This window comes from Somniosus microcephalus, chromosome 15, assembly GCF_052327205.1.
Source record: "Somniosus microcephalus isolate GS21.2 chromosome 15, FLI_Smic_1.0, whole genome shotgun sequence".
Classification (NCBI taxonomy): Eukaryota; Metazoa; Chordata; class Chondrichthyes; order Squaliformes; family Somniosidae; genus Somniosus; species Somniosus microcephalus.
In genome coordinates, this window is record NC_141001.1 from 17,651,603 (window position 1) to 17,795,781 (window position 144,179).

The 144,179-nt window shown below is 47.3% G+C and overlaps 1 long non-coding RNA gene across 1 annotated transcript; it reads right to left on the reverse strand.

Moving 5' to 3' along the window:
• Window positions 1–342: 342 nt before the first annotated feature.
• LOC147106567 (uncharacterized) lies at window positions 343–65,705 on the reverse strand. The gene is made up of 4 exons (XR_015080950.1): window positions 65,490–65,705; window positions 65,279–65,394; window positions 20,988–21,219; window positions 343–1,578 (listed from the first exon to the last, which is right to left on the reverse strand). It is a non-coding gene; the product is annotated as an uncharacterized LOC147106567 (long non-coding RNA).
• Window positions 65,706–144,179: the final 78,474 nt, after the last annotated feature.

Consider the following 144,179-nt stretch of genomic DNA (forward strand, 5'->3'; position numbering starts at 1 on the left):
AGAAGAGTGAAGGTTATTGTAATGACAGGCACATGTGTTCAAATATTCTACAAAATAGGATGATTCATGACCTGCAGGGACCATAAATGCAGCTGGTTAGCTGGTGAATTGTAAGTGGGGTTCATATTCTGGAACTTTCCTTGATTACCTTTAGAGATTGCGAAAACAATTTTATCATCTGGGATGTTTATCTGCAGTTGGCTGGTTCCTTCAGGAGGTTGAATGTGTTGGAAAGATGTAGAGTAAATTACGCATGGACTGTGGATGGGATTAATGGACTAAATGGTCTTTCCTTCTTCCAATTTTTTTCCATTCTTGTATGTTTTAAAAACTAAAACACGGTTGAACTGTTCAATACTTAAAGTAACATTTTATTAACAAATAATTTCATCATAAATAATACAAAATGTTCATCTTTAGGGCAATAAGTGAACAATAGTGCCAGTTTCACTTCCGTGTTGGCTCCTGCAAACTAAGAATTTCTGATTTGATTTCAAACAGTAAAATCGTTGGAGCCAATCACCCTGTTCAGTTCAGAGCCAAAGCCAATCAGGAGATACAAGTGGATCTTTGACCTCTCCTTTCATCAAAAAAACTGTGTAACATCAAAAAATATGGCCTAGAAATTTGGGCGCGCCGATGTTTGGGCACGCGAGCGGTGTCGGGTATCTACAGTAAGCCCCGAGGCACCGAACATTGATCGTCAGGCCTCACTATAATGGAGCCAGGAAGGCGCTAGCAAAGAGGACGGCAAGATCGGGCCACTACTAACATCGCAGTAGACCTCAGGTAAGTGAGTCTGGAGGTTGGGGCTGGGGTTCGGGACGGGGGTCAGGGCTGGGAATTGCGGGGGGCAATCAGGGGCCATGAGAGGAGGCTGGGGTTGGGAGAGGAGGTCGGAATCGGCGATGATTGGGTGGGGGGATTAAATGTGGGGTTGGAAGGCGCACTCCTAGCTCTTCATTAGGTACGTAAATGTAAAAAATTTACCAGGCGACCCTCAGGTCTGGTTTTCTGTCTCAGGATAAACCACTCTTGAAGTTGGGGGCTCAAACAGACAGGCTGCTTATTTGCATATGCAAATTGCCTAATGCCTGTTTCAGGTGTGGGAAAGGATGCATTTTTTCTTTTCCCAATATGGGGGGGTGGCGCACTTGAAATGTGTGCCTGCTTCCTGCCCGCCATACTGGAGGCTTCACAGACCAGCTGGCGTCTGAAAAACGGGTGCTGCATGGCTGAATTTATAGGCCTTTATATTAAAGATATTTGCCTTGTATCTTCAATTGCTGCAATTAAAGAGAACATAAGCGAATGGAAATTAAGTATTTGTTCACTTCTACCAGCATCAGTAATTCCCAGTTTGCTTTAAATGCTTTAGACATATTTGTATAATTTTAGTTGCTCATTATACACCATGGATTTAAACTTTCTAAATTCTAGAAGCAGAGGAACATGCAGAAATAAAGGTTTGTAGAGATTACATTGTCCATGACATTAGCAAGATGCATGGCACCAATGCAAAAGTATTCTGGAAACTCCCCTCACTTTTGAATACAGTAACCCTAGGAGGATGTTTATCTGCAAAAAAAAGGAAATAAAACTTAGTAATGCTTTAAAATTTCCAAGTACTGAATAATAGCCGAGATGAAAAGAATAGTGAATGCAGAAAATCTAAAACAAAATTACAAATGCTGGAAAGACACAGGTCAGTCAGAATCTGAATGTTTTCTCTTTTAGATGCTGACTGACGTACTGTACATTTACAATATTGCCCATTTTTGGAATGGATAGTTAGGACTTATAGTTCAGTCCAGTTACAGCAGGCAGAATTTGTGATTAAAATCTAACACTAGAGTAACTGTAGGAACCATTGGAGGGAGTGAGAAGATAGCACAACTGCACCTATTTATAAAGCAGGTGTTCAAAACATTTTGAAACAAAAAAAGTACAGATGCTGGTCATCAAGAGTCCTAAAGAAAATGTACCATTTTTCTCCCCTGCTTTATCATTTCAGGCTCCCTTCAAGAGGTGCACAGGAGTGTATTCAGGCTGAGCTGGCAGGAAAAGTTGTGCAGGTGACTTCCCAGTTAGAAGTGAAGAAGGCTAAACTAGCTAGAAGCTGACAAATAGAAGCAGTTAATAGAGTCAAACCCATTACAAATCATGCTTGGGTGAGAGACAACTGAACTGGCCAGACCTTTCCTGGTAATAGATGCACAGGGGATCTGAAAGCACGCAGAAGTTGAAGGAAGTACACCGGCAACTGTTGGAAGAGGTAGAACCCCAACCAAAACACTGCCAACTAGCATCATTGAGCTCTTCACCACCATGCTACACCTCACAGTCATCAACATTGGTCAGTAGCAAAGTGGACTTATAAAAAGGAGTGAGGACCTGTTTGGTTCATCACTGCAGAGCTCACTGTCATGAAAGGGAGGCATCTGAGATTCTGTAAGCAGCTGAAGGGTGTCGGTACCACCGAATGATTTGTGAGCCATAGCACAGTGATGAAGGGATTGGGATCAATGATGCCTGCCGACAGTGTTCGGGAATCCATTCCTTTCAATAACAGTTAGTGTTGACACATTAGCACTGGAGGAGCACTTGTTCTCTTTATGCTGGTTGGGCGCTATGAGACCCCTTAAGGTTCCAAAATGGCATCCACGGTGTGAGCGTGCATTTCTGACACAAAGTGCACCATATTGGTAAAGGGGTCAGCACTCGTGTACTTAACATCCACCGGCAGCATGCAGAGCAGGCAGATCATGACATCAATCAGCGTGCAACACTGATTTGACACTAGCGCTGCCATTTTGGACATCCACGGTCCAGGCGATGCGCTCTCTTAACGTCGCACAGCTGAACACGGCATTACGCAGCATGAAGGACCCCAACAGCACTATTTAAAGGGATCATCAACTACTTACAGATTAATTGCTGGATTATTTCTTCTGGCTGTTGCTGCAATTTGGGTGCACGTTTTGGGTGCTTTCTATATTTTAAAAGTCGATGGTAGTGGTCTGGCAGGTGCTGAAGGACTTTTCTGTTGACTTCAAGGCTCCTGCACAAACCAGTTGCTTCCACAGATGGGTGCACTAGTAGGCCTTCCTCTTGGCATTGAGCATGAATTGGGCAATGCACAGAGGCCACACAGAGCAGGACAAGCTGCTAGAAGAGGGAGGAGGGGAGAAGGGCCCTCAGCAGGAGGCCATATCCGCAGAGGATGTTTAGGGAGCAATTATCCTACCTCTAGTGGCTGTGAAGGTGACTGTGGCTATGAACCTTTATGCATCTGGCTCCTTCCAGGCTGCTGCTGGAGATATTAGCAACAGCTCGCAGTTTGCAGTGCACTGCTGCATAAGGGAGGTCACTGAGTGTCTCTATGCAAAGAGAGACAGCTTCATCTCACTCCCTCTTGCCAGAGAGAAGAAGGCAGAGCAAGCTTGAGGGTTTGTAAGGACTGCAGGCTTCCCCATGGTGCCATTGGCTGCATGCTCATTGCTTCATGTCAACTCTGCCATGTACCAAAACCAAAAAAGGATTCCACACCCTCAATCTGAAGCTGGTGTGTGACCATAGGCAGCCAATCATAATTGATTCTGCCCACTTCCTGGATCTTCATTTCCAGCAGTGCGTCCTCCGATTCTCTACCCTTCAAATAGCTTCTGGACTCACTTGCCCTCCATACCTGTCTCTGAACCTGGACGTCAGTTTGTCAATGCTCCTAGCTGACACCACCCTACCTACGCCAACTTTATCCCACCACAGGACCTCTGACTTTAACTAACTAACGGGAGGAGGAGGCTCCATGAATATCCCCATCCTCAATGATGGTGGAGCCCAGCTCGTGAGTGCAAAAGACAAAGCTGAAGCGTTTGCAACCAACCTCAGCCAGAAGTGCCGAGTGGATGATCCATATCGGCCTACTCCTGAGGTCCCCACCATCACAGAAGCCAGTCTTCAGCCAATTCGATTCACTCCATGTGGTATCAAGAAACGGTTGAGCGCACTGGATACAGCAAAGGCTATGGGCCCGACAACATCCCAGCTATCGTGCTGAAGACTTGTGCTCCAGAACAAGCCGTGCCTCTAGCCAAGCTGTTCCAGTACAGCTACAACACTGGCATCTATCCGACAATGTGGAAAACTGCCCAGGTATGTCCTGTCCACAAAAAGCAGGACAAATCCAACCTGGCCAATTACCGCCCCATCAATCATTAGCAAAATGATGGAAAGTGTCATCGACAGTGCTATCAAGTGGCACTTACTCACCAATAACCTGCTCACTAATGCCCAGTTTGGGTTCCGCCAAGACCATTCGACTCCCAACCTCATTACAGCCTTGGTCCAAACATGGACAAAGGAGCTGAATTCCAGAGGTGAGGTGAGAGTGACCACCCTTGACATCAAGACAGCATTTGAGCGAGTCTGGCATCAAGGAGCCCTAGTAAAACTGAAGTCAATGGGAATTAGGGGGAAAATGCTCCACTGGCTGAAGTCATACATAGCACAAAGAAGATGGTTGTGGTGGTTGAAGGTCAATCATCACAGCCCCAGGACATAATTGCAGGAGTTCCTCAGGACAGTGTCCTAGGCCCAACCATCTTCAGCTGCTTCATCAATGACCTTCCCTCCAACATAAGGTCAGAAATGGGTATTTTCGCTGATGACTGCACAGTGTTCAGCGCCATTCACAACTCCTCAGATAATGAAGCCGTCCATGCCCGCATGCAACAAGACCTGTTCAACGTTCCGGCTTGGGCTGATAAGTGGCAGGTAACATTCGCGCCACAGAAGTGCCAGGCAATGACTATCTCCAACAAGCGAGAGTCTAACCACCTCTCCTTGACATTCAATGGTATTACCATCGCCGAATCCCCCACTATCAACATCCGGGGGGGTCACCATTAACAAGAAACTTAACTGGACCAGCCACATCAATACTGTGGCAATAAGAGCAGGTCATAGGCTAGGCATTCTGTGGCGAGTGCCTCACCTCCCGACTCCCCAAAGCCTTTCCACCATCTACAAAGCACAAGTAAGGAGTGTGATAGAATACTCTCCACTTGCCTGGATGAGTGCAGCTCCAACAACACTCAAGAAGCTCGACATCATCCAGGACAAAGCAGCCCGCTTGATTGGCACCCCATCCACCACCTTAAACATTCACTCCCTCCACCATCGGTGTACCGTGGCTGCAGTGTGTACCATCTACAAGATGCACTGCAGCAACTCACCAAGGCTTCTTCGGCAGCACCTCCCAAACCCACGACCTCTTCCACCTAGAAGGTGAAGGGCAGCAGACGCATGGGAACACCACCACCTCCAAGTCACACACCATCCTGACTTAAAAGTATATCGCCGAACCTTCATCGTCGTTGGGTTAAAATCCTGGAACTCCCTCCCTAATAGCATTGTGGGAGTACCTTCACCACATGTACTGCAGCAGTTCAAGAAGGTGGCTCACCACCACCTTCTCAAGGGAAACTAGGAATGGGCAATAAATGCTGGCCTTGCTAGCGATGCCCAGATCCCATAAGCGAATAAAAAAAACTCTGAACTCCCTCTTGTTGTCTCCTCTCTATTCCCCGTTTATTACCAGGACGTATCCTAATCTTGCTATGTAACCAGGCCTATGTAACGTTAGTTTCACTATGTCCATTCACGTGGGAGTTTTGACTGCTGCTCCAGGCCCAAGCCCATCACTTCTGTTTCCCCTTTTTCTTCCTTTATCTTGAGCTTGAGCACAGAGCTTGGAGACAGCTGGGTGAATGCAATCGGAGAGGATCACAAGCAGAGTGGAAGAATTTGGTGAGAGCAGGAATTGGTGGAGAGGAGGAAGGCAGTTGAGACGTCTAACTGAAAAGGAGTGGAGCCACAGAACCCAAGGACTGTAAGTTAATAGGCCCGAGAGCGGACCTACAGGAGAGCGAGAATAGCGGCCAGTGATAAATGTAAGCCCGCGAGACTGGAGGGAGCACCAGCGTCAGACAGTCAGGTTAAATAAAACCTAAAGTGATGTCAGCAGAAGGGGCTGATTGGTGAGTAGTTTTTCTTTAAGTCTTGAGTTTATTTCTGTTAGTTTAGTTAATAGTCTATGGCAGGGCAGCTCAGTCCCATGGAATGCACATCTTGTGCCATGTGAGAACTCCACAATGCTTCCCGTGTCCTGGACAACCACATGTGCAGAAAGTATCGTCAGCTGGAGGAGCACAAGCTCTGGGTTTCGGAGCTTGAGCAACAACTGGCGTCATTGTAGTGCATCCGTGAGGCTGAGAGCTACGTGGATAGCATATTTCAAGAGGTGGTCACCCGGCAGCATAAGAGTGTACAGGCAGAGAGGGAATGGGTGACCACCAGATAGACAAGGAGGACCAGGCAGGTAGTGCAGGAGTCCCCCGAGTGCATCTCACTCTCTAACCGCAATACTGGTGAGGGCGATGGTTCCTCTGGGGAGTACAGCCAGAGCCACATCCATGGATGGGTTGCACCTCATCAGAGCCAAGACCAATATCCTCGCTGGAGGTTTGCTCGTGCTATTGGGGAGGGTTTAAACTAATTTGGCAGGGGGATGGCCACCAGGATGTAGCATTAGAAAGGAGAAACAAGGTGCACAAAGGATTGGGAGAGACCGATAGCACTAGAGTAAGAAATAGTACGGTATTAGGTGGGGTCAGACTAAGAGAATACAAGAAGGTCTAAGATAGGATTACAGTGCATGTGTGTAAATGCACGAAGCATGGTAAATAAGGTTGGTGAGCTGCAGGCGCAAATAGCCACATGAAAATATGATGTTGTGGCGATAACGGAGAGCTGGCTCAAAAAAGGGCCGGATTGGGTACTAAATATTCCTGGATATAAGGTGTTCAGGAAAGATAGGGAAGGAAAGGAAAAAGGTGGGCTGGCAGTATTGGTTAAGGAGAATGTTTCAGTGCTGGAGAGAGAGGATGTCCTGTAGGGGTCAAGGGCAGAATCTATTTGGTTAGAGTTAAGAAATAATAGAGGTGCCATTACACTACTAGGTTTATTATATAGGCCACCAACTAGTGGGAATGGTATGGAGGAGCAAATTTGCAGGGAAATTACAGGGAGGTGCAAGAACTATAGAGTAGTGATAATGGAGGACTTCGATTATCCTAATATAGACTGGGATAGTAATAGTGGAAAGGGCAGAGAGGGGGAGGAATTCCTGAAATGTGTTCAGGAGAACTTTCGTGATCAGTACGTTTCCAGCCCAACGAGGAAGGAGGCATTGCTGGATCTGGTTCTGGGGAATGAGGTGGGTCAAGTGGAGCAAGTGTCAGTAGGGGAACATTTAGGGAACAGTGATCATAGTATCATAAGGTTTAGATTAGCTATGGAAAAAGACAGGGAGCAATCTAGAGTAAAAATACTTAATTGGAGGAAGGCCAATTTCAGTGGGTTGAGAATGGATCTGGCCCAGGTAAATTGGAATCAGAGATTGGCAGGCAAAACTGTAATCGAACAATGGGCTGCCTTTAAAGAGGAGATGGTTCAGGTACAGTCAAGGTACATTCCCACAAGGGGGAAAAGTAGGGCAACCAAAGTCAGAGTTCCCTGGATGACGAAAGAGATAGAGAGTAAGATGAAGCAGAAAAAGGGGGCGTATGACAGATGTCAGGCTGAGAATACAAGTGAGAACCAGGCTGAATATAGAAAGTTCAGAGGGGAAGTTAAAAAGGAAATAAAAGGTTCAAATATGAGAATAGATTGGCAGCTAACATGAAAGGGAATCCAAAAGTCTTCTATAGGCATATAAATAGTAAACAGGTAGTAAGAGGAGGGGTGGGGCTGATAAGGGGCCAAAAAGGAGACATATGCATGGAGGTAGATGGCATGGCTGAGGTACTAAATGAGTACTTTGCATCTGCCTTTACCAAGGAAGAAGGTGTTTCCAAAGTCATAGTGAAAGAGCAGGTTGTTGAGATAATGGATAGGTTTAAAATTAATAAAGAGGAGGTACTCGAAAGGCTGGCTGTACTTAAAGTAGATAAGTCACCAGGACCGGATGGGATGCATCCTAGGATGCTGAGGGAAGTAAAGCGGAAATTGCGGAGGTGCTGGCCATTATCTTCCAATCCTCCTTAGATACAGGGATGTTGCCAGAGGACTGTAGAATTGCAAACGTTATACCCTTGTTCAAGAAATGGTGTAAGGATAAACCCAGCAAATACAGGCCAGTCAGTTTTTTTTATTCGTTTATGGGATGTGGGAGTCGCTGGCAAGGCCAACATTTATTGCCCATCCCTAATTGCCCTCAAGAAGGTGGTGGTGAGCCGTCGCCTTGAACCGCTGCAGTCCGTGTGGTGAAGGTGCTCCCACGGTGCTGTTAGGGAGGGAGTGCAAGGATTTGGACCCAGCGACGATGAAGGATCGGCGATATATTTCTAAGTCAGGATGGTGAGTGACTTGGAGGGGAATTTGGAGGTGGTGGCGTTCCCATCAGCCTGCTGCCCTTGCCCTTCTAGATGGAAGAGGTCGCGGGTTTGGGAGGTGCTGCTGAAAAAGCCTTGGTGAGTTGCTGCGATGCATCTTGTAGATGGTACACACTGCAGCCACGGTGCACCGGTGGTGGAGGGAGTGAATGTTTTAAGATGGTGGATGGGGTGCCAATCAAGCGGGCTGCTTTGTCCTGAATGGTGTAGAGCTTCTTGAGTGTTGTTGGAGCTGCAGTCATCCAGGCAAGTGGAGAGTATTCCATCACACTCCTTACTTGTGCCTTGTAGATGGTTTAAACTCGGTAGTGGGGAAGCTTTTAGAAATGATAATCCAGGACAAAATGAACAGTCACTTGGACACCAGAAAATGCTGGAAAAACTCAGCAAGTCAGGCAACATCCGTGGAGAGAAATTTGAGTTGACGTTTCGGGTTTGACCCTTCTTCAAAACTGGAGAGAAAAGGAACTAGATCGAAGGCAGGGCTGCGATCGGACAAAAGAATAAAAGAACCAAAAGAAGTAAAAGAGATTAGAAGCTAGACGAGATGGTAATAGGCTGTGATTAGGTGTAAAGTGTACTGGCAGGGCAAAAGATAGCTGCCAGGTGTGAGAGAGAAACAAAAGGAAAGGGGGGGGGGGGAAAGGAAAGGAGTGGAAAAATATAAGTGAAAATGAAATGGGGGCCGAGGTTATGATCTGAAATTGTTGAACTCGATATTGAGACCGGAAGGCTGCAGAGTGCCTAATTGGAAGATGAGGTGCTGTTCCTCGAGTTTACGTTGAGCTTCCGTGGAACAGTACAAGAGGCCAAGGACGGTGAGGTCCGAGTGGGAATGGAGCGGTGAATTGAAATGACAGGCGACCGGAAGCTCGGGGTCACCCTTACGGACTGAACGGAGGTGACCGCTTTGCGGAACACCTCCGTTCAGTCCGTAAGGGTGACCCCGAGCTTCCGGTCGCCTGTCATTTCAATTCACCGCTCCATTCCCACTCGGACCTCACCGTCCTTGGCCTCTTGTACTGTTCCACGGAAGCTCATCGTAAACTCGAGGAACAGCACCTCATCTTCCGATTAGGCACTCTGCAGCCTTCCGGTCTCAATATCGAGTTCAACAATTTCAGATCATAACCTCGGCCCCCATTTCATTTTCACTTATATTTTTCCACTCCTTTCCTTTCCCTCCCCCCCTTTCCTTTTGTTTCTCTCTCACACCTGGCAGCTATCTTTTGCCCTGCCAGTACACTTTACACCTAATCACAGCCTATTACCATCTCGTCTAGCTTCTAATCTCTTTTACTTCTTTTGGTTCTTTTATTCTTTTGTCCGATCGCAGCCCTGCCTTCGATCTAGTTCCTTTTCTCTCCAGTTTTGAAGAAGGGTCAAACCCGAAACGTCAACTCAAATTTCTCTCCACGGATGTTGCCTGACTTGCTGAGTTTTTCCAGCATTTTCTGTTGTTATTTCGGATTTCCAACATCTGCAGTATTTTGCTATAGTCACTTGGACACGTCTGGTTTAATTAAGGAAAGCCAGCATGGATTTGATACAGGCAAATTGTGTTTAACTAACTTGATTGAGTTTTTTGATGAGGTAACAGAGAAGGTTGATGAGGGCAGTACGGTTGATGTGGTGTACATGGACTTCCAAAAGGCGTTTGATAAAGTGCCACATAATAGGCTTGCCAGCAAGGTTGAAGCCCATGGAATAAAAGGGACAGTGGCAGCATGGATATGAAATTGACTAAGTGACAGGAAACAGTGTAGTTGTGAACGGGTTTTTTTTGGACTAGAAGAAGGTACACAATGGTATTCCCAGGGATTGATACTATGACTACTGCATTTTTTGATATATATTAATGACTTGGACTTGGGTGTACAGGGCACAATTTCAAAATTTGCAGATGACATAAAACTTGGAAGTATAGTGAACAGTGAGGAGGATATTGATAGACTTCAAGAGGGCATAGTCAGGCTGGTGGAATCGACGGACATGTGGTAGCTGAAATTTAACACAGATAAGTGCGAAGTGATACATTTTGGTTGGAAGAATGAGGAGAGGCAATATAAACTAAAGGGTACAATTCTAAAGGGGGTGCATGGACAGAGAGTCCTGGGGGTATATGTGCACAAAAGGTGGCAGGGCAGGTTGAGAAATAGGTTAAAAAGACTTACGGCATCCTGGACTTCATAAATAGAGGCATAGAGTACAAAATCAAGAAGGTTATGATGAACTTTTATAAAACACTGGTTCGGCCTCAATTGGAGTACTGTGTCCAATTCTGGGCACTGCACTTTAGGAACGATGTGAAGGCCTTAGAGTGGGTGCAGAAAAGATTTACGAGAATGGTTCCAGGGATGAGGGACTTCAGTTACGTGGATAGACTGGAGAAGCTGGGGTTGTTCTCCTTAGAGCAGAGAAGGTTGAGAGAAGATTTGATAGAGGTGTTCAAAATCATGAGAGGTCTAGACAGAGAGAAACTGTTCCCATTGGCGGAAGGGTCGATAACCAGAGGACACCGATTTAAGGTGATTGGCAGAAGAGCCAAAGACGACATGAGGAAAAACTGTTTTACGCAGCGCGTGGTTAGGATCTGGAATGCACTGCCTGAAAGGATGGTGGAGGCAGATTCAATCATGGTTTTCAAAATGGAATTGGATAAGTACCTGAACGAATTTTTTTTACAGGGCTATGGGGAAAGGGCGGTGGGTGTGGCACTAGCTGAAGTTTTCTTGCAGAGAGCCAGCATGGGCTCGCTGGGCCTCCTTCTGTGCTGTAACAATTCTATGATTTTATCATTACCCCTCATAGACCACTCTCTCCTGTTGTCGTGCCTCCTATCACTTCTTCCCTCTTGGGTACTATGCTTTTCCAAAATCCCTACCCCAACCCTCAGCAATCCTTGACCTTCCTACTTTCCTGCCACCGTTCCAGGTTTGACTCCTCTTAGATAAGCCTACAGCTCCCCTCTGTGCTTGTCTGGCATCCTCCGAAGGGACCATGGAGGCACTCATTGCTGCCTCCTTATGAGCAGCATCCCCAACTGCACCATTTTACTCTCTTGCTGTCGTTCCTGACCAACGTGCCCACTGGGGGCTAATCTATACACCTCCTTCCCGTCCCACGCACCCCTCCCAATACTGACCCTGTGGACTCTGCCAGCAGATCAGCTATCACCACCCCTCTGCTTTTCCCTCTAGAATGTCCATTCACTTGTGAACAAGGTCCTTGCCATCCATGAGCTTATTGTGAATGATTGCATCGACATCATGGCTTGATGGAAACCTGGCTGAGGGGGGGTGATACCTGCCCCCTAAATGAAGCCTCCCTGCCTGGCTATACCTGTGAAGGAAGAAGCCATAAAACCTATTCAGAAAAAGACACCATTCTATGAAAGAATTCTGGTCTTATTAAAACATGACACTCTGGGTCTGGAAATCTAGAAACCGAACGATGGAGAAGCTGTATTGTTAACAGCATTCAGGCTATGGGGATGGGATGGTTGTTGACACTGAATCAATAACCTTATTGAAACAGAAGATTGGAGGCTCCTGACGGTCTGAATCTTTGGAAAGAAGACAATGGTGCATCCTGGTTAAAGTGCTCTAAGTTACACTTCATTAACAGGCACATAAAATTAAGAAACATATGCCTTCGTAAAAATGACATCAAGTAAAAAAAACACCTGCCGTCACACCGTTTTTGTGTTAAGCTTAAGACACCTACACAGGAGACATAATTCTGTATTGCAACCAGCTGAGGTGACTAAGAATTGCATAGATCACCCTAGTTAAGGTGTTCTAATTGCAAGAGCACAAACAGAAGGCCTTAGTAAAAATGATATCAAATAGAAACACCTGCTGTCACACCGTTTTTATGGTAAGCTTAAGATACCTACACAGGAGACATAATTCTTAATGCTACCAGCTGAGATGACTGTAAGAATTGCAGAAGTCAGCAGAAAAATGACTAGAGATAATTAACTTACATCAGCAGAAAACCTTAAAGGAATACCACTGGAAAAGGGTATAAATATTGAACTCTCAAATAGGATACTAGTCTCGCTGTAAAGGGGCAAAGCGATTCTCAGGCTTCAGAGGCGGCTCTGTAAGTCGACAACTCTTTGTATCTCAGGGATTAAGACACTGTATTTGATTTTGGTGGAGATCCTGAATAAACTTTAAGAACTGTAAAACTGTAGCAAAGTTAAGATTTGAGAATAAGGATCTCTGAAAATAAGATTGTAAAGCTTTCTGTTTTTGGAACTGTTAATGTTGCAATTGACTCACCAACTGTAAAATACATGTCGGTTCTTTAATAAATCGATATATTTTTAGAATTGTCTCACATAATACTTCTGTATCAAACTCGCAAAATCAATCTCTGTACACTCTTTGGTGAGGAGTTGCAGAATTCTCGGGGAGTTTTCCAGACCCTTATAATATCTGGAATGTTACAGTCTAGCTAAACTTATTAAAAGTGCTATCTGGAGGATGGTAACATTTTCAGGTTGTTCCTTTCCTTTTGGGAGAGATGGTCCAGACCTTTAGACCCAATTAAGCGTCTTTAGGATTCGGCTACCTCAAACTTTAGTTGAAAGTGAATGTCTGGGGAATACGCCTGATCTGGGGTAGCTCTAAAGGGGCTAGGACTAGTAATAATCCCTTCATACCTTCCACCACTTGCCCTGCCCAAACCGTTGCCCTGGTGGTACGGTTCACCAAATCCCACCTTGGTCTGCCCCCTACTCGTCTGGCACCATCTCCTCCTTTAAGCATCTCATTTATAGTCCTTGTTTTCTATCACCCACCCAAGTACCACGCCAAATTTCTCACTGAGATATCTTCACTGCTTTCCTCCCTCAGCCTCTGCACCAAGCGACTTCTGATCCTTGGTGATTTTAACCTCCATCTCAACTCATCATGCTCTCTCTCCTTTGAGTTCAGTGCCCTCCTATCCTCCCTTAATCTCTTCCTCAATATAAACTCCCCTACCCATATTCATGGCCACCCCCTTGACCATGCCATCTCAGGGCTCTCGTCGTGTCAATCACAGATACTGCCATCTCTGATCATTTCCTTGTATCCCTCTCCACCCACATCCTCCTTTCCCCTTCCCCTTCCCCCTCCCAACCCCACTACCTCTGTGTTTGCCCCTGGAAAAATCTCTCCCCCAAGACGCTTACATCTGCACTTTCAAATTTCCAATGGTCTAGTCTTTGGCCCATTAAAACCATTATTCTCTCTCACCCTGGTCATTCTCCCTGGTATGGCCCTTGTCTCCACTCTCTTAAGTCTAAGGGACGCAGACTTGAACGTTTATGGCGGACAACTGGTTTAGCCATTCATTGCGAGATCTGGCTGGACCACATAACGTACTATCGGGCCCTGCACTCCGCCAAAAGTACTCACCATTCCAGAATCCTCCTGGAATGAAAAGATAACCCCCCAGCTTCTCTTCACTGCAAACCGTCTTCCTAAACCTCTCTCCCCTGCCTCCTCCACCCTCACCTCCAACGACAAGTGCGATGAGCTCATGGACTTCTTTGTCACTAAGATTGAGACCATCCATTCAGCTGCTGTGCCACATCCCTGCCTTCCCCTAGCCCCTGGGCCAAATTTCTGCTAAGGTTCCCCCGTACTCCAGCCCTGACCTTGCATCTTTCTTTAGTTTCTCTCCTTTTTCCCTTCATGCCCTCTCCAAGCTTATCTTGTCCATGAGATCCACCTCATGCTCCCTCACCCTATTTGCACCAAACTGCTGACCACCCAACTTCCCTTCCTGGCCTCCATGCTAGCTGATATCGTTAACAGATCCTTCTCCTCAGGTACTGTACCCATCTCCTACAAATCTGCTGTCATCACCCCTCTCAATCACCAAGACCACCTACTTCCACCTCCATGGCATTGCTTGACTCCGCCCCTGCTCATCTGGTGCTAAAACCCTCATCCATGCCTTTGTTACCTCTAGCACTGACTATTCCAATAATCTCCTGGCCGGCCTCCCATCTTTCACCCTCCATAAACTTGAGCTCATGCAAAACTCTGCTGCCCATATCGTAACTCACACCAAGTCCCGTTAATCCATCCCCTCTGTGCTCGCTGACCGTCACTGGCTCCCGGTCTGGCAACGCCTCAATTTTAAAACCTTCATCCTTGTTTTCAAATGCCTCCATGACCTCACCCCTCCCTTTCTCTGTAACCTCCTCCAGCCCTACAATCCTCCGAGATCCCTGCGCTCCTCCAATTCTGGTCTCTTTCGCATCCCCGATTTAATTCACTCCACCATTGGCGGCTGTGTCTTCAGCTGCCTAAGCCTTAAGCTCTGGAATTCTCCCCCTAAACCTCTCCGCCTCTCTACCTCTCACTCCTCCTTTAAGATGCTCCTTAAAACCTACCTCTTTGACCAAGCTTTTGATCATCTGTCCTAATATCTCCTTATGTGGCACAGTGTCAAATTTTGTTTGCTAACATTCCCGTGAAGCACCATGCGACATTTTACTATCTTAAAGGCGCTATAGAAAGGCAAGTCGTTGTTGTTATTAACATGCTGATCCTAGCTCAGTGTTGTCCAATATGTTAATCAACAGCCACATGTAGCTAATTGGTAATCCGATGTGGAGAATTGCAACTCTTTTATTAGTAATTAAAAATGAGCAATAAACACCCTCGTTAGGCATGTAATCTCAGTACTGATATTCGCATGGTGTTTGAATGTGTACTTCAATCATTTTGTGTATTGGTAAAATGGTAACATGATAAGCAATGTACAAGTATTTGTTCGCTGTGCTTTGCTTCCTTGGTTTCTGAATGGTGTTGGATGTTTGTTAACTAAATATACACATGAGAAGTTCATTTACTTATATTGTGTGAGTGTACATAAGAGGGTAGAGTTTCCGCTTTGGGCACAATCGGCGATTCCAGTGCAAATTGCACCCGTTTTGAAAGGAGTTTTTTCTGCTGAGTTTATTTACATATTGCCGAATGTAAAATAAGAACATAAGAAATAGGAGCAGGAGTAGACCATTCAGCCCTTAGACCCTGCTCTGTCATTCAATAAGATCATGGCTGAACTTCTACCTGAACTCCACCTTCCCACACTATCCCCATATCCCTTGATTCCCTAGTATCCAAAAATCGGTCGATCTCCATTAACCAGCGCAATCGAGCACCGTTTTAAAACTTAATTAAAAAAAAATTGCTTTAAAAAATATCCCTTGATATATTTATGGGTGGTAACTTGGTAAAGTTTGATTAATACAGCTGAAAATGGGTTTATCACAAAAAATAAGCCCTTTTAATCACAGTGCCAATCCAACTGTGAGTAACCCGATTTTAAAATACTGAAAATGACTTTTAAAATGTATACAAACTATTTTCTAGTTAGATTGGGGTACAGTAATGAGTTCCTTAGTAAAATACATATTAGTGTCTGTTAAATCTGTGAGTTGTTCAAGTAATTAATACTCAGACTTAATCAGTAACAATAAAACAGGTCTTTACTGGTTGGAGGTAGGGACTATACGTAGGTCTTTACTTCATGCCCACAGGCGGGAACTGAGGGGAGATCAGTACCCACAGTACTATTTATACCCCTATGGCCAGGAGTGGTACTGCGTATCACTACGCCCAACAAGTAGTGCAGTCCTGTCCATAGGTTCAAAGTAGCACACATATTACATACACAACATTCCTCCCTTCCTAGCTTTACAGTCATCTCCCCATTTAACATAACGTAATAACATATATACATATATAACTTCAGGTTTACATAACAGAATAACATAGATACATAGATAACTTCATGTCAAAACAGATCACAGATTCAGTCTCTGCGGAAAACAGTTCACAGATTCAATCTCTGTGGTGGAGTCGGTTCACGTTGCTGGAGTGACTCATTCAATAGTCCTTCCATGGATTTAACAGTTTGAACTTCCGAACTGAATTGGCTCCGTTCAGAGGGACCACGTGTGTGATCTGGTAGAGGTGATAATGGTTCAGATGGGTCATCTTCTGTTTTTACTTTTCCTTTTCTGCTTCTTGGAGACTCTCTGGGCTCCATTGTCAGCTGCCACAGCTGCCAGCTGCATGCGCAGTTCCTCCTTCTCTTCCTCCTGTTTCCGTCGTAGAGCCAGCTTCTCCCGATGTTCCGTAGACTTTTGGTGCTCCTCCATGATTTCTGCACTTTGGGAGTCGAAGTTACAAGCTGGGCAGGACAGGACATCGTAATATTCGGTGTCGTCCACCAGGTCATAGTAATATTCGGTGTCGTCCTGAGCTAGACCAGTGAGAGGGTCGTCTATTTCCTCCATACCCAGCTGGACGTTAGCCAGCTCTTGTTCCAAATCCAGACATCTTTCCTGAAGAGACTTCTTCATGTGTACCTCTGCATCCAGCTTTTTCTGGGCTTTCAGCAAGTCGTTTACTAGTGACCTCATTTGTGATTTTAATACTTCAACTTCCTTTGGAGATTGATTGATCGGACTATGCAATCCCTCTACCGGAGCAGCTGTTTCAGCGGTCTGTTGTTCTACGTTGACGTGAGTCAGCGTACTTTTGGCATCCAAGGGCTGCTCTGTTGCAGTCATCTCAGTCTGTGTTGCCACCTCAGCTCTTCCAATAACCTTTGAGAGCTCCGAACCCCTTTCGTTTGAATATTGAAGTTCGTGTTCAAGTTTTTCCCATTTCAGAGTCCTGTCCTTCAGCATATGCAGGAGTTGGCTGACCGTTAACTCCTCTGACATCAGACGTTTTGTGTGCTCCTGTTCCATTTTCTCCATCAGCTGCTTCTGTTGTCTTTCCAGATTCTCCAACTCTATATCAAAGAACTCTTTCGTTGCATTCAACTCTTGCTCACAACGGCGAAGCATTTGTTCTAATTGCTGTTGTAGTTTGAAATGGAGTTGAGTTCGAGCCCGGTGTCCCTCAGAAATGGGCACATCAGTAGACTTGCCAGACTCAGAATCCACAGTTAAACTATGTTGTTGTTGCTCAGTGGAATTCTGTGCTGAAACTTTGTCTTTTGCACCTGAGTTGGGCTTACCATCATCCGTTCCAGAGTCTGGGCCGACTATCTTCACCGAGTTCTCACTCGTTATTGTTTGTAGGAAATGCCAGTCCATATTCATTTTCCTAATCCACTCCCGTCCTAGTAGTGGAGGACCTCCTTCAGATATCACATATAAGTCCATTATTTGACTGTCTTCGCCCTTGTGGACCACTGCAACCTCTATTTTCCCGATGGGGTACACTCTTTCCCCCGTGTATGTTTCCAATATAATCCCCGTATCCTGTAGGGGAATATGTTGGAATAACTTTCCGTAATCTTTCTTATTTATGACCGTCAATGCCGATCCAGTGTCCAATTCCAGTTTTACTTGGACTCCTTCTATCTGAAGAGTGACCCAAATTGTCTGGAGGTCTGCACCCTTACCAGCGTTGAGTACTCTTAAGCTAGCCAGTTCATTACTGCTAGCATCTGAATCGGACTCCTGTTCGGTCACCTTGTGTACCTTTGCGTATTTTCCTTGCGGTGACTTCTTGTTGCTGGTCTTCTTCGCTGACCTGCATACTCTAGCTATATGTCCAAGCCTACCACAAGTTCTACATTCTTGGTTTTTAAACCAACACTGGTTCTGATCATGCGTTGTCTTTCCACAACGATAACATTTGCCAGAACTCACACCCAATTTGTGTGCACTGAGCTCCGGTGACCGTAGCTGCATTACTGCCGTGCCTCTCGCTGCGGCTTCGTGTGCTGCTGCCATAGTGACCGCCTTCTCAAGCGTCAGCTCATTCTCCTCGAGCAGTCGCTTTTGTGTATCCTGTTTAAATAAACCACACACAAATTTGTCTCGAAGTGCCTCTGTCAGTCCCGTTCCAAACTGGCAATATTTCGCTAATTTACGCAATTCCAGCAAATATTCAGCATTGCTTTCATGCTGTAGCTGCCTTCTGTCGTAAAATTTAAATCGTTCCGCTAGCATCAGCGGCGTGGGGTTTAGATGATCTTTCAGGACAGTCACAATCTCATCGAACGTCTTATCCGCCGGTTCATCTGGTGATAACAGGTGTTTCAATTGCCCGTATGTCTTCGCACCCATTAAATTTAACAATGTTAGAGCTTTATCTTGGTCACGAATTTTATTGGCCTTACAATAATTTTTTACTCTTTCAACATATATGGCCCAATCTTCGAGGTCACTATCAAAGGTGCTAATATTTCCGTGTTTAGGCATTGTAGATTTGCAATTTCTCAGATTTTTTTTTTTTTTTTTTTACTGCTATCCAAATGGCGGCTTCCCACTCTTGCCGTCGTCCTCCGCCCACAAAATGGCGGTTTTCCCGCGCTTGGCGGTCTTCACCCGTCCCCCAATGCCGTCTCCCTTCAGCCCCCGAGTGCGGCCCTTATCTTCGCCACGATCGCCCGAGTGCGGCCCTTATCAGCGGATGCGATCGCTGGATCGCGAAGCGGCTCTCGGCTCTTATCAGGAGATGCGATCGCTCCGTTGAAACGCCTCCCGCTCGAAGCGGCTCTCGCGCCCTATTCCTCCAGCTCCCCCAGCCCCGTTCGTGCGGCCAACGCGGTCGACTGCCTGTCGCGTCGCTGCCCGGCTCAGACAACGGCTTACCCACCACCAAGCTGGAGAAGAAGCTGACGGTCGCCGATGGAGGCTCCGAGGTCAGGATGTCTTCCAGTGGGGTGGAGAGGGTGGAAACCTCTCTGCAACGTCCTGGCTGTGGACGAAGCTGCCGTGGAGTGACTGCCGCAGGGTCCGAATCAGACTCGTTGCCAGTGTTAAATCTGTGAGTTGTTCAAGTAATTAATACTCAGACTTAATCAGTAACAATAAAGCAGGTCTTTACTGGTTGGAGGTAGGGACTATACGTAGGTCTTTACTTCATGCCCACAGGCGGGAACTCAGGGGAGATCAGTACCCACAGTACTATTTATACCCCTATGGCCAGGAGTGGTACTGCGTATCACTACGCCCAACAAGTAGTGCAGTCCTGTCCATAGGTTCAAAGTAGCACACATATTACATACACAACAGTGTCCTTGCACAGAAAAGTTCCAGCTTTATTTTTGGAGCCTCCTCGAAGGCCTGCAAACGAGCGCAATTAGCGGGAACTCCCAATGGTGATTAATTCATCCTGGTGGCGTGGCCTGTTTTGTGGCAGGACATGCTTCTAATTCTTATTGGTTGAAACTTAATTGATGACCGGTGTCATCACCAATTAAAAGGTAGTATGTGCCCCCTTCTTAAAGGGGCACAACCAATAAAACTGTAACTTAAACAAAATTTAAAGGAAACTTATCAAATTAAATCAAAATTCGGTTTTGGGGTCGCAGAAGGCCTAAAGCGTGCCAGTGGGTACCGTGTGCTCCATCCCCAAGGACACCCAGGCCCGATCATAGCTGCGGACGAGAGGCAGGCAATGTTTTTAAAACAAGCGCAAAAGATCGTGGAAACTTGAGTTAAGCTGAAAGCAGTTTATGCTTAAAAATCTTTTACGCCAGTTACGCCGATATCGGGGAATTGTGCTGAGAAAACATGCGCAGTCGACCAGAAACTGCAGGCCAAGGTGTTTTCTACTAAAATTAATGCATGTGGTGCAAATAGTGTCGCCGTAGCCAAACCTGTGGCTAATCAGCTATTTCTATTCAACAACACTGTTAATGGCCTCTTATTCATAAAGCAATTTTAACTTTTTAATACTGCTCTACAAATCTATTCATTCATGTGTAGACTAAAATCAGGCTTGTGGTCCTACGATTTCCCAGCTGATTGGGCGATAAATAGCATGATATAGTACACATGTTTTTACATTATTTACAACCTTAGTGTACCTTTAAGATATGTGGAAGACAGTAGGGTACAGTTTCCTATTTTAGTGCTTGGATGTAAAGCATTGTATGACTGGGGGACAAATAGAAAAGCCAGACATGGAGGATCACGCATCCAGTACACAACCCACCTGATTTTCTATCCATTTAAAGACACAAATGCTGGCCAGCGATAGTGCAATGGAATCTTTTACATCCAGTCAAAATGGGCAGGGCGGTGCTTTGGTTTAACACCTTACTCAAAAGACAGCACCAGCGAGAATGTAACACTCCCTCATTACTAAACTGAAATGTTGCCCTACGCCATGTAGTTAAGCTCTAGGCAGCCCCCGAATCTAAAATGTTTGGACTTGGAGGCAAGAGTGCTGCCACTGAGCCAAGTTGATACAACTTTCCAGGATTAATATTGTACACATTGGCATATAAACTTTCATTTGGAAATAATTGGGTAGAATGTGTCACAATGATGATGATCTCTTTTGATTCAAAGAAGTCTATGTTGAATCTCAAGAGTGAAGGTGATTAAGTTGTATTTGTTTTTTAACTGAAAAGCAATTAAGTAGTAACAATGCAGGTCAGCTAACAGTGTTTTCAAGGCTTCGAGGTCAAACCTTCGTTTGAGGTTTTGTTAGGTTGCTGTAAGAATAAAGATTTCTGCAGAGTGTATGCTTTTTTAGTACTTACTCACAATAGATCTGTATTCAACTGTAAATCCCCATCCAAGGTTTGATGCTAAATGAGAAAATTCTAGCACAAGTGTCCGTCCAGTAGAGGTTACAACTAGTGGACTTAATAGTGTTCCACAGTATTTTCCCTGGAGGACTGGAGGGCTTGGAGCAGCATCATGGATGGCCATGTAGTTCTCTGCACAATTTTCACTTTGGTTCAAGTGCAACCTAGTAATTTCTAAGACTATCTGTTAAATAATAGATGAAAAAATATGTTTATGCCAGTTTTCAGTGAAAACTTTCAATTTAGATCAAATCTTTACAAGGAAAATCAGAAAATCAGATCACAAACTAAATACTGAATGTAAAGCTTGTACAAAACACCTTACTTGGAACATTTTAACTGAAAATGAATCAACAAACAAATATGAAGTAAGCAATATTAAAAGAGTTAGCAAGTTAATTCCTCTGTGTGCCACGAAAGTACTTATCATTGAGTTGATTTGACATAAAAGTGTCAAATTTTGTTCTTGCATAAAATTGTTCTCTAGCCTACCTTACTTTTACACACATTACTGCAAGTTCCATGTATAAGTTAAGTTTAACATCTTAAATCTGTGTTTAATATCTTGTGCAAGTTTATGCAGTCAGTTACTCCAGTTGAATTCTATGAATTTCATGTAAGGGGTTTGCATGCAGTGCTATGCTATTGGATATTTAAGAGTAGTAGCAGGAGAGGACAGCCAGGGAGGCCAGGAGACATTAGAGGCATATTTGCAGTACCCACCTCTACTGTTACACCTGAGAGTGAGCTATTTGGACTTCACTAAGGCTACTCCACAGTATTACATAGCATTTACAGCACAGAAGCAGGCAATTCAGCCCAAAAGAACCATGTCGTATTTATGCTCCAAGCGAGCCAGCCCCCACCTTCTTCATCTAACTTCATTAACATATCCTCATATTCCTTTCTCCCTCGCGCTTATCTAGCTTCCCATTAAATGCATCTATGCTAGTCACCTCAACTGCTCCTTGTGGTAGCGAGTTCCACATTCTTACCACTTTCTGGGTAAAGAAGTTTCCAATGAATTCCCTATTGGATTTATTAGTGACTATCTTATATTTATGGCCCCAAGTCGTGGTCTCGCCCGCAGATGGAAACATTTTCTCTACGCCTATCCTATCAAACCCTTTCATAATCTTAAAGGCCTCTATCAGGTCACCCCTCAGCCTTCTCTTTTGTAGAGAAAAGAGCCCCAGCCTGTTCAATCTTTCCTCATGGGTGTAACTTTTCAATTCTGGAATCAACCTAGTAAATCTTTTTTGCACCTTCTCTAGTGCTTCTATATCCTTTTAATAATATGGAGACCAGAACTGTTCACAGTACTCCAAGTGTGATCTAACCAAGATTCTATACAAGTTTAATATAACTTCTTTGCTTTTCAATTCTATCCTCTAGAAATGGAACCCAGTGCTTTTTTTTGGCCTTATTAACCTTCGTTGTTACTTTTAGTGATTTGTCTATCTGTACCCCTGATCCCTTTACCCATAGGAACAGGAGTGGGCCATTTAACCCCTCGAGCCTGTTCTGCCATTCAGTGAGATCATGGCTGATCTGCGACCGATCTCCATATACCCACCTTTGCCCCAGATCCCTGAATACCTTTTGATAAACAGAAATCTATCAATCTCTGATTTAAAATTAACAATTGATCTGGCATCAATTGCTGTTTGCGGAAGAGAGTTCCAAACTTCTACCACCCTTTTTGTGTAGAAGTGTTTCCTAATTTCACTCCTGAAAGGTCTGACTTTAATTTTTAGACTCTGCCCCCTAGTCCGAGACTCCCCAACCAGTGGAAATAGTATCTCTCTATCTGTTCCCCTTAATATCTTGAAAACTTTGATCAAATCACCCTTTAACCTTCTAAATTCATGGGAATACAACTCTACTTTGTGTAATCTCTCCTCATAATTTAACCCTTAGAGCCCGGGTATCATTCTGGTAATCCTAAGCTGCACTCCCTCCAAGGCCAATATATCCTTCCTAAGGCGTGGTGCTCAGAACTGCTCACAGTACTCCAGTTGTGGTCTAACCAGGGCTTTGTATAGCTGCAGCATAAATTCTACCCCTTGTAGTCTCGTCCTCTAGATATGAAGGCCAGCCTTTTTGATTATGTTCTGTACCTGTTCATGACATTTTAATGATCTATGTACCTGGACCCCAAGTCTCTTTGGACCGCCACTGTTTTTAGCTTTTCTACCTCATTTAGACACTTATTTTCCAAAGAGTATGTCGCCTCCTTATTCTTCCCAACAAAATGTACCAACTCACATTTATCTATATTGAAGTTCTTGTAATGTTATCTTATATCGTAGTATTAAGAGGCTTACGAGTAGGTATCGTTGAGTACTCTTTATTAGGTCTTGAGTCAGTGCCAGCTCGTGTAGTACTGCCGCATGGCCAAGATGGCTTCCTATTTATCCGACTGCCGTCAAGCAGCTGTCTTTACTACAGCTACCATCAAGCAGCTGTCTTTACTACAGCTACAGTTATCTGTACAGTTCTTTTGCCAATTACATGCTCATTCTGCAAGTTTATTAATGTCTTCCTGTATTTTGTTACAGGCCTTCTCTATATTAATTATATCACTCCCTCTCCAATTTGGTGTTGCCCGCAAATTTTAAAATTGTATGGAAGGCTATTACAGACACATATAAGTTAAATAGGCCAGAGCTAGCAATGTAGGCCTGTCAGAACTGCAATTACCTAATAGGCAGCTTGCCAATCAGGGGGATGGTAAATCTGGTGGCCCATCCATAGAGCCAAACTCGGAAAAAGACCGTTAACTTGGAAGGCCAGGCCGGTCGGGGGTCGGGGGGCAGAGGAGGGTAAAGCAACAGTCGGGAGAATTTTAGTGGTGGTGCAGGAAGAGAAATCATACTCCTGCTTCCAAAAAATCCTCCATGAAACAAATTGTACCTTTTTTGAATAGCCTCATAGGAACATAGGAACAGTAGCAGGTCACTTAGCCCCTCAAGCCTGTTCCGCCATTCAATGAGATCATGGCTGGTCTGTGACCTAACTCCATATACCCACCTTTGCCCCAGATCCCTGAATACCTTTGGTTAACAGAAATCTATCAATCTCAGATTTAAAATTAACAATTGATCTAGCATCAATTGCTGTTTGTGGAAGAGTGTTCCAAACTTCTACCACCCTTTGTGTGTAGAAGTGTTTCCTAATTTCACTCCTGAAAGGTCTGGCTCTAATTTTTAGGCTAAGCCCCCTAGTCCGAGACTCCCCAACCAGCGGAAATAGTTTCTCTCCATCTACCCTATCTGTTCCCCTTAATAGATTAAGTCCATTGGGAACACTTACCATATCCCACCAATTTGATAAATATTCATTTACCTATACTCTTTGCTGTCTACTCCCTAGCCATCCCTCTATTCATACAGCTATATTCTCCATGTTGTTTAATATCACGTTGCTTACTTTTTCCAACAAGTCTTTTGTGTGGCAGATTATCAAATGGCTTCTGCAAGTACATATATACAACAATCATTGCATTACCTTTAGTATACACCCTGTGATTTGCTTAAAATATCCAAATTAGACAAGCATTACCTGGCCGTTACAAATCCATGCTCTTTATGTCGCGAGTTTTTTGTTGGACCTCGGCCTTCAGGCGTCTGTAGAGTTGCTTTCTTGCTCTTGAGTTGTGTTGCTGTTGCAGATCAGGAATGCCTTGTGCTTGTGGCTTATTAGCTCCTGGATCTCCTGGTCGTTCTCGTCGAACCAGTCTTGGTGTTTCCTGGTCGAGTGACCGAGCATCTCTTCACAGGTGCTGATTATGGAGGCCTTGAATGCAGACCAGGCGCTGTGGACACTCTATGTCTCTGCATCACTGGGAGTCGTCAGGTTGTTTATGAGGCGCAGGCTGAATAGGGCTTTCTTAGCGGGGTCTTTGAGTGCTCCAGTGTTGATTTTCCTACGGCATTGTTTCTGTTGCCGCTGCTGTTTTGGGGCTACATTGATGGAGATGACAGAGCAGATTAGGCAGTGGTCTGTCCCGCAATCGTCAGCTCCTGTCATGGCGCGGGTGATGCGGACGTCCTTGTGGTCCCTTGATCGGACGATGACGTAGTCCAGCAGATGCCAGTGCTTGGAGCGAGGGTGCTGCCATGAAGCCTTGTACTTGTCTCTCTGCTGGAACAAGGTGTTGGTTATGACAAGGCCATGTTCTGAGCTTTTCGACAGGAGGAGGGTACCTTTGGAGTTGGCTTTCCCTACCCCCTCTCTGACGATCACACCTCCCCAGAGGTCTGTGTCCTTTCCAACTATGGTGTTAAAGTCACTGAGGAGGATCAGCTTGTCGCCGGTTGGGACTCGGGACAGGGATTGTTCGAGGCTGGAGTAGAATTCCTCTTTGGTCTCGTCTGTGGCTTGCAGTGTTGAGTCATACGCACTGAAGAATGTAGTGCACTGGTTCCACTAGGGTGAACTGAAGAGTCATGAGGCACTCATTTATACCGCTAGGAGAGTCTCAGACACCCAACTAGTTCATTTTTTATGGCGAAGCCTACCCCATGGAGGTCTGAAGGCCGAGGTCCAACAAAAAACTCGCGACCTGAAGAACAGATGGTGGGTGGAGAAAGCGCAAGAGATCCAGCAGCTAGCCGACAACCACGATGTGTGTGGATTCTTTAGCGCAGTCAAGACCATCTACGGCCCAAGCACCCAAGGTCCTACCCCACTGCGGGCCAAGAACGGAGAGGTACTCATCAAGGACAGTGAGGCAGTCAGTGCCCGCTGGAAGGAGCACTTCAAAGATCTCCTTAACTGAGACTCTGTCTTTGACGCGAGTGTCCTCAACTCCATCCCGCAGCATGCTACCCGCCACCATCTCAGCACAACCCCAGTCCAGCATGAGGTTGAAAAGGCCATCCGACAACTGAGGAACAACAAGGCCTCAGGAGCAGATGGAATCCCTGCCGAGGCACTAAAGCATGGCGGAGAAGCAGTACTGGCGCGAATTCATGAACTAATTTCTCTTATCTGGAAGGAGGAGAACATGCCAGTGGAATCTCAGAGGTGCCGTAATTGTGACATCTTCAAGAAAGGTGACAAGTCCGATTGCGGTAATTACAGAGGAGTTACCCAGGTCTGCCACAGGGAAAGTCATCGCAAGAATCCTCCTCAATCGCCTTCTCCCAGTGGCCGTAGAGCTCCTCCCAGAGTCGCAATGCGGATTCTGTCCACTAAGGGGCACAATGGACATGATCTTCACCACTCATCAATTACAAGAGAAATGCAGAGAACATCACCAATCGCTGTACATGGCCTTTGATCTCATAAAGGCCTTCAACACTGTCAACCATGAGGGATTATGGAGTGTCCTCCTCAAATTCGGCTGCCCTAAAAAGTTTGTCACCATCCTCTGCCTGCTTCACAATGACATGCAAGCCGTGATCCTGACTAACGGTTCCATCACAGACCCAATTCATGTATGGACCGGGGTCAAGCAAGGCTGTGTCATTGCACCAACGCTCTTCTCGATCTTCCTTGCTGCAATGCTCCATCTCACCCTCAATAAGCTCCCCGCTGGAGTGGAGCTAATTTACAGAACAAACGGGAAACTGTTCAACCTCTGTTGCCTCCAGCCCAGATCTAAGGTTGCCCCATCCTCTGTCGTCGAATTACAGTATGCAGATGACGCTTGCATCTGCGCTCACTCGGAGGTCGAACTCCAAACCATCGTCAACACCTTCACAGAAGCATATGAGAGCATGGGCCTTACACTAAACATCTGTAAGACAAAGGTCCTCTACCAACCTGCCCCCACCACACAGTACTGCCCCCCGATTATCAAAATCCACGACAAGGCCTTGGACAATGTGGACCGCTTTCCATACCTGTCAACAAGGGCAGACGTCGATGCCAAAGTCCAACACCGCCTTCAGTGTGCCAGTGCAGTCTTCGGTCACTTGAGGAAGAGAGTGTTTGAAGACCAGGACCTCAAACCCGGCACTAAGCTCATGGTCTACAGAGCAGCAGTGATACCCGCCCTGCTGTATGCCTCAGAGACATGGACCATGTACAGCAGGCACCTCAAAGCATTGGAGAGGTACCACCAATGCTGCCTCCGCAAAATCCTGCAATCCATTGGCAGGATAGGTGCACCAACATCAGTGTTCTCGCTCAGGCCAACATCCCCAGCATCGAAGCTTTGACCACGCTTGATCAGCTCCGATGGATGGGTCATATCATCTGCATGCCCGATACAAGACTCCCAAAACAAGTGCTCTACTTGGAGCTCCAACACGGCAAGAGAGCCCTAGGTGGGCAGAGGAAACACTTCCAGGACACCCTCAAAGCCTCCTTGAAAAAGTGCAACATCCCCACTGACACCTGGGAATCCCTGGCCCAAGACCGCACAAAGTGGAGGAGAGGCATCCGGGACACCGAACACCTCGAGTCACTTCGCCGGGAGCAAGCAGAAGCCAAGCGCAAGGAGCGCATGTCAACCCAAGTACCTCACCCATCTGCCCCTTCAACCACCGTCTGCCCCACCTGTGACAGAGACTGTAGGTCTCGCATTGGACTCATCAGTCACCTGAGAACTCATTTTTAATGTGGAAGCAAGTCATTCTCGGTTCCGAGGGACTGCCTAAGAAGAAGACAAATCCATGCTACCTGTCTGATTAGCCCTTCCCTTTCTAATCTAATTCTAATTTCATCTCTAGGGGGCCAATTTTATAAAGGATGTGACTGCTGCCAACAAAAGGAAATAGTTGTGCATGCACAGTTCCGGTGTTTTTTTGGTCGTTCGGTAACTGAAAAGAAAATATTGTTTCCATCACAAAGAAAACACTTCAAACAATGAACTGAATACATCAAGCTAGTTCTTATTGACAGTAGATGATGAATCAGTTTTATTTTAATTAAGCGTTAGATGCAACCATGCGCCTTTAAATAACCTCCACAGCTAACAACGTCCACTTAAAAAAAACACAAAAAAAATATACACTATTCCTTCTTGCCAGACTTTCCACAGATTGGTGAGAGAGAAAGGAGGGGAGGGGGAGGGGAAAAGAGATTGCTGCTGTCGAACTGAGCCGCTTCAGGAAAGGAAAATCTGTGCCAGCAAAACTCAGCAAATGTCCATTTTTATTATAATAGCAAAATACTGCGGATACTGGAAATCCAAAATAACAACAGAAAATGCTGGAAAAACTCAGCAGGCCAGGCAACATCTGTGGAGAGAGAAACAGAGTTAACGTTTCAGGTTGAAACCCTTCTTCAGAACTGAGAAAAAAGCAGGAAATGAAACAGATTAAAAGGCCAGTTTGGGGGCTGGGAAATGGGGGAGGGGATGAAAGAACAAAAGGGAAGGTCTGAGAGGTGAAGAGACATTAAGAGATATTCAAGACGAGATGAGATGGTAATAGGACAGGTAAAGAGACAACAGATGGCTCTAGATGAAGTGTGAAATGCGCTGGCAGAATGAGAGACAGTTGCCATGTGGGAGAGAAAAAAGGGAAAAGGCACAAACCAAAGGTGTGGATAAAAAATATATAAAAATATAATAGGGGCCGAGGTTATGATCTGAAATTTGTTGAACTCGATATTGAGTCCGGAAGGCTGTAAAGTGCCTAATCGGAAGATGAGGTGCTTTTTATTATTTTAATATTTTTATTATTTTATCATTTTTATTATTTTACTTCTCCTTTCCCCTCAGACAGGGCTCACAGATTAATGCGCAAAACACTTCTGCATGCACAGAATGCTTCTGCACAGCTTCTGGTCGTTGGCAGCAGTCACTCTGTTTTATAAATGCACATTCCTGGTGCATGGACTGTACTCATATAGCACTTCAAACATCTGCACATATAAGGATATTGCAGCGAGCACCCCACAAATTTATGACAAGGCTCCTAACATGTGAGGCTCCATGGCAAGAGCATGGTTTCATATAATTGGTCCTAGAAGTTTACTGACAATGCAGAGGTAGGTATTCATTTCACCACAGAGCATCAGTAGCTTATAGAGAGGATTTTGTCATGCGGACTGCACTCATGGAGCACTTCAAGCATTTGCAGAACAAAAAGGAAGTCCTAAAACAACAAGAATAGGGGGACATCTAATCTCTGAGACCAAGGTCTGTGCAAATTGGGCTTGGGCATTCCACTGCTAAAAAGTTATGCTTCGTGTAGGCGCAATGCATACCAATTTCTACCCCTCTTTGTCTTCGCTAGATGCAGTTAGAAGTTTCTCTTTAGTGGTTATTTTAACCCGCTGATCAGCACCCACTTCGCTCCACACACCCGATTCCTGCCCTGAGTTAAAATTGGGCTTTTGTTTTCTCTAGTTCTTCTGTAAGGAAGCTTTACCTAGCAGATATAGAAAGGCACCTTTACAAGTACAAGATATATTCTGGACAGAGAGTGAAAAGTTATAGAAGTTAAATTGAGCAGCTATACCATCCAGGTACAGGCAGAGATAAGATTGTCACTGAACTGTACAACTTTTTGAGATTAAGGTAAGTGAGAGAAATGCCAGTTAGCTCACATACTGTCACTCATGCAAAGGTAGGTTCAGCCGGAACCGTAGAACCAAGTGGAACAGATAATCCCGCCAGTGATGGGGTTCATTGACTCGACGCTGCAGAAGGCAACGGCTGTGTCCCAGAAGATTGACTCAACTACTCCGCTCATAAGGACGAGCTTGTATAAGCTCTGGAAACATTGCTAGCCACTAACACCTAGACTGTAATCTAACTAATAGACTGGCTACCTCATGCTGTTAACTTATCAATTATCTAGGGACTTAACCATAATATAACCTCACCAATTTGTAGTAATCTCAGACACTGATCTCAACAATAATTTGATACTCAACATACAGTTAATGCTGAATTACAGTGACAGTGTGGCAGAGCCACCAGGGGACTCTGATCTAATGTACATAATTATCTTTAACAAATTATTAGCTACAGAATGAATCTGTATCTTTGTTCATATTATTGCATGTACATAGCACGGTCCCTTTAAGAATGAGGCCAAACATGATGACGTCATCACGTTGATCACATGATACTCCAGCGGCGGGAAAATGTGATGACGTGATGACGTCAGGCTGGGGAGCCGCCCTAGCCAGTCCTCGTGGAGCCAGCAAAGAGTACAGACCTGTAATTTAGTTCTCCTGTGTTTTCGTGTTAAACTCTGTTCAATAGTATTAAACATCGTTTGTTTGATAGACTGACTCGACCTCAGTCCTTTAGTTAGGAATCTAGCCATTCCTACAGTGGTGACCCCGAATTTTCGTGAACAATTTTCGCGGAAGAAGCAAAGCGAAATGAAACATGGAAGCGAACTCCGTGGCTTTGAAGCTCCCACAGTTTTGGGAACAACAGGCGGCCTCCTGGTTCGTACAAGCAGAAGCACAATTCGAACTCCGAAACATCGTTGCAGATCAGATCCGTTAACTTTACGTGGTCTCCACACTCGACAGCTCCACGGCCTCACGGATCATCAGCCTGCTCAAAAACCCCCCGGTTGACAGCAAGTATAATATTCTTAAAGCGCGGTTAATACAGGTCTTCGGGCTCACGAAGGCAGAGCGTGCCCGCCAACTGCTCGCTATGCCCGGGCTTGGCGATTCCAAGCCATCTGAGTTAATGAGCCAGATGCTCACGCTCCTTGGCTCCGAACCACAATGTTTCCTCTTTCGGGAGTTATTCCTGAGTCAACTACCCGAGCAGGTTCAGGCTGCCCTCGCCAGATCGGAAGCCACAGATTGCGCAGCACTTGCTGCAGAAGCAGATACGATTTATGCGGTCACGCAGCAATCCTGCGCTGCCATGAGGCACCCATCCCCCGTGAATGCCGCCCCGACGCCTCCATCCCCCGGCTTGTGCTTTTACCACGCCCGTTTCGGTGCAAAAGCCACAGGCTGGCGCCCTCCCTGCAGTTTTGCGCCTAAAAAAAAACCCAACATCAACACCAGCAGCAACTCCAGAAAAGGAGGACCGAGTCTGAGGGACGCTCCACGACTGTGATGGCGATTGGAAATTCCGGGAAGCTCCTCTACATTACAGATTCCCTCTCGGGCCAGCGCTTTTTATGCGACACCGGGGCACAGTGTAGCATCCTTCCTGCCTCAGCACTCGATATTCAGTCTGGGAGGCACGGCCTCTCCCTCGAGGCAGCTAATGGCGGGGCCATTCGTACCTTTGGCAAACGACGGGTCCAGGTGTGCTTCGGCGGGCAACTGTTTCAGTGGGAATTCATCACAGCCAAGGTTTCGCAAGCCATTCTTGGCGCGGATTTCTTATGTGCCAACGGCCTCTTGGTGGATGTAAGAAATCGTCGATTGGTTAACGCGGCCACCTTCCACTCCATCCCTTGCTTCCGCAGTTCCGCAACGTCGCACACTGTCTCCTACGTGTTGCCCTTGCCGGACAAGTTCACTTGCCTGTTAGGTGAATTCCCGGAGCTGACCAAGCCCACTGTCTCCTCCTCGGCCACTAAGCATGGTGTTGAACACCACATTAGTATGACTGGCTCTCCAGTTTATGCACGAGCTCGGCGCCTGGAACCCGGCAAGCTCGCGGCTGCGAAGGCAGAGTTTGTCACGATGGAACGGCTGGGGATTATTCGCTGGTCGAATAGTCTCTGGTCGTCGCCTCTCCACATTGTCCCGAAGCCCGGCGGCGAATGGCGGCCATGCGGGGACTACCGACGCCTTAATGACGCCACTACTCCCGATCGGTACCCGATCCCGCATATTCAGGATTTCTCCGCCCATTTGGCGGGAAACTCAATCTTCTCCAAGGTCAACCTCGTCCGTGGCTACCACCAAGTTCCCGTACCCCCGCAGGACGTCCAGAAAACTGCAGTCATCACTCCCTTTGGACTGTTCGAGTTTCTACGGATGCCATTTGGGCTCAAGAACGTTGCACAGGCTTTTCAGCGACTAATGGACTCGGTCCTGCGGGATCTTAGGTTTTTATTTGTCTACCTCAACGACATCCTGATAGCCAGCTCTACCAAAGAGGAACACGTCTGCCATCTACGCACCCTCTTTCGGCGCCTCAGCCAACATGGCCTCATAATCAACTCGGCCAAGTGTCAGTTTGGCCTACAGCAGATTGACTTCTTGGGCCACCGCATTACTTCGGAGGGCGCAATTCCGCTGCAGTCAAAGGTCGAAGCAATTACGGCATTCCCAAGGCCGCAGTCCACCAAGGCTCTTCAAGAATTCCTGGGCATGGTGAATTTCTACCACCGCTTTGTACCTAAGGCAGCACAACTCATGCAGCCCCTCTATGAGGCCCTCAAAGGCAAGGCTGGAAAGGATACAATAGCCTGGGCGGTCGAAATGGACAACGCTTTCGACAACACAAAAACCGCTCTAGCCAATGCAACTATGTTGGCGCACCCTCTGCCAGGTGCCACCATCGCCCTTACCACCGACGCTTCCGACTATGCCATAGGCGCCATACAGGAACAGTGGGTCAACGGGACGTGGCAACCACTGGCGTTTTTCAGCCGCCAACTCTGGCGCAATGAACGCAAATACAGCACTTTCGACCGGGAGTTGCTGGCGCTGTTCCTGGCTATCTGCCATTTCCGTTTTTTGTTAGAAGGACGTCCCTTCACTGCGTTTGTATATCACAAACCACTGACCTTCACCATGGCCAAGACCGCCGAACTGTGGTCTGTTCGACAGCAGCGACAGCTAACTTTCATTTCAGAATTCACGACAGACATCCAACATGTAGCTGGCAAGGACAACTTGGTAGCTGATTGCCTTTCTCGCGTGACCATACGGGCGGTCCAGCTGGGCATCAATTATGCCCTCATGGCTACCGATCAGGCATCCGACCCTGAAACACAGGTGTATCGCACCGACACCTCTAGCCTCCAACCGGCCGATGTGCCATTCCACGCTGCAGGCACCTCGTTACTCTGCGATGTCTCCATGGGAGATCCCCGCCCGATCATTCCAGTTGCCTGGCGCCGCAAAGTTTTTGACGCCATACATGGGCTTTCGCATCCTGGCGTGAAGGCATCTCAAAAATTAATGTCGGCTAAGTTCGTCTGGAGAGGAATGCGTAAGGATATCCGCGACAGGGCTAACACCTGTGTCGTCTGTCAAAAGTCTAAGGTGCAATGTCACGTCAAGGCCCCATTGGCCATGTTCGCAGTACCAGAACGTCGATTCGACCATGTCAACGTGGACCTCATCGGGCCGCTTCCACCATCACAGGGGTTCACACACATCCTCACCACGGTCGATCGTCCTACTAGATGGCCAGAGGCAGTTCCTTTGGCATCTACTACGTCCGCTGATGTCGCCAGAGCATTCCTCTCCTCGTGGGTCGCACGTTTCGGCGTTCCGGCGGACATTTCTTCAGACCGCGGCCCACAGTTCTCTTCCGAGCTCTGGAACGCTGTGGCCCAGGGTCTCGGCACCAAGCTTCACCACACCACAGTCTATCACCCGCAGGCCAACGGTTTGTGCGAACGTTTCCACAGATCGTTAAAGGCAGCGCTGAGGGCCAGCCTCCAAGGCGCCGGATGGGTGGATAAGCTTCCGTGGGTCATGTTGGGTCTTCGCACGGCACCCAAAGAGGACCTGCAATCATCCGCTGCGGAGCTCGTGTACGGCCAGCCACTCCGCGTACCGGGAGATTTCCTGCCGCTTCCAACTGAGCCGTGGTCTGCAGCCAACCAACTCAGCAACCACCGGGAAACAGCCAAGGCTTTTGCGCCTATCCCAACTTCGCATCATGACCTTCCATCTTCACACGTACCAGCGGAGCTAAAGAATGCTGAATTTGTATTCATTCATCATGATGCCCATAGGGATCCGCTCAAGGCCCCTTACACAGGCCCTTTTCGCGTACTGGAGACAGGCGACCAGAGTTTCTCTGTAGACATCGGTGGTAAACCCGACCACATATCCATTGACCGTCTCAAACCGGCACACCTAGACTTCGACCGGCCAGTAGAGACTGCACAGCCACCACGACGTGGTCGACCTCCCGCTGCATCCACGCCAGACCGAAGGCTTCCATCCGCCTGCCCGCCCGCTGTTCAACAACGTCCACTCCAAGAATACAGGAGTCGCTCTGACAGGCTTGTCAGATCTCCTAGTCGATTGACTTTTACTGTTAAAGACAATTCTGCGGGGGGCACATGTGGCAGAGCCACCAGGGGACTCTGATCTAATGTACATAATTATCTTTAACAAATTATTAGCTACAGAATGAATCTGTATCTTTGTTCATATTATTGCATGTACATAGCACGGTCCCTTTAAGAATGAGACCAAACGCGATGACGTCATCACATTGATCACGTGATCCTCCAGTGGCGGGAAAACATGATGACGTCATTACGTCAGGCTGGGGAGCCGCCCTAGCCAGTCCTCGTGGAGCCAGCAAAGAGTACAGACCTGTAATTTAGTTCTCCTGTGTTTTCGTGTTAAACTCTGTTCAATAGTATTAAACATCGTTTGTTTGATAGACTGACTCGACCTCAGTCCTTTAGTTAGGAATCTAGCCATTCCTACAACACTACTGAATTTCCTTTACATCCTCTGTTACTCATTTTGTTAAGTAACTCTGAGGTCCAGAAATTAGATATAGCCACGAAACGGGTAGTGTTAAGGCCTAATGATGTTAAGCTGTGCCACCTCAAAATGGTCTAGGTAACACTCAAAATTTGTGTTCAGTCCTCATTAACATGATTACAGTCTTTTTTTTAAAAGGATGATTATAGTCTTGATTTCAGCACTAAAACTGCTAATGATTGGCTTAATGCTCAACAGGTGGACCAACATCAGGGCCAGTCTAATTCCCAGTCATGTGTGGCACTGGCTTTGTTCAGTACTCAAAGGGGAGGTGCATTGATGCTACAGCACCTCATTGTCAAGCTAGTGTGAACTGCAGCTGCCAGAAGAAGAAAAGGGAACTGCAAAGCTATGGCAGAGCATCCTCAATGGGAGCGGGCCCGGAGATTTTCTGACACGGCTCTGGAGGCACTGGTTGTGGCTGTGGAGAGGAGGCGGGCTGTCCTCTTCCCGCATACTGGAAAGAAACCTTCGCCACACACTTCCCGAAGGCTGTGGCAGCTGATAGCCACTGATGTGACGGCCAGCACGATGGTACCAAGGTCGGGTATCCAGTGCAAAAAGATGTTTAATGACCTCACATGAGTGGTCAAGGTGAGTGAAGGTTTCAGCAAATGCCATATCCCACCATCTGCACCACAAGCCTCACACATTGCTCAATGCACCATCACTCACCTACCAACAATCTCTACCTATCACCACTCACCTCTCATAATCAGAGTTTCACTTGACCCTCACAACCTATCATAGCTGGAACACTCACGGCCACATCTCACACCTTTCACACACTGACAGCTATTCAACTATGGCAGGCACATCATCCAAAAACACTGCACCACTTTCAGGCCTCTTGCAGGCCAAGGTCAGACAGGCGGGGTGCAGGTTGCCATCCGGGACCTCCACCAGCTGGAGGAGAGAGAGTTCTGGACATAATTGAGTGGCAGATTGTAGAGGCTGTGGCAACTGGGGACAACAATGGTATGCTCATTCCCAATCCTCCTTCTCACATCCCACTTCCTCTTCATTCCACAATTGATTCTTACTTTCAAGCTACTGATGCTGTAAGCATGCATATCTTACTTCCCCACGCATCCCTTCACCATAACCCGACTCTTGTGCCTTTCTGCTTTCAGATAATCAACAACAAGCACTGGAGCAGCCTGTCCCCGAGGCAAAGCACGAGAGCCAGGGAGTAGAAGAGGACTCGGCGTCACTGCATCTGTCACTCGCAGACATCCGCTTTGAAACTGGCACTGTGCGTAGAGGCTAGTGTAGAAGTGGGATTTGCACAGAGCGAGGCCCTGGGCATGAGTGAGCTGCAGCAAGTCCAGGGGCAAAGGGCAGCTCGGGGGCCAGCTCCCTGGAGGACGAGTTCAGATGAGAACCTCGATGGGCAGCCTTCAGGAGAAGAGCGATGGGCATGCGCGCCGAATTGCTAGGTGCAATGTCAAGCCTGCCAGAGAGCCTCTTGGCAATGTCAAGGAGCGTGGAGGAGTCCGCCTCCAACATTGCACGAGGCTCTGCACAGATCTTGGAGCCCACTATTTCCAGGCTGGAAATGATGGAAGAATTCCGAAGAGACCGTGTCAACCCAGGTATAATGGTGCGTCTGATGGTGCACCTCATGCAGACTCAGCTTGATGCCACCCATGCTCAGACCGCTATCATGCAGACTCAGCTTGATGCCACCCATGCTCAGACCGCTATCATGCAGACTCAGCTTGATGCCACCCATGCTCAGACCGCTATCATGCAGACTCAGCTTGATGCCACCCATGCTCAGACCGCTATTATGCAGACACAGCTTGATGCCACCCATGCTCAGACCTCTATTATGCAGACACAGCTTGATGCCACCCATGCTCAGACCTCTATTATGCAGACACAGCTTGATGCCACCCATGCTCAGACCGCTATTATGCAGACACAGCTTGATGCCCCCCATGCTCAGACCTCTATTATGCAGACTCAGCTTGATGCCACCCATGCTCAGACCGCTATTATGCAGACTCAGCTTGATGCCACCCATGCTCAGACCTCTATTATGCAGACTCAGCTTGATGCCACCCATGCTCAGACCTCTATTATGCAGACACAGCTTGATGCCCCCCATTCTCAGACCTCTATTATGCAGACTCAGCTTGATGCCCCCCATGCTCAGACCTCTATTATGCAGACTCAGCTTGATGCCACCCATGCTCAGACCTCTATTATGCAGACACAGCTTGATGCCCCCCATGCTCAGACCTCTATTATGCAGACTCAGCTTGATGCCCCCCATGCTCAGACCTCTATTATGCAGACTCAGCTTGATGCCACCCATGCTCAGACCTCTATTATGCAGACTCAGCTTGATGCCCCCCATGCTCAGACCTCTATTATGCAGACTCAGCTTGATGCCACCCATGCTCAGACCTCTATTATGCAGACACAGCTTGATGCCACCCATGCTCAGACCTCTATTATGCAGACTCAGCTTGATGCCACCCATGCTCAGACCTCTATTATGCAGACTCAGCTTGATGCCACCCATGCTCAGACCGCTATCATGCAGACTCAGCTTGATGCCTCCCAAGATCAGACTGCTGCCATTGTGGCTGGGTTTACCAGCGTCGACCGGGGCCTGCAGGGGGTCGCAGCAGCACAGCAATTGGTGCTCCAACAGATTGCTAGGAATGCTGATGCACTGCCCCGGTGGAATGGCAGTGGAGCAGGACACTGCTGTCCTCTCTCAGGATTACAGCATTCCTGTTCCCACCACTGCCACTCTGCCATTGCCCTTGCTGCTGCCTGTTAGACAGCCCAGACTGCTGCTGCCCATGCCGAGGTAGTGTAGTCTGCAGCCGGGCCTTCTAGGGCCAGAGCTGCTCGAGGTCGTCCTGCAAGGCCATCTGAAATCTCTCGCACGGAAACTCAGCAGCCTTACACCAGCCATGCTGCAGCCACTGGAGGAGCACTTTGTAGGAGCACTAGGACTGGAAAGGGCACCCGAACGACAGGCAGTAAGGGATTGCACGACGATGATTAGTTCATATCGTTACTGTAAATATGTGTGGTGATTTTTAATAAATGTATTAATTTTGTTCGGAATCTTTAGTGGTGTCTCTCATTTCAGCTTTGTGCCCAGGAGGACACTGTGATATTCCATGACAGAGGGATGGTATGATGGGGATGCGGTGAGCAACGGGGATCTGGGGTTTCATTGGAATCGGAGTCTGATGAGGCATTCACAGACAGCCCATCTGGAAGTGGGATTGGCTGCCTGCCTCCTCCCTCCCTCCTCCTCGTCCTCCTCCTGCTCTCCCTCATCCTCCTCCTGAGGTGGTCTCACAATCCCTGATGGCCAAGTTGTGAAGCATGCAGCAGACCACCATGAAATAAGACACCCGGTCCAGCGTGTACTGAAGGGCTCCTCCTGAACAGTCAATGCAGCGGAACCGTTGCTTCAGTAGCCCGATGATCTGCTCGATGATGTTCGTGGTGGAAGCAGGGCTCTCATTTTTTGAGTGCTGGGTACGAGTCATGGGGTTGTGGAGGGGAGTCATGAGCCAGTTGGAGAGCGGATAGCGCTTGTCTCCGTGCAGCCACTCTCGAGATTCGTGTGGTGACTGGAAGATTACTGGCACACCAGGCTGATGCAGGATGAAGGCATCATGGCTTCTGCCAGGATAGCGGGCATTGACCATCAGGAAGCCCTGGTGTGTTCGCACACCAACTGCACATTAAGTAAGTGGTAGCCTTTGGGGTTATGGAAGATCTTAGGATTGTTATATGGTGCCTGTAAAGCCATGTGGATGTAGTCGATGGCGCCCTGCACCATGGGGAAGCCCGCTATCCTGTCAAAGCCAAATGAGCGCTCATCCTGCTTCTCTCTGCTCAGTGAGAAGACAATGTAATCCCTTCTCCTGGTGTAGAGAGCCTCAGTGACCTCCCGGATGCAGCGATGGACGGCGGTGAGATGCTAGTTATGTCTCATGCTGCAGACTGGAAGGATCTGCTAGTGAAGAAATTGAGGGCCACTGTGGCCTTGATTGCCAGTGGGAGAGCCGTGTTCGCCTGCTCTCAGGCTGCAGGTCTTGTCGCAGGAGGTGGCAGAGTGCTGTGACCACCTCCTTTGTGAAGCGGAGGTAGGAAAAGTGCTCTTGGAAGACCCTAGGTTGGTAAGGCCTCCTGTTGAGCCCTCATGGCCCTCTTCCTCCTCCCTCTGCATACATCTTCTCATTTTCTTTGCTGCCTCTGCTCCCTCACGAAGATACTCGAGCTTGAGGAGGAATACCAGTAGAGCCCCCATGACTATGAGCAAGTGTTGTAAGCAGAAGCTTTTCACAGAATCACAGAATCACAGAAACCCCACAGTGCAGATAGAGGCCATTTCGGCCCATCGAGCCTGCACCGACACATATCCCACCCGATCCCCATAACTCCTACACCAACACATATCCCACCCTATCCCCGTAACCCCACGTATTTAATCCCCCTAACACTAAGGGTCAATTTATCATAGCCAATCAACCTAACCTGCACATCTTTGGACTGTGGGAGGAAACCGGAGCACCCGGAGTAAACCCACGCAAACACGGGGAGAATGTGCAAACTCCACACAGACAGTCGCCCGAGGCCGGATTCGAACCCAGGTCCCTGGCGCTGTGAGGCAACAGTGCTAACCACTATGCCACCGTGCTCCACTTGCAACAACACTTCGTTACCTTAGAACCTTGAAAGAAGTTTATAAAGCTGCTGGAGTAGCAAAAAGTTGCACAGAGCCAGTCAAACTGCAGAAACCCATCGGCTGCAAGTGATTGCTGATAATCCCTTTAAATAGCACTGCTGGAGCCTCCTTCCTGCTTGTCAATGCTTGCTCAGCTTGTCGTACTTAAAGCGTGCTGGTAAATTGAACCGCTAAGTCCAAACGTGCAGATTGGGTGTCAAGTGAGCATTGCACGCTCACTGGCGTCACGATCTGCTTCATTTAAATAATTTTCGCGATCACTGTTATCGGCAGCGCTGCCAGCCATCCGAAATGGTGGCCACTGTGGGACCCACCGCCAGCTGGCAGTGAACTCCAACTCTGTACAGTGAACTCTAATTCAAAACAAAATGCATGATGCAAGGCAGCATTTTGCTTGGTCATGGATATCTTTCTAAGGGTCCCCCTTGGTCTGGACGAGGAATGGGAGGATGAGATGAGGTCAGGCAGAGCTGCACCAGCTGCTGCAAGAGAGAGGGACAGTAGGGTGAGGTGGGCTCCTTCCCCCCCCCGCCCCCTCCCTGCATGTATGGGACATCCCTCCTCCTCTGGTCCTACTCCACCAGGACTTCCAGTGCCACGTTAGGGACCCTGTGCACCTCTCCCTCTGTCCCTGAGCCATCCTGAAACCTGCCGCTGTCAGCCAGCACACTCCACACCTTCAGTGGAAGGGGGTGTGTAGAGCCCACATATACTGCTCCACAAAAATTGCTTCTAATCAACACTTGAGTCATGGGTCTAGAAATTCAGTTGTTAGCGCCAGCTGCTAGCGCCTTAGGAGGAGGAGAAGTGGGGCGCTAAGCGCCCAGCGCAATCTGCGCCTCTCGCGAACTTCACTAAAGATTTAGCGGCGGCGCAGATTCTGACGTCATTCCATGGTACAACGCTCTTGGTACGCCCCGAACCGGAACTTCAGTGGCGCCGCCCGTGCCCCCAGCGCCTGGTTGAGGGGAACGGTTCTCAGTCGCTGCGGGGCACGGGGGGCGCTATTTAAAGGGGACTGCTCCTGCATTATAAGTGGCAGCCATTTTGTGGCAATCCTTCTATGTGAGAGACGGATATTTGGAGAGAGACAAAGGGAGAGAGCTTTCTGCTTTGACTCAGCGCACGCACAGGTACTTCTGGCTTCAGGCCAGAGCTTTGCACTTGGATTTAATTTTCAGTGCCATAGCCTTGAATGGCCACATAATGGGGGCTGCAATGGGTGGAGACGTTGGCTTACTGCATTGCATTCAAAGGGCTCAGACAGCGTGAGAGAGTGCCAGTCATGGCCAGACGGAGAATGGCCAACAGGCGTCGGCCCACGAGGCCTTAACCACCCAGGGTATACCGCCAGCAGTTCTCATACCTCAACATGTCTGAGGAGCAGTGTGTTCGGAGGCTGTGATTCAGAAGGGAGGTCATCACTGAAATCTGCCACCTGCTTCGCAGAGATCTGCAGCCACAGCTGAGGAGCAGGACGTCTTTGTCGGTGGCAGCGAAGGTGATGGTAGCTCTCAACTTCTATGCCACCGTTCCTTCCTATCCGCTACTGGGGACATTGCCAACATCTCCCAGTTCGCGGTACATTGCTGCATCCACCAGGTGACCAATGCCCTTTTCAGAAGGAGATGTCAGTACATCTCCTTCCCCATGACCCTGGACAAGCAGCAAGAGCGCGCAATGGGTTTTGCAAGAATAGCGGGCTTCCCCATGGTCCAGGGCACCATTGACTGCATGCATGTGGCTTTGCGGGCACCTCTAGAGAATGCCGAGGATTTCCGCAACCGGAAGGGCTACCATTTGCTCAACGTCCAGTTGATGTGTGACCACAGGCAGTTCATACTAGCTGTCGATGTCCGCTTTCCAGGCAGTAGCCACCATGCCTTCATTCTGCGCCAGACTTCTGTGGCAGACATTTTTGGAGCCCAGGCTCACCCATGAGGATGGCTTATCGGGGACAAGGGCTATCCTTTGTGCACCTGGCTGATGACCCCGCTCTGTGCGCCCAGCACCCCTGCTGAAGAGCGATACAATGACAGCCATCAAGCTACCAGGAACATCATTGAGCACACAATCGGCGTGCTCAAGCAATGGTTCCACTGTCTGGACCGTTCCGGAGGAGCCCTACAGTACTCGCCTGAGCGAGTCTCCCATTTCGTTGTAGTGTGCTGCATGCTGCACAACCTGGCTATCCTCGGGACTCAGCCACTGCCAGCAGACATTGGAGGACCACCGGAGGAGGAGGAGGAGCACCAAGACGGGAGGGAGGCACAAAGTGCAAGGGCTGTCCGTCGGCGGCTTATTGCAACTCGGTTCTAGGCCCCCTCTGAGGGAATGTCCTGTGCCAATGAGAGAACATGAATGGAGCCGCTCCGCCAACCCTCAGCTGGTCAAGGCAACAAATAGTTCAAAGTGCAAACATGGACAATGTGAGTAAAGAAAATGTTTTAATGTGCCAACTCTGTGCCCTTCCCGCATAACAAACTATTCCAGATAACCCCCCCAAAAAACAGTCAAACATAACTGGCTCAAAGAACCTTCAGATAATGAAAAAAACAGTTCAACAAAAATGACCGTGATCCTCGGCCTTCATAAAAAACAAACACACCAGTCTCGGCTTTCATAAAAAAACAGAAACACCAGTCTCGGCCTTCATAAAAAACAAAAACACCAGTCTTGGCCTTCATAAAAAAACAAAAACACCAGTCTCGGCCTTCATATTTACAACAAACGTTTGGCCATACCTCCTACTTTTTTCCCTGTAAGGGTGATCCGCCTCGCTTCCGCGATTGTCCCCTTCCCGCTCTGCAGCTCCTCCTCAATGGGACCCCAGTGGCTGCAGCAAGGCTGGGCGAAGGCTGCTGAGGGTTAGATGGTGAGACAGCAGATGCCCTTGGGGGACGGCCTGGACCAGCTCTGGGCCTGGAGGGCCCGGCTGATGACTGCTCCAACTCTGCTTGGGTGGCAGCAGTCTGTCCTACGGGTGGTGGCAGCTGCAGTGGAGGAGTGACAGTGTTGGCTGCAGGAATGCTGCCAACCTGACAGAGCACAGGCACTCCCTGGTCGGCTGATTCACTGGCACTTGAAGAGGCCAGCACTGCAGCAGGCGCAGCAATCTGCTAAAGAGCAGACTGCTGGGCTGTTGCAGTGCGGCGAGAGCCCCGGCGATGCCTGGCCGATCCAGCGAGGGTGGCAGCAGTAAGTGCCCGTGTGGCCCTGATCTGTGTCTGCATCAGACCAGCCAGTGAATGCACGGCATGACTGAACACTTGGCTGGAAGCCGCCTGTGCTGCCGCGAAGTCCTGCAGACTCCTTGCCTGTGCTGCACTGAATTCTTGCAGACTCCTGGCCTGTGATGCCCCGAATTCCTGCACACTCCTTGCCAGTGACTCTATGGAGTCAGGCATCCTTGCCACTGCAGCCATGAGCTCAGTGTGCCTGCGCTCAGCCTGGGCGCCCATTTCACGAAGGAGCCGCACCTCCTCTGTGCTCACTGTAGCAGGACTGGAGGACGCATTCACCCTCCGGGGAGAAGGCCGCCGAGCTTCCCCACCCCTCCCGCGTTGTTGCAGCCCGCTGGGCCCCGGAGCTTCACTCTCCTCAGACATCTCGCCCCTGCTCCCCTCCAGGGAAGACGGGTCCCCATTGTTGTGTATGTGTACCTTTAAGAGAATAACTGGTCTCAGGCTGCAGTACCGGCAGTGACCACCCCTGTATAAAAAGGCGCTAGCAGCCTTCTGTAGTTTCAGTTCCCGATTGTCTCCATTCAGTAAAGACTTGTTAAACCGACTCCTGCATTCCGTGTCTCCATTAACACACCGATTTAATACTGGCGACGAGTAAGAAATGAACTTACCTGCAACTCGGCAGCACCTCAGACGACGTTATTGACGGTCGAAGCCAGAAGAGAGAAAAATAAAAAAATCATCCACAGAAACTCGAGAAACGGGCGTCGACCGTGGGCAACCGCCCTCCAAATCATCAACTTGAAAAGTGCAGGAGAGACTGTCGAGAGCCAGGCTTGGTCTCCAGTCTGTGGCTTCCCAGCCAATCGGGCTGGTGGCAGGGAGTGCACTGATCCTTCCTGGGCTGCGGCGGGCTAGAGCTCGATCGGGTGGCTCTGCAACAGGGCTGGGCAGCAAGTCGGGAAACAAAGAGAGAGAGAGAGGGTGGAGCACACAGGGCGCGGCCGGTGCTTCGCAGCCGGGCAGCGTTCGGACCTAAGAAGAGGGAGGGAAGTGTCCCAGAGGGTCCGTTCCACGAAGGGTACGGTTAAAAATAAAAATACCGCGGAGAGCGGCGTTGGCAGCAGCGGCAGCGGCGGGAAAGCACGGGAGGCGCCATCTTAACTCGGCGGGGAAGAAGGAAAAGCGCGGGAGGCGCCATTTTGTTAAATCGGGGACGAAGGCAAAGCGCGGGAGGTGCCATGTTAGATTTTCAAGATGCCAAAGACTGGTGATATCACTGCCTTTGATAATGCAATAGAAGACTGGACCACGTATGTGGAAAGAGTCGAGGTGTATTGCGAGGCAAACGAGATAGCCGAGGAGAAAAAGGCATCGGTATTGCTAAATTTAATGGGTGCAAGAAAGTACGGCCTATTGCAGGACCTGATTACTCCAGCCAAACTGAAGGCGAAGAGTTTTAACGGAATTGTTGCTATCCTACAGGAACATCTAAATCCGCTGCTGATAGCAGAAAGATTTAAATTCCACAGGAGAAATCAGCATAAAAATGAGAGCAATGCTGATTACCTTACGGAACTACGCAAGCTATCAAAGCACTGCCAGTTTGGAGCAGGACTGGCAGATACCTTACGGGACAAATTTGTCTGTGGACTCCTGAGTGAAGGAACCCAGAAGAGGTTACTCTCAGAGAAAGAACTGACGCTAGATAAGGCTTTCAGCGTGGCAGTATCGTACGAAGCAGCAGCAAGGGGAGCTGTGGAAATACAACAAAAGCCACAGGAATACGGCACCCACGAAATGACACGGGGATTTGCAAAATGTTATCGCTGCGGCAGAACAAACCATGACCAGAAGGACTGCTGGTCCAAGGACAAAATATGCAGGCAATGCGGAAAGATGGGACACATTGCACGAGTTTGCAGGTCTGGGAAGAAGACCAACGACAACAAAAAGGCTACTAAGGAACCGTACAGGAAAGTACAAAAGATGACGGACAGTAGTTCCGAAGACCAGATGAGCGATAGTGAATCCGGGAACAAGAGACTAAGCTGTCTCAAACTTCACAACGTAATCGCAAAAGAGGATCACCGAACCATTTGGGTCACCCTCACGATAGCAGGCTCCCAAGTCAAAATGGAATTGGATACAGGATCAGCTCTAACCGTCATGAATCGATGAGACTACGAGCGGCTATTCTCACACATACCCTTGAGAGAGACATCCATTGTCTTGAGGACGTATGCGGGGCAAAAAGTATACCCCAGAGGAAAAATAAGGGTGCCTGTCGAATACAACGGCAAGAAAATACGGAAATTGTATCTCTACATTCTGCAAGATGGTGGACCACCGTTATTGGGACGTGAATGGATCAGGAAGATAAGTTTAGACTGGCACTCCATTCAGGCACTGACGGTGGCTGGTAAAAAGGATGACGACGTCACTCCTGGACGATTGTCAACAATCTTAGCTGACGCCAAAGAGGTATTTCAACAAGAACTGGGCACTCTTAAAGGCGTAACCGCCTCGATAAAAATAGAAGAGAATGCAACTCCCAAGTTTTTCAAAGCAAGACCGGTACCATATGCAATTCGCCCAGCCGTCGAGGCAGAGCTGGAGAATCTGGAGAATGCAGGCGTGTTATCTAAGGTAGACTGGAGCGAGTGGGCGATACCCATCGTTCCTGTCATGAAGAAAACGTTAAACAATAAGTCTGAGGAGCCAAGGAAGGTACGCATCTGTGGGGACTTCAAGGTGATGGTGAACCCAGTCCTTCACACAGTACAATATCCTCTTCCAAGGATAGAAGACATCTTCGCCTCACTATCTGGAGGGAAGCGTTTTACAAAAATTGACCTAGCACAAGCATATTTGCAGATGGAGGTTGAAGAATCCTCTAGGAAGTATCTCACGATAAACACTCACAAAGGTCTTTACCAGTATAATCGATTGGTATTCGGAGTAGCATCAGCTTTGGCGATATGGCAAAGAGTGATGGAACAAGTCCTGCAAGGGATTCCGGCAACTCAGTGTTACTTGGACGACATCCTAGTGACAGGTGAAGATGACAGTGAACACCTTAACAACCTAGAACAGGTGCTCACTAGACTACGTGAACATGGGCTACGAGCCAACCGCCCCAAGTGCGAGTTTTTAAGAAACAGATATCGTATTGTGGCCACGTGATTGATGAAGAGGGGTTACATAAGTCCCCTGACAAAGTTGAAGCGGTTGTTAAGGCCCCAGCGCCTGAAGATGTGTCGCAACTGAGGTCATTCCTCGGATTGGTGAATTACTACCATAAGTTTTTACCGAATTTGTCCACAATTTTGCACCCACTGAACGCCCCACTATGAACGGGAGTAGCATGGAAATGGAGCAATGACTGTAAGCGGGCCTTTCAGAAGAGTAAGGACTTAATCACTTCAAGAGAAGTATTGGCTCACTACAACCCATCACTACCGATAAGACTGGCGTGTGATGCGTCTCCCTACGACATTGGGGCGGTACTGTCACATAAATTCCTTGATGGTTTAGAGAGGCCGATACCTTTTGCATCACGCTCGTTAACTTCAGCCAAGTGTAACTACGCCCAGATTGACAGAGAGGCCCTCAGCCTAGTGTGGGGGGTGAAGAAGTTCAATCACTACCTGCACGGTCAAAAATTTACTCTAATAACTGATCATCAACCTCTTGTCTCCATTTTCAACCCTCAGAAGGGCATACCGATAATGACAGCACAACGGCTACAGAGGTGGTCCCTTTTCCTAGGGGCACACCAATATGACATCGAGTACAAAGGAACTAAACAGCATGGGAATGCTGATGGATTGTCGCGCCTACCGCTGCCGATGGTGGAAGAAGAACTTGCAGTGGATCCAATGGAGATATTCCACTCAACCATAGTCGAATGTCTCCCTGTGACGAATGCAAACATAGAAAAGGAAACACGAAATGACCCGACACTATCCCGGGTCTATGATTTAACGGTGAAGGGATGGCCAGCACATGGCAAACCACTGCTGCCAGCATTCTCGCCGAGAAGAGAACAGCTGTCAGTGTGCAGAGGAACCTTGATGTGTGGATCCAGAGTAGTAATTCCACCCAAATTGAAGGATCGAGTGCTCAATGAGCTTCATGAGGGCCATCTGGGAGGGGTAAAAATGAAGAACTTAGCTAGAACGTTTGTGTGGTGGCCAGGAATCGATAGAGAAATCGAAGAGATGACCAAGAGCTGTACAGGATGCCAGAAGGTCCAAAACGCCCCACCACAAGCCCCTCTGGATCCATGGGAGTGGCCCTCATCTCCATGGCAAAGGGTGCACATTGATTTTGCTGGTCCCTTCATGGACTCGATGTTTTTAATTGCGGTGGCTGCACATTCAAAGTGGCCAGAGGTAATAAAAATGTCCTCAACCACCACAGAAAAAACTATTACAGTCTTACGAACCATATTCTCCAGGAATGGGCTGCCTGAACAAATTTGCTCTGACAATGGACCACAGTTTGTGTCTGAAGAGTTCCGGAGGTTCTTAAAGAACAATGGTGTTAAGCATTACACATCTGCCCCATATCATCCAGCCACTAATGGATTGGCCGAGAGGTTTGTTCAATGTGTAATGAAGATATACCCCTACAACACAAGGTGGACAACTTCTTGTTTGCCTACCGGAATGCGGCACATGCGGTTACCAACCAAACGCCTGCCATGATGTTCTTCAATCGAAGACTATGATGCCGCTTGGATTTGGTTAAGCCGAACATCAGAAGAGATGTGGAGAACAGGCAGTTTCAGAATATGAATGAAAGACCGACCAGGAGTTTTAAGATAGGTCAACCAGTTTTGGCCCGGGACTACCGCACAGAGAAATGGCAACCAGGAACGATTTGTACATGGCAAGGACCTCTCATGTATACTGTGGATGTTGGAGAGAGCATTGTAAGACGCCATGCTGACCAGATTCTAGAGTCATGGGAAAACGTCAACTCCACACCACGATCTGATACACCTGGCGATGAAACCGACGTACCAATTGCATCTATCGCAGAATCGGTGATATTGGAAGCAGATGAACCAAACAACGACATTGATCCCGACTCAACCTTGCCAGAAGAACCTGATACCCCAAAGAGGCGTTATCCAGACAGAATCAGGAAGCCTCCTCAAAGACTGAACTTATAATTGATTAACCTCAACCAATGTATCTAGCAACCGTAATTGTGATTGTAATTAGTTATCATTTAGTTGTTAAATAAATGTTATGTACTGTTTATCTAAAAGGGGAGGAATTGTTGTGTATGTGTACCTTTAAGAGAATAACTGGTCTCAGACTGCAGTACCGGCAGTGACCACCCCTGTATAAAAGGCGCTAGCAGCCTTCTGTAGTTCCAGTTCCCGATTGTCTCCATTCAGTAAAGACTTGTTAAACCGACTCCTGCATTCCGTGTCTCCATTAACACATGGATTTAATACCCATCATGGCCATGGGCTGCCTCGGATGAGGGTGGCTCTGATGGGCCGGCTTCCTCTTCCTCCTCCTCGCCTTTCGATTCATTGACAGTGGCAGCTTGAGGGCCTGCCTCCTCACCTGGCGATTCAGCATCTGAAAGCAGGGAGGCACAAGAGTTGCTTTAGAGTGAGGACAGGGCAGCAGCGAGGGAGGCATGAGTGCTGCTATGCACTGCATTGGCTCGATAGTGGCAAAGGATGCTGGTGTGAGGCACACGTGGAAAGAGAGAGGTCCAAAAGGTGATGACCTTACCATCGCTGTCCAGAACAGGGTCGGCATCTCCACTGGCAACGGGGCCAATCAGGTGTCCTGACATAATGCGCTCCACACAGTGCTCCAGGTCGCTGAGCTCTTTCAGGTCAGGACGGCCTCCCCCGGTCCATAGCTGCTGCCTGCGGTTGTAGGCTAGCTTGCCCTGCAAGAAAAAGGCTGGCCTCTAAGTACAGTGTGAAACCCTGGTCTTGCCTGCACTGCCTCCCATGGTGGAATAGCCCTGACAGTGTGAAGCCCTGGTCTTGCCTGCACTACCTCCCATGGTGGAATAGCCCTGACAGTGTGAAGCCCTGGTCTTGCCTGCACTGCCTCCCATGGTGGAATAGCCCTGACAGTGTGAAGCCCTGGTCTTGCCTGCACTGCCTCCCATGGTGGAATAGCCCTGACAGTGTGAAGCCCTGGTCTTGCCTGCACTGCCCCCCATGGTGGAATAGCCCTGACAGTGTGAAGCCCTGGTCTTGCCTGCACTGCCTCCCATGGTGGAATAGCCCTGACAGTGTGAAGCCCTGGTCTTGCCTGCACTGCCTCCCATGGGGAAATAGCCCTGACAGTGTGTTAAGTGATGAATGTGCAAGTGGTTTTCATGAGAGCCCCATAGCTCCTGGATGAGGGCTGGGCATTGGGGCTTTCAGGTCCATTTGGCCAGAAACTGAGGTGCACATGCAGGGATGAAGAGGATAGTGGAAAGAGTACTCATCCTGACAACCCGAGTGAGGTCGTTGAACTTTTTCCTACACTGAAGTGGAGTCCTGGCAACCAAGCTATTGGTGGTGACCCTGTATGCAACCTCCATCCAGGCTTTTTGGTAATCGCTTGGAAGTGGCCTCCTCCCACCGTCAGGGAAGAGGGCAGGGTGCCTGTGCTCCACAGCGCCAACCAGAAGCCTCAGGGCATCCTCACTGAAGCGCTCCGCTCGCTTACGAGCCTTCTCCATTGTCCTGGGGGGGTGTAGAGCTGATGATTTAGCAATGCTCAGGCCTTGCTTGAGGGCTACAGTGTGCAGGGCGTGGCAGCCAAACAAGTCGACCCTACCCCTTTAAGAGCTGACCGGCACCACCGTGTCTGCCGTCAATCAGCGGCTCGCCGCACCTGCATTGTGCCCGCCCTCGGGGTTAGCGCCTTGGCTCGCCGGTTTAGTGCCTTATGATAGTCGTGCATCGCCTGCTTTAGCGCCGCAGCAACCTCTTGGGGCAAAGCAACTGAATATCGGCGAAGCTGGCGCAAAGTTGCGCCGGGCGCTAAATTTAGCGAACACCCGGCTGTAGCGCCCCAAACACGGCTATACTGAATTTCTAGGCCATAGAGTCATAACGGCACAGAAGGAGGCCATTCAGCCCATTGAGTCCATGCCAGCTCTCTGTAGAGCAATCCATTCAGCCCCATTCCCCCACTCTTATCCCCGTAGCCCTACAAGTTTATTTCCCTCAAGTGCCTATCCAGTCTCCCCTTGAAAACATTGAGGCCTAGAAATTCAGTATAGCCACTTTTGGGGCGCTAAAGTCGGGCGGCCACTAAAGTTTGTGCCCGGCGCAAAGTCGCGCCACCTTCGCCGATATTCAGCCGCATCGCCCCAAGAGGTTGCTGCTGCGCTAATAAAACAGGCGATGCACGACTATCTTTAGGCGCTAAGCCGGCGGTGCAGAGCGATACCCCCGAGGCCGGGCGCAGCGCCGGTGCGGCGAGTTGTTGATTGACGGCAGACACTCTGGCGCCGGTCAGCTCTTAAAGGGGGAGGGTGGATTTGTTTGCCTGCCACGCCCTGCACACTGCAGCCCTCAACCTAGGCCTGACCAGTTCAGCTTCATCTGCACAACGCCCAGGGCTATGGAGAAGGCCAGGGAGAGAGCGCAGCGCTTCAGCGACGGTGACCTGAGGCTGCTGGTTGGCGGAGTGGAGCGCAGGTGCCATGTTCTGTTCCCAGAAGGTGGCAAGAGGCCGCTGCCCAGCGCCTACCGGAAAGCCTGGAGGGAGGTCTCAAACAGGGTGTCTTCCAACAGCGTGGTTGCCAGGACTCCTGTGCAATGCCGGAAGAAGTTCAACGACCTCACTCGGGTTGTCAGGGTGAGTACCCTTTCCAGTGTCCTCCTCATCCCTGCATGTGCACCTCAGTTTATGGGCAAAGGGACCTGAAAGCCCTAATGCCCAGCCCTCATCCAGCAGCCATGGGACTGGCATGAAAATCACTTGCACATTCAGCACTTTACACACTGTACAAGCTATTCGACCATGGGAGGCATTGCAGACAAGATCAGGGCTACACACTGTACAAGCTATTCGACCATGGGAGGCAGTGCAGACAAGATCAGGGCTTCACACTGTACTTAGAGGCCGTCCTTTCTCTTGCAGGCCAAGGTGGCGCACAACCGGCGGAAACGAACTGAGACCGGGGGAGGCCGTCCTGACGTCAAAGAGCTCTCCGACCTCGACCAGCGTGTGGAGCGCATTATGGCAGGCCGGCTGATTGGCCCCGTCGCCAGTGGAGATGCCGACCCTGTTCTGGGCACCAATGGTAAGGGCATCACCTTTTTGACCTCTCTCGTTCCACTTGCACCTCAGATCAGCATCCTTTGCCACTGTCCAACCAATGCAGTGAATGGCACCACTCATGCCTCCCTTGCTGCCGCCCTGTCCTCACTCTAAAGCTACTCTTGTGCCTTCCTGCTTTCAGATGGTGAATCGCCAGGTGAGGAGGCGGGCCCTCAAGCTGCCACTGTCAGCGCTTCCGAATTAGAGGAGGAGGAAGAGGAAGCCGGCCCATCAGTGCCACCCTCAGCCGCGCCAGCCCATGGCGATGAAGGGGACACGTCTTCCCTGGAGGGGAGCCGGGGGGAAGGGTCGGAGGAGAGTGAAGCTCCGGGGCCCAGCAGGCTGCAGCCATGCGGGAGGGGTGGGGAAGCTCGGCGGACTTCTCCCCAGAGGGTGAGTGCGGCCTCCAGTCCTGCGACGGTCAGCGCAGAGGAGGTGCGGCTCCTGGAGGAAATGGCCGTCCAGGCTGAGCGCAGGCACAATGAGCTCATGGCTGCAGTGGCAAGGATGCCTGACTCCATTGAGTCTTTGTCAAGGAGTGTGCAGCAATTTGGAGCAGCACAGGCCAGGAGTCTACAGGACTTCGCGGCAGCACAGGCGGCTTCGAGCCAAGTGCTCAGTCGTGCCGTCCATTCACTGGCTGTTGTCATGCGGACACAGACCAGGGCCACACGGGCACTAACTGCTGCCACCCTCGCTGGATCAGCCAGGCATCGCCAGGGCACCCGCCGCGCAGCAGCAGCCCAGCAGTCTGTTCTTCAGCTGTTTGCTGCGCATGCTGCAGTGCTGGCCCGTGCGAGTGCCAATGTATCAGGCGACCAGCGAGCACCTGCGATCTGCCAGGTTGGCACCATTCGTGCAGCTGACACTGCCACTCCGCCATTGCAGCTGCCACGAGCCACTGGAAAGACTGCTGCCGCCCAAGCAAAGTTGGAGCAGTCAGCAGCCGGCCCCTCCAGGGCCAGAGCTGGTGCAGGCCGACCCCCAAGGGCATCTGCCGTCTCGCCATCTGACCCTCAGCAGCCTTCCCCCAGCCTTGCTGCAGCCACTGGGCTCCCATTGAGGAGGAGCTGCAGGGCGGGCGGGGGCCAGGCAAGGATGCGAAAGGCATCGCCCTCGCAGGGCAAAAAGTAGAAGGTCTGCACAAATGGCTGGTGCTTTTTGTAACGCCGAGACTGGTGTCTTTCTTTGTTTTTGTAAGGCCGAGACTGGTGTCTTTCTTTGTTTTTGTAAGGCCGAGACAGGTGTCTTTCTTTGTTTTTGCAAGGCCGAGACTGGTGTCTTTCTTTGTTTTTGTAAGGCCGAGACTGTTAGTTTTGTGTTTTTGGAGGGGGCTTCTCCACATGAGGTTGTAATGTGGGAAGGGCAGAGGTTTGCAATAAATTAATGTTCTTAAATTGCACTGTGCATGGTTTTTTTGTCAAGTCCTGGTTGCCCTGCTCGGCTGAGGGCTTGTGGAGCGGCTACATTCATCTGCTGACATTGGCACAAGCCATTCCCTGAGAGGGGGCCTAGAACCGACGTTCAATAAGCCGGCGACGGGCGGCCCTTGCACTTTCTGCCTCCCTCCTGTGCTGGTCCTCCTCCTCCTCCTCCTCCTCAGGTGGTCCTCCAATCTCTGGTGGCAGTGGCTGAGTCCTGCGGATAGCCAGGTTGTGCAGCATGCAGCAAACGACCACGAAATGGGAGACTCGCTCCGGCGAATATTGTAGGGCTCCACCGGAACGATCCAGACAGCGGAACCGTTGCTTCAGGATGCCGATTGTTTGCTCGATGATGTTCCTGGTTGCTTGATGGCTATCGTTGTATCCCTCTTCAGCAAGGATGCTGGGCGCACGGAGCGGGGTCATCAGCCAGGTACACAAAGGATAGCCTTTGTCCCCGATAAGCCATCCTCGTGGGTGAGGCTGGGCCTGGAACATGTCTGCCACAGAAGTCTGGCGCAGGATGAAGGCATCGTGGCTGCTGCCTGGAAAGCGAGCATTGACAGCTAGGATGAGCTGCCTGTGGTCACACACCAGCTGGACGTTGAGCGAATGGTAGCCCTTCCGGTTGCGGTAATCCTCGGCATTCTCCAGAGGTGCCCGCAAAGCCACATGCGTGCAGTCAATGGCGCCCTGCACCATGGGGAAGCCCGCGAATGCTGCAAAGCCCATTGCACGCTGTTGCTGCTTGGCAAGGGCCATGGAGAAGGAGATGAACTGACGTCTCCTTTTGAAAAGGGCATTGGTCACCTGGCGGATGCAGCAATGCACGGCGAACTGGGAGATGTTGGAAATGTCCCCAGTAGCGGATTGGAAGGAGCCGGTGGCATAGAAGTTGAGAGCCACCGTCACCTTCACTGCCACCGACAGAGACGTCCTGCTGCTCAGCTGTGGCTGCAGATCACCGCCAAGCAGGTGGCAGATCTCTGTGACCACGTCCCTTCGGAATCGCAGCCTCCGAACACACTGCTCGTCAAACATGTTGAGATAGGAGAACTGCTGGCGGCATACCCTGGGTGGGTAAGGCCTCCTTTCCCGACGCCTGTTGCCCCCTCTCCATCTAGCCAGGGCTGCCACTCTCTCACGGCGTCTGTGAGCCCTTTGGATGCAATGGAGAAAGCCAGCGTTTGCACCCATTGCAGCCCCCATAATATGTTAGCAAACAATGATATGTCAAATGAGCCAAAGACAAGTGGAAAGCTGTGGCCTGAAGCCAGAAGTACCTGTCCGAGTGTTGAGCCAAAGCAGAAAGCTCTCTACCTTGGTCTCTCTGCAAAGATCCGTCTCTCAAGAAGGAGTGCTGCGAAATGGCAGCCTTTTATAGTGCAGGAGGAGTGCCCTTTAATTTGCGCCCCCCGCGCCCCGCATCGACTGAGCACCGTTCCACTCTACCAGTCGCTAGGGGCGCCAGGCGCACAATGGGGCGTCGTGACTGAATTTCCGGTTGGGGGCGCACAAAGGGCGTTGCACGAGGAAATGACGTCAGGATCTGCGCGCGCAGCTGAGCGCGCGCAAAGACTTTGCGCCGCCGCTAAATCGTGAGGGAAGTTGGGGAGAGGCGCAGATCACGCTGCGCCCGGCCGCTAGCCACCTAGCGCCCGACATCTACTCCTCCTAAGGCGCTACCGGCTGGCGCAACCAACTGAATTTCTAGGCCTGAGTGTCTCTGCGCATGGCGATAATGTCATCACCTGAGAAGCGCCACGGGGCGCTAATGGTTACCGCCGCTGCTAACCTCCCACTGAATTTCGCGGGAGGAGTTAGCGGCACCGCGCCTGGTAGCTAGTTGCTTTGCGTCCCGTTAGCGCCCTAAGAGGGAGGCGCAAATCAACCAAATTTTTCCCCCTGAGTGTCTCCGCTTCCACCACTACCATCGTAAGCGAATTCCAGGTCCTCACCAGTTGCTGTGTAAAAAAGTTTTTCCTCACATCCCCCCCGGTATTTCTTGCCCAAAACCTTAAATCTGTGTCCCCTCGTCCTTGTACCATCAACTCGTGGGAACAGCCTTTCCCCGTCTAGCCTATCCAAACCCGTCATAATCTTGTATACCTTTATCAAATCACCCCTCAACCTCCTTTGCTCTAATGAAAACAAATCCAGCTTCTCCAACCTGTCCTTGTAGCTAAGATCCCCCATCCCCGGAACCATTCTGATAAATCTCTGCACCCTCTCAAGGGCCTTCACATCCGTCCTAAACTGTGGTGACCAGAATTGGATGCAATACTCCAGTTGTGGCCTAACCAGCGCTTTATAAATGTTCAGCATAACTTCTCTACTTTTGAAGCCGAAGATCCCATATGCTTTGTTAACCACTCTCTCAATATGTCCTGCCACCTTCAGGGACCTATGCACATTAACTCCCAGGTCCCTCTGTCCCTGCACACTCTTTAACACTGTGCCATTATGTGTATATTGCCTCTCCCTTTTCCTTCTGCCAAAATGCATCACCTCACACTTCTCTGTATTAAATTCCATCTGCCACTTGTCTGCCCATTCTGCTAGCCTTTCTATGTCCTGTTGCAGTCGATTGATATCATCATCACTGTTTGCCACACACCCAAGTTTGGTGTCATCGGCAAATTTAGAAATTCTACTCTGTATTCCAATATCCAGGTCATTTATATATATCAAAAAAAACAGTGGCCCCAGCACTGACCCTTGTGGAACACCACTGTCTACCATCCTCCAGTCTGAAAAACAGCCATTTACCACAACTCGCTGTTTTCTGTCCTTAAGCCAATTCCTTATCCAAGCTGCCACTGACCCACCTATTCCATGACCCTCAATTTTGTTAACCAGCCTTTTATGTGGTACGTTGTCAAAAATCTTCCGAAAATCCATGTAGATAACATCCATTGCATTCCCTTCATCAATCCTCTCGGTTACTTCATTAAAAATTCAATAAGATTAGTCAAACACGATCTGCCTTTTATAAATCCGTGTTGGTAGTCCTTCATTAGCTTAAACCTCTCCAAATGCCTGTTTGTTTTTTCCTTGATTATTGTTTCTAAAACTTTACCCACCACTGATGTTAAACTGACCGGCCTGTAGTTACTAGATTGCCCTTACACCCTTTCTTGAACAATGGTGTCACATTTGCCACTTTCCAATCCTCAGGCACCTCCCCTGCATCTAGGGAAGATTGGAAAATTATGGCAAGCCCTTCCGCTATCTCCTCCCCTAATTCCATTAGCAACCTGTGATGCAAGGCATCTGGACCAGGTGACTTATCCACTCTAAGGATACCCAGCCTTTTTAGTACATCCTGTCTATCAATTTTCATCCCTTCCATTGCTTCTACCTTTTCCACTTCTACTGATATTTTGTCAGCTTTCACCTCCTTAGTAAACACCGATTAAAAAGTACTCATTGAGTATTCTAGCCTTGCCCTGCGCCTCTAAGCATATATCACCTTCTTTGTCTCTAATAGGCCCCACCCACCTCTTACTACCCGCTTACTGTTTACATGCCTGTAGAAGATTTTTGGGTTCCCTTTTACGTTAACCGCCATTCTACTCTCATATTCTCTCTTTGCCAATCTTATTTTCATCTTCACATCCCCTCTCATCTTATTGTATTTGGTCTGGTTCTCCCTTGACAAATTCACCTGACATGCATCATACACCCTCTTTTTTTGTTTCATCATCTTCTCTATCTCCCTCATCATCCAAGGAGCCCTTGCTTTGGTTCCCTTACCCTTCCCTCTTGTTGGAATGTACCTAGCCTGTACTTGGAACATCTCCTCCTTAAAGATCACCCATTGTTCCATTACAGTTTTTCCTGTTACCCTTTGGTTCCATTTTACCCTGGCTAGATCCTTTCGCATCCCATTGAAGTTAGCCCTATTCCAGTTTAGAAGTTCCACTCTAGATTGTTCCTTGCTCCTCTCCATTGCTAATCTAAATTTCTGATACGCTGATCACTCGTACCCAAATGTTCTCCCACAGACACTTGGTCGACTTGGCCCCCCTCATCCCCCAGCACCAGATCCAGCAATGCCTCCTTCCTAGTTGGGCCAAAAACATATTGGTCAAGGAAATTCTCCTGAACACATTTCAGAAATTCCTCCCCCTCCTTTCCCTTTACCTTAGCATTATCCCAATCGATATTTGGTAATTAAAGTCCCCCAATATCATCACTCTATAGCTCTTGCATATCTGTGCGATTTCCCAGCAGGTTTGCTCCTCTACCTCCCTCTCACTATTAGAATACCCCCAATATCGTGATCATACCCTTTTTGTTCCACAACTCTAACTTAATGGATTCTGTCCTTGTCCCCTCAAGAACATCCTCCCTTTCCAACACTACAATGTCTTCCTTAATCAGCACCGCTACCCCACCTCCCTTTTTTCCTTCTCTATCTTTTCTGAACACCTTGGCCAGTTCTCACTGTTTTAAGCCACATTTCCGTTATTGCCACGACGTCATATTGCCACACAGCTAATTGTTCTTGTAGCTCACCAACCTTATTCACCACACTTTGTGTGTTCATGTACATGCATTCTAAACCCATTTTTGAATTTTTCATTGTCTTTCTTAGTCTGCTCCTATCTAATATGATACTACTACCGCCTCTAGTACTATCTTCTCTAGTACTATCCAACACACTCACTCTTTTATGCACTTCATACCTCTTTTCTACTCCTATATGCTGGTGCCCATCCTCCTGCCAAGTTAGTTTAAACCCTCCCCAACAGCACTAACAAACCTCCCCGTGAGAATATTGGTTCTGGCTTGAGTGCGAAACCTGCAGGTGTCTGTTACCTCAAATTATGATAATCAGCAATTAGAGCCAAAATTACATGCTAAAACCAAACTTTCAGACAGTCCTGTCTTATTAGCACAGCACCCATTTAGCATCTGTTTTCCCCCTTTCACCAAAATAACCCTCACTGCAGAAGGCTGCTTACCTTTAAGAGCTGAAGACAACATTTAAGAGGAGCAGGCTACCTTTAAGTAAAGCTAGCCTTGCTCAAGCAACGCGAACTTTAGCCCCCTGCTGAGCGCACAGCTTGTCAGCAGTGCATTCAGCGCTAGGGTGTGCTCTACAATTGTGATAATTAGCACACAGCACGAAGTTGAGATGCTGCCTGCACTTTTTGAATGGGCACGGGCATATCTCGCATCGTGGCGCCCATGCCAGTTTTTTGCCATTATCGAATTGCTAGGCCCACATACGAAAAAGCCTGCAAGGTCACTTGGCCTATGCATTTAAAGTACCAAAAATAATGCTTGTAGAACAGAGATGAAAGCCAAAAAATTATCAATATGTGGCCTCAGCAAATGTGCACCTACGCATGTTAACATAAGAACATAAGAATTAGGAGCAGGAGTAGATCATACGGCACCACGAGCCTGCTCTGCCATTCAATAAGATCATGGCTGATCTTCGATATCAACTCCACTTCCCCACCCGATCCCCATATCCCTTGATTCCCCTAGAGTCCAAAAATCTATCTATCTCAGCCTTGAATATACTCAACAATTCAGTCCTTTGGGGTAGAGAATTCCAAAGATTCACAACCCTCTGAGTGAAGAAATTTCTCCTCATCTCATTCTTAAAAGGCTGACCCCTTATTGTGAGGCTATGCCCCCTAGTTTTAGATTCTCCAGCCAGGGGAAACAACCTCTCAGCATCTACTCTGTAAATCCACCTCAGAATCTTGCATGTTTCAATGAGATCACCTCTCATTCTTCTAAACTTCAGAGAGTATAGGTTCAATCTCTTCTCATACGACAACCTTCTCATGTCAGGAATCAATCTAGTGAACCTTCATTGCACCGCCTCTATGGCAAGTATATCCTTCCTCAGATAAAGAGACCAAAACTGCACAATACTCCAGGTGTGGTCTCAACAAAGCCCTGTAAAATTGTAGCAAGACATCCTTAATCTTATACTCCAACCCCCTTGCAATAAAGGCCACCATACCATTTGCCTTCCTAACTGCATGCTAACTCTCTGTGTTTCCTGTATGAGGAGACCTACATCCCTCTGAACACCAACATTTAATAGTTCCTTACCATTTAAAAAAAAATCTGTTTTTCTATTCTTCCTACCAAAGTGAATAATCTCAGATTTCCCCACATTATACTCCATCTGCCACCTTATTGGCCACTCACTTAACTTCTCTATATCCCTTTGCAGGCTCCTTGTGTCCTCCTCACAACTTACTTTCCCACACAGCTTTGTATCATCAGCAAACTTGGATACATTACACTCAGACTCTTCCTCTTTGTAATATAGATTGTAAATAGCTGAGGCCCAAACACTGATCCTTGCGGCACCCCACTAGTTACAGCCTGCCAATCTGTAAATGACCCGTTTATCCCTACTCTGTTTTCTGTCTCTTAACCAATCTTCTATCTATGCTAATATATTACCCCAACCCATAAACCCTTATCTTGCATAACAACCTTTTATGTGGCACCTTATCAAAAGTCTTTTAGAAATTCAAGTGTACTACATCTACTGTTTCCCCTTTATCTACCCTGCTAGTTACATCCTCAATTTGTTAAATTTGTTAAACATGATTTCCCTTTCATAAAACCATGTTGACTCTGCCTAATGATATTATAATTTTCTAAGTGCCCTGTTACCACTTCCTTAATAATGGATTCCAGCATTTTCCCGATGACTGATGCCAGGCTAACTGGCCTGTAGTTCCCTGTTGTTGTGCGTAGATACAGCCCAAGGTAGCCGAATAGTATAAGAATGGGACATTTTTCCTTTGAAAGGGCAGTGTGCTCTTGAGACAATCAGAAGACCACAGCCACGCAGGCAGCCTAGAGGTCCAGAAATGATCACTCTGGGCCTGGAAACCAGCTTTTATTATTTGCACTATTTGCACGTTATCTTGTCATTTAATAAAATACTATAGAACAGTTATAAAACCAATACTGTTATTAGTCAATATATATTAAAGCTTGTTGTGTGAAGCCACTTGAGCTTGAATCTGAGCGGAGGTTATTGTTGCTGGACTAACAACCATTTGTTGCAACCATAACCATGGGAATTCTGCTAAGAGAAACCAATATAGGTCAGCAAGGAAGTGGTACTGGATAACATATGGGCAAAAAAGTTTTTGATGAGCTGAATTTTAGAGAGAGGAGGATGGGAGGCTGGCCAGGAGAGCAATGGAAAAGTCAGCAAAGGCATGGATGAGGGTTTGAGCAACAGATGGGCTGAGGTAGGGATGGAGGTGGGCGATTTTATGGAGGTGGGCTCCAGAGTTAATGATGCGGGGACGGGAAGAAAAGTAATTGCTGGAGATGCTATAACTATAATCGGACAGGTAAGAGGGCAGTCCTATTGAACTGGACAGGCTCAAAAGCTTGATACCTTCTGCCAGTCTCAGCTGTTACTCCTTATTTATCTTGTTCTAAGTTACTCCTGATGTGTTAAGAAACATAACTTTCAGGATTTCAGCATGCCAATGCCAGTAGCCCTAATATCTATAGGGACTCGGTGAGTAGATTGCAGGGAGGCCCAAAGAAACATTGGAAACTTGAGTGAGACAGAATATACTGGAAGAAATAGCTACCTCCCCAATTTGTATGCCTTCAAATTGGGATGCTCAAATTCTGCACCACAGAAATGCTAAAAATGGTAAACAATGTTGAAATAACTAAGGATGATATTGAAAGAGATGCAGAACTCAACCACTGCAGAACAACAATCAACAAAGGCTGTTGAACTGTGAAGGAATAGCCATATTCAGAAAAGTACACCATTCTATAAAAGAAAAAGTCTTATTAAAACATGACATACTGAGTTTGGAAGTTTGGAAGCCTTAACAATCAAAAGCTGTTAACAGCATACAGGATTTTGAGATAAGATAAGTTGTTGACACTGAGACAATAGCCTTATTGAAGTAAAAGGTTGGAGGTTCCTAAAAGTCTGCAGCTTGGACAGAACACAATGGTATATACCTAGTTAAGTGTTATAAACCAACACTTCGGAAAGAATCACATAAAATTAAAGAAACATATGCCTTCGTAAAAGTAACATCAAATGAAACACGGAGACACGAACCAGTGTTACAAACAATTGAAGTAACTAAGAAATCTGTGGTACAACCAGCTGAGGTGATTAAGAATTGCATAGATAATCCTTAATAAGGTGTTCTAAATGCAAAAGATACAAACAGAAGACCTTCTTAAGAATTACATCAAATAGATACATCTGCTCCACATTGTTTTTATGATAAGTTTTGAACACCTAAAGGTAGAGACACAAGTCTGCTTGCTACAGCTGAACTGACTGTAAGAATAGCAGGGGTCAACAGAAAAATGACTAGAGATAATTAGCTTACATCAGCAGAAAACTTCAAAGGCTATACCACTGAGAAAGGGTATAAAAATTGGACTTTCAAATGGGAAGATAGATTCGCTTGAAGGAGCAAAGCGATTCTCAGGCTTCAGAGGCAAGTTCTACAAGTCTTCAACTCTTTGTATCTCAGGGATCAAGTTATTGTAAGGTATTTGATTTTGGTGGATATATTGAAATAGACTAAGAAATGTAAAAATGTAACAAAGTTAAGATTTGAGAATAAGGATCGCTGATGATAAGAATTGTAAGCTTTTTGTATTTGGAACTGTTAATCTCGCGATTGAATCACCAACTGTAATTACATGTCAGTTCTTTAATAAATCTATATTTTTTTAGAATTGTCTTACATAGTACTTCTGTATCAAACTCACAAACTCAATCTCTGTACACTCTTTGGTGAGGAGTTGCAGAATTCTAGAGGAGTTTTCCGGACCTTCATAATATCCGGAAGGTTACAGTCTAGCTAAACTTATTAAAAGTGCTATCTGGAGGACGGTAACATCTTCAGGTCATTCCTTTCCTTTAGGGAGAGATAGTCTGAACCTTTAGACCCAATTAAGCGTCTTTAGGATTCAGCTACCTCTAACTTTAGTTGAAGGTGAATGTCTGGGGAATACGCCTGATCTGGGGTAGCCCGAAAGGGGCTAGGACTAGTAATAATCCTTTCAGAACTACATAGACAAATGATGTTGAATATAAGTCAGAGAAGGTCATGATCAAAATGTACAGTGTTCCAGTGAGACTGCAAGTTGAGTATTGTGTTCTGTTCTAGTCACTGAGACACAAGGGAATCTTTCAAGCAGTGGAGGCAGAGCAGAGAAGAGCTATGAGGCTCCCCAGTGTTGGAAGTCAGGTTATGAGGAAAGACTCCTTCAATAATGAAGCAGCCCATGCTAGCCTACAGTCTTGGACTGACTAGCAATAGGTAGCATTGATGTCACATAAGTGACCATCTCTAATTAAAAAAAAAGCTCAAATATGAAGGTGTCTCATGACCTTCATAGCCAAGTACACCATTATCAACATCCTGGGGATCACCACTGACCAGAAGCTTAAATAATCTAGCCAACGTCAACACTATGGCTACAAGAGTGGATAAGAGACTGAATACTCTGCGATGGGCAGCTCACCTCTTGACCTCCTCAGTGCCTCTCGACAATGTACAAGATTCAAGTCAGGAGTGTGTTGGAATGCTCACCACTTGCCTGGATGGATACAGTCGCAACAACACTCCAGAAGCTTAACACCATCCAGGAAAAAATTATCCACTTGATCGGCATGACTGTCACTGAAAACAATATCCACCCCCTTCGCCAATGGTGCACTGTGGTTGCAGTATGTACTATCTGCAGGATGCACTGCAGCAACTCATCGCTTTGCCCAAGGATTTCTACCATCAAAAAGGGCAACAAAAGCAACATCGTGGGAACACCATCACCTACAATTTCCCCTCCAAGCCATATACCATCCTAACTTGGACATATGCCACTGTTTCTTCATTGTCGCCAGGTCAAAATCCTGGAATTCCTGAGCGAAGACCATTGTGCGAGCACCATCACTACAAGAACTGCAATGGTTGAAGGAGAAGGCCCGCCTTCACCTTCTCAGAAGAATTAAGGATGGGTAAGAAATGTAGCCTTGCTAGTGTCATCCACATCCTGAGAGCAAATAATAAGACAAAGACCTAGGACTGGATTTTACCAACCTTGGCAGGTCCATGGCAGGCAACGTCGGTGGCGGCTCCCGGCCTCACGGCTGGCTCCAGCCCGCTGTCGAAAATGATTTTCCACTGATGGGGCTTGTTAAACCCACCCAGTGCGTTTGCCAGCCAATTGAAGGAAGCAGCTCTGATGACGTCATTTGATGACGCGTCATCAGCCGGTTTCCTTAATGGGACCATGCGCAAATTTATGTTGACATTTATGCTGTCAGTGTTCTATACCATTTAGGTGCTGCAAACATTGACAAGCATTGCACAGAGTTGCAGGGCTGCAATCAGGCTCTCCCATGACTCCCTCTATATGCTTATGGAGGGAGTCACAGCACGCAGGGAGGTTCACTTCCCTGCCAAGGAGACCAACGCACCCTGGTTGCACATTGCACAGGAGAACACAAGCAGGGGTGTCATCAGGAGGACAAGGCTGCAGTGGCGCAACCCTTTCAATGATCTCAGTAGATCACGAAACGTTACTGCAAAGCCACACTCAACCTCATCCTGCTGTGCCACTCATCACATCCCCATCACTCTGCCGTCCCTACCCTACTTCTGCACATCCTCACACCAACTTACCTTGCACCTCCACCCATCCCTCCCTATCTACATTATCACTTCCCCATCTCACTAGCCACCCCTCACACTCACTCTCATCCTAATCATACCAACTAACATTACACAAGGGTAGGCACTTGGGTGTTTTATGCAATGTTCATGTAACGTTTCTGTTCATGTGGTGTCAAACATTGAAACCTTTATTTTCAACACTTTGCATTCTTGGACAGATTTGTGTGCACCTTTGGAAGTGACTTAGTGAGTTGCAGTGAATGATGAGACATAATGGTACCCCCCGCAATGGTGATGAGTGTGAAAGGAATGGCTTGGGCATTGTAGGGATGCTTTATGGTGTTGGTGTGGGGTGGTGCCAACCTGGTGCATCATGTGACAGCCAGGGTGTACAGCATCAAGTGAAGCAAATCTGGCCATGGTGAGGCCATTCCTGGCCCCCTAGGCAGCAATGTGGTCAGATGTTGATGTCCTGTGTCCTGTGCAGCATCAGTTGATTGCGGAGAAGGTTGGTGTTGCTGCTGGTGTTGGGGCTGATCGTGGTCAGATTCTGAGGACTAAGGTGAGATAGTTTCAAGGGCACCGATGCTGATGGAATAGATGGCAGGTGAAGTAGAGATGACAGAAATGATCTGTCAATGGTAGGAGAGGTAATAAGGTCAGACTGGATGGAGACTTGTGTAAAGACTTGCAGCATTCTGAATCTGTAGTGGAAATGTAGTTCAGAGAAGCTCATGACTAAGGGAAGATATCTGATTCAGCTGGGAGCTCTGGCTTGGCATTTAAAGCTGTCAACTCATCAGCTGAAAGAATGGCAAGTCACCTCCCGCCTCAGCTTCACTGACTACGCCTAGGCGCAGTGGGAAGCCGGTGAGCGATCTGTGAAAATCAAAAAACAATGGAAAAAGCATTGTTAAGTGGCTGTAAATAAGCCACTAATGATTTCAATTGCCTCCCCCGCCGCTGCATGTCAGGTCTGCTCAGCGCTGGCAGACCTGACATTTGGGAAAGGCGCATGGCGGCATGTTGACAGCGAGGTCCCGACCCGCTGTCAAAAAAAACACTTTCCCACCCGACCCACCACCAATCGTGCCCGTTGACCCCGCGGAATATTCTGCCCCTAGTTTTTCAGCCTGGATAAGAGGCATCTGAGCCAATCTTATAAAGTTTGCATGATTCTTAAGGGTGTGAAAAAGGTAAATCCATGATATTACTTTAAAGTAAATTGAAAGAGTAGGATAAAGGGACACATGTTTAAACTAATACCGGGAGATTCTTTTTCACACAAAGTGAGCAACACAGTGAATGGACGCTCAAATAGAATAGTGGTGGCAAAAACCCAGGAATCATTTAAGAAATAGTTGGATGCTGCAGTGGGGGAACTTTAGAGCATTCTGAATGGATGAATTAAGATGTGTGAAATGGCTTCCTCTTCTGCAATTGTCTTATGATCATGGTGTCACTGATATCTAAAGCGTGTTTATAGAGCATCATCCTTTATGTTTTCTCTTAACTGGATTTTGTGGTAATTCCATTGATGTATGGAGGATATTAGGAAAGAGGAAAGAAGAATTTACTCCATCTGTAGAAGTTACATGGTTGTTGAACTAAAAAGTTTATTTTTCTCACTCTGTATCCTGTGCCTCCTTTTCCCCTCTACAGTAGTGTTTTTTTTAATCCCATGTCATTACTAGATTGGAAACGTTCAACTTGTGTGGAACTGTTTCAGTTTCTGCAATGTCCAGTCATGTGGGACTCTTATACTGTGGGTTCTGCTGTGTTTTGTGAATGAAACAGATTTACAGCACATGCAGTAACGCAGAAGAAAGTCCTTAAGTACTACTATATGAACGCTCTATAAATCCCAGTATGAGTAAAATCATCTTATATTGCAAATTCTTTCAGATAAAAGTTGAAACATATGGACTTAGATCTGTTAAGGATACAGCATTACTCAAATTAATTTGATCCACCTCCTAGAACTTTGCTCAATTGGAGTTTTTAGTTGACTTGCAGTAATGTTGTAGCATGATGTCAAAGCTACGACAGAATTTAGAACATGGCATTATTACCACCCTTAATGTCTGGACTGCCATTTTTCCATAACAGAAAATTATAAAAATTACAGATACTTAGAAAGTAGGCTCTCACCTGTATTGAATTTGGAAACCTTCAAGAAAATGGATGTTGTTATGTAATTCCCCATAAGTTTTGAGTCCGCATGTAATAGTTTTTTTAGTTGTAACATTTAATTTAATTTTACTTCTTTGTTTGGATAAATAACAATTAGAAGTCTTTATTATAAATACATAAGAAAATATAATTGTTTTTGTACGGTACTCTCATACCTTATATGCTCTTGGTACTAGCAGGACCCAGAAACATTCTGTCCTTGGATAATTGTTTTGCCAATCTCTAAAATCAATATCTCCCTGTTTACGTTTCAACATATAACCACATCTAACTAGAAGGTAAAAGAAATTTAATATTAATCAACACAATGAAAATTATATAGCCAGTCAACTAAATATATAATTTACAATTTGAATAGAGTTTTACCAAATCGATAATTAGCGCTGAAACCATGTGCTTTGATTGTCTGGGTAGTGAAAAATTCAATTAATAACGACGTTCCAGATGATATCATTGCTGGATTCTCTGCACCACAAGTTGGTCCATCAAGGATCGGTGCAAGTAAACTGTCACCATTATAAACTACTACACGATCACTATAGCAGTTTATAAAGTGCTGTACTTGAAATGTAGTAAATTGCAAGAAAATCTATAAAATAAATGAGATTATGATCAAATCAGATAGATTATCCAGAAAGCCATGATTCAGATGTATTAGTATAGAACAATAAAATAATGTGCAATATGAATTAAGAGCACCCTTTTATAGAAGAAATGCTGAGGTATCTTTATCGTTGGAAGATAAGATTGAGTCTTCAGTGTTCTGAAGATAAAATCAGTTTGCTCAGTTGTTTTGGCTCTTCAACCTACGTTATTCTCTCCACTTGCCTGGAAGAGTGCAGCTGCAGTAACACTCAAGAAGCTTGACACCACTGAGGACAAAGCAGTCTGCTTGATCGGCAGCCCATCCATCACCTTAAATATCCACTCCCTCCTTCACCGGCGCTGCAGCGTGTACTATCTACAGGATACACTGCAGCAACTCACCAAGGCTTCTTCGATAGCACCTCCGAAACACACAGCCTCTACCACCTAGAAGGACAAGGAAAGCAGGCGCATGGGAACACCACCACCTCCAAGTTCCACTCCAAGTCACACACCATCCTGACTTGGACATATATCACTGTTCCTTCATCGTTGCTGTGTCAAAATCTTAGTACTCCCTACCCAACAACACCGTGGGAATTCCTTCATCACATAAACTGCAGCAGTTCAAGAAGGTGGCTCACCACCAGCTTCTCAAGTGCAATTAGGGATGGGCAATAAATGCTGACCTTGCTAGCGAAGCTAATTTTCCAAGAATAAATTAAAAAAACCATCATTGGCCATCTGCTATCAATGACATGAGACCCAAATGATCTCAAAGGCTCAAGATCATTGTATTCCATTAAGTATTTGATCATTTTTATCTGCATTTATTCCTTATAACCTACAAGCCTATTTGTTATTAGCTCATTTTTGAAGATTAAGAAACAGAGAATTAACTCTTGTAAGCTTCACATGTCCATTACTCTGGGATATGTTTTTTTCTAACCATTAGTCTCACTTGAATCTTATTAATTTTGTAACCATGTCCTCCAGTACTGCTCTCACAGCCCAAGTTAAATAGCCTGCTCATATCTACATTAATTACACCAATCACCATGTAATAACTTTGATCATGCCTCTTAATTTTTGTTTCTCCAATGAAAACGATTTCAGTTCTGTGAGTCTCTCTTCATAACTTATTAACGAAGTTACGAGAACTTCAGCCTATTACCAAAGGAACAAATTTCCTTACAGTGCATTCACACATGTTTGAATTGATATGAAGTGGTTTCAGCTTTGCACAAATGCTAAACTGGCAGTGTGTGAAAGTATCAAAGCCCAAACTGATTTTGAAGCAAAATGGAATGACACTACCTTCAGCAGGGAGGCCCCCACTTCATTATGGTGCGAGATCAGGCCCTGACACTGGTTTCAGGTTGCATTTCCAAAATGGGTGAGGATTTCTGAGACCTGCATTAATGTCAGGGCCTCACATGCAGCCAATACTGATTGTGAAATAACAGACATATTGCCCCTAATTTTCCACTGTATGCTGGCTGCGTGTGAGGCCCCAGAAGCAGTAGTATCAAAAATGTCTTACTATAACTGGAGCATGGGTATGAAGTAAAACGGTTTCACACCAATACTACAGTTGTAATGTGAATGTTATCCTTAACCTATACTTCAACATGACCATAAAATAAATTTTAGCAGATATTAAGCAGTTTATCAAATCTGCTTGTTTTAGAAATCAATGCGGGAAAAATTTGTGTTCGCCAGCAAAGTTGTCGGTCTGGCCGCAATGCTAACTGAGTGAAATTGGTCTGGGGGGGGGCATGGAGATAGGTGGTGCAGCGCCCACCTTCCGTGCAACGTTGTCCTGGTGGCGTTGCTGGAGGGATCCGGGACGAAGTTTCTGTCCAGGTCCGGCGTTGCAGGTACCCACAGCCTCCGTGAGTGAAGCTGTGGAGCTCGCAGGGAATTGTGGGTAATTAAGAGGCCTAAGAATTAAAGGGGCCATGCACACTGAAGCAATACAAATTAAAATGCAGTGAATCAATACATTTTTCAGCCCTTTCTGCCTTTTAAGAAATATTCAATATTTAAAAGAAGTTCCAAATGTGAATATTCAGCTGTTAAAGCTGAATTACCTTCCTAATCTCAACAAATGGGAAAACCACCTCAACGCTAACACAAATGGCTCAGCAAGCCAGGGAAGGGCACCAAGGGTCTCACACGCAGCACTCCGGCTTTGTGCAAGGGGTCAACACTGCAAGAGCGGCCCTCTACCCACACTCAGAAAGAACGATGTGGGTGTACATCACTAAGGCCGTCACTGCCAGCAGTGTCGCCCCCACCACCTGGCTCCAGTGCCCAAAGAAGCTTCATGACCTCAGACCAGTGGTCAAGGTCAGTGAATGCATCTTCAAAAGCTGTCTCCTACCAACTGCACCACTAGCCTCACACACTGCTCAATGCACAGCCCTCAATCACTCACCTACCAACAATCTGCCCCAATCACAAAGCACATCTTCCATTCCAAGACTCACCTCACCCCCTTGGAGGGGACGGTGCAGGCCATTCTTAGCAGGGGCATGGCTGAGCCCTTGGCCAGCGGCGGGGCTAAAAGGATACACAATGCGGGTATTCTCGTGATTATCCTCCTTCTGGCATGCACCTCTTGCTTTCCCACCCTCCCCTCACCGCAACTCCACCCTTGTGCCTTCCTCATTTCATACACCCAGAAATGCAGCCTGTCCAGCCAGTGGGTCAGCAAGAAGAGGCAGCCTGCCCAGCCAGTGGGACCACAGGCAGATGATTCCATCCTGGATATCCCGGCCACAAAGGGGCTGTCTGGAATGCATCCTTCTGTCTGAATCCTCCTCTTCTGTGTCTTCCTCTTCTGCATCTTCTTCTTCCCTCTGCAAGCGAATGCTGTAATGACAGCATAAAATGCTGGAAATACTCAGTTGGTCAGGCAGCATGTCGACCTGAGACGTGAACTCTGTTTTTCTCTCCACGGATGTTGCATGACCTGCTGAGTATTCGCAGCATGTTTTCTCTTCTCAAAGACCTTCATTTACCATCTGAGCCCTTGCAAGTGTCCAGCAGCACCCTCTACACACTTAAAAAAAAATTCACATCTATTGCAGCAAGCTACCACTTCCATAAAATAAAAAAACCAGTCCAAACCCTTAAATTCAAAATTACCTGAATGATGTGTGTGTCACTTTAAGAGCTGCAGAAATCGCCACAGTCAGCATGCAATCTGGCGTGCTTAGGATCCAGCACCAAATTCAATGCTCGGGTCGAAGTTTGCATTGACGACTAAGTCAGCGTCGCATGCCGATTGTCATCACCAGGCTGCCATTTTTTTCCCCAGGGTTCTGCCAGTTACTGGCAGCGCAAAGGGGGAGAGGAATATGCCAGCCATCACGGGAACCGCCACTGGCTGGCAAAATGCCGCCATTTTATCGCGATTTTATGGCGCTACAGGGTGGCAGTAAGTAGATGAATTTCTAGCTCAAAGGGGGAAAAATTCATTATAGGCCAGGAATGGGCAGTAACTCCTGAAAAGTTGGAGATTTAATGCCAGGCGCTAATGAATATTGCTGCACACTAAATTAAGTGTTAGTACTCAAAGAAAGGACTGGAGCGCTAAATCAAGTGCTAATGACCTAGCTCAGTGGCATTTGACTCAAAGCATTAAGCAATTTCAGGTGCAGTCTAATCGCTAGTCATCATTGCCACAGACTCTTTCCAGTTCTTAAAGGGGAAGTTCAATCATGTTGCAGAATCTCATTCTCAGCATTGCTGGTTCTGCAGCTGTCTTAGCAAGCAGCAGAAGGCCAAGGAGAAGGAACTGGACCACTGAAGGAGGTGTCAGTATGGCAGATCAATGGCCAAGGGAGAGAGTTCGCAGATTCTGCAACCAAGCATTGGAGGCCTTGGTCCTCGCTGTGGAGCGATGGAGGGCGGTGCTGTACCCGACAAGTGGCAGGAGGCCCTCACTGCAACTCTTCCACGCCATGTGGAGGGAGGTAGCCCAGCCAGTCTCGGGCAGCACTGTGGTCTCCAGGACCCCCACACACAGTGCAGGAAGAAATTTAACGACCTCTCTCGGGTGGTCAGCGTGAGTCAATGCTTCAACAAATGCTACATACCACCATCTGAACCTCAGTCTGCACACACTGCCCAAAGCACCATATTCCCAGCACTCACCCACCAACAATCTCCACCTACCAACACTCACACCCACATCTATCGCCTTGCACACAATGAGAGCTATTCAACTATGGCAGACACATCTCCCAAACACATTGCTCCAAATTCATTCACACACTTTCCTCTCTCTTGCAGGCCAAGGTCGCTCACAACAGGAGGGAGCAGGAGTGCACAGGTGTGGAACAACCTGACTCCCAACAACTTTATGAGCTGGAAGAGAGAGTGCTACAAATCATTGGGCACCAGGTGGTCGGCGCCGTGGCCAGCGGCGACGTTGGCCCCCTTGGGAACAACAGTGGTATGTTCATCCCTACTCCTTCTTATATCCCACTTCCTCCTCACCCCACAAGCCTTTCCCACCTTCCAGCTAATCATGCTGTATGCATGCCTTTCTCCCTTCCTGCCCCCTCCCCTCACCTTAACCCGACTCTTCAGATAATGAGCAAGCAGCTGAGCAGCCTTTTCCTGAGGGTACAATAGAGAGCGAGGTGGAAGACTCATCAGCTGTTAACTGTATGTCGGTTCTTAAATAAATCTATATATTTCTAGAATTGCCTCAAATAGTATTTCTGTATCAAACTCGCAAACTCAATTTCTGTACACTCTTTTGTGAGGAGTTGCAGAATTCTGGGGGGGGGGGGTTTCCAGACCCTCAGAATATCCGGAAGGTTACAGTCTAGTTAAACTTATTAAAAGTGCTATCTGGAAGACGGTAACATCTTCAAGTCGTTCCTTTCCTTTAGAGAGAGATAGCCTGAACTTTTAGACCCAATTAAGTGTCTTACAGAATTCGGCTATCTCTAACTTTAGTTGGGGAATACGCCTGATCTGGGGTAGCCTGAAAAGCGCTAGGACTAGTAATTATCCCTTCAGACTGCCACTGAGAGAGCCGTGGTCGCCCTGATCTGAGGCTCGAGGTCTGGTTGCAGGAGGTGGCAGAGTTCGGTGACCACACCCTTGCTGAAGTGGAGCCCTCTAATGCACTGCTCCTCACTTAATTGGAGGTAGGAGAAATGCATTGGAATATCCTCAGAGGGTAAGGCATCCTGTTGAGAGCCCTGACGGCCCTCCTCCTCCCCCTGACCACATCTTCCTATCTTTCTCGCTGCCTCCGCTCCCTCCACAGTAGATCCTGCAGGGCGAGGTTGACTGCCAGTACAGCCCCCATTAACGTAACGATGTGTAGCATTTTGAAATTTTGTCAGAATAAATGTAACAAATTTTTTGTAGCCACAACATTCCTGATACAGGTAACTTTCGATTAACCGGCCCCTAAATAACCGGAAATGTCGGTTAACTGGCAAAATTCAGGAGTAGGTTCAGGTAACTTTTATTACTTTTATTACTTTTTTTACTCCATTTGTTGCTGTGCAAGGGTGTAGCTGCAGCTGTTGCTAAGCTACAGAGACGCTTGCAACTTGTGCCAATTGTTCTGAAGCTGTTGCTAAGCAACAGGGTTTGTTGCTCTGAGCTCCGTATCTTTTACTATAGCGTTCGGTTATCCGGAATTGTTGATGAACCGGCACCACGTCGGTCCCGTCCGTGCCGGATAACAGAAAGTTTCCTGTAAGTGGATTGAAGGGTGGGGGGGTGGGGGGGAGCCCAGGGTCCGATGGACTAAGTGCAGAATTTAATAAAGAATTTTTTGAGATTTTAAGTCCATTGCTCTTGAGGTTTTTAAGGAGATTCAAGACACCTGCTGTTCAGGAGTTTTGGCAGAGTATATACCCACAGCTGGACTTCCAACAGGACTTGGAAGGGAGTGTGGGTGAATTTTAAATGTCCGGACTGGATTGAACTGGATTTCAAATTGGCTCATAACCAGATTTTTACCATGACGGTCTTGTGTAAGATTGGGCGAGTGGAGGAGGCAACTTGCCCAGTGTGTGGGACACGGGATGATACTCTGTCCCATTTACTGGTGTTATGTCCGCAGTTAAATGATTTTAAGTACAACACAAAGTTGGGTGGGAGGGTAAGCTGTGAGGAGGATGTCGTGAAACTCCAGTACGATTTGGACAGGTTGGGTGATTGGGCAGAAACATGGCAAATGCACTATAGTGTGGATAAATGTGAGGTTATCCACTTTGGTGGCAAAAACAGGAAGGCAGATTATTATTTGAATGGCAATAGATTGGGAGAAGGGGAAGTGCAAAGAGACCTGGGTGTTATTGTGCACCAGTCGCTGAAGGTAAGCATGCAGGTGCAGCAGGCGGTTAAGAAGGCAAATGGTGTGTTGGCCTTCGTAGCAAGAGGGTTCGAGTACAGGAACAAGGATGTCTTGCTACAGTTGTACAGGGCCTTGGTGAGACCGCACCTTGAGTATTGTGTGCAGTTTTGGTCACCTTACCTGAGGAAGGACGTTCTTGCCATGGAGGGAGTGCAGCGAAGATTCACCAGGCTGATACCTGGGATGGCAGGAATGACGTATGAGGAGAGGTTGTGACGATTGGGCTTATACTCACTGGCGTTTAGAAGATTGAGAGGGGATCTCATCAAAACCTATAAAATTCTGTCAGGTCTGGACAGACTAGATGCAGGAAGGATGTTTATGATGGCCGGGGAGTCCAGAACCAGGGGTCATAGTCTAAGGATAAGGGGTAAGCCATTTAGGACTGAAATGAGGAGGAACTTCTTCACCCAGAGAGTGGTGAACCTGTGGAATTCTCTGCCACAGAGGGCGGTGGAGGCCAGTTCATTAAATATATTCAAGAAAGAGTTGGATATATTTCTTGAGGCTAAAGGGATCAAGGGATATGGGGAGAAGGCAGGGACAGGGTACTGAATTTGGATGATCAGGCATGATCTCATTAAATGGCGGAGCAGGCTCGAAGGGCCGAATGGCCTACTCCTGCTCCTATCTTCTATGTTTCTATGTTTCTATGTTCGACAGTTGTGTGAGTTTTTTTTGTTGGGTGGGGACCAAAGAGCTAGAATGGGAATCCCGTGGGACTCAATGTTGAGATGGGGATTGCAGGAGAGTCTGCCCGAGTCTAGCGGAGCAGCAATTAATTTAATGTTCAGTTTGGCTAGATTCGTGATTGTGCAAAGAAGGAATGCTCTTTTTTTAAGGGGAGGAGAATCAATCTAAAAGAGTATTTTAAATACAAGCTACAAGATCATTTTAAGGCTCTGTGGATGTTTTATTCAGAATGGAATTTAAAGATAGTAATTTTTAAAGTACAACGATTAATATATGTTACGGGAGACAAATTAAACTTCAGGCTTTGATGTTAATATGTGGCGGAGGAATGGCTGTGCAGAGTGGTGGAATGGATTTGAATGATACAATGGAATGATCACGATGTTGTAAATGTTCTTAATGTTCAATAAATAATTTTAAAAAGTTGGTAGCACACTTGCCTCTGAGTCAGAAGGTTGTGGGTTCAAGTCCCACACCAGGGACTTGAGCACTTAAAGCTAGGCTGACACTCCAGTGCAGTACTGAGGGAGTGCTGCACTGTTGGAGGTGCCATCTTTTGGATGAGACGTTAAACCGAGGCCCTGTCTGCTCTCTCAGGTGGACGTAAAATAATCCCATGGCATTATTTTGAAGAAGAGCCGGGGAGATATCCCCGGTGTCCTGGCCTCATTACAAGAAACAGATTATCTGGTCATTATCACATTACTGTTTGTGGCACATTGCTGTGCGCAAATTGGCTGCCATGTTTCCCACATTACAACAGTGACTATGCTCCAAAAATACTTCATTGGCTGTAAAGCGCTTTGAGACGTCTGGTGGTCATGAAAGGCGCTATATAAATGCAAGTCTTTCTTTTACCTCAACTCCATTTACCCACTTTTGTCCCATATCTCGATACCCTTATCTCTTCCCTGCCCCACAAGGAAAGTAAAAATAGTAAAAAGACATAGGGCTAGATTTTCAGTATAGACAGTTTTGGGGCGCTAACCTTAGCGCCCGCCCGAAGTTAGCGCCCGCCCCAAAGTAGCGCCCCGTTGCCGGAAATTCAGTGGCTTCGCCCTAAGAGGTTGGTGGAGCGCTAAAAGAGGCGTTCCACTACTATCTTTAGGCGCTAAGCCGGCGGTGCAGAGCGCAGCGCCCGAGCTCGGGCGCAGCGCACGGCAGACACTCTGGTGCCAGTGAGCTCTTAAAGGGGAAGGGTGCATGTGTTTTTTTCAAAGGCAGAGTCTGGGGGGGAAAGGTCAAGGGTGGGAGCAACAAGTCGGAGGTGGTGGTGGTGGTGGTGGTGGTGGTGCTGGTGGTGCTGGTGGTGCTGGTGGTGGTGGCCGGAAACATAAATACACCGTTCACAACAACATACTGGATCCTTCCACACAACACATGCAGACTGCCTTTTATAGTGCAGGAGGAGTGCCCTTTAATTTGCGCTCCCCAGGGTGTGTTGCGTTCCATTTTACAAACGCTCTGGACGCCAGCCGCACAATGGGGCGGTCCGACTGAAGTTTGGATTCGGGGCGGCCAAAGGGCGTTGCACGAGGATGTGACGTCATTTTCTGCGCGCGCATCCGGGCGGCCGCTAAACTTTGCGCCGGCGCTAACGGGCAACTTAATTTGGGGCGGGGCGCAAACTGCGCTGCGCCCGGGCGCTACACGCATAGCGCCCGAAAATCACTTCTCTTAAGGCGCTAACTGCTGGCGCAAGCAACTGAAAATCTAGCCCATACTTTTTGGGGCTTTTTCTGTCCGACTCCGCTTCCTGCTTAGCGAGCCATAATTAAAGTAGCAGTCGGGCTCCGATGTCAATATTGGAATGCCATCTGCATATTTAAGGAAGGACTCTGCCATTTTCTGGCATATGTCCTTCTTGCTTGCTCATGAAAGCATGTTAAAATCATCGTGGGATGCCGGCGGGTGAGTCCCACAGGTGATTTTAACTGTCCGCCTGCTTGGTTTCTGTCGGGTGGGCAGGTTGAAATTCACCCTACAGTGGCTCAGTTGCATACTTGGAAAGCTTGATTCAGAGACGGGTGTGCTAAATCCAATATCCCCGAAAACGGGCGCGGGGATCGCGGTACGCTTCCATTGCTGGCAGCACGCAAACGTCAAACGGCCTGCTAATTTAAATGATTGCAGCGCTGAGGCAGTGCTTAACATGCCGTTGAGTGGTTGAACACCTCATCAGGGGGCCTAAGTTCATGTAAGGCTAGCACCACTTAAAGCTAGCCTGCACTACTTAAAGCCAGCCTGTACCGCTTAAAGGGGAGGTGCATTCTGACTGGCACAGGTGCTGGAAGAGGCTGGCGAAGAGAGTCTGACCTGCAAGAACAGTAACTAATAGCGCAACTGGGGAGAGCGCATCATCCAAGGTTCTCAGATGCTGCACTGGAGGCCATGCTGGAGGAGGTGGACAGGAGGAGAGAGGTGGTCAATACCAGAAGTCAAGTCGCGAGGGCCTGGATGCAGTGCCGCAAAATGTTCAATGATCTCACACGAGTGTTCAAGGTCAGTGAATTCATCTTCAAATGACATATCCGACCAACTGCACCACTAACCTCACACACCGTTCAGTGTACCACACGCCCATCACTCACCTACCATCAATCTATACCAAACAGGACTCATAACTCACATTCATAGCTTCACCTCAACCTCACAAACTTACCACTGCTGTAAGCCTCACACCCACCTCTCACAGCTTGCATACACTGCTAGCTATTCAACCATGACAGCTACATCACCCAAACACATTGCACCATACTCACTGAAACACTTCCCTCTCTCTTGCAGGACAAGTTGGTGCATAAGGCAGCATTTGGCCAAGTCTGGAATCAAGGAGCCCTAGTAAAACTGAAGTCAATGGGAAATAACAACAGACAACGCTGGAAAAACTCAGCAGGCCAGGCAACATCCGTGGAGAGAGAAACAGAGTTAATGTTTCAGGTCGAAGACCCTTCGTCAGAACAGAGAAAAAAGCAGGGGGAAAACACTCCATTGGCTGGAGTCATGCCTAGCACAAAGGAAGATGGTTGTGGTGGTTGAAGGTCAATCATCACAGCCTCAGGACATCATTGCAGGAGTTCCTCAGGGCTGTGTTCTAGGCCCAACCATCTTCAGCTGCTTCATTAATGACCTTCACTCCAACATAAGTTCTGAAATGGGGATGTTCGCTGATGGCTGCACAGTGTTCAGCGCCATTCGCAACTCCACAGATAATGAAGCAGTCCATGCCTGCATGCAACAAGACCTGGGCGACGTTCAGGCTTGGGCTGATAAGTGGCAGGTAACATTCGCGCCACAGAAGTGCCAGGCAATGACTATCTCCAATAAGCGAGAATATAACCACCTCTCCTTCACATTCAATGGCATTACCATCACCGAATCCCCCACTATCAACATCCTGGGGGTCACCATTAACCGGAAACTTAACTGGACCAGCCACATAAATACTATGGCAACAAGCACAGGTCAGAGGCTAGGTATTCTGCGGCGAGTGTCTCACCGCCTGACTCCCCAAAGCCTTTCCACCATCTACAAGGCACAAGTAAGGAATGTGATGGAATACTCTCCACTTGCCTGGATGAGTGCAGCTCCAACAACACTCAAGAAACTCGACACCATCCAGGACAAAGCAGCCCGCTTGATTGGCATCCCATCCACCACCTTAAACATTCACTCCCTCCACCACTGGCATACCGTGGCTGCAGTGTGTACCATCTACAAGATGCACTGCAGCAATTCGCCAAGGCTTCTTCGGCAGCACCTCCCAAACCCGCGACCTCTTCCACCTAGAAGGACAAGGGCAGCAGGCACATGGGAACACCACCACTTCCAAGTTCCCCTCCAAGTCACACACCATCCTGACTTAGAAGTATATCGCTGATCCTTCATCGTCGCTGGGTCAAAATCCTGGAACTCCCTACCTAACAGCACTGTGGGAGTCGCTTCACCACACGGACTGCAGCAGCTCAAGAAGGCGGCTCACCACCACCTTCTCAGGGGCAATTAGGAATGGGCAATAAATGCTGGCATTGCCAGCGATGCCCAGATCCCATAAACTAATTAAAAAAATAAATAAATAAAGAGAGGTAGCAGGAGTTAACCACCAGGGGAGAGGAGCGTCTGCATCACTTTATCCCGATGGAGGAGATGATAGTCACCATCATTGGAGCGGCCATCGCTGAACCTGTGACAACGGCAAGGCTGAATCCATCAAAGGTGATGGTATCCTCATACCTAATCCTCCTTCTCACATCCCACTTCCCCCTCATCCCACAATACCTTTTGACTTAAAAGCTGTAGATGGTGTAAGCGTGCATCTCTTACTTGCCCCCCTCTATGCACTGCAACCCTACCCTTGTTCCTTTCTGCTTTCAGATACCCAAGATCTGTAACCTGACCAGGTAGAGCAACAAGTGGAAGAGGAAGAAGGCAGTGATGATGAAGACACAACACCATCACTCACAACCACAAGTTCAAATATTGACATTCTGTGTACTTTAGAGGATAGCTTAGAGGTGGGATCTGCACATGATGAGACACCGGACATGAGGGGCTACAGCCAGGTCAGGGGGCAAGGGTAATGCAGGTGCCAGCCTCACAGAGGGCGAGGTCTCACACAAGTTCTGCTGCAGAGGACTCAGATGAGCCCTTCGATGCTACAGAATAAGGCCAATAGGCAATGTTCCCCCTAATGTTATGAGCCCCTTTAAGGGGCTGGCAGCCCATTCACAGTTTTGCGTATCCACAAAATATAACACTGAAAAAGCTGGTACCGGGCTGTGCGGGACCGGCAGAGAGTTGCGGGGCTGTGCAGCAGAAAGGGGATTGTGTTGATGGGTATGCACAATGAAATGCTTGGTACATTGGCAGACCTTCCAGAAAACCGGCAGTAAATGTTAACGACCATGGAGGAGTCCAGCACCAACTTGGCACAGAGCTTTGCACAGAACTTGGAGCCCATCCTTTCCAGCATGGAAGTGATGGCAAACTCCATTAGCACGCTTGCAGACCCAACCAGGATACATCGTCTGATGGGCGATGGATCAGCTTCCATTCCAGCACCATGTCGCTCTGCTCATTCTCCCTGTCATGCTGTAGGCCAAGTGGAATGCCTATTTCTGCACCCATGTCTTAGAGCAAGTGGTCTGTGTGGAATCCTTGAAGTCAAAACAAAGTCCTTCAGCACCTGCCACACCACTCCCTGTAGACTTTAGCGACTTTACATAACTGTACAAACTTCCAAACACTTCTACAAACTCAGCAACTAACCTTAAGTAGGTGCTTATCCCTTTAAATAGTGGGAGGTCCTTCCTGCTGCTGAACCCGTGTTCAGCTGTGCGAGCTTGAGAAGGCGTTAGCTGGAGCTTTGAGCTCCAATATGGCAGCGTTGGCGTCAAATCAGCATTACACACTGATTGACGTCACAATCTACCTACTCTGCATACTTCTGCTGCATGCTCCCTATGCCCACGCTAATGCCCTACCCAAGATGGCGTCCGCACGGCCCACACGAGAAGTGCGCGCGCATGCGCTACAGATGCCACTTTGGAACCAAAATGGCACCTGTAGCGCCCAAACAACGGGCGCGACGGAGCTGAATTTTGTGGCTAGGAGCTCCAAATCTGGGTATGTGCTGAATGGGCATGAGACGCTTTACAGATAAATGGGAGTTAACAGGTGCTGGCATGCCCAGCTTGAAGTTGCCGCCAGAGTGAACGTAGTAGTCCTGAGTCCTTGGGTCGGATCAAGTCAGGAAGCAGTTGAATGACTTTCAAATAATTTGAAGATGAGCCAATACTAATATGTAAAAGAACTTATACATGTTGTAAGACTGTATATAGCAAGGTGCTGATAATGTAAGCATCCTATTGCAATCTTGATAAAGCGAAACATCTAATGAAAATTGAAATTGTTTGCTGAATGTGCTGCAAATACTCAGGTAAACTCAAACGCTGTTACTGTAAATCCATAATTATAAGGAAAGCACCAACTGTCCAATCAACTGACTCTCTGAAAATGGAGGGAGAGGTACGCTATGAGGACAACAATGTACCCTCATGTATGTCATGTACCCTCATGTATGTCATGTGCTAAGCATGGTATGCTTCTGATGAATACCATAATATCTACACAGTAAAGAAAGACATTGGCTGGAATTTTACCTATTTGGATGGGTCTGGTGTGGGCGGTGGCCATGGCGGACCGCGACCCCGCTGCTGGCTCCATCCCACTGCTGAAAAAGACTTTACCTTAATAGGGCCTATTAAACCCGCCATGCACATTACCCGGCCCAATTAAATGGTGCGGGTCTGGTGACTTCATTGATGACATGTTTTCAGCTGGGATTTTTAAAGGGACCATGGCCACATTGGATTTGAATGTCAATGTAACATTGTGCTGGTGTGGAGATGCCGGTGTTGGACTGGGGTGTACAAATGTAAGAAGTCACACAATACCAGGTTATAGTCCATCAGTTTTATTTGAAATCACAAGCTTTCGGAGCGCTGCTCCTTTGTCAGGTGAAGTGGAGAGATGCCTATAGACACAGATTATATAGTCAGAGAATAATGCCAGATAATTACAGGTAATCTTTCTAACTGCCATTTATCACACCTCGGCAGAGAGTTAATCACAGCAATCAAAGGTGTGAATGGTGTCCAAACAGGTCAGTCAGGAAAACATTACATCAAAGAACAATGAGGTGGGGTCACAAGGAGTAAAATGTTGCAGATGCTGGGGTCTGTATGAAAAACAAAAAACAGACAAAAAACATTTTCTTTGCTGGAAATCACAGCAGGTCCGGCCGCATCTGTGTAGAGAGAACAAGCCAACGACGACTTGAGTCTGGATGACCCTACGTCAGGTGGGGTTACACGTAGCATGACATGAACCCAAGATCCCGGTTGAGGCCGTCCTCATAAGTGCGGAACTTGGCTATCAGTTTCTGCTCTACGATTTAGCGACAACGGATGAACGGACACCGCGCAACAATCGCCAGGCAGGAGTGTTCCCTCCCAGTCGGGGAGCACTTCAGCAGTCAAGGACATTCAGCCTCCGATCTTCGGGTAAGCATTCTCCAAGGCAGCCTTCGAGACACACGAGAATGCAAAATCATAGAGCAGAAACTGATAACCAAGTTCCACACTCATGAGGACGGCCTCAACCGAGATCTTGGGTTCATGTCACGCTACATGTAACCCCACCTGACGTAGGGTCATCCAGACTTGAGTCGTCGTTGGCTTGTTCTCTCTACACAGATGCGGCCGGACCTGCTGTGATTTCCAGCAAAGAAAATGTTTTTTGTCTGTTTTTTGTTTTTCATACAGACCCCAGCATCTGCAACATTTTACCCCTTGTGACCCCACCTCATTGTTCTTTGATGTAATATTTTCCTGACTGACCTGTTTGGGCACCATTCACACCTTTGATTGCTGTGATTATCTCTCTGCCGAGGTGTGATAAATGGCAGTTAGAAAGATTATCTGTAATCATATATAATCTGTGACAGACTATATAATCTGTGTCTATAGGCATCTCTCCACTTCACCTGACGAAGGAGCAGCGCTCCGAAAGCTTGTGATTTCAAATAAAACTGTTGGACTATAACCTGGTGTTGTGTGACTTCTAACATTGTGCTGTCAGTGCACTACAGCATTGGTATGCTGCAAACACTGACGATGACTGCACAGAGGCAGCGGGCTGTACCCAGGTTCTCCATGACTCTTCCATATGCTTATGGAGGGCGTCAGAGCATGCAGGGAGGTCTTCTTCCCTTCCAATGGGCAGAAGAGACATCCCCAGGACACCAAAACAGCCTGGTTGGAGATTGCAGAGGAGGTCACCAGCAGGGATGTGGTCAGGAGGACTTGGGTGCAGTGCAGCAAACATTTCAATGATCTCATTAGATCAGGAAACGTGAGTACAAAGCCACACGCACCTTCATCCTGCTGTGCCTCTCACCACATCCCCATCACTCTGCCTTCCCAACCCTACCCCTGCACATCCTTACTCAAACCAACATACCTTGCACGTACACCCATCCCTCTCTATCTACATTATCACATTCCCATCTCACCAGCCACCCCTCACACTCGCCCTGATCCTAATGCAATCATACGAACTAACAACACACAAGGAGACTACTTGGCTTTGGCACCCCACTCCATCATAGTCTCCCTCTAAATATCCATTTCTTACACTCATTCCATCACTCTCACTCAACCTTCTCTTCTTTCCCACCTTGCAGGAAATGAGAGCCCACAATAAGAGGGAGAGGAGGAAAACCGGCAGTGGCACTTTATCATTTGCAATCCTTACAACAGCGCTGGAGGCTGCTTTAGAAATATCTGGAGTTGCCAAGCAGCTGGAGGTGGGAGATGAAGAGAGGGGGACATCTCAGCAACCTGGTGACAGAATGAACTATCCTACAGCTACATGGTACACATCAGTCGCTCATGGGGACTGATCGTCAGCAGCCACTGAATGGTCATCATGTGCATAAGGGTATCTGTACCCATTCTTCATATGACATATCTAACTCATCTCTTTACTCTCCCACAGGTCCATCAAGAGCCACCTCCCCCCCACCGCCCCCACCGCTGTCCAGGAGGAAGAGGAAGACGATACCTCAGAGGATCCTCCATCCTCTGAGGGCAACTGTCACCATACATAAGAGCACCCAGTACCAGCGCAGAGATGAACACCTCGGTGGGTCCCACGCGAGATAGTAGAGATGACAGAAGCAATCTGTCAATGGTGAGAGAGATTCTTCCAATGAGGTGACACTGGATGGAGACTTTGCTGAAAAGACTGCAGCCTGCAGAATCTGTGCTGGGAATGCAGTGAGCAACAGCTTCTGCCTGTGGAAAGCGATCAGTTGTCAAGTGGGAGCCTTTACTATACATTTGATGCTGTCAACTAATCAGCTGGAGCAATAGCCACTGAACTCCCACCTCAGGTTGACAGACATGGTTCCCAAGCAGCGTGTTTCCCGTGGCCAACCAGTTAAATTTAAAAGGTAAGGTTAAAACCACTCTTAAGGGTCTGACAACAATGCTTTAAATTGGGTTTCCCTCCTCTGCCAGTTGGGTCGGGTCCACACTGACAGACATGCCTGGGGAAAGGTGCGTGGGAGTGGGATGATAACGGGTACCCGACTCACCACCAATAGCGCCCGCTGCCACCCCGGAAAATTCCGGCCATTTATGCAGTTTGTGCTACCATGACAACACAATAATATCATCGTGCTCTCCATTACTCATGTTGACTCATTAGATGGAGCTTCCTCTGCAATCAGACAGGAAAGCGGTGGGAAATGAGGGCAACCAGGCTTAAACCCACCCCGCCCTGTCCGAGTTGTCAGATTCTGAGGACCAAGGTGAGACACTATAAACGGCATCCATGATGATGAAAAAAGCAGCAGGAGGAGCTTTTCCTCTCCATCGATATCAGTAGCAAAGAAGATACATAGGGGTTTCCACCACCTGAGGGAGTAATTTGGTGGAGCAGATCACCCGCCCTTTATAAAGCGTCCCAAAGATGAAAATCTACCCCATCATCTACTTAAAAGCTAGAGATGTACAGAAAGAAGGTTGTGTCTTACCAATTTGATTGAATTTTTGAAGTCACCAGGTTAGTATATGAGGGTAACCTAGTAGACGTTGTGGGGGGAATTTTTGCCAGCAGCAGCGAGTGGGTTTGGGAGCAGGGGGGGGTGGTTAAAAGTGCTGAAATTGACAGCGCATTGGGAAGCTGGCTCCAACCCATTTAACTGCAGCAGGTTAAGCTGTGTGCGAGCAACCCCCTTGGGAGGGGCGGGTTGTTAATTTCATTGTTGATAGCTTGCCTTGCTTTCATTGCAGAGGTTCAGCAAGCCGGGAATCCCGTGGACAGCCAGTAAAAGCTGCAACATTGGTAAGAAAGGCTGTTGCTAGTCTCTTAATGAGCTCTCAAGAGTTTTAATTAGCTCACCCTGAGCGGGTCTCTGGCACGCTGACTAACACGCCCGAGTTAAAGATGGAAGCTGGTGGGTTGAAGCCGCATTCCCGATGTGCTGTCAATTTCAGTGCTTTGTTACTTCTACGATGTGCAACCACTGTGGCTTCAGCAGAGGTAGAGGCAGGCTCCTCACTTCCCTGCTCTGACTGCTTAGACACCTGGCGGACGTCCTCTGGGTTTTGGAGCCTGTGAGTGTCCCACCAAAGACTGCTCCTCCTGCATCTGTGCGAGGCAGCATGTGGGGCTCTGACTGGGCAGGGGCAATGGGGGAGAAGTGGGAGCGCTTTGAGCAGAGCCCCCACTTCCATGTCCCCTCTTACCATCATCCATCTCATGGCCCACCCACACGTCCCTGCTAGCAAGGAGCTGGAGACCACTTTGCTGCACATCAGTGAGGCAATTAAGGGCCAACTCTAGGTTTCTATCCATCCTAGATATGGCTGCAATCAAAGTCTGCAAGCTGTTGTTCACAGCAAGCATGCACTCGTTTGACTGGCGCATTTGATGCTCCATGCAGGTGGCCACCCTTTCCATGGAAGAGTACATCATCGCCATCACCTGCGACATCTTGCTGCTCATGTTGGAGATGGACTCCTCCATTCTCCCTACAATCGAGCATATTGCTCCTCAAGAATCATCCTCTTTGTCGATGGCCCCCGAGGTTCAGCATCTGCGTCCAGCTGAGCACTGCTTGGAGTGTCCTGCGCCCTCTGACGAGGACGCTCCACTGCCGTCCCTGTCTCCACCATCTACTCTCGTTCACATGTGATCTGTGAGACACCAGGTGACAACACTACTCTCTCTCTTACTGGACCCACCGACGTGTGCATATCTGCGCTGGTTGCTGGGTGTGCATGGGTCGTGGACAGTGCACCCTCAGAGACTGTGGCCTCCTCTGAGGAGTCGTCTTCCTCCTCTGGCTTGACAGTGGGGGGTACACTTGATGGGCCTGTGGGAGAATAAAGACATGAATTAGAACTGTTATGATAAGAAGGTTTTAAGTTACCATTATGCACATGATGACATTTCACTGGCTGCTGACATCAAGTCACCATGAGTGACTTATTAATGCCATGTGGCTGTATGATATTTAATTCTGTTAGCAGATCGCTGGGAGGTTTCTCTCCATATCCCACCACCAGTAGCTCCGCAACGCGGCTGAGTTCCAGGGCCACCTCCTCTGCTGAAGTGAGTGGTGTGGTTACAGGTGGGCCACCACCAGTTCACTGCCTCTCCCAGGTGTTCTGCACCCTCTTCTCCTGTAAGGAGGGAAATAAGGGACCTTTGAGTGAGAGTGATGGAATGAGTGTAAGGAATGGATGGGCAATATCTGTTAAGAGTGACTATGAGGGAGAGGCATGACATTGCATTAGGATGAGGGTGAGCATCAGTGATGGATGGTTAGATGGGGATGTGAGTAAGTGCATAGACAGTGAGGGATGGGTGCACCTGCAAGGTAGGTTGATGTGGGGAATGATGTGCAGGAGTTGGATTAGGAAGGCAGAGTGAGGGGATTGAGGTGATATGCACATCAGGATGTAGGGCAATTTGGCATTGTCCTCACCTTCCCTGACTTCATGCGGTCATTAAAAAGCTTCCTGCACAGGATCCATGTCCTTGGCACAACACTTCTGCTGCTCACTTCCTCTGCTATCTCCAGCCATGCAGCCTTGGTCATTGCCACTGGCTCTTCCTCCCATCCGCAGGGTGCAGGATGTCCCCGCGGGCCCTCACTCCTTGGAGTAATACCTCCAAGGAGGCATCACTGAACCTCAGGGCTGCTTTCTGCCTTTGACTCTGCATTATTCAGGCTGTATTATTATCAAAGTGTTCTACCAGCAACAAATCTCCTCTGTAATAATCAGGCTTCCACCTCCACCAGCTTCAAGTGACATCTGTGCATTGCTCCTTTAAATATCTCAGCTGAAGTCGAGTCATCTGTGATGTCATCGGACCCGCTCCAGTTAATTGGTCGGGAAACCCGGAAGTCTGATTCAGTTGCAGTGGCTTCTTTAAAAAGGCACTGCAACTTCTACCACTTCTGGGTTCCCAACGTGATCCATGGCACCGCCTCCCCGCCAGCACCCATCCCAACTGCAAGGTAAAAATTTAGCCCATTGACTTCCCAAACTGACTGGCATGACTGGACGCTACATTTAAAGTGACCTGCATCTGGCACTGTGGTTGGTATTAATGGAGGGCGTGGTGAGAAAGCAGATGTATTGACATCCTGAGAGAGGGCAACATGTACCACTCCCGCTGTGCTACTGCCACTCCAATGGGGCTGGGGCTCAGTACTTCCACTGGTCTGTGGAAGAGCGGATGGCAGAAGGTGAGTGATCCCTTGAAAGCCCCTATCCATTCACTCAGTTAATCTGTCAAAAGTGGATGTCTACTTTAACATGGAGGAGCACAGGTTTGAGGTTAGAGTTTGCACAGCAGCCATTTAAACTTCCACAAAAACAGACAGATCTATGAACATTTGAGTATTGTTGTGAGGGCTCGGCTGCAGCATCCCTGGAGCCACACTCCAAGTGCAGAGTGGTGATGCCATGGGAGATGACACCACGCCGGCTGGAAGTGGACTTCTCCACACTTTTAGGCATTATGGGCAAACTCTTTGGCAGGCCTTCCAATACCTGATATAACGGCTTGTGTTAAGCAAAAAGTTTTCTTCTCATTGTTGATCCCCGGAAATCCGCATCTCTGTCCTCCACAGCAGAGTTGGGAGAGGATTTCATCCTTCAACGAGTCAACTCCTGGACTGTCCCTGCCAGCAGTACCTGCTGCTGCTCACTGGTTTTGGGTGTTTCATGATATGCATACCCCTCTAACTCACTCAAATTGAGCCAGGGTATCAATGTTTGTGCTGGTGCTCAGGAGGGATAAAGAGCATGACGATACTGCCTGAGAAGGATTCTCCTCCTGTAAGGTGTCTTCTTCAATGGGCTGTGGTCGATGATAAGGATCTGGAGGAAAGAGAAAAAGGACAAGAGTTAGGATGGCACTGAGGTGCTGGACAGTAGCAGATGACAGGCATCACAATGCAGCTTGATATAGTAAAGCTGTGTGATTGTATGTTTTTCATGAAGGGGTGCACACAATATTCAGAGACCCTGTTCACAGAAGCCCTCAGCCTTCTAATGTCTGTAGGGGCCATCAATCTGCAGCACTGGTACCATGAGGTTGGGTGGTCCTTCCCCTCCCCCTCCATGTTTCCCTTGTGCTGTGCACTGTCTTGTTCTGCAGAGAGTGTCAGAAAGTTAGTGAATATCTCCTACAAAGGACAGTGCCGATGTGTTGAGCTTCTGCTAATTCTACAGGTGTGTGGAGTGTGAAGTGAGAAAGGAGTCATCCAAGAAGTTGGCGATTGTGCAAAGGCTAGCAAGTGAGAAGAGAATTGTGCCAGCGGCTACTATGAAAGGAACAAGGAAGAAGTGAATGTTCTGCAATATGTTTGGATGATGTGGCTGTCATGGTTGAATAGCTGGCAGTGTGTGCAAGCTGTGAGTTGAGTGTGCGAGGCTTGCAACAGTACTTAGTGTGTGAGGGTCAGGTAAAGCATACGAATTTTGGGGTTGAGTACCGATTCATAGAGATTGTTGATAGATGGGTGATGGGGGTGTAGTGAATTGAACAGTAGGTGAGGTTAGTGGTACAGTTGGTAGGATATGCTATTTGAAGAGTGAACTGACTCACCTTGACAACTCATTTCAGATCATTACACTTCTTCCTGCACTGCATCCATGTTCTTGGAGCTACATTCCTGGCATTGAACTCCGCTGTTACTACTTCTCACTGTCTCCTGAGCATAGGCCTCCTGCCCCCCTGCGGATACAGGATGTCTCTTCTCAATGAATGGGCATTTCCAGGGTTATCCAATGTCTCAATGCTCCTGTGATGTGCCTTGGGATGTTTTACTAAATTATATAAATGTAATTTGGCCTCTACAGAGGTCTTCCTTAATTACATTCCTGTCATAGAGGAGTCATCTTCAGCTAGCTCTATTATAGCCATCTCAGAGGAGGGTACAGAATCATTTCGGAAGTGTGAATCATCTTATGCTGCTGAATTCTTGCCACCCAGATAGATGGTTCACAATGTGCTGTTAAGCAACAGCTTAGATGAGTTATTTGACACTAGATCCTCCAACAAAAGCTGCTCAGAGGTACTGTAAACATATAGTAGAGCCTGCAGCAGCAGATAAAGGGACACCTTATCCATTGCAGGCACGTGATGCACATGCATATGGTCATATTCTATACTATGCAGGTAGAGGAAGCAGAGTTGTCAAGACTATGCTGATTCTCTAGTCAATCTGCTCATCACATTGCTTAAAAAGTCAGAAAGCACTTCTTCACATTGCTCTTGGATGTAGTTATTCAGAGGTCCCTTGACTGATCTGAAGAATTCTGCGTGGGAGCTCTGGAACCAGCATCTACTTCTAAGATTAACCCAATTCAGAATATCAACCTGTGACATGCCTTTTGATGGACAAATTCTCTTAAAGCTTGGTAGTGAGTTGTTCTTAAATCTGTTAAATATGGGCAGACAAATTTTAGCAAAACAATAAGAATCATATTACACCTGTAATGTTTTTTTCAGCACTCTTTCCTTTGCATATATTGTTACAACATTGCGTAGACTTACTGTAACATTGCAGTCATAAATTATTCTTATCATGCCGTGCCAATGCAATACCTCGTTCACTGGGATAAATGTAGAAATATGCAGAAACAGGATAATCAAAAGGCAAAGAGAGACTTAAACAAACATTGCTGCACAGACAACAGAACAGTAAGAGGTTTTCATTGCTTCAATAGTAAGAGAGAAGTCAGTGAAGACATACAAATCATAAAAGATGCAAATTGTTAGGAACAGAAGATCAGAACGAGATCGTAAATATTTTGAACATTAAAGTATTCACAGGGGAAGACATGAGTTACACACCCTCCCCAAACTGAGCTAACCAAAAAAAATGTTGGTTGGGAATGCAACCTGGTTCCAACACGCTGACTTCTGGGTTTAATAGAGGCATTTTTGGATGCTGGAGAGAAACCTTCATGCCAAAGTCAAGGATTTAATTATTGCAGATTGGCACTTATTGGCACAATGAATGTCCTTAGGAAACATCAATCAGGTCATTGCAAATTATTTTTAACTTAGCTCCAAATTTAACTTGTGCAGCATGTGCTCGGGAAATTGACCTGGGAAATAGAGGTGAGTTTGAGCAGCAATTCCGATGGGTATTTAAACTTGTCATTGTCTCATCTGAATAAAAAGCTCACTTATTACAGCTGGTGTTTCAGTTCCCTCTGGCAAACATTTGGCAGAGAGTGCTTGTGTGGATACAGCTCTTTCCACCTTGGAGGCTTTCAAAGTGGCAAGATCAGGGTGGGAGGTGCGTTGGATGTGTTTGACAACACATCAGAAGAGGAAGACTATCACCATCCACAGCAGCAACGACTTGCTGCGGTGGGATCAGCATGTGCACAGGAGAGAGGCGCAGAGGAGGCAGACCAAGGTCACAGGAAGCACTATCCATGCCACAGGGTTTACAGACGGAGGCTCAGCTTCATTGACCTCACGGAAGAGCAGTGGTTTTACAGGCTGAGGTTGTCACGTCAGGTGGTGGGAGACATCTGCAGCCTCCTAGAGAAAGGCCTGCTCCCTGCTGGACCTAGTGGCTGTGCATTACTAGTGGCTGTGAAAGGGACCACCATCCTCAATATTTTTTGCCTCCGAATCCTTCCAGGGCACTACTGGAGACATAGCCAGGATCTCCCAGTCAGTTGCACATAAGAATACACGGTTCATGGTAAACTTGACTGAATCTAAAGTGACCAAATGTACTGACAAGCTTTGAGGGCAAGAGACTTCTTGGCTAAACATTTGTAAAATAAATGATGTGCTTGCAATCTGTTTTTTTCCTCCAAAAGATAAGATCTTGAAAAGATCTGTGAGAACAAGGAGTCAACCCTCAGATGTAAAAACAAGGACTTTTTCCAACCCCTGAATGTCTGGCCTTGGTTAACTAAGCGTCAAAACAGATAGGAAGAAAGTGAGAGAGAGAAAACAGCAAGTGTGGGACATGAATGCTGTGGGTGAGTTGCCAAGTTTTGGGGTATAAGGGATGCTATAAATTGACCACTCACTGCTGCAGTCGAGGGCAACTTGGTCAGTTGCCAGTTAAAGCCATAGCTCTAGTCATCGCTGATTTGACCTCTCACTGGTGTTAGTACGTATGTGGTTGCTTATGATCACTTGAGCTTAAAGTAAATGATTTAGATTTGTGCGTGCTTGCTTGTAATAAGTAAATGAATTGGGTATGGTTTGTATTTGGTACTTACTTGTAACCTCTTGCTGATTTAAGTAAAGAATAGTCTGAAATCTTTGTCTCAAGTTGTCTGTTCCATGGGTCTGAACTCTATAAACTGTCAGACAATCTGAACTTCTTACAATGCATTAGGCAGGTCACTGATGAATTGTTTGCCAGGGCCAATAATTATGTAAGTTTCCCCTGTGATGACAATGGCCAGAATGAGCAGGCACTCAGATTCGCCTCTCTGGCTGAATTCCCACAGGTACAGGATGTCATCAACTGCACACACATGGCAATCCGAGCACCACCACAGCAAACAGGAGTTTTTATAAACTGCAATGGATATTCGTCCATCAATGTGTAGCTGGTATGCAACCACAAGAAGAGGTTCATGCAGGTTTACGCCAGATTCCTTGGGAGCCGTCATTATGCCTTTGTATTTAGGCAGTCCAACATTCCAGACATTTTCCTTCCAGGAAACAGACCCAACGGCTGGCTCGTAGGATAAAAGGGATATCCCTTCAAACTTGGTTCATGACAGTTGTGAGGAACCCCACCAATGAGGTACAGGAGCACACGAGAGCCACATGACCAACAGGTGCACCATCGGGCAAGCCATTGGAATGTTGAAGATGCGCTTCAGGTGCCTAGATAGGTGTAGAGGCACCTTTCAGTACTCACCAGCGAGGGTGTCCAGAATAATAGTGGTGTACTGTGTCCTGCACAACATTGCATGACAGAGAGGATTGCAGGTGAAGGAGGGGGAGGATGGGGCACCCATAGCCAGACTAGCCGGTTACATTGCTGCCTGGGGTGCCTTAATATCGCGAAGGTTCACCGAGTGTAAAATTAAAAAATGAAATTCTGCGGTCTGCTCCCCCCCACCAGGAGCACCAACCTTACCACCCTTCCCCCCTGCTTTGCACTAATCAGTCATTCAACCACTCATCCACCCACTGCACATCCGTCCAATGGATCCTGTCATGCATTGGCACTCATCATGAAACAAGTCAAAAGACAAGTTGACATTTGGGACACAATAATGGGCAAGGTGTGGAAGTGGTGTTAATTAATAATAATTTTACGTGGCATTATAAATAAAGGAAACTTAACAACGTAACATTTTCCACGTGCATACCCTCGGAAAATTACAATTTTGTGACCTTAATCTTCCTACTGCTTCTATGTGGTGCATCTGGTGTGGCTTCAGCAGAGATAGTGGCAGGCTGCTCAAATCCCTGCCTTGACTATTGAGATCTTTTTGGTCTATGCCCACTGGATTTAGGAGCCCCTAGGGGCCCTGCCAAAGACTGCTCTGACTGCACCTGTGCAGGGGCAGATTCGGTGATCGGGAGACAAGGCAGCATGCTGGGTACTGGCTGAGGGTGGGAGGGGGAGCATTGGGTGAGAAGTAGGAGCGCTTTGAGTTGAATTCCCACTTCCATGTTAACTTTCTTCATCATCCTGGGCCAGTGCCACATCACTCCTACCACTCTGCTGCACACCTGACACATTGTAAACCCATGGATAAACTATATGTCATCCTGTTTAAGGCAGCAGACATGTTGCCATCCAAAGTTTGCACAGCCATGGTTATGGCTTGTGTGTACTCCTTTGAGAGCCTTGCTTGAAGTTCCATGGAGGTGGCCACTCTCTCCATAGCAGACATTCTCGAAATTCCCTGTGCCACCAATCCACTAACAATTGAGTTGGACTCCTCCATCCTCTTGCTATTGTGGAGTGTGCATGGCACGTCTGTCAGTACCTGGCGAAGTTGCTGATGCACCTCTAGCATTCTCTTTCTCAATGATAGCCCCCGAGTTTCAATACCTGTGTCCAGCTGAGGAGAGGACTGTGCCCCTGACAAGGAATCTCCATAGCTGTCTCTGCCACCAGTGTCCACTCGTGCTTACTTGTGAGGTGTAAATCACCAAGAGAAAACTCAACTAACTGTCTAAGTGAACCCACTGGTGCATGGCTGTACGTCCTATGACAGTGCACCCTCGAAGAAATTAGATCCTCTGAGAAATCATCCTCATGGATGTCCTGCAACACTTGCTGTATGCACAAATGCCCTGGAAGAGAAAAGAAAGGGATATGATTTAGTTGTGCCACAGCCAGAATCTTAACAATCACCATACTCAGTCTTCTCATCCTTCAGTCATTGATGAAATAAAGTAAGCATGTGTGTGTCAAAAATGTTTGTAATTCTCTCACCAGCTATCTGCAAGCTCCTTGTCTCTCCATCTCCGACTGAGAGGGACGCAGATATATCACTTATCACAAGGGCGTCCTCCTCTGCATCCTTAAGCTGCGCTATTTGTGGTAGGCTACCTCCAGTCCTCTCCCTTGTGTTTTGCATTCTCTTCTCCTACAAGGGGTGAAAAAACAGAGCTGTGAGTGAGTGAAGGTGAGGTATTCACCTGATGGAAGCAGTGCATTCAGTAAAGCTGACTATGAGACAGATGCATCACATTGCATATGAGTTGGGGTGAGTGGCAACGGTGGATAGATAAACGGGAGGTCGTGAAGTGCATAGAAAGTGAAGGCTGGATGCTGCTGAAAGTTGAATGGGTGTGGAGTGATATGATGGAGAATGCTTAGCAAGACAGAGTGAAAGGGAGTGGGGGCTTAAGATGTAGTTGATTCAGCAAATGTACTCACTTTTCCTGAGCAGGTTTTGCCCCTCCTGCTCCTGACTGCACCCAGCAGTAATTCTAGCGATGCATCGGTGAATCTGGGTGCTGCCTTTGCTCTATGTTCACCTTCCATCCTGAGCACCACCAATTTCCATTTGTCCCTTTAAATATAGCTGAGATCGTGTTATGTGGGTGCGCATCACGCCCGCTGCACAGCTTGGAGATGTGAATCCCGGAAGTCAAAATTAATTCTTACAATTGAGTTGAGATTGCAGAATCCGACACACTCATTTAACTTCTGGGTGTCACCCACGTAATTCCATCCCTTCCACTCGGAAGATGTGTTATTGTCCCGTTAATACTGGCGATGCAGCCGGCGCCATTTTAAAAGTGGCCTATGTCTGGTTATCCAAAGCCCCCGCCTGATTCAGGCGATAGGCCCCTTTTAACATGGAAATTGGGGTCCTATGCTGTAAATAGGATATTGATTGCCATTTTAGGTATGAAATCTTTGGATACTGCGCAGTGTATGGGCGATGGAGTAGAAGAGGCCCGCCACATGTATGCGTTGTATTATTATTTTGGACCCCAGGGGACCAGGAGTGCATTTGGTCCACTGGTGCCGCGGGAGTCCCCATCCGTCCCCTCCCTCTCACATGACTTACCTTCCTGGCAGCAGCTCCAGCCCAGTTTCCTTTGGCAAATCTGACAATCTGCGTCAGGAGGCCCGTTTGTCACCCCACAGCTCGCATGGCAAATGTAAATGAGGCCAAGCATTAAAATCACGGGTACTCATCTTCCCCTCCCCTCTCCTTTCAGCATTCCAAAGGGACTGATCACTTTGCGACACCCTGGTCCACTCCTCAATCACCCCCAACACCCCTTCCCCTTCCCATGGCAACACCTGCCCTTTTACCTCCTCCCTTCCCACCGTCCAGGGCCCCAAACACTCCTTCCAGGTGAAACAGCAATTTACTTGTACTTCTTGCAATTTAGTGCACTGTATTCACTGTTCACGATGCGGTCTCCTCTACATTGGGGAGACCAAACGCAGATTGGGCGACCGCTTTGTGGAACACCTCCATTCAGTCCGTAAGGGAGACCCCGAGCTTCCGGTCGCCTGTCACTTTAATTCTCCCCTCCACTCCCACTCTGACCTCTCTGCCCTCGGACACTGTTCCAATGAAGCTCAATGTAAGCTCGAGGAACAGCACCTCATCTTTCAATTAGGCACTTTACAACCTTCTGGACTCAACATCGAGTTCAACTATTTCAGACCATAACCTCTGCCCCTATCTTTTCAGATGACAGCTGTTGATGAGTCTGCCATTCCCATTTACACCTCTTCTAGACCCATCTTTTGTTTCTTTACTTGTCCCATTACCATTTCCTTTTGCTTTGTACAATCATACCTTTTTTCATTTAAGCACTCCTGCCTTCCACCCTATCACAGACCTTCCCTTTTGTTCTTTTCTCCCCTCCCCCCTTTCCCTGCCCCTTCACTTGCTTAAAATCTGTGCCATCTCTAACTTTTTCCAGTTCTGACAAAAGGTCATCGACCTGAAGCATTAACTCTGTTTCTTTCTCCACAGCTGCAGCCTGACCTGCTGAGTATTTCCAGCATTTTCTGGTTTTATATTAAAATCGCGGGGGCCTCTTCCCAACTTGGTGGCCAGCCAAAAATCAAAACAGACCCCAATGTATCCAACCAATGCTGAGCAACAAACTCAATTGAATGTTGAACTATATAACCATAACAGTAGTGGCCTAAAAATTGGTTTACGCCCAGAAACAGACGTGGGGATTGCGATGCACGATCAACCCGCGCCTGTTCAGAGGACTGCAGGCAATATGAGAACTTTGTGCTGCCTGCTCATTTCCATGATTGTGGTGTTCAGTCCCGAGCTGAACGTGCCGCTGAGTGGCTGAACGCTCAGCAGGGGGCCCAAGTTCGTGCGAGGCTAGCTCCAATTAAAGCTAGTCTGCACTACTTAAAGACAGTTTGCAACTCTTAAAGAGGAGGTGCATTCTGCCTGCAGCAGATCACTGAACTGGCTGGGGAAGACAGTGGAAAAGAACAATTAATTATGCCACAACAGGGGAGAGAGCGTGCACCAATGTTCTCCGATGCGGCAGGTCACTAGGAGGAGAGGTCCTCTTTCTACAGGGCAACAGAGCAAAGTGCAGTGGGAGCAGATAGCCACTGTGGTGATGACACAGACGCGATGCAGGAAGAAGTTTAATGACCTCACACTAGTGGTCAGGGTCAGTGAATTCATCTTCAATTGCCATATCCCACCATCTGCATCACTAGCCTCACACACTGCTCAATGCACCACATCCCCATCACTCACCTACCAACAATCTCTACCAAACACAACTCATACCTCACATTCATAGCTTCACCTCACCCTCACCAACTTACCACTGCTGCAAGACTCACACCCACATCTCACAGCTTGCACACACTGCCAGCTATTCAACCATGACAGGCACATCATCCAAACACATTGCACCACACTCACTGACGCACTTCCCTTTTTTGAAATCCTCTCCGACCCTCTACCACCTGTCATGGGTGGGGGGTTAATATCGTGGCCTGTGATAAAGTGTATATTCAATCTGCTTCCTCAATAGAGGAAATGTGCTACTTTCCAGTAAGCTGGTGTATGTTTTAAGAGTTATTTGTTTGATCCCTGGGTCTTGCTATTGTTTATTTCAATATTGGGAAGGAAAAAGCATACTCTGGATTGTGGGGGATGTAAAGTTCACTTACAGGGCTGGTAAATGACAATGAACTCAAGGAAAAGATCTAGTATAAAACTAAAAATGTGACATGGGTTTCCCTGGCATATGCTTTCTTACCAAATGTGTCACAACTTCATTAGGTATAAAAAGGCATGCAATTACAGCCTGTGATGTGCAATGCCCGCCCAGTATTAAGTACATCTATTTAAAGTGACTACTAGAGGAAAGCAACACGTGCCAGGAAGAGAGTGTATAAACGTTGTTACAAAGTCCTATTATCTTGGAGCCTCGTTTTCTTTACAAACAGTAGTCCTTGAACAATCCAAGTTCCAAATACTTTATTTTTTAAATGCACACACCACAAAGCCAGACCACACAATTTGCCTTTCACCAACTCCCAGCCTCTTTCTGCCCCCTACCTCGCCTGAACCTCCCCTTTTATGCTCGCCTGGCTGGTGAACATCTCCTCCCACTCCTTGTGCAATTATCTTTAAAGGTTATTTTTTAAAGGGGCCATACCCTTACTCGGGGATTAGAGCCCTCATCACCCTGTGGCTGACATACCAGCTCTCAATCATCCTGTTATATATCCACACCCCATCCCCGCCCACTACCAGCATAGAGCCATTGGCTCTAGAGGCCCACGTCGTGAGGGAGAGGGCACCGGCCTGGTGCTTCATCTCAAAATGATAGGGCTGGAGTGACAAAAGTCATCAGGTAACACAAGCGTTTATTTGTTTGTTGGACTGCATCAATTTGAGGAGCGAGTGATCGGTTACTAGGAGAAACTGGCGGCCCAGCAGGTAGTACATCAAGGTTTCCGCATTGCGCAATGCGGATTCCACCCACTAAGGGGCACAATGGACATGATCTTCACCGCATGTCAATTACAAGAGAAATGCAGGGAACAGCACCAACCATTGTACATGGCCTTCTTTGATCTCATAAAGGCCTTCAACACTATCAACCGTGAGGGATTATGGAGTGTCCTCCACAAATTCGGCTGCCCTCAAAAGTTTGTCACCATCCTCCGCCTGCTTCACGATGACGTGCAAGCCGTGATCCTGACCAACAGTTCCACCACAGACCCAATTCACATACGAACCGGGGTCAAACAAGGCTGTGTCATTGCACCAACGCTCTTCTCGATCTTCCTTGCTGCAATGCTCCATCTCACCCTCAGCAAGCTTCCCACTGGAGTGGAGCTAATTTACAGAACAAACGGGAAACTGTTCAACCTCCATCGCTGTAGTGTATGTACCTTTAAGGGGAGAACTACTTTTTACAGCTCCTGTATACTGTAGTACCGGCAGTGACCACACCTCTATATAAACCCTGAGTAGGGATCTGTACTGTTAGTTTTTAGAGTAACCCTCATCCAGTAAACACCTGTTGTTTGTTATCTGCAGTCTCTGTCTATATATTGAAGGGCACCATACATCAAGATACACGGATTTAACATTGGCGACGAGTGGATTCAAACCTACCTGCAACTCTGCATCACCTCCCAGGGATTCGCTCCTGGAGAACAGTGAAAGAAGAAGGCCGAGTCCAGAAATACGGGCGTCGACCATCCAGAGAAGACTTGAGCATTGCAGAGGAGGCTGTTGAGAGCTGGGCTTGGTTTTCCAGTCACGACGATCCAGCGCAATGGGCTGGCAACAGGTACGGCGCAGACCCTTCCAGGACAGCGGCGGCTGGAGCCGACCGACGGCACAGAAAAAGGCCGAGCAGCGTCGACGGGGTAAGAGAGAGGGTAAAGCGCACAGGGCGCAGCCGGGGTTGAAGACTGAGCGGCGTCGACAAAAAAAAAAAGAGAGAGGGTAAAGCGCACAGGGCGCAGCCGGGGTTCAGGACCGAGCGGCGTCAACGAGAGAGGCGCGCAGGAAAATGCGCAGAGCGCAGCCAGTGTTCAAGGGCCGAGCAGCGTCCGTGGAGAAGAAAGGAAAGTGTGGGAGACGCCATCTGAGCCGCAGCGGAGAAGAAGGGAGAGCGCGGGAGACGCCATTTTTTTATTTAGCCGCAGCGGAGAAGAAGGGAGAGCGCAGGAAGAAAGGAAAGCGCGGGAGACACCATTTTGAGCCACAGCGGAGAAGAAGGGAGAGCGCGGGAGACACCATATTTGAGCCAGTCTAGCCACACCATGGGGATGCCGAAGAGTGGCAGTGTCACAGCGTTCGACAATGAAGTCGAAGATTGTGCGACATATGTCGAACGCATAGAGGTGTCCTGCAAGGCGAATGAAGTGCCAGTTGATAAGAAAGCGCTGGTATTGTTGAATTCAATGGGTGCAAAAAATTATGGCTTACTACGGAACCTAGTAACCCCAGAGAAGCCAGTAGAAAAGGGTTTTGAAAACATAGTGGCAATCCTACAGGACCACTTAAACCCCACACCGCTGCTGATAGCAGAAAGATTTAAGTTTCGCAAAAGGAACCAGCATAAAGATGAAAGTAATGCTGAGCATTTAACGGAACTGCGCAAGCTATCGAAACACTGCCAGTTTGGAATGGGGCTAGCAGATACTTTAAGGGACAAGTTTGTGTGTGGGCTTCAAAGTGAAGGAACTCAGAAACGGCTTCTACCAGAAAAGGATCTTACGCTGGACAAGGCTTTCAGCATGGCAGTATCACACGAAGCAGCCACACGGGGCGCTGCAGAGATACAACGGAGACCTCAAGAATATGGCACAAATGAAATGTCATACGGAACAGTGAAGTGCTACCGCTGCGGCAGAAATACACATGACCATAATGATTGCTGGTTCAAGGACAAAGTGTGCAGACAGTGTGGAAAAGTAGGACACATAGCAAGAGTCTGCAGGTCGGGAAAGCAAACCAGCAGCAAGAAATCTCCACAGGAGAAGTACAAGAAGGTACATAAGGTGACAGAGAGTAGTTCAGACGAACAGAAAAGTGATACAGACTCCGGAAGCAAGGGGCTGGGTTGTCTGAAACTACATAATGTGATCAAAACGGAGGATCACCAAACTATCTGGGTCACGCTCAAGATAGCCGGAGTCCAAGTGAAAATGGAATTAGAGACAGGATCAGCCCTAACAGTCATAAACCGAAGGGACTACAAGCGGCTATTCTCACATATACCCTTAAGAGATACAGAGATTGTCTTGAAGACGTACACGGGGCAAAAAGTCTACCCCAAAGGAAAAATAAGGGTGAACGTTATATATAATGGCAAGGAAACACCAAAAATGGACCTATATGTATTGCCAGATGGAGGACCACCACTACTAGGACATGAATGGATCCGGAAGATACAGCTAGATTGGCATTCCATACAAGCACTGACTGTAGATGCCAAAAAGGATGATGACGTCACACCTGGCCGACTGTCAAAAATGCTAACTGACGCACAAGAAGTGTTCCAGGAGGGACTCGGAACACTAAAAGGCATAACAGCGACGATCAAAATAGAGGAAAATGCAAGCCCAAAGTTTTTAAAGGCCAGACCGGTACCTTATGCGATCCGCCCAGCCGTCGAAGCAGAGCTGGAAGGTTTGGAACGTTCAGGAGTACTATCCAAAGTGGACTGGAGCGAGTGGGCTACACCCATCATTCCTGTAATGAAGAGGTCATTGAGTAATACGCCTGGGGAACCAAAGAAGGTTCGCATCTGTGGGGGCTTTATGGTGACATTGAACCCAGTCTTTCACACTGTACAATATCCGCTTCCGCGGATTGAAGATATTTTCGCCTCGCTATCTGGAGGGAAATGCTTCACTAAGATTGATCTGGCCCAGGCGTACCTGCAAATGGAGGTAGAAGAAGCCTCGAAACAGTACCTCACGATCAACACTCATAAAGGTCTCTACCAATACAACTGGCTGGTGTTCGGGGTAGCATCAGCTCCGGCTATTTGGCAAAGGGTAATGGATCAAGTCCTGCGAGGGATTCCAGGGACCCAGTGTTATTTGGACGACATCCTGGTCACGGGCGAAAATGACAGTGATCACCTCGCCAACCTGGAGCAGGTGCTCACTAGATTGAAGGTATATGGGCTCCGAGCTAATCGCCTCAAATGCGAGTTTTTCCAGAAGCAGATCTCGTATTGTGGCCACGTTATTGATGAAGAGGGGTTACATAAGTCCCCTGAAAAGATTGAGGCTGTAGTCAAGGCTGCAGCACCGGAAAATGTGTCACAACTGAGGTCGTTCCTCGGGCTGGTGAACTACTACCATAAGTTCTTGCCGAATTTGTCTACAGCACTACACCCACTGAACAACCTGCTGCAAACGGGGGCACCATGGAAGTGGAGTGACAAATGTAAACGAGCTTTCTAGAAGAGCAAAGCATTGATCACATCAAAAGAGGTGTTGGCTCATTTCAACCCAGCACTACCAATTCGGTTGGCGTGTGATGCATCACCCTATGGCATTGGAGCGGTGCTGTCGCACAAATTCCCGGACGGCTAGGAGAGGCCAGTAGCCATTGCGTCTCAGTCACTAACCTCAGCCGAGCGTAACTACGCCCAGATTGACAGGGAGGCCCTCAGCCTAGTGTGGGGAGTGAAAAAGTTCAACCACTATCTGCACGGGCAGAAGCTCACCTTGCTGACCGACCACCAACCACTTGTCTCCATCTTTAATCCAAAGAAGGGCGTTCCGGTGATGACTGCACAACGGCTACAAAGACGGTTCCTTTTCTAGGGGCCAACCAATATGAAATAGAGTATGAGGGCAAGAAACAGCATGGAAACACTGATGGGCTATCACGCCTGCCACTGCCTACTGCGGAGGAAGCACCAGCAGAGGACCCTGTCGAAATATTTTATTCGACTATAATTGAACGCTTGCCAGTAACTAACGCGGATATAGAGAAGGAGACCCGAAATGACCCGACACTGTCTCGGGTATATGACTTGATGGTGAAGGGATGGCCAACACATGGCGACTCACTGTTGCCAGCATTCTCATCCAGAAGAGAACAGCTGTCAGTATGCCAGGGGACCTTGATGTGTGGATCCCGAGTGGTAATTCCACCCAAGTTAAGGGAGAGAGTGCTCAATGAGCTTCACGAAGGTCATCTGGGAGGGGTGAAAATGAAAAGCCTTGCTAGGGCTTATGTGTGGTGGCCGGGGATCGATCAGCAAATCGAGGACCTGACAAAGAGCTGCTCAGGATGCCAGAAGGTCCAAAATGCACCACCACATGCCCCTCTACACCCATGGGCGTGGCCCTCGTCTCCATGGCAACGGGTGCAGATTGATTTTGCTGGTCCATTCATGGACTCAATGTTTTTGATAGCCATGGATGCGCACTCGAAATGGCCTGAGGTGATCAAAATGTCCTCCACCACCACGGAGAAAACGATTGCAGTCCTACGGACCATATTTGCCAGGAACGGCTTGCCAGAGCAGATTTGCTCTGATAACGGACCACAGTTTGCGTCCGACGAATTTTGGAAATTTATGAAAAGGAATGGGGTAAGGCATTACACATCTGCCCCGTATCATCTAGCCACAAATGGATTGGCTGAGAGGTTCGTACAAACCTTTAAAAAGGAAGTAAGGGCCATGTGCGATGACGACATTCCACTGCAGGATAAGGTGGACAATTTCCTGTTAGCCTACAGAAATGCGACACATGCAGTCACCAACCAGACCCCGGCCATGATGTTCTTTAACCGAAGGTTGAGATCTCGTCTGGATTTGCTCAGACCAAATGTACAAAGAGATGTTGAGAATAAGCAATTCCAGCACATCAATGAGAAGCCGACAAGGAGCTGCAATGTAGGGCAACCAGTCTTGGCCCGCGACTACCGAACAGAGAAATGGCAACCAGGAACGATATGCACACGGCAGGGGCCACTAATGTACACAGTGGATGTTGGGGAGAACATTGTGAGATGCCATGTCGAGCAGATCCTAGAGTCACAGGAACGAGTCAACCCCAGGTCTCGCGTACCTGGTGATGAACCCGACATACAGGTAGCATCTACCCCAGAAACAGTAGCATCGGAAGCTGATGAACCAACCGACGACAGGGGGCCAGAATCGCCTCCGCACCAAGAGCAAGACACTCAGGAAAGGCGCTATCCACAAAGGATCAGGAAGCCGCCCCAAAGACTGAGGCCTAGAAATTGAGTTTGCGCTGCGCCAGGGCTTTAGCGCCGGAAGTTAGCGCCGGCGCTAAGTCCCTTTGCGCGCGCCAAAAATTCAGTAGTGCCGCGCCCAAACGGCTGCCGGCGCTACTGAAGGGTTTTAGCGCCTGAAAACTGGCGCAACGCGCCGCATTGCGGCGCTATTCCGGCGCTGCGGCGCCCGCTGCGGTGCGGCAGGCTCGGGAAGTGCAGGCCTCCTCCTTCCGTTAAGGAGGAGCTGCCTGAACCCGGCCGCGGCCCGCGCAAATCTCTTCAAAAATGAGCCCGGCACCTCGGACAAGTGCTGGGCTTGCATCTGTTCCGGGGGGGTGGGGGGGAGAAGTCCGGGGAGGGAGCTGCGGGCAGGCGGCCGGCGGGAAAGCGGCCGGCCGCCGCGCCTCCTTAAAGCGCCGGCGCAGACTCCGGCAACACTCGTTTGCCGGAGTCTTAGTTGCGGCTGCCACTGGCGAGGCGGCCGCAACTGAATTTCGGCTTGGGGCCGGGTTACCACGGCAACCGGGACGCTGCGCACACCGATGACGTCATCGGTGCCGGCGCAGCGCTACCGGTCTACCGCCGCGGAAGGGCCCCAGGCAATTTAGGAACCGGCGCCAATTGCAGCGCTAGGCCCTCTAGCGCCGCAAAATCGGTGCTAAGGGCACTGAATTTCTAGGCCTGAATTTATAAATGGACTATTTTCAGTTAATGTTGCATGTTAAAAGTGTTAATTGTTAAATGAATTGTAGTGTATGTAACCTGTACCACCTTAAGAGGATACCTTAAGGTGATGGACTACTTTTTGATGGCTCCTGTACATTGTAGTTCCGGTGGTGACCACACCGGTATATAAACCCTGCGGAGCAAAGTGTATCTCAGTTCAGCCCTGACCCTCAATCACTAAAGACCTGTTTACTTACTTCTGTAGTCTGTGTCCTGCTATTCAGTATAACTGCAATTGAAAACACAGACTCAACAGTGGCGACGATTCTGATCTTACCTAGCGGCAGTTTTGCATCAAAGGAAGCTTCGTCCTCAGAAACGGACGTCGAACAAGGGCATCCGCCCTCAACATCCTGCTGAGCACTACATCGCACGGGGGGCCATCGGGAACCCGGGTTGGTTTCTGGCCACAAAGCCAAACATCAGTGATCATCCCTTCGACGACAGCGGCGGGTAAGCCCGATCGAGCGGCACGGGGGGGGAAGTCGGCCAAGTTGTCAGTTGGAGAAGGGGAGGGAAAACGACAAAAAGGGCGGAGAACACGACCGCAGCCGGTGTCAGGGGCCGGGCTGCAATCGGGACAGAGACGCGCAGCAGCCAGAAAGCGTTTGTGGCCACAAGGACCGCGGGAGCGGCGGGGAACAAGAGCAGCAGCGCAGGGAAAAATAAAGGACCGCTGGGAGGCGTGGATGGCAACAGCACGGGAATCGCCATTTTGAGTCGGCGGGGGAAGAAGACAAGCGCGGGAAAAGCTGCCATCTTAAATAGAAAAAAATAAATAAATAATAATATCCGAAGAGAAAGGAGAAACTCAGCAAGGATGCCAAAAACGGGTAACATCACTGCTTTTCATAGCGATGTGGAAGATTGGGCCACTTATGTGGAACGCATCAAAGTTTACTGTACAACGAATGAGGTACCGGATGATAAGAAAGCACTAACCCTATTAAACTCGATGGGTGCGAAGACGTACGGGTTATTAAGGAACCTTGTAACATCAGACAAACCGGTAGGGAAGAGTTTCGCGGATATTGTTAATATCCTGCAAGAGCATTTAAACCCCACGCCGCTTCTGATAGCGGAACGATTTAAATTCTACAAAAGAATTCAACTTAAAGAAGAAAGCAACGCGGAATTCCTAACAGAACTGCGCAAGTTATCAAAGTACTGCCAGTTCGGAACAGGACTAGCAGACGCACTGAGAGATAAGTTTGTGTGTGGGCTCCTAAGGGAAGGAACCCAGAAGCGACTGCTAGAGGAAAAGGACCTTATGCTGGACAAAGCTTTCAGCATTGCAGCATCCCACGAGGCAGCAGCACGGGGCGCTGCAGAGATACAGCAAAGGCCATTGGAATTCAGCACCAATGAAATGGCATTGGGCACAGTAAAGTGCTATCATTGTGGAAGGACAACGCATGGCCAGAACCAGTGCTGGTTCAAAGATAAAGAATGCAGGCAATGTGGCAAACTTGGTCACATAGCGAGAGTATGTCAGTCAGGAAAGAAGACCAGCAGCAAAAAGTCACCGCAGGAGAAGTACAAAAAAGTACACAAGGTGACAGAGAACAGTTTGGATGAACAGAAGACGGATTCAGACTCCAGCAGTAAGCAACTGGGTTGTCTGAAAATACATAATGTGGGTAACACAGCAGACCACCAAACTATCTGGGTCATGCTTCGGATAGCAGGTGTCCAAGTGAAGATGGAATTGGACACTGGGTCGGCATTAACGGTCATGAATAAGCAAGATTACAAAAGGTTATTCTCGCACATTCCCCCGAGGGATACGGAGATTGTATTGAAAACATACACGGGGCAAATAGTATACCCCAAAGGAAAGATAAAAGTAAACGTGGTCTACAATGGTAAAGAAAGTCAGAAAATGGACTTGTATGTGTTACCTGATGGAGGTCCGCCACTACTGGGACGGGAATGGATCCGGAGAATAAACGTGGACTGGCATTCCATACAAGCACTGACTGTAGATGCCTGTAAGGAGGATGACGGCAAACCTAAACGACTGTCCAAAATCTTAGACGATGCTAAGGAGGTGTTCCAACAGGGACTTGGAACACTGAAAGGAATTACGGCAACCATCAAGGTTGAAGAACATGCAAACCCAAAATTTTTCAAAGCCAGACGACCTGCTGTGGAAGCAGAGCTGGAAGAGCTAGAACGTTCAGGGCTACTGTCCAAGGTGGACTGGAGCGAATGGGCTACACCCATTGTTCCTGTCATGAAGCGTTCATTGAGCAACAAGCCGGGGGAACTTGGGAAGGTTCGCATCTGTGGCGATTTCAAGATCACTGTTAATCCGGTTCTTCACACGGTGCAATATCCGCTTCCGCGGATTGAAGATATCTTCGCTTCGCTGTCTGGCGGGAAACACTTCACTAAGATAGACCTGGCGCAGGCGTACCTACAGATGGAAGTTGATGAAGCGTCACGTCAGTATCTCACGATCAACACGCATAAGGGCTTATATCGGTATAATAGACTGGTTTTTGGAGTGGCATCGGCTCCAGCGATTTGGCAAAGGGCCATGGAGCAGGTATTGCAGGGAATTCCAGGCACACAATGCTACCTGGATGACATCCTGATTACAGGAGATAACGATAAGGATCACCTCGCGAATTTGGAGCAGGTGCTCATCAGATTGAAAGAATATGGGCTCAGAGTTAATCGCCAGAAATGCGAGTTCTTTCAAGAGCGAATCTCGTACTGCGGCCGCGTCATTGACCAGGAGGGGCTCCATAAGTCACCTGACAAGATCGAAGCTGTTGTAAATGCTCCTGCACCGGAAAATGTATCCCAGTTGAGGTCGTTCCTCGGGTTGGTTAACTATTACCACAAGTTTCTTCCAAATTTATCCACGGTGTTACACCCGCTAAACACTCTTTTGCAAATGGGAATACCATGGAAGTGGAGCGATGATTGTAAGCGGGCTTTTCAAAAGAGCAAGGCACTGATCACCTCTAAGGAAGTGTTGACTCACTTTAACCCAACGCTGCCTATTCGCTTAGCTTGTGATGCTTCTCCATATGGTATGGGGCAGTGCTCTCACATAAGTTTCCAGATGGCTCGGAAAGGCCAGTCGCTTTCGCATCCAGATCATTGACCTCCGCTGAGCGCAACTATGCTCAGAAAGATAGGGAGGCTCTCAGCCTCGTGTGGGGAGTTAAGAAATTTAACCATTACCTGCAAGGCCAAAAGTTTACGCTGCTGACAGATCACCAGCCGTTGGTTTCCATTTTCAACCCTAAGAAGAGTGTTCCAGTAATGATGGTGCAGAGGCTTCAGAGATGGTCCCTTTTCCTAGGGGCACATCAATATGATATTGAATTCAAAGGTACAAAGCAACATGGTAATGCTGATGGGCTGTCGCGCCTGCCACTACCTACAGTGGGAGAGGCACCGGCAGTTGAGCCTGTCGAGATATTTCACTCGACCATCATCGAATGCTTACCAGTCACCAATGCGGGTATTGAGAGAGAGACCCGAAATGACCCGACACTGTCTCGGGTCTACGACTTGACAGTGAAGGGGTGGCCAGCACATGGCGAACCACTGTTACCAGCATTCTCAGCCAGACGAGAACAGCTGTCCGTATGTCAAGGAACATTGATGTATGGAACAAGGGTGATTATTCCTCCTAAATTAAGAGAGAGAGTTCTGAAAGAATTGCACGAAGGTCATCTGGGGGGAGTCAAGATGAAAAGCCTTGCTAGGGCTTATGTGTGGTGGCCAGGTATCGATAAACAAATAGAGGATCTAACTAAAAGCTGCTCAGGGTGCCAAAAGGTTCAAAATGCACCTCCAATTGCACCGCTGCATCCGTGGGAATGGCCTTCAGCCCCATGGCAACGTGTGCATATCGACTTTGCAGGTCCATTCATGGATTCCATGTTTTTGATAGCAGTAGACGCACATTCTAAATGGCCAGAAGTGATTAAGATGTCGACCACTACCTCTGAGAAGACGATCGCAGTTCTAAGAACCATATTTGCAAGGAATGGGTTGCCGGAGCAAATATGTTCAGACAACGCACCACAGTTCGTGTCAGAAGAATTCCAGAAATTCATGAAAAAGAATGGGGTGAAACACTATACATCTGCCCCATATCATCCGGCTACAAATGGGTTGGCCGAGAGATTTGTACAAACGTTCAAAAAAGCGATAAAGGCCATGAGTGAAGACCATATTCCACTACAACACACGGTGGACAATTTCCTGATGGCGTATCGAAACGCCACGCATGCAGTGACAAATCAAAGCCCTGCCATAATGTTCTATAACAGAAGGTTGCGGTCCTGGTTAGATTTGTTAAAACCCAATGTGCGACGGGCAGTCGAAAACAAGCAATTCCAGCATGTAAATAACAAGGCCACTCATAGTTTTGAAGTAGGACAACTAGTGTTGGCCAGGGACTATAGGGATGATAAATGGCAACCTGGAACAATTCGTGCACGACAAGGACCCTTGATGTACATGGTAGACGTTGGAGAGAACGTAATACGACGTCATGCTGACCAACTTGTGGAATCGAGAACAAGGGTCGACCCCATGTCTACGGCAGAGACACCAGTTGAAGAACTTATTGAGCCTGTAGCATCTACCTCAGACTCGAACGTATATGATGATGTTCAATCCATAGGAGATCAAGTGGATGAGTCACCCCAGCAACGAGAACCAGAGACCCCTGAAAGGCGTTATCCGGGCCGGATCAGGAGGCCTCCTCAGAGACTGAATCTTTGAACAGTTTTGTGTGTAAATTGTATATATGTTATCCATGTAATGTTTAATTTGGGGGGTACACTGTTAAACTAAAAGGGGAGGAATTGTAGTGTATGTAACCTGTACCACCTTAAGAGGATACCTTAAGGTGATGGACTACTTTTTGATGGCTCCTGTACATTGTAGTACCGGTGGTGACCACACCGGTATATAAACACTGCGGAGCAAAGTGTATCTCAGTTCAGCCCTGACCCTCAATCACTAAAGACCTGTTTACTTACTTCTGTAGTCTGTGTCCTGTTATTCAGTATAACTGCAATTGAAAACACAGGCTCAACATGAATGTTATGGTACTGTTAATCTAAAAGGGGAGGAATTGTAGTGCATGTACCTTTAAGGGGAGAACTATTTTTTACAGCTCCTGTATACTGTAGTACCGGCAGTGACCACACCTGTATATAAACCCTGAGTAGGGATCTGTACTGTTAGTTTTTAGAGTAACCCTCATCCAGTAAACACCTGTTGTTTGTTATCTGCAGTCTCTGTCTATTTATTGAAGGACACTATACATCAAGATACACGGATTTAACAGTCGCCTCCAGTCCAGATCCAAGGTCGTCCCATCCTCTGTCGTCGAATTACAGTATGCAGATGACGCTTGCGTCTGCGCTCACTCGGAGATCGAACTCCAAACCATCGTCAACACCTTCACCGAAGCGTACGAGAGCATGGGCCTTACACTAAACATCCGTAAGACAAAGGTCCTCTACCAACCTGCCCCCGCCACACAGTACTGACCCCCGATTATCAAAATCCACGACAAGGCCTTGGACAACGTAGACCACATTCCATAACTCGGGAGCCTACTGTCAACAAGTGCAGACGTCGACGACGAAGTCCAACACCGCCTTCAGTGTGCCAGTGCAGCCTTCGGTCGCCTGAGGAAAAGAGTGTTTGAAGACTAGGATCTCAAACCCGGCATTAAGCTCATGGTCTACACAGCAGCAGTGATACCCGCCCTGCTGTATGCCTCAGAGATATGGACCATGTACAGCAGGCACCTCAAAGCACTGGAGAGGTACCACCAACGCTGCCTCCGCAAGATCCTGCAAATCCATTGGCAGGATAGGCGCACCAACGTCAGTGTTCTCGCTCATGTTAAATCCGTGTATCTTGATGTTGTGTGTCCTTCAATAACTAGACAAGAGACTGCAGAGAACAATCAACAGGTGTTTACTGGATGAGGGTTACTCTAAAACTAACTGTACAGATCCCTACTCAGGGTTATATACCGGTGTGGTCACTGCCGGTACTACAGTATACAGGAGCTGTAAAAAGTAGTTCTCCCCTTAAAGGTACATACACTACAATTCCTCCCCTTTTAGATTAACAGTACCATAACATTCATTTAACAATTAAATATCAACTAATTACAATTAACACTTTTAACATGCAACATTAACTGAAAATAGTCTATTTATAAATTCAGTCTTTGGGGAGGCTTCCTGAACCTTTCTGGACAGCGCCTTCCCTGAGTGTCTTGCTCTTGGTGCGGAGACAATTCTGGCCCCCTGTCGTCGGTTGGTTCATCAGCTTCCGATGCTTCCGTTTCTGGGGTAGATGCTACCTGTATGTCGGGTTCATCACCAGGTACGCGAGACATGGGGTTGACTCGTTCCTGTGACTCTAGGATCTGGTCAACATGGCGTCTCACAATGTTCTCCCCAACATCCACTGTGTACATTAGTGGCCCCTGCCGTGTGCATATCGTTCCTGGTTGCCATTTCTCTGTTCGGTAGTCACGGGCCAAGACTGGTTGCCCTACATTGAAGCTCCTTGTCGGCTTCTCATTGATGTGCTGGAATTGCTTATTCTCAACATCTCTTCGTACATTTGGTCTGAGCAAATCCAGACGAGATCTCAACCTTCGGTTAAAGAACATCATGGCTGGGGTCTGGTGGTGACTGCATGTGTCGCATTTCTGTAGGCTAACAGGAAATTGTCCACCTTATGCTGCAGTGGAATGTCATCATCGCACATGGCCCTTACTGCTTTTTTAAAGGTTTGTACGAACCTCTCAGCCAATCCATTTGTGGCTGGATGATACGGGGCGGATGTGTAATGCCTTACCCCATTCCTTTTCATAAATCTTCGAAACTCTACGGACACAAACTGTGGTCTGTTATCAGAGCAAATCTGCTCTGGCAAGCCGTTCCTGGCAAATATGGTCCGTAGGACTGCAATCATTTTCTCCGTGGTGGTGGAGGACATTTTGATCACCTCAGACCATTTCGAGTGCGCATCCACGGCTATTAAAAACATTGAGTCCATGAATGGACCAGCAAAATCAATATGGACCCGTTGCCATGGACATGAGGGCCACTCCCATGGGTGTAGAGGGGCCTGTGGTGGTGCATTTTGGACCTTCTGGCATCCTGAGCAGCTCTTTGTCAGGTCCTCGATTTGCTGATCGATCCCCGGCCACCACACATAAGGCCTAGCAAGGCTTTTCATTTTCACCTCTCCCAGATGGCCTTCGTGAAGCTCATTGAGCACTCTCTCCCTTAACTTGGGCGGAATTGCCACTCGGGATCCACACATCAAGGTCCCCTGGCATACTGACAGCTGTTCTCTTCTGGATGAGAATGCTGGCAACAGTGAGTCGCCATGTGCTGGCCATCCCTTCACCGTCAAGTCATATACCCGAGACAGTGTCGGGTCATTTCGGGTCTCCTTCTCTATATCAGCGTTCGTTACTGGCAAGCGTTCAATTATAGTCGAATAAAATATTTTGACAGGGTCCACTGCTGGTGCTTCCTCCATAGTAGGCAGTGGCAGGCATGATAGCCCATCAGTGTTTCCATGCTGTTTCGTGCCCTTATACTCGATTTCATATTGGTTCGCCCCTAGAAAAAGGGACCAACTTTGTAGCCGTTGCGCAGTCATCACCGGAACGCCCTTCTTTGGATTAAAGATGGAGACAAGTGGTTGGTGGTCAGTCAGCAAGGTGAACTTCTGCCCGTGCAGATAGTGGTTGAACTTTTTCACTCCCCACACTAGGCTGAGGGCCTCCCTGTCAATCTGGGCATAGTTACGCTCGGCTGAGATTAGTGACCGAGACGCAAAGGCTACTGGCCTCTCCGAGCCGTCCGGGAATTTGTGCGACAGCACCGCTCCAATGCCATAGGGTGATGCATCACACGCCAACCGAATTGGTAGTGCTGGGTTGAAATGAGCCAACACCTCTTTTGATGTGATCAATTCTTTGCACTTCTGGAAAGGTCGTTTACATTCGTTATTCCACTTCCATGGTACCCCCGTTTGCAGTAGGGTGTTCAGTGGATGTAGTACTGTAGACAAATTCGGCAAGAACTTATGGTAGTAGTTCACCAACCCGAGGAACGACCTCAGTTGTGACACATTTTCCGGTGCTGGAGCCTTGACTACTGCCTCAATCTTTTCAGGGGACTTATGTAACCCCTCTTCATCAATAACATGGCCACAATACGAGATCTGCTTCTGGAAAAACTCGCATTTGTGGCAATTAGCTCGGAGCCCATAATCCTTCAATCTAGTGAGCACCTGCTCCAGGTTGGCGAGGTGATCACTGTCATTTTCGCCCGTGACCAGGATGTCGTCCAAATAACACTGGGTCCCTGGAATCCCTTGCAGGACTTGATCCATTGCCCTTTGCCAAATAGCCGGAGCTGATGCTACCCTGAACACCAGCCGGTTGTATTGGTAGAGACCTTTATGTGTGTTGATCATGAGGTACTGTTTCGAGGCATCTTCTACCTCCATTTGCAGGTACGCCTGGGCCAGATCAATCTTAGTGAAGCGTTTCCCTCCAGATAGCGAGGCGAAAATATCTTCAATCCGCGGAAGTGGATATTGTACAGTGTGAAGGATTGGGTTCACTATCACCTTGAAGTCCCCACAGATGCGAACCTTCTTTGGTTCCCCAGGCGTATTACTCAATGACCTCTTCATTACAGGAATGATGGTTGTAGCCCACTCGCTCCAGTCCACTTTGGACAGTACTCCTGAACATTCCAAACCTTCCAGCTCTGCTTTGACGGCTGGGCGGATCGCATAAGGTACCGGTCTGGCCTTTAAAAGCTTTGGGCTTGCATTTTCCTCTATTTTGATCGTCGCTGTTATGCCTTTTAGTGTTCCGAGTCCCTCCTGGAACACTTCTTGTGCGTCAGTTAGCATTTTTGACAGTCGTCCAGGTGTGACGTTGTCATCCTTTTTGGCATCTACAGTCAGTGCTTGTATGGAATGCCAATCTAGCTGTATCTTCCGGATCCATTCACGCCCTAGTAGTGGTGGTCCTCCATCTGGCAATACATATAGGTCTATTTTTGGTGTATCCTTGCCGTTACATATAACGTTCACCCTTATTTTTCCTTTGGGGTAGACTTTTTGCCCCGTGTATGTCTTCAAGACAATCTCTGTATCTCTTAAGGGTATATGTGAGAATAGCCGCTTGTAGTCCCTTCGGTTTATGACTGTTAGGGCTGATCCTGTGTCCAATTCCATTTTCACTTGGACTCCGGCTATCTTGAGCGTGACCCAGATAGTTTGGTGATCCTCCGTTTTGATCACATTATGTAGTTTCAGACAACCCAGCTCCTTGCTTCCGGAGTCTGTATCACTCTTCAGTTCGTCTGAACTACTCTCCGTCACCTTATGTACCTTCTTGTACTTCTCCTGTGGGGATTTCTTGCTGCTGGTTTTCTTTTCCGACCTGCAGACTCTTGCTATGTGTCCTACTTTTCCACATTGCCTGCACACTTGGTCCTTGAGCCAACAATCCTTATGGTCGTTTGTTGTTCTGCCGCAGCGATAGCACTTCACTGTTCCGTATGACATTTCATTTGTGCCATATTCTTGAGGTCTCCGTTGTATCTCTGCCGCGCCCCGTGCTGCTGCTTCGTGTGATACTGCCATGCTGAAAGCCTTGTCCAGCGTAAGATCCTTTTCTGATAGAAGCCGTTTCTGGGTTCCTTCACTTTGAAGCCCACACACAAACTTGTCCCTTAAAGTATCTGCTAGTCCCGTTCCAAACTGGCAGTGTTTCGATAGCTTGCGCAGTTCCGTTAAAAACTCAGCATTACTTTCATCTTTATGCTGGTTCCTTTTGTGAAACTTAAATCTTTCCACTATCAGCAGCGGTGTGGGGTCTAAGTGGTCCTGTAGTATTGACACTATGTTTTCAAAATCCTTTTCCGCTGGCTTCTCTGGGGTTACTAGATTTCGCAGTAAGCCATACGTTTTTGCACCTATTGAATTCAACAATACCAGTGCTTTCCTGTCATCTGGCACTTCATTTGCCTTGCAGTACACTTCTATGCGTTCGACATATGTCATCCAATCTTCGACTTCATTGTCGAACGCTGTGACACTGCCACTCTTCGGCATCCCTGGGTGTGGTTAGACTGGCTCAAAATGGCGTCTCCCGTGCTGTCCCTTCTTCTCCGCTGCGGCTCAAAATGGTGTCTCCCGCGCTCTCCCTTCTTCTCCGCTGCGGCTCAAAATGGCGTCTCCCGGGCTTTCCTTTCTTCCCTGCTGATGCTGCTCGCCCCCTGAACACCGCCTCTCTCTCTCGTTGACGCCGCTGGGTCCTGAACAGCGGCTGTGCCCTGTGCGCTCGACCCTCTCTCTTCTCGCGTCGACGCCGCTGGGTCCTGAACAGCGGCTGCGCGCTGTGCGCTCTACCCTCTCTCTTTTCCCGTCGACGCCGCTCGGTCCTGAACACCGGCTGCGCCCCGTGCGCTCTACCCTCTCTCTTCCCCGCTGACGCTGCTCGGCTGTTTCCTGTATCGTCGGTCCGCTCTCGCCGCCGCTGTGTGGGAAGGGTCTGCGTCGTACCTGTTGCCAGCCCGTTTCGCTGGAGTCTCCGTTGGATGGTCGACGCCCGTGCCTCTGGACTCTCTGAAGAAATAACAGTATTCTCTTCACTATCTCCCCGTCAAAGAGCCGTCCACAACAGAATTCACAGCAATGATGGAATCTCCCTCTGCAGAGTTGCAGGTAGGTTCAAATTTTCTCGTCGCCAATGTTAAATCCGTGTATCTTGATGTTGTATGTCCTTCAATAACTAGACAAGAGACTGCAGAGAACAATCAACAGGTGTTTACTGGATGAGGGTTACTCTAAAACTAACTGTACAGATCCCTACTCAGGGTTATATACCGGTGTGGTCACTGCCGGTACTACAGTATACAGGAGCTGTAAAAAGTAGTTCTCCCCTTAAAGGTACATACACTACAGCTCAGGCCAACATCCCCAGCATCGAAGCTTTGACCACGCTCAATCAGCTCTGATGGATGGGTTACATTATCCGCATGCCCGATACGAGACTCCCAAAACAAGTGCTCTACTCGGAGCTCCAGCATGGCAAGAGAGTCCCAGGTGGGCAGAGGAAATGCTTCAAGGACACCCTCAAAGTCTCCTTGAAAAAATGTAACATCCCCATCGACACCTGGGATTCCCTGGCCCAAGACCGCACAAAGTGGAGGAGAAGCATCCGGGAAGGCGTCGAACACCTCGAGTCTCTTTGCCGGGAGCAAGCAGAAGCCAAGCGCAGGCAGCGCAAGGAGCACACGTTAACCCAAGAGCTCCCCACCCACCTGCCCCTTCAACCACCGTCTGCCCCACCTGTGACAGAGACTGTAGGTCCCGCATTGGACTCATCAGTCACCTGCGAACTCATTTTTAATGTGGAAGCAAGTCATCCTCGGTTCCGAGGGACTGCCTAAGAAGAAGAAGACATCAAGGTTTCTACAGGCTATTTAATTGATAGGCACTCTTTCTCTACCATAACGCACCATTGCTCCCTAGGCACCAGCCTTCTGCTTGGGTAGAGCATGAGATGTTCCTCTCCCTCAACTATTTGAGAGAGTACAGCTCTGAAACCCACCTCAGGTATCGGTTTGCAAAACAAATTTTTTGCTAAAGTCTGGGAGCATGAAGACAGGATTATTACATAACACTTGGCTCAGGTCCCTGAAAGTAGCCTCCACCTCAGGGCTTCACCTTACCCAGCTTGGTGTCTTAGCTTTAGTCAGGCCAGCAAGAGGGGCAGCTCAGGTAGCAAAGTTAAGAATAAATAGTCTGTAATAGAAGACGATACCCAAAAAAGCTTCTTACTCCCTGGTCGGGGATAGGCTTTTATAGCTTCTACTTTGTTTACCTGAGGCTTCACCACTCCGCTACAGTGTATCCTAAGTATTTGGTTTCTGACAACCCATGTGGCACTTCCCTGGACTTGCTGTGAGCCCAAATATCCTTAGGCTGTCTAATACAGCCTCCACCGGGTGTAGATGTGATCCCCGATCTGTACTATAGATGACAACGTCATCCAAGTATGCTGCCGCACAAGAACACAATAAATAGGAGCAGGAGTCGGCCATTTGGCCTCTTGAGCCTGCTCCGCCATTCAATAAGATTATGGCTGATCTTTTACCTCATCTCCACCTTCCTGCACTATCCCCATATCCCTTGGTTCCCTTAGAATCCAAAAATCTATTGATCTCTGCCTTGAATATACTCAACAAGTGAGCATCCACAACCCTCTGGGATAGAGTCCCAAAGATTCGCAACCCTCTGAGTGAAAACATTTCTCCTCATCTCTTCTAAATAGCTGACCCCTTATTCCAAGTCTATGACCTACTTCTAGACTCCCCAGCTAGGGGAAACATCCTCCCAGCATCTACCCTTTCAACCCACTTAAGAATTTTATAAGTTTCAATGAGATCACCTCTCATTCTTCTAAACTCTAGGGAATATACACCTAGTCTAATCAATCTCTCCTCAGGACAATCCCCCCATCCCAGGAATCAATCGCGTGAATGTTTATTGTACTCCCTCCAAGGCAAATATATCCTTCCTTAGGTAAGGAGACCAAAACTGTACACAGTACTCCAGGTGTGGTCTCACCAAGGCTCTATATAATTGTAATAAGACTTCTTTACTTTTATACACCTGTCCTTTTGCAATAAAGGCGAACATACCATTAGCTTTCGCAATTGCTTGTTGTACCTGCATGTTACATTTCTGTGATTCGTGTACAAGGATACCAGGTCCCTCTGAATACCAACACTTCCCAATCTCTCACCATTTAAAAAATCTTGACCCGGAATTTGCGGTTAGCGGCGAAGTGAAGGCGTTCGTCTCTGGCCCTGAAGTACACTTCACACAAGGATCTCCTGATCCCTGTGTTGAGAACTTCAGGTTTTCCGACATTCAATTCAAATCAACGAAGTACAGTGGGGATTCTCTTGTGCGAACTGCTGTGACATCAACAAGCTGTTTAAGCAGCCAGTCAAAACACAGAATTCTCACAGACGGTGAATAAGGAAGTGAGTAAGCTCTTAAAATTCTAACGTTTTAAAATTGTTAAAGAGAGCAAAACAAAGATTGGGCTCTCACATGAGTAAAAAGCAAGCCTGAAATAAAGATGGACAACCTATAAAAAATTAATTAAAAAAAAATTACTTAAAACTTTTAATTTTTATTAAAATGGACAATTTTCATACTGTACAAAATAAAATTAGTTTTCCAGGCCGTTAACATTTGTTTATCAGTAATAACACTGTCAAAACCCCAGAAGGGTAGATGAGGGTAGTGCGTTTAATGTAGTGTATATGGACTTTAGCAAGGCTTTTGATAAGGTGCCACATGGCAGACTGGTCACGAAGTTAAAAGCCCATGGGATCCAGGGCAAAGTGTCAAGTTGGATTCAAAACTGGCTCGGAGACAGGAAGCAGAGGGTAATGGTTGATGGGTGTTTTTGTGACTGGAAGGCTGTTTCCAGTGGGGTTCCGCAGGGCTCAGTACTAAGTCCCTTGCTTTTTGTGCTTTACATCAATGATCTAGAATTGAATATAGGGGGTATGATTAAGAAGTTTGCAGATGATACTAAAATCGGCTGTGTGGTTGATACTGAAGAAGGAAGCTATAGACTGCAGGAAGATATCAATAAATTGGTCAGGTGGGCAGAACAATGGCAAATGGAATTCAATCCGGAGAAGTGTGAGGTAATGCATTTGGGGAGGGCTAACAAGGAAAGGGAATACACATTAAATGGTAGGACATTGAGTAGTATAGAGGAACAAAGGGACCTTGGAGTGCATGTCCACAGATCCCTGAAGGTAGCAGGCCAGGTGGATAAGGTGGTTAAGAAGGCATACGGAATGCCTGGGCAGGACTGGGGGAGTGTTTGCTAGTGCTGTGGGGGAGGGTTTAAACTAAAATGGCAGGGGTTGGGAAGCTGTGCAGGGAGACAGAAGAAAGGGAAACAAGGATAAAAGCAAAAGGTAGGAAGGAGAAAAGCAAAAGTGGCAGTCAGAGTAATCAAGGGTTTAAATCAAACATGGCCACAGTAAATAATAATTCTAAAAGGCCTAAGAATGTTTAAAAAACAAGCCTGAAGGCTTTGGCCTAGAAATTCAGTGGGCTGCACCACCAGTTTGCGCCCAAAGAGGGCACTCAGTGGCTTTAGCACCACTGGCCACACCTCCCGCGATATTTAGCGGGGCGCTAATGGCGGCGTTAGCCTGTAGCGCTGCGCCACCACCGATGACGTCATCGGTGTGCGCAGCGCCCCACTCCCGCCCCGATGGCCATATTTGGTCGCGCCCACCTCTTTAATGCCGGTCGCAAATCGCGACCGGTTCACAGGGCCTACCTGTGGCGGTAGTGGCGCTAGTTAAGGTGGAGGTGCGGGGCGGCCGCTTTTTCGGCGGCCGCCTGCCAGCACCTCCGTCCCCGGCCTCCTAAACCCCCCCCCCTGCGGCATTGCCGGCTGTTTCCCGAGAGCCCGGCACTTCTCCTTGGTGCCGGGCTCATTTGCCGGCACTCGCGAGCGGGTATCGTGCTGTTGCAGGCACCTCCCCCTTAACAGTGGGAGGAAGGCCTGCAGTACCGCAGCGTGCCGTGCCGCAGCATGTGGCGCTGCGGCCCTTAGCGCGCCAAGATTCAGGGTGAGCGCCCCAAGCGGGGCGCGGGGAGCCTCGAGTAGCGGCCCGCTTCCGTTTGGGGCGCAGAAACTGAATATCGGGATGGTGCAAGTGGCTCCGTTCGCAGCGGTAATTCCGGCGCCCAGGCGAGCTTGGCACCCCAAACGGCGCCCAACTGAATTTTTAGCCCTCAGTGTCTTAATGCAAGAAGCATTCATAATAAAGTGGATGAATTAGCTGTGCAAATAGATGTTAATGGATATGATATGATTGGGATTACGGAAACATGGCTCCAGGGTGACCAGGGCTGGGAACTCAACATCCAGGGGTATTCAATATTCAAGAAAGACAGGCAAAAAGGAAAAGGAGGTGGGGTAGCATTGCTGGTTAAAGAGGAGATTAACAGAATTGTAAGGAAGGATGTAGGATCTGTATGGGTAGAGCTGAGAAATACCAAGGGACAGAAAACGTTAGTGGGAGTTGTATACAGACCCCCAAACAGTAATGCGGAGGTTGGGGATGGCATAAAATGGGAAATTAGAGATGCGTGCAATAAGGGCACAGCAGTTATCATGGGTGACTTTAATCTACATATAGATTGGGCTAACCAAATTAGTAACAATACTGTGGAGGAGGAATTCCTGGAGTGTATACGGGATGGTTTCCTGGACCAATATGTCGAAGAACCAACTAGAGATCAGGCCATCTTAGACTGGGTATTATGTAATGAGAAAGGAATAATTAACAATCTTGTTGTGCGAGGCCCCTTGGGGCGTAGCGATCATAATATGGTAGAATTCTTCATTAAGATGAAGAGTGAAGTATTTGACTCAGAGACTAGGGTCCTGAATATAAATGAAGGAAACTACGATGGTATGAGGCGTGACTTGGGTAGGATTAATTGGGGAATGTTACTCAAAGGGTTGACGGTGGAAAGGCAATGGCAAACATTTAAAGATCGCATGGATGAACTACAGAATTTGTTCATCCCTGTTTGGCATAAAAATAAAACAAAAATGGTGAATCAAACGTGGCTAACAAGGGAAATTAGGGACAGCATAAGATCCAAGGAGAGGACATATAAATTGGCCAGAAAAAGCAGCAAACCTGAGGATTGGGAACAGTTTAGGATTCAACAAAGGAGGACAAAGGGATTAATTAAGAGGGGGAAAATAGAGTATGAGAGTAAGCTTGCAGGGAACATAAAAACTGACTGTAAAAGCTTCTATAGATATGTGAAGAGAAAAAGATTGGTGAAGTCAAGTGTAGGTCCCTTGCAGTCAGAATCAGGGGAATTTATAATGGGGAACAAAGAAATGGCAGACGAATTAAATACATACTTTGGTTCTGTCTTCACAAAGGAGGACACAAATAACCTCCCAGAGATGTCGGGGAACATAGGGTCTAATGAGAGGGAGGAACTGAAAGAAATCAGTATTTGTAGGGAAATGGTGTTTGGGAAATTGATGGGATTGAAGGCCAATAAATCCCCAGGGCTTGATAATTTACATCCTAGGGTACTCAAGGAAGTGGCCCTAGAAATAGTAGATGCATTGCTGGTCATCTTCCAAAATTCTATAGACTCTGGAACAGTTCCCATGGATTGGAGGGTAGCTAATGTTACCCCACTATTCAAAAAAGGTGGTAAAGAGAAAACGGGGAATTATAGACCGGTAAGCCTGACATCGGTAGTGGGGAAAATGCTAGAGTCCATTATAAAAGATGTAATAGCAGAGCACTTGGAAAACAGTGACAGGATCAGACAAAGTCAACATGGATTTACAAAAGGTAAATTGTGCTTGACTAATCTACTGGAATTTTTTGAGAATGTAACTGGTAAAATAGATAAGGGAGAGCCAGTGGATGTGGTGTATTTGGACTTTCAGAAGGCTTCCGATAAGGTCCCGCATAAGAGATTCACGTGTAAAGTTAAGGCACATGGGATTGGGGGCAAGGTACTGACTTGGATAGAGAACTGGTTGGCAGACAGGAAGCAAAGAGTTGGAATAAACGGGTCTTTTTCCGAGTGGCAGACAGTGACTAGTGGGGTACCGCAGGGATCGGTCCTAAGACCCCAGCTATTCACAATATATATTAATGATCTAGACGAGGGAACTAGATGTAATATCTCCAAGTTTGCAGATGACACAAAGCTGGGTGGGCGTGTGTGCTGTGAGGAGGATGCCAAGAAGCTCCAGTATGATTTGGACAGGTTGGGTGATTGGGCAGAGGTATGGCAGATGCAGTATAATGTGGATAAATGTGAAGTTATCCACTTTGGTGGCAAAAACTGGAAGGCAGATTATTATCTGAATGGCAATAGATTGAGAGAAGGGGAAGTGCAGCGAGACCTGGGTGTCCTTGTGCACCAGTTGCTGAAGGTAAGCATGCAGGTGCAGCAGGCGGTTAAGAAGGCAAATGGTATGTTGGCCTTCGTAGCAAGAGGGTTTGAGTACAGGAACAAGGATGTCTTGCTGCAGTTGTACAGGGCCTTGGTGAGACCACACCTTGAGTATTGTGTGCAGTTTTGTTCGCCTTATCTGAGGAAGGACGTTCTTGCCATGGAGGGAGTGCAGCGAAGATTCACCAGACTGATACCTGGGATGGCAGGAATGATGTATGAGGAGAGATTGGGTCGATTGGGCTTATACTCACTGGAGTTTAGAAGAATGAGAGGGGATCTCATTGAAACTTATAAAATTCTAACAGGACTAGACAGACTAGATGCAGGAAGGATGTTCCCGATGGCCGGGGAGTCCAGAACCAGGGGTCACAGTCTAAGGATAAGGAGTAAGCCATTTAGGACAGAGATGAGGAGGAATGTCTTCACCCAGAGAGTGGTGAACCTGTGGAATTCTCTACCACAGAAGGCAGTTGAGGCCAATTCATTAAATATATTCAAGAAGGAGTTAGATATATTTCTTAAGGCTAAAGGGATCAAGGGATATGTGGAGAAGGCAGGGACAGGGTACTGAATTTGAATGATCAGCCATGATCTCATTGAATGGCGGAGCAGACTCAAGGGGCCGAATGGCCTACTCCTGCTCCTATCTTCTATGTTTCTATGTTTGCCTTTATTAGCCATGGCATAGAATACAAGAGCAGGGGGGTTATGCTTCAACTGTATAAAACACTAGTTAGGCCTCCGCTAGAGTACTGCGTACAGTTCTGGTCACCATATTACAGGAAAGATGTGATTGCACTAGAGAGGTTACAGAGGAGATTTACAAGGATGTTGCCGGGAGTAGAGAATCTTAGCTATGAGGAAAGACTGGGTTTGTTTTCCTTGGAACAGAGGAGGCTGAGGGGAGACCTTATTGAGGTGTATAAAATTATGAGGGGCCTAGATAAAGTGGATAGAAAGGACCTATTTCCCTTAGCAGAGAGGTCAAAAACCAGGGGGCACAGATTTAAAGTAATTGGTGGAAGGTTTAGAGGGGATTTGAGGGGAAATGTCTTCACCCAGAGGGTGGTGGGTGTCTTGAACAACAGTGCCTGAAAGGGTGATAGAGGCAGAAACCCTAACCACATTTAAAAAGTACTTGGATGTGCACTTGGGATGCTGTAACCTGCAGGGCTGCAGACCAAGAGCTGGGAAGTGGGATTAGGCTGGATAGCTCTTTGTTGGCCGGCGCCGACACGATGGGCCAAAATGGCCTCCTTCCGTGCTGTAACTTTCTATGATTCTATGATTATACCTAATCTCTTTGGGTCTATCTTTTAGTGGGAAAATGAACAGCTTACTTACTGCGGAAGAGCCGAAGTTTTTGTCAGTTTCCCTGATTTTGGTGATTACACAGATTGCCGGCTCTGTGGGGGGTTGGGGTGGGAGCGGGCACGGCGCAGCCTGTTTCGGAGCTGTCAATGACAGACTGCAACTTCAGGATTTCCGCATGTGACTACTCATACACCAAATTCCGAAGTTGCAGCCAGTTTCAAAGCGGAATGACGGCGAATGCTGCCAGTTTACCAACATTGACTGAAAATCCCGACTGTTCTGCTTTTTCTGTTTTTCCTACCAAAATGGTTAACTTCACATTTCTCCACATTATATTCCATCTGCCAAGATCTTGCCCACTCACTTAACCTGTCTATAACCCTTTGCAGCCTCGCTGCAACCTCCTCACAACTTACTCTCCCACCTAGCTTTGTATCGTCAGGAAGCTTGGATACGTTACACTCGGTTCCCTCAATGTCATTAATATAGATAGTAAATAGCTGAGGCCCAAGCACTGATCCTTGTGGTGCTCCACTAGTTACAGCCTGCTAACCCGAAAATGACCCATTAATTCCTACACTGTTTTCTGTCCATTAACCACATTAACCAATCCTCAATCCATGCTAATATATTACCCCCAACCCCATGAGCCCTAATTTTGTTTAATAACCTCTTGTGTGTCACCATATCAAATGCTTTTTGAAAATACAAGTACACTGCATCGACTGGTTGCTCCTTATCTACCCTGCTAGTTACAAACTCAAAAAACTTTATTTGTTAAACATGATTTCCCTTTCATAAATCCATGTTTACTCTGCACATATTATGATCTAAGTGCCCTGTTATGACGTCCCTAATAATGGATTCTAGTATTTTCCCGACGACTGATGTCAGGCTAACTGGTCTATAGTTCTCCATTTTCTCTCTCCCTCCTTTCTTGAATGGCAGGGTTACATTTGCTACCTTCCAATCCATGGGGGCCATTCTAGAATTTCACAGGAAGATCACAACCAATGCATCCACTATCTCTGTAGTCACCTCTTTTAAAACGCTAGGATATAGGCTATCGGGTCATGGGGATTTGTCAGCTTTTAGTCCCATTAATGTCATAGTACTATTTCTTTATTAATACTGATTTCTTTAAGTTCCTCAATCTCACTCGACACTTGGGCTGAGATTTATCCTACTTTGGTGGGTCAGGTGCGGCCGGGGTCAGTGGTGGGTTGTGGCCCTGCTGCTGGCTCCATCACGCTCTGGAAAATGATTTTCCATTGATAGGGCTTGTTAAGCCCGCCCAGTGCGTTTCCCGGTCCAATTGGAGGAAGCAGGTCTGGTGATATCATTCATGATGCGTCATCAGCCGGTTTCCTTAAAGGGTCCATGGCCAACTTTCTTTTGACATTTGGGCTGTCAGTGTTCTACAGCATTGAAGTGCTGCAAACACTGACAATCACTGCACAGAGGTTCAGGGCTGCACCCAGGTTCTTCCATGACTCCCTCCATATGCTTGTGGAGGGAGTCACAGCACGCAGGGCAGAAGAGATCTCCCTAGGAGAACAACACAGCCTGGTTGCAGATTGCAGAGGAGGTCACAAGCAGGGATGTCGTCAGGAGGTCTTGGGTGCAGTGGTGCAAACCTTTCAATGATCTCAGTAGATCACGAAGCGCGACTGCAAAGCCACACTCACCTTCATCCTGCTGTGCCTCTCATCACATCCCCATCACTCTGCCTTCCCTACCCTACTCCTGCATATCCTTACTCACACCAACTTACCTTGCACTTCCACCCATCCCTCTCTATCTACATTATCACTTCCCCATCTCAGAAGCCACCCCTCACACTCATCCTAGTACAATCATACCAAATAACAACACACAAGGGTAGCCACTTGGGTGTATTATCAAATGTTCATTTAAAGTTTATGTTAATGTGATGTCAAACACTGAAACCTTTATTTTCAACATTTTGCATTCTTGGACAGATTTGTGTGCACCTTTGGAAGTGGCTTAGTGAGTTGCAGTGAATGATGAGACATAATGATACCACCACCCCCGCCCCGCCCCCCCCCCCCCCCACCCCGCAATGGTGATGAGTGAAAGGAATGGCTTGGACATTGTCGAGATACTTTATGGTGTTGGTTTGGGGTGGTACCAACATGGCGCATCATGTGACAGCCAGGGTGTACAGCATCAAGTGAAGTAAATCTAGCCCTGGTGAGGCCATCCCTGGCCTCCCGGGCAGCAATGTGCTTGGGTGCTGATGCCCTGTGTCCTGTGCAGCATCCGGTAATTGCGAAGAAGTTTGGTGTTGTTGTTGGTGCTGCCGGTGTGCCTGGTGCTGCTAGTGTTGGGGCTGATCATGGTCAGATTCTGAGGACAAAGCTGAGACAGTATAAAGGGCACCCATGCTGATGGAATAGATGGCAGGTGAAGTAGAGATGACAGAAGCATTCTGTCAATGGTGAGAGAGTTCTTCCAATGAGGTAAGAGTGGATGGAGAGTGGAAAGTGGAAAGCCTGCAGAATCTGTGCTGGATATGGACTGAGAAACAGCTTGTGGCTGAGGAAAGTGATGATCTGTCAGGTGGAAGCTTTTACTGTACATTTGAAGCTGTCAAGTAATCAGCTGGAGCAATGGCCACTGAACTCCCATTTCAGGTTGACAGCCGTGGTCCCTGAACAGTATGGTTCCCATGGCCATGAAGTTAAAGTCAAAAGGTAAGTTAAAAAAACCTGTTAATCATCTGTCAACTAGATGCTAATGAGTTTAATTGGGCCGCCCGCCACTGCCTGTTGGTTCTGCTCAGCGCTGACAGACCCGACATTGGGAAAGGTGCATTGCAGCAGGTTGACAGTGGATTCCTGACCCGCTGTCAAAAAAAACCTTTTTCCCACCTGACCTGCCACCGATCCTGCCCGCTGACACCACGGAAAATCTCTGCCGAACTGTTTGCTGTGTCAAAACACATTGGGGTAGAAATTGGCAATCCTTGCGCCCATTTTCTGGACCACTTATTTTGCAAGGTTATGTCCTACCCCAAGGATGCCTGAACAATGTCCAACGTGATAGTGGCCTCGAACAATTTTTTGATGTCCAGGGTGGCCACCTAAAACAGACATGAGCCCTCTTTCATATTTGGTCCATGGGTCCTCACTTGTAATCTAAACTGCATGTAAACCTTTCAAGGATGTGGAGCAATTGCATCCTCAGGCCTTAAAGGGACAAATATCTACATGCTATCTTACATGATATAATGTTACTATGCTTTTAAAACAGTATATCCAATGATTTATTTTCTGTCTGTCCTGTCATATTTCCTGTGCATATAGAACTGACATGTACCTTAAATCTTGCAGAGAAGAGATCCTCACAAACCTTATGACAATAAGTACCTCACATCTCAACAATAACAAAGACCCATCAAACGCTGATGTATGAGTGAATAGCACATTTAGTACACCTATAAGTATAATCTTAGTTGAATTTCTTTCCTTTTTTGGGTATTCAAGCTCTTTCCTGCAAAGGATGATTATTTTAACATCAGGCATAATGTACTCATCTATTTTGACGAAGCCTTGAGTGCAACTCATGTGACAAGTAATGTTTCATTAAACGGTTTGCTGTTTTGTATCTTCCTTTGTGGTTATTGATGTCTGCAATTATCCTTTGACCTTTGTACCACTAAGTTCCCTAAATTAATTTGTGCTGTCCTTTGATGACATTGGCCACAATTTTCTTTACCTTGGCTGCTGCTGACTGCATCCCGCTGTAGAAAATGAACATACCTTAATTGGGCCTATTAAGCCCGGCCAGTGCGTTACTCAGCCCAATGAGATGGAGCAGGTCTGGTGACGTCATTCATGACGTGTTTTCAGCCGGGATCCTTAAAGGGACCATGGACACATTCAATTTTAAGTTTAATCTAACATAGTGGGTGTTGAATCTTTACTCTAATACAAGTTCAATATGAGTGACAAAGAAATATTTAAATAATATTAAGTAATATGACGCCATCTACAAATACGATCAAGAACGTATTAAAAAAAGTAGATTAATTGGGAAGTTATTGGTGCTTTAGTCACAAATCTATAGACTTTTGTATCAGTAATTGGTACAAATAAAAGATGTGTGTGTATAGGTAATATATATGTAGCCAAGTGGGGAAAATGCAGTGAATATTTAAGTCCACTAGATGGCGCGGTTCATTTTCCCCTTTAGTAATTTGAACAAGGAGAAAAGGGTTATGGGTAGGACCATGTGATGCCAAAGGAACCTCCCCTTTCTTCACAGCTTCCATTTTCTACATCCAGCGTGAGAGATTGCTCTGAAGAGAGCTGGGGTGAATATGACTTTTGAAATGAACTTATTCTGTGTAAAGTACAACTAAAACAGTATTAAGTGCAACCCAGACATAGTTTTAAAGTGATATTGTTTCCCAAATCACTCGATACCACGGGGATGCTTGCAGATTGTCCCACCATGTGCTGGTGTTAACACTTGCTAAAATTGTTGTTGAGTCCTTGGGGGCTACGTTGCGAATGAGTTTAATATTGTGTTTTCTTGTAAGATGTAACAAGTGATAACGGGACATAAGAATGTATTGTACTATTGGTTTTGTTTTGTATAATGAGTGTTAGCTAACTAATTAACTGCACCTGTGGTTTGCCTCGTGTTCTGTTCTACAGCAAGCCACTGCCGTATTTTATCGACTGTGTTTTCTTGTATTTGCCGTATTTCCGTCTTTTCCGTATTTTATACAATTAAATGTGGTTTTATGTATTTACAACTACATCCTAAGCCTAGAACCCAAGTTATCAATTCAGAATAAAAAACCCCCCAAAAAAGAAAGTTCTGTGTCCTGTGCTGCTCCATTTCGCCAGGCTACACATTTTGGTTCCAGGAGTGGGGTCTGTTAGCTTGGAGTTTCTCAGGCTCGGTAAAGAAAAAAATACATAAAATATGGCAGTGGGGGAAGAGCGGTGTGGTGCCAAGTGGACCTGGAGACGGACGGAGAGTGCTGCCTGGGGTTGCTAAGGAGGACCAGACCAGACAGACGGGATCCAGAGGGCGCCAGGACCAATCTGGGAGAGGACCCATCAAGGCACCGAGGAGGGACACCATTGGAGAAGAATCGTCGCAGCTGCCATCCCATTCAGTGGCTTTCAGGGACTTGTGAACTGAGTCAAAATGTTAGAGTCTCCTGATGAGGAGGTTGGAGCTCACACTTCGGATGGTGAGGACAATACCTCTAGTGTGGGTGAGGGCAAACGGATAGATGAACTCAAGTCACAGATTTCAGAGTGTAAAAAAACCATGACCAAGCAATGGCAATTATTGCCACTCTAGGTAATGGGGCAACCAAGTCATATCTGTATGTACCTAGAGAGCGTCAGATCCAACCATTCAGTGGTGAGGTATCTAAAGATGGTCGTTCAGTTGATGAGTTCATTGAAGAGGTTGAAAGTGTACTACGAGCTAGAGATCAGACTCCTGCAGAGCAGGTAGATTTCATTCGATCTTTGTTGAGGGGGGCAGCCCTACAGGAAATTAGGTTACGGTTGGGTGGAGAGTCTAAGCAGCCCAGTGACCTGTTCAGTTACCTAAGGGGGGCTTTCACCGAAAAACGCAGTGAGTCTCAGCTGTTAGAAACTTTCTATGGATGCAAGCAAGAAGAGGGTGAAGATTTCCAAGAATACTCACATGCACTCTCTCAGATTATTAGAGCTGTAGTAAAGCAATCACCAGATGCTGTGCCGAACACAAAACGGGTTGTCAGAAACAGATTTGTTGATGGTGTTAGAGATCCCTCACTCCGGAGAGAGTTGCGCAAGTTTGTACGAGGCAACCCCCAGTCTACCCTGTTTGATGTACGTGAGGAAGCTGTCTTATGGTCCTTAGAAGACCAGCCCTGTAGCACTAAAGTTGCAAAGAGCAAGAATGTAGTGTGTGACAGTACGGGGAGGGATCTTCAGTGTTCTGCCATTGGGGTACCAGGCAGCCAGGCTGTCACTTTACAGGATGTTCTTAAAGTGGTGGCGGAGCAGGGTAACGCTATCGGGGAACTAACAGAGGCAGTACGGGGTCTTGCTCTACAGAAGGAAAACACTGGTAATGACAAGGTTGGGAAACCTAGAGCCAAGCCAAAGTTCACTGATGAAGGTCAGCCTATTTGCTTTAAGTGTAACGGGGCGGGACACATTGCCAAACAGTGTCCTCAGAAGCACAAGGTAGCAAACACATCCACCGATACCGGCTGGGGTGCAGGAAAACTAGCTCCCTCGATTGCCATGAGCCGGGCAATGTGAGGAAAACCTGCAGGCTCTCAGAACAGTACTTGTATTCGTGACAGATTTCTTGACTGTGCAATAGGTAAATGTCCAGTAGTAGATCTCAAGATTGGGGGGGTTACTGCTAACTGTTTACTGGATACCGGGAGCCAAGTCAGCACTATTACTGAAGGTTTTTTCAGAGAGCACCTACTTGGGAGGGATGAGGATATGCTGTCTACAACCGGGTGGCTTAAGATCACTGCCGCCAACGGGTTGGACATTCCCTACTTGGGCTACCTTGAGTTAGACGTTGAAACTATGGGCATAACCTTACCCGAGTGTGGTTTCCTGGTAGTCAAAGAGCATCAGCAGTCACAGCCTGCAGCACCAGGTCTTATTGGTATGAACATCATCAGCCGATGCAGACAACTAGTTCATGCTGAGTTTGACACTACTCTAGGGGGAAAGTTAGATTCAGATTGGAGGGAAGCATTTCAGCAAGTACAACAGTGTAACATCACTCCAAAGTCATCTTCTGTCCGTGTAGCTGGTAGGGGTTCTGTACGTGTGCCTGCGTCTTCCATAGCTACAGTCTATGTAAAGGGACTTAAAACTCAGTCAGGTGACAGCACTAAAATGCTGTTGGAGCCAGGTAACACACCATTGCCTGGTGGCCTGGTAGTTGTCCCCACTCTAGTTGAATCAAAGGGACATTTATTTCCAGTGCAGGTGGTAAATTTCTCTGAGGAGGATGTGTGGTTAAGCCCCAGGACCAGGCTTGGTATTCCGACTCAGGCAGAGTGTGTAGACAAGGACTCCTGTGAGGTGCGATTTCAACGCATCTCCGCTGACACAGAGGAAGTAACTGTTGGCAGAAAAGAAGGACAGATGACAGACCAAGACATTCAGTTGCTTTTGGACAAACTACACATAGGTGGCACACAGGGCCAACAAGCAGAGTTAGGTGCACTTTTAGCCAGGTATTCGGAAGTATTTGCTTTTAAGGATGAGGACCTAGGCTACACTGATAAAGTTGAGCATGAGATTAACTTGGTAGATGACGTACCAGTTACAGAGCCGTACCGTCGTGTCCCACCTACACTGTACAAAGAGGTGAGGGACCACATCACTAAGCTTCTAAGAAAGCGTGTCATCCAGGAGAGCAATAGTTCATACGCTTCACCCATAGTGGTAGTTCGTAAGACTGATGGAGACATACGACTATGTGTTGACTTTAGGAAACTAAACTCAAAAACCAGACGTGACGCATTTCCTTTGCCCCCGCATTGACGAGAGTTTTGATGCCCTTCATGGTGCAAAGTTCTTCTCGACCATTGATCTTGCAAGTGGGTACCACCAGGTTGCTGTTCGTGAAAGTGACAGGCCTAAGACTGCTTTTACAACTCCTTTTGGCCTTTTTGAGTACCTCAGAATGCCTTTTGGTGTCTGTAATGGACCTGCGACTTTTCAACGACTTATGCAAGCGACTATGAGCGACTTAGTGTTCCACATCCTATTGGTGTATTTAGATGACATCCTCGTGTTCTCTCAGACCTTCCCGGACCATTTAGAGAGGCTTGAGACAGCTCTAAGATGACTGAAAGAGACAGGCTTGAAAGTAAAGCTTGAAAAGTGTCACTTCCTGCAGCAGGAAGTCAGGTTCCTTGGGCATCAAATTTCAGGGGAGGGTATAGGGACAGATCCAGAGAAAATTGCCGCTGTAAAGAAGTGGCTGGTCCCCAGTACAGTCAAAGATCTGAGGTCATTTTTTGGCTTCTGTAGTTATTACAGGAGGTTCATTGAGGATTTTTCTAAACAAGCTGGCCCTCTCCATGACGTAGTCAATGCATGCCTTAGGGAAGGCAGCCCAGCAAAAGCAAAACGGTTGTTTGAAGGTTCATGGACAGCTGAATGCCAAGCTGCTTTCGAACAGTTGAAAGAAAAGCTGATCAGTGCTCCAGTGTTAGGTTACGCAGATTTCACTCAGCCTTTCATTGTAGAGATGGATGCCAGTAACCTAGGATTAGGTGCCATCCTCCACCAGCAGCAGGGAGATAGGAAGAGAGTGATAGCATATGCCAGTAGGAGGCTCCGTAATGCTGAAAATGACAGAACCTACAGCAGTATGAAACTAGAGCTCCTCGCCCTCAAATGGGCTGTTTCAGAGAAATTTCGAGGTTACCTTCTAGGTTCCAAGTTCACTGTCATAACAGATAACAACCCCCTGTGTCACCTTTCTACAGCTAAGTTAGGTGCTGTTGAGCAAAGATGGGTGGCTCAGTTAGCTGTTTTTGACTTTGACGTCAAGTACCGCCCAGGCCGCTGTAATGCAGCAGCAGATGCCCTCTCTAGGCAGCCGTTAGCAGGGGAGCCCGAGTCAGACAGTGGGGATGCAGACTATGATGATTGTGTGGCCATATGTAATGTCATTCACAAGGGAACAGCTCTAGGACCAGACTTAGTGACGGCAGGAGTCAAGTGCTGTAAAGTCAGACAGATCCGTGTTTCGGACGCAGAAGAAAGTACTGAGCGTAGTGAGTCGCAGGGTAACACACCAACACTTCCCGGTTACTCTAAAGAGGAACTACGTAAGTTTCAGGACACAGACCCCACCCTCAGCGTGTTTAGGAAGTTTTGGGGTGAGCAGCGAAAGCCAACTTACAAGGAGAGGTCGCAATTATCCAAGCTAGTATTATCCACGTTAAAGCAGTGGCACCGTATTTGTGAGCAAGATGGCTTGTTGTACCGTGTAATCGAGGATGTCCATGTTGGTGAATGTCACCAGCTACTACTGCCCTCTTGTTTGAAAGAAGTCGTGCTTGAAGGTGTGCATGATCGTATGGGCCATCAGGGAATAGAGCGCACACAGAACCTTTTGAGACAGAGATGTTTTTGGGTTGGGATGTATGAGGATGTGGAACAGTGGGTCAAGAAATGCGAGAGGTGTGTTTTGACAAAAATGCCCCACCCCAAGATACATGCCCCTATGAAATCATTTCTAGCCTCCCGGCCCCTTGAAGTAGTTGCTGTAGATTTCACCATGCTGGAACCGGCCTCTGATGGTCGTGAGAATGTGTTAGTGGTGACAGATGCTTTCACTAAATTCACACAAGCCTTCCCTACTCGGGACCAAAAGGCTGATACCACGGCAAAAGTCCTTCTCAAACAGTGGTTCATGAAGTATGGGGTCCCAGAAAGATTGCATTCAGACAGAGGTCGAAATTTTGAGAGTGAAATCATTGCCGAGCTGTGTAAGCTTTATGGTGTAAAGAAAACCCGCACTACCCCACACCACCCGGAAGGAAATGCTCAATGTGAGAGATTCAACAGATCTTTACATGATCTTTTGCGTACACTGCCTCCAGAAAAGAAACGCTGCTGGCCTGAGCACTTATCTGAGTTGGTGTATGCCTACAATGTAACACCCCATGCTACGACTGGCTACTCACCGTACTATCTGCTTTTCGGGGTTCATCCACACCTTCCTGTAGATGCTTTATTAGGTCAGGAGCAAGTGTTAGACAAGAAACATGAGTGGTTGGTTGTCCACCAAGAGCGTTTGAATGAGGCACATGCAGGGGCAAGAGAGTACACTGAAAAGAAATCAGCTCAAAGAATTGAACTTAACAAAGACAAAGTGTACTGTCCAACCATTGAGGTGGGTCAGCTGGTACACTTACGACACAGGCCTTTGGGTAGGAACAAAATTCAGGATGCTTGGGGTCCTACTGTGTACAGAGTGGTGGAGGTACAGGGCACTACACATGCAGTTGAGCCTTTAGAAGGCGGTCCTTTAAAAAGGGTCCATAGAGTTAATCTTAGGCCATGTGTTACCCCTGTCCCTGAGCCTAGGCGGATGAGAACTGTTGTGTATGTAACCGTTCTACCTTTAAGAGAACTATTTTAGGTGTTGCACTACTTTATTTTGGCTGCTGTATACTGTAATACCGGTGGTGACCACACCGGTATATAAGTGCTGTGTAATGAGTGATTGGGCAGATTCGCCCTGACCTTCGAATAGTAAAGTCCTGTTAAAGTTTACTCTTGTAGTCTGTGTATTAATTCGCTATACAACACACAGACTTTACAGTGGCGACGAGTTCGATCTTACCCTGCGGCAGCGATACATCCGAAGCAGTTAACAAGCGTCGAGAAGAGGCATCCGCCCTCGTCGTTCTGCTGAGAGAAGACTCGAGTCTGTAGAGCAAGGAAGAAGGAAGAATTCTGACACGAGGCCTTCCATCAGCAACAGGCAGTGATCGTCCCTTCTGTCACGGTAGTGAGTGAGCCGATCAGCCACGAGAAGCAAGTCGGCCACGTTGACTGTGAGTAGGGGGAAAAATAAAAAAGAAACGGAGGATAAGGGCGGTGAACTCGACCACGGCCAGGGGAAAGGAGCCGGACAGAAGTCGGGGCCAGAGGCGCTGAGACTGGGGCAGCGTAGGGCACGGCAGCCGCGGTGCAGGGAACGCAGCCGGTGTGAGAGACCGGACTACAAGCGGGAACGCAGCGGGTAAAAGGCCGGGCACCTACCGAGGCCGCGAGGCGCTGTGACCGGGATCATAAGGCGCGGAGGCAATAAATAAATAAATAAACCGCGAGGGACTCGGCCGCAGCCGGGGGAGGAAAGGACCGGACTGCGGGAGGTCTGGGAGAGCCGAGCGAGCGGGAGAGACGGAGCCCGAGAGAGAGAGCGAGCGAGACCGTGCCGGCGAGCGGGAGAGACAGAGCCCGAGCGAGGGGGGAGCGGGGCCGAGCGAGGTTCCGGCCAGCGGCTTACAGCGGCTGCCGTGAAGGACCGGGAGCTGGAGCTGTCCGATGCCAACTGGTTGTCCCCAGCGCCGGTTGCCCCTGCCGAAAAAGGGAACGCGATCGGCTGTTCTCGCGCGCGCTTCAGAATAAACTGAAGCCGGCGCGCAGGCTGCAAACCCCGTAAACCAGCGGTCGTCGCCCGAGGGCAAAGCTTACCCCTCCCACCAGAGGAAGAAACGCGGGAAGCCGCCAGTTAGGCGGGGAAGAAGACAAGCGCGAAACCGCCATCTTGAAAGTGGGCGGGGAAGAAGATCAGCGCGGGAAACCGCCATTTTAGAAAAAAAAAGTTAAAGGAAAACTTCGTTGTTGTTTCTTAGAAAGATTGTGAAGATGCCTAAGCGTGGTAACATCAACGATTTCGATTCCGAGGTAGAAGATTGGGCCACGTATGTAGAACGCATCGAGATATATTGTGAGGCCAATAAAATAGAAGATGATGATAAAGCTATAACCTTACTAAACTCAATGGGGGCGAAGACATACGGGCTATTGAAGCATCTTCTATCACCGGCTAAACCGACGGATCAGACGTTCGCTAATATTGTTGCTGTCCTGAAGGATCATTTGAACCCCACAACACTGATGTTGGCGGAACGATTCAAATTTTATGCGAGAACGCAACGGAAAGAGGAAAGCAATGCGGAATATTTGGTTGAACTACGTAGACTAGCGAAATACTGTCAGTTTGGGGAAAATCTGACAGAGGCATTGAGAGACAAGTTCGTGTGCGGGTTGTCGAAGGAAGGAACACAAAAGCGACTGCTTGAAGAGAACGATCTTACACTTGATAAGGCTGTCCTTATTGCAGCATCGCACGAAGCCGCAGCGAGAGGCACGGCGGAAATGCAGCTGAAGGCAGCGGTACTCAGCGTGGATCAAATGACTTCGGGTACAACGAAATGTTATCGTTGTGGGAAGACAACACACGACCAGAACCAATGCTGGTTTAAAAACCAGGAATGTAGAAAATGTGGCAAGATTGGTCACATAGCTAAAGTATGCTGGTCAGGAAAGAAGACCAGCAACAAAAAAAAGTCACCGCAGGAAAAGCACAGCAAGGTACACAAGGTGACTGAGAAGAGTTCAGATGAACAGAATTCGGATTCAGACTCCAACAGCCAAGAACTGGATAGTCTGAGAATTCACAATGCGAGTAAGGAAGTTGACCTACAAATTATCTGGGTCACACTCAAAATAGCCGGAGTCCAAGTGAAAATGGAATTGGACACAGGATCAGCCCTAACAGTCATAAACCGAAAGGACTACAAGAGGCTATTCTCACATATTCCCTTGAGAGATACCAAGATTGTATTGCAGACATACACGGGGCGAAGAGTATACCCCATCGGAAAGATAAAAGTCAAGGTGAGAGACAAGGGCAAAGAACACCAAGGAATGGACTTATATGTACTGCCTGAGGGGGGTCCACCACTTCTGGGACGGGAGTGGATCAGGAAAATAAATATGGACTGGCACTTCCTAAAAACCATAAAGAGTGAGAACTCGGTGAAGATAATCAGCCCAGACTCTGGAACTGATGATGGTAAGACCAACCTATGTGCAAAAGACAAGGCTAAAATGGACTTGCAGACTAACGTTGGAAAAACGAAGGAGTGCATAAATGCTTATGCTTTAGAGGAGAACAAAGTTTCAGAACAGAATTCCACTGAGCAACAACAACATAGTTTGACAGAGAATTCTGAGTCTGTCCAGCCTACAGACATGCACACTTCTGAGGGACACCGGGCTCGAACTCAACTCCAATTCAAACTACAACAACAATTAGAACAAATGATTCGCCGTCTTGAGCAAGAGATGAATGCAACGAAAAAGTTCTTTGATACAGAGTGGGAGAATCTGGAAAGACAACAGAAGCAGCTGATGGAGAAAATGGAGCAGGAGCACACAAACCGTCTGCGCGAGGAGGCCAAACGAATCAAAGCTGATTCGGGTTCTGAAGGGGCGTGCCCTAATCTGGTGGAGCAAGATGTTCAGCAACTGAAGGCGCTTGTTAGCAGGTTGCAGGCAGAAAAGGCTGATTTGGTTGCCATGAATTCCGAGCTCCTACTGAAGTTGGGCGCAGCACCACCGAACGATTCATTTGTTGAAATTCGAATGGTGGAGGCTGCAGATGATGGAGAATTAGAAGCAGCAAAGGGACCCCAGTGCAAGGTTACCAACAGCCCTGTAGCCTATCCGTCAAAAACACAGGATGACGATACGGGGAAACGTCTGATGTCAGAAGGGTTAACGGTCAGTCAACTCCTTCATATGCTGAGGGACAAGACTCTGAAATGGGAAAAACTTGAACACGAGCTTCAATCTTCAAAGGAAAGGGTTTCGGAGCTCTCAAAAGTTATTGAAATAGCTGAGGTGACAACACAGACTGAGAAGACTGCAGCAGAGCAGCCCGTGGATGCCAAAAGTACGCTGACTCACGTCAATGTAGAACAACAGAAGGCTGAAACAGCTGCTCCAGTAGAGGGATTGAATAGTCCGATCAATCAATCTCCGAATGAAGTTGAAGTATTGAAATCACAAATGAGGTCATTAGTAAAAGACTTGCAGAAAGCCCAGAAAAAGCTGGATGAAGCTGAACACATGAAGAAGTCTCTTCAGGAAAAATGTCTGGATTTGGAACAAAAGCTGGCTAACGTCCAGCTGGGTATGGAGGAAATAGAAGACCCTCTCGCTGGCCTAGCTCAGGACGACACCGAATATTACCATGACCTGTTGGACGACACCGAATATTACGATGACCTGTTCTGCCCAGCTTGTGATGAAAACTCCCAAAGTGCAGAAACCATGAAGAATCACAAAAAGTCTAAGGAACACCGGGAGATGGTGGCGCTACTACGGAAAAAGGAGGAAGAGAAGGAGGAAATGTGCATGCAGCTGGCAGCTGACAGTGGAGCCCAGAGAGTCTCCAAGAAGCAGAAAAGGAAAAGTCGAAGCAGAAGATGACCATCTGAACCATTATCACCTGCCAGATCACACACGTGGTCCCTCCGAACGGAGCCAAATCAGTTCGGAAGTAGAAAAACTTTCCAAGGTACTCAAGCTTTTAGAATTCAGCAATGCTGGTTCAGAAGTGACGGAAGTTCAAGCTGTTAAGTCCATTGAAGGACTATTGGATGAGTCACTCCAGCAACGTGAACCGACTACACCACAGGGAACTGTTACAACACCGAGGCGTTGTCCGGACTGAGTCAGGAAGCACAGGAGACGCCTCCACAGAGACTGAATCTGTGAACTGTTTCCGCAGAGACTGAATCTGTGAACTGTTTTCCCGCAGAGACTGAATCTGTGAACTGTTTTCCGCAGAGACTACATCTGTGAACTGTTTTACATGAAGTTGGATATATGTTATGTTTAATGGGGAATAAGTATGTTGTAAGCTAAAAAGGGAGGATTGTTGTGTATGTAACCGTTCTACCTTTAAGAGAACTATTGTATGTAACCGTCCACCTTTAAGAGAACTATTTTAGGTGTTGCACTACTTTATTTTGGCTGCTGTATACTGTAATACCGGTGGTGACCACACCGGTATATAAGTGCTGTGTAATGAGTGATTGGGCAGATTCGCCCTGACCTTCGAATAGTAAAGTCCTGTTAAAGTTTACTCTTGTAGTCTGTGTATTAATTCGCTATACAACACACAGACTTTACAAGAACCAAGTCCCCTGTCACCGTACCCCCTGTCACTCTTTTGACAGAATCGTTGCCAGAGCCCTCTGATACTGAGTTTGTTGTGGTAGAGGAAGTCACCTATCCAGAGTTAACTCAGGAGGAAAAAGTAAATAATGATCCTGTTGGTAACGCCCAAGAGGTACAGGAATCAGAGGCTGTTTCTGAGCCAGAGCATTCAGATCCTTCTGAGTGTGGGACTGAGGTTGAGGTACCCATTCTGGCTCCTCACAGAACTAAAAGAGCCAATGCTGGGGTAAACCCTAACCCGTACCATTTGCCTCAGTCAGCCTGTAATGCAGTCTCACTCAGTCCTGAGGTGTTCTCTCATGTTTTATCTAGTCTGGGTGCTGCATTTTTTCGAGAAGCTGTAAAAGAAGTTAAAAACTGGTGCTAAGTCACCGAGGACGTTGACTTTAAAGCAGGGGAGAATGTAGCCAAGTGGGGAAAATGCAGTGAATATTTAAGTCCACTAGATGGCGCGGTTCATTTTCCCCCTTTAGTAATTTGAACAAGGAGAAAAGGGTTATGGGTAGGACCATGTGATGCCAAAGGAACCTCCCCTTTCTTCACAGCTTCCATTTTCTACATCCAGCGTGAGAGATTGCTCTGAAGAGAGCTGGGGTGAATATGACTTTTGAAATGAACTTATTCTGTGTAAAGTACAACTAAAACAGTATTAAGTGCAACCCAGACATAGTTTTAAAGTGATATTGTTTCCCAAATCACTCGATACCACGGGGTTGCTTGCAGATTGTCCCACCATGTGCTGGTGTTAACACTTGCTAAAATTGTTGTTGAGTCCTTGGGGGCTACGTTGCGAATGAGTTTAATATTCTGTGTTTTCTTGTAAGATGTAACAAGTGATAACGGGACATAAGAATGTATTGTACTATTGGTTTTGTTTTGTATAATGAGTGTTAGCTAACTAACTAACTGCACCTGTGGTTTGCCTCGTGTTCTGTTCTACAGCAAGCCACTGCCGTATTTTATCGACTGTGTTTTCTTGTATTTGCCGTATTTCCGTCTTTTCCGTATTTTATACAATTAAATGTGGTTTTATGTATTTACAACTACATCCTAAGCCTAGAACCCAAGTTATCAATTCAGAATAAAAAACCCCCAAAAAAAGAAAGTTCTGTGTCCTGTGCTGCTCCATTTCGCCAGGCTACATATAAAATTAAGCAGATTTTAAATTTAAAGAGGTGGATTTACAATCTTATGCAAGTTCAGTGGAGGAGCTGCAGAATCCCTGACAAACAGTGTAAGTGGTGCTTACAATGTGTTTTGGGGATTTCTGAAGCTCTTCCATTGAAGGTAATAATGGACAAGTGAGAGAACCTCTGCAGAAATTCACCCTAAAATCTCAGACTGAAAAATTAAATTAGTCATATTCAGAGACTGAAAGCAAATTGAACCCATGAAATGAGAGATGAGAATGAAATTGTTACAGTTGATGACTTGATTTAATGTGTAACTGGACAATCACAGTATACTGTGAGAAAAACCTGACCAGAAACAATACAAAAATGTATTTAAATGGTATATGTCATTTTTTACAGTGCAGATCAATTCACTGCAGTTACTGTTCAGTTGGAAAGCAATAGTCTAGAATCGCCAGTGAAAAATATATTTCCCTCACCATCCAGAGTAGCACTTACATTCCTTCAGGAATTTCTGAATTAACATTTACCAGTAGCTTTTCAAGTAGAACAGTATCTCCATCAATCTGTTAGCTGACGTAATCAACATGTTTTTATTTTGGTTTGTTTTCCATGCTGTCAAGTAATCAGCTGGAGCAATGGCCACAGAACTCACGCCTCAGGTTGAAAGACATGATTCCCGAGCTGCGTGAATCCCGTGGCCATACAGGGAAGTTTAAAAAGTAAGTGAAAAAAGGCTCTTAAGTGCCTGTAAACTACCTGATAATCATCTCAATTGGATCCCCACGCCGCTGCCGGTCAGGTCGGCTCCACGATGGCAGGTGCGCCTGTGGGAAAGGCATGTGAGAGCGAGATGACAGCGGGTTCCCAACCCGCTGTCTAAAATAACAACTTTCCCACCCGACCCGCCACCGATCGCACCCGCTACCACCCCAGAAAATTCAGCCCATTATGTCCTTCTGTCTCAAAATGCCTGATCATAGGGAGTTTGCAAATTTGTGGTATCACAATCCTGCTTTATTGTCTAGTCCACCTTGAGATATGGGCACAATTTCAAAATTTGCAGATGACACAAAACTTGGAAGTATAGTGAACAGTGAGGAGGATAGTGATAGACTTCAAGAAAACATAGACAGGCTGGTGAAATGAGCGAGCACGTGGCAGATGAAATTTAACGCAGAAAAATGCGAAGTGATACATTTTGGTAGGAAGAACAAGGAGAGGCAATATTAACTAAAGGGTACAATCCTAAAGTGGGTGCATGAACAGAGAGACCTGGGGGTATATGTGCACAAATTGTTGAAGGTGATAAGGCAGGTTGAGAAAGCGGTTAAAAAAGCATATGGGATACTGGGCTTCATAAATAGAGGCATAGGCAGGATTTTCATTGGGCCATGGAGGTGGGATTGGAGGTGTGTGGGGGGGTTAAAATCTCAAAATCAGGCGGCACGAACCCATCCCGCCCCAACCCGCCTCCGTGCCAGTTTCAAAGGAGGCGGATACCCAACCTGTGCTGGGAGCCGCCTCCCCGAGGCAGGAAGGGGATTAGTGCCAATTAACTGCCTGTTAACAGGCAGTTTCTAGCCTAATCCCTATTTTTATTCCTGAAGTGTGGGATTCCCGACGGCTCCAAACCACGCCAAGTTAGCAAGGCGGGCCGTCGGGATGAAGGGCTTGGAGGGTTCGAGATGTCCGGTGTTCAGGTGAGAGATGTGTGCATGAGTGAAGAGGTAAGTGTGCTTGGTGTGTGTAAAGTGTTTAAAGAAGTTTTACTTACCTTTACAGCCTTCCTTCCTTCAGGTCTCAGGAGTCCCTCATCTCACCGGCACAGAAAGCAGGATGGCCGCGAGCTGTCAAAAGTTGCAGCATTCAGCTTCCTGTTCTGGAGAGATCTCTAAATCAGCCTGAGAGGAAGGAATTAACTTAGTGTACAGATTGTCAGTGTTTGACAGCTTCAAAGAGCTGTCAAACGCTGATATTTCATCTGTCAAAAGCTCTTGACAGATGAAATGTTAATCTGTGATGTCACCTGTTGCCGGGTAGCCCTTAATTGGCCTGCTGAGCCCGCTGGGCAGGCTCAACAAGGTCAAAGAAGTGAAAATCACGTGGGTTGGCCACAACTCTATGGAGGCAGGACTACAACCCCGAAAGTTGTAGTCCCGCCTCCTACACGCCTCCAGAATCAAAATCCAGCCCATAGAGTACAAAAGCAAGGAAATTATGATGAACCTTTATAAAACACTGGTTTGGCCTCAACTGGAGTATTGTGTCCAATTCTGGGCACCACACTTTAGGAAGGATGTGACGGCCTTAGAGAAGGTGCAGAAAAGATTTACGAGAATGATTCCAGGGATGAGGGATTTCTGTTACGTGGATAGACTAGAGAAGCTGGGGTTGTTCTCCTTAGAGCAGGGAAGGTTGAGAGATTTGATAGAGGTATTCAAAATCATGAGGGGTCCAGACAGAGTAGATAGAGAGAAACTGTTCCCATTGGCGGAAGGGTCGAGAACCAGAGGACACAGATTTAAGGTGATTGTCAAAAGAAACAAAGGTGACATGAGGAAAAACTTTATTATGCAGCAAGTGGTTAGGATCTGGAATGCACTGCCTGAAAGGATGATAGAAGCAGACTCAATTATGGCTTTCAAAGGGGAACTGGATAAGTACCTGAAGGAAAAAAAAATACAGGGCTATGGGGAAAGGGCAGGGGAGTGGGACTAGCTGAAGTGCTCTTGCAGAGAGCTGGCATGGGCTCGACATTTTGAATGGCCTCCTTCTGTGCTGTAACCATTCTATGATTCTATGATTCACCATCTGAGTATTAATGTGATGGTGAAAAACCAAACAAACAGGAGATGTAAGGATTGAGAAATAAACAGGGGAAGTACTGAGAAGGAGGGTGGATTACAGTTCAATGTCAAATCAGGTACAGAAAGTGAAATGAAGAGAAGGAAAGAAAGATTGGATTAAGAGAGAGCAAAATGGTTGGATTAAGACAGAGAAAAAAAGAAACAGAAAGGGAAAGTAAGAAAAAAAATCATTTTAAAATTTGACATTTTAAAATCTCCAACAACAATTCACCACCTGAAGGAATGAGACTGCACACTTTTAATTGTTCACTTTCTGGGCAAGAGGTTGATTGGCAGTGATTAACAATTATCACATCGTTAAATGATACTTCACCACTAAATACTAGACTTAACTTTCTATGGCAAGTTTAACAGGAAATTAATTTGAAAATGCAGCAGCTTCATGAAAATTATGTGGTGGATAAAGGCAAGATGCCCTTTTCGCAAAGTTAACAGTGGAGCAGTGCAAATTGGCCAGCAACTTGTGGCGATTCGCATTTCATGGGGAATCTCTTCCTCGCCATAAGTTGCTGGCTGATTTACACATTAATTAGATTGGAAAACTGTTAACTTTGAGGTGATGAGAATGTAACTAGGGAAGGTAAACTGGAAAATAATTTTTACAGAAAAGAAATAGAATAGCAGTGGGAAATATTTTAAAAGGTTAATAATAGAGTTCAGGAGAAATACCACTAAAAACAAGAACAAACTAGCCAATAATGTAAATCCATGGATGAATACAGAGATAAGCATAAAACTGAAAATAAAGAAAAAGGTATACACTGAGTACATAGACAATAAAGGAGAAGATGCAAAAGGGAATATGAAGAGGTTAGGAATGAAGTAAAAAAAATAGAAAAGCAAAGAGGAACTAAGAAAATAAATTATTAAGGGATATAAAAAGAAATAGTAAAGTATTCTACAGACACATAAATAATAAAAGTAGAATCAGGATAGGGATAGGGCCTATCCTATAGGGATGCACAAGCTAAACTCACAGTTAATGACAGCGAAATAGCAGAAATATTGAATAGTTACTTTGCCTCAGTATTTACTAGGGAGACTAACAAGGTGGGCATGACATTAGAAAAAGGGATCAAAAAGATATAGGCCTAGAAATTCACTATGGCCCCGCCAGCTGGCTAGTGCCCAAAAGTTAGCGCTGGGCGCGGAGCCAGTTGCGACCGTCAGATATTCAGTTTTTGTGCCCCAAGTCGGAACCGGGCGCTATTCCAGGGTGTGGCCGCCCCTGCTTGGGGCACTGAAACTGAATTTCAGCGCTCTAGACGCCGCTGCGCCACCCGCTGCGGAGCGGCAGGCTGCGGTACTGCAGGCCTCCTCCTTCTCTTAAGGAGGAGGTGCCTACCACGGGGAGATCGCCGCTGGATTGTGCCGGCAAATGAGCCCGGCACCACGGAGAAGTGCCGGGTTCGCGGAAAGCAGCTGGCAATGCCGCGGGGGGGGGGCGGTGGAGGAGGCCGGGGAAGGAGGTGCGGGCAGGCGGCCGCCGAAAAAGCGGCCGGCCGCACCTCCACCTTAAAGCGCCCCACTAAGGCTACAGTACGGCCCCATTTTCTGGTCGCTGTTTGCGGCCGCTGCGGAAGAGGCGGCCGCAACTAAATATGGGGATCGGGCCGGTATCGGGGCGGAACCGGGGCACTGCGCACACCGATGATGTCATCGGTGCCGGCGCAGCGCTAACGGCTACCGCCGCCATTACCGCTGCGCTGAATATCAGCGCAAACTCCTGTATTGGCGCAGAAGCCCTCTTTAGGCGGTAACTGGGCGCAAAGCTGGCAGCGCCTTACTGAATTTCTAGGCCATAATGACATTTAAGATAGAAATGGGGGAGATAATTGATAAACTAATCAAACCAAGAGGCTAAAACTCTAAAATCTGCACATATTAAAAGTTAGGGAAGGGAAGGCACTATTACATAACTGATGGGCAGCTAATTTTATTCCTAGATTTCAAAAGGGAGATAGAATAAGTCCAGGGAACTATAGACCAGTTAGCTTAATGTCGGTGATAGGAAACATAATGAAATCTTTACTCAAACATAAAATAGAAAACCATCTAGAAAACAAAAATATAATTAAGAATAGTCCACACAGATTTCAAAAGGGAAGGTTATGCTTGACCAACTTTATTGATTTTTTTGAAGAAGTAACAGAAAGCTTAGACAAGGGATGCAGTAGATGAAAAATATTTGGATTTTCAAAAGGCCAGAGCTTGTGGAGTCAGGCGACAAGTAACAAAATGAATAGCAAGCTGGCTACAAAATAGAAAAAAGAGAATATGGGTTAAGTGTTGCTACTCAGACTGGTAAAATGTGGGAAGTGGTGTTCCACAGGGATTGGTGCCGGGGCCACTGTTGTTCACCACTTACATAAATGATGTGGACTCCAGATTCTGAAGAACAATTTCAAAATTTGCGGATGACACCAAATTGGGGGGTATAGTTAATGCTGAGGAAGACTGCAAGAAAATACAAGAAGACATTAATAAATTAGCAGAATGTGTGTGTAATTGGCAAATGAATTTCAATATAGATAAGTATGAGGTAATGCATTTTGGTACGAGGAATAAAGAGACCACAAACACCTTGGAAAATAGTAGTCTAAATAGCGTACTGGAGCAAAGGGATCCAGGGGTACAGATGATGCACAAATTACTAAAAGTAGTGATCTAGGTTAACAAGGCCATAAAAAAGCAAACAAAAGCACTGGGGTTTATTTCTAGAGGGATAAAATTGAAAAGCAAAGAAATTATGTTAAACTTGTGGGGAATCTTAGACCACATTTGGAGTACTGTGCCCAGTTCTGGTCTCCATATTATAAAAAGGATATAGAGGCACTGAAGAAGATGCAAAAAAGGTTAACAAGGATGAAATCAGAACTGAGAAGTTATACCTAGCAGGAAAGATTGAACAGGCTGTGGCTCTTTTCTCTAGAAAAGAGAAAGCTGAGGGGTGACCTGACAGAGGTATTTAAGATTATGCAAAGGTTTGTTAGGGTAGACGTAGAGAGGATGTTTTCACTTGTGGGGAGATCAAAACTAGGGGTCATAGAAAGTCACATAAATCCAATAGGGAATTCAGTAAAAACTTCTTCACCCAGAGAGTGGTTAGAATGTGAAATTCACTACCACAAGGAGTAGTTGAGGCAAATATTATAGATGCAGTTAAGGGGAAGCTAGACAAACATATGAGGGAGAAAGGAAAAGAAGAATATGTTGATAGGGTTAAGTGAAGTAGGGTGGGAGGAGGCTCATGTGGAGCATAAACCGGCATGGACTAGTTGGACTGAATGGCCTTTTACTGTTAAATTCTATGTAATAACGGTATGCGTTTTTCACAGGCCATTATTGTTCAGCAAATTCTGGGTCATAATTATACAAATTTCCATTTGCCGATTTATCCTCCTCCAAAGCATTCACGAAGAAGAGGGAAAACAGCAAGTCTTGAAATTGTTCCTATGCACTCTGTTATTTTTTAAAAATTCATTCATGGGATGGCAAGGCCAGCATTTATTGCCCCTCCCTAGTTGCCCTTGAGAACATAAGAACATAAGAACATAAGAAATAGGAGCAGGAGTAGGCCAATCAGCCCCTCGAGCCTGCTCTGCCATTCAATAAGATCATGGCTGATCTGATCCTAACCGCCAATCTACTATCACAGAACCATCTCCTGAATCTAACAGAATTTGACACACGAAATAGGAGCAGGATCTGGCTACACGGCCCCTGGGCCCGCTCCGCTACCCACAGGGCCATGTCCGATCCGAACCTAGACTCATGTCCAAATTCCTGCCCGCTCCCCGTAACCCTTAATTCCCTTTACTTCTAGGAAACTGTCTATTTCTGTTTTAAATTTATGTAATGATGTAGCTTCTACAGCTTTTTGGGGCAGCATATTCCATGGACCTACCACCCTCTGAGTGAAGTAGTTCCTCCTCATCTCAGTTTTGAAAGAGCAGCCCCTTATTCTAAGACTATGCCCCCTAGTTCTAGTTTCACCCATCATCGGGAACATCCTCCCCGCATCCACACGATCCAACCCCTTCACAATTTTATATGTTTCAATAAGATCGCCTCTCATTCTTCTGAGCTCCAATGAGTAGAGTCCCAATCTACTCAACCTCTCCTCATATGTCCATCCCCTCATCCCCGGGATTAACCGAGTGAACCTTCTTTGTACTGACTCGAGAGCAAGTATGTCTTTTCTTAAGTGTGGACACCAAAACTGTATGCAGTATTCCAGGTGCGGTCTCACCAATACCTTGTACAACTGAAGCAATACCTCCCTATTTTTATATTCTATCCCCCTAGCAATGAAAGCCAACATTCCATTGGCCTTCTTAATCACTTGCTGCACCTGCATACTAACCTTTTGAGTTTCGTGCACCAGGACCCCCAGATCCCTTTGTACTTCAGTACTTTCCAATTTCTTGCCATTAAGATAATAACTTGCTCTACGATTTTTCCTGCCAAAGTGCATAACCTCACACTTTCCAGTATTTTATTCCATCTGCCAAATCTCTGCCCACTTACTTAGCCTGTCTATGTCCCCTTGCAGGTTTTATATGTCCTCCTCATTCACTACTTTCCTTCCCATCTTAGTATCATCTGCAAACTTTGATATGTTACACTCGGTCCCCTCCTCCAAATCGTTAATATAGATTGTAAAGAGTTGGGGACCCAGCACTGACTCCTGCGGAACACCACTAGTTACTGATTGCCAGTCTGTGAATGAACCATTTATCCCAACTCTCTGCCTTCTGTTAGATAGCCAATCATCTATCCATGCCAGAATATTACCCCCAATCCCGTGATTTTTTATCTTAAGCAATAATCTTTTGTGTGGCACCTTGTCAAATGCCTTTTGGAAGTCTAAATACACTACGTCCACTGTTTCCCCTTTATCCACCCTATATGTTACTTCCTCAAAGAACTCCAGCAAATTTGTCAAACATGACTTCCCCTTCATAAAACCATGCTGACTTTGTCCTATTAAATTATGATTATCCAAATGTCCTGTTACTGTCTTCTTAATAATGGACTCCAAAATTTTACCTACCACAGATGTTAGGCTAACTATAGTTTCCAGCCTTCTGTCTACTGCCCTTTTTAAATAAGGGTGTTACATTAGCAGTTTTCCAGTCTGCCGGGACCTTTGCTAAGTCCAGGGAGTTTTGGAAAATTATTACCAATGCAGCCACAATCCCTACCGCCACTTCCCTCAAGACCCTAGGATGTAAGCTATCAGGTCCAGGTGATTTATCCGCCTTGAGTCCCATTATTTTATCGAGTACCACTTCCTTAGTGATTTTGATCGTGTTTAGCTCCTCCCCCCCCTATAGCCCCCTGTTTGTCCAGTGTTGGGATATTCTTAGTGTCCTCTACAGTAAAGACTGATACAAAATATTCATTCAGTGTTTTTGCCATCTCCATATTTCCCACCATTAATTTCCTGGTCTCATCCTCTAAGGGACCAACATTTACTTTAGTCACCCTTTTTCTTTTTATATAACTATAAAAACTCTTACTATCTGTTTTTATATTTTTTGCTAATTTACTTTCATAATCTATCTTCCCTTTCTTAATCAATCTTTTTGTTATTTTTTGCTGTCTTTTAAAGTTTTCCCAATCCTCTATCCTCCC